Genomic DNA, 144,179 nt, shown 5'->3' with positions numbered 1-144,179 from the left:
TTCATGCTAGCTAGCGCACGAGTATAAATTTATGAGAGAATTCACTTTCCGTGCTGACTGCAACGTAGAACCTCAGACTATGGTAAGGCATGGTGTTTTTCTCTGGTCTTCAAGAAATCATCCAAATATATTACACCATCAGATAAGTAACTGCATTCTTTATAGAAAAGAATAAGTTGTTTTTTTTGGATTGTCAGTTAAACATTGATTATTTATATGTTTTCTTGGTAAAGAAAATATGTTAGTGCATGCAGTTAAAGATTGAAGGTTTTATATGTTTTCTTGATAGAGAAAGTATTTTAATGCATGTAGTAAAAGAATGATTATTTTATATGTTTTCTTGGTAAAGAAAATATGTTAATGCATGCAGTTAAAGATTGAATATTTTATATGTTTTCTTGGTAAAGAAAATATTTTAATGCATGCAGTAAAAGATTGATTATTTTATAGGTTTTCTTGGTAAAGAAAATATGTTAATGCATGCAGTTAAAGAGTGATTATTTTATATGTTTTCTTAGTAAAGGTAATAGGTAGTTCCTCTTAGAAAGACTACATGTGAGTCTTGTGTGTGAAATGCTTATCTCTTGTCATTTTCTTCGAATAAAATCCTTGCTAAATATACCAAAAATATCTTCTTGAGAAAAGAAGGTGAGGCATATAAACATCTTGAGGACATAGCGTGAAAAGTGGCCAAGTTTTCTTGAATTAAAATATGTATTTTTATAAAAGTTTCTTGAAAAGGGATATATGCTAATTGCATTGTGATACTAGTTAATTTCTAAGTTTCTTGTGAAATAATTATGCATTACATGCATGATAGAATTAGCTAATGATGCGCTTCTACGCTCATAGATATTCATTTCTATAGTTTTCTTCTTAGAAAAGTGTGCATGCCTCATGTATGAAAATGAGGGCTTTTATGAGAAGATTTCTTGAAACAAAAATAGAGTTTCCTATTTTTGAAAGACATATGAATAGTGTTCATATCATATCAGGAATCCATACTTGTTTCATGAAAATATTATGTGCATTGAAGTAAAAGTAACTGTGTTAGGAAGAACACATGTTGCATGCACATAAGGGTAGCTATTGTGACTGTGGAAGTATGCTTTTGTGTGTATGTAGAGAAAGTGATTATGTTAACTTTCTTAAAAATAAAAATCTCTTGAAAAGTTTGTCTTGTTAGATGAGTTGTGTCGATTTCTTGATTTTTGGTGCATAAAAGGGTAAGTTAACCTTGTTATTGTATCTTGATAAAGATGGATATCTAATTAATTTCTTGAAAGGGAAGCATGAGAAACCCTCATATAGGAAGATAGAGAAATGAGGTTATAATGACTTCTTTTAAGAAAGAAGTATGTGGATTGTTGCATGAAATGATGGTAGTATTCTAGTGAAGGGAATATGTGTTGCATACATTAAAGAAGGGCTATTATGATAAGCTATGGTATGCACAAAGAATAGTCATTGTGATATAGAGTTATGTTCTTTGTATATTAGAGAAACTATGTTGAGTTCTCGAAAAATAACTATGTGAAAAGAACACATGTGCATAAACATAGGAACAACAATTTATTACATATATGAAGATATAACTATTGTGTTATACATTTTAGTAGAACTAATGGGTTAGATCTCTTAAAGAGAATTATGCATTAATGTGAATAAACATTGTGGAAGTAAAACAAGTATTTACATGAGCATATGTACTAGTTAATTAGTATGTCATGCTTGCTCATGCACATGAGTAGATGTTAAAAGATCACTTTTAGAGGTTGAGTATTGATTGATTAATGTTGTATCTAATCTTGTTGCCAAAGCTTGTTGACAACAACATTGACAGGAAACGAAGGCGGTTGGTGCCAAAGAAAAGTGATGTTTAATGTTGTGGCAGGAAAAGGTTTAATGGTCCATGCAGATGAGTACGAGTTGCGGAACCGTACAATGCTAGAACAATCTTTTCACAAGGAATGTTGCATGTGGTGGTATGTAAGTAAAGGGTTTCATGGAAAATGTAATAGCTTTTAGCTAGTTATGTGACAACTTAATGATAATTCATTGTAATGATTTTATAACAATGATTAAGGGATGAAATCCCTTATAAGCCATTGAGTGAGGGGTGAAATCCCTCACGAGCGTTTAATAAGATTAAACATTTGTTGGTTTTCACCCTACGGGGTTTCCAGGGTATATCGGTGTTCAATGGCGTGATTGCCTTTTGTGTCGGTTTGATGATGTTGAATCCTTGATGATGAAGGTTCTTTATTTGATGGGATAATCATAATGTCCAAGTATGTGATTAATTATTATGGTTAAGGAAATCATGAAATGAATGCAAGGATTCATGAGACAGTTTATGTTGTTACACTACCACAGTGGTGGTTAATGGTTATGTAACTTACTGTCTTTTGTTGCAATTTACTTGATGTATTAATGAACATTATATCAAATGGTTAATGAAGAATTGTGGAGTTGTGAATTGGATAATTACTTGTGGGTAATTTGTATAAAAAAATTCTAACTCCCTGCTTTTACATGTGAGGTTACCGAGGTACATTACAAGTGGTATCAGAGCTAAAGGTTGCAGCACTGGTGCCTTTGGGAATTGGTAAGCGGAAAGGAAATTGAGGTATGCCATCAGTGGGCATTAACTCAGGTATGAGTTTAACCATTCGCATATTGATTTACGCAGTACACTACTTTCGGCATGATAAGTGCGATTCGTGTTTAAACTGCTTTCAGTAGTACGTAATAAAGTTTGTTACATAACTATGTTTATGACATTGGATTCCTAATGAGGATAAAAGACAATAATACTTTTGCACACTTAAGAACAATATTGAACACTCATTGAGGAAAGTGACAATCAACTACCAACTTTTGATTTGCAAATATGGAAACAACAATGATGCATTTATTGAACAAGATTGAAGTTAGAATGAATGAAATTTAATTAGTTAATGCATGAATATAAATTATGGGCAACATCCTTGAATAGGATGATAGATTATTTTAAAGAACATTAGAAGAACCCCTTTAGATATTGAAAATATGCAATGATTCAAGTAGTGAGACTTGATGGTAATAACTAATTTTTTATTAAGTTTTGCCATGGTTCCAGTAAGATGATTGGTAGTTGTGTTTGGTTAGTGTTGTATGAATAACTAATAGCACTTATGTGCGTGAATTGAATTTGATTTAAGCTTATCACAATTCGCAAACAAGTGATTATGGTAGTTACTTCGTGTATTGGTCTATTGATGGCAATACATTGTGGGAAATTGGAAATGTTTAGATTGTTACCTCAACTAACATAGGCATTTACACAGTCATGAATATTTGCATATACTTTTATGCATGATAGTATTGTGCCGCAAACTAAAAAAATATTTGGGAAGTGAATACTTGTTAAATGATGCATAGTATATAACTAACGATTGCTGATGGGATTAAGTAGTGGTAGCTTAATAGCAACAAGAAAAACTCGTCACGTAAAATTTTGCAATGAGAATTGCAATCATAAATGAGAAAGAATAGGGTTATATAATATGCATGATTGTGTTATTTGGAAATCAGAAGGCATACAACATGTATGTCAGTTGTGTTTCCTATCAATCTAGATGTTGTGGACCCATGTTGAGAGTTAAGTGTAGATGCATGGTATACATGCATGTTTGTTTTGTTAATGATAATGATTATATGATTCATTATGTAAATTACTTTGGGAAAGAGTGATAAAAGAAAATTTTAACATGCCAGACAGTTGCAGATAGTTGTGAAAGGCTAGAATTCCTTGGGTCGATGGCAATTACCTGCCCAGAGGGGTTGATGGTACTTGTTTGCTCGGATTTGGGTTGATGGAAGTTACCTGCCCGGAGGGGTTGATGGTACTTGTCTGCCCAGATTTCCTCTCCCTAGAGATAAAATATCTCAATAAGGGAAAAGAGTTTATGTGGTCATTGGAATTCTTGAGTTGGTTGGCCAGTGGAATTCCATGTTGGACCTTGTAAGGTCTCTATCAAAGAAACTGTCTGGATGTGAAAATGACTCGATCTGGTTGTGGAAAATAGTTCCCATGGGTTGGGAATTCTTTAGCCTATTATGGTTCTCATAGCTAAAGAAATTAACTAATCAGCTATATGTTATGTTAAAAATGAATTTCATATATAGATGTGTAAAAATGTCATGCACATTTAACAGGAAATGAGCTTAGTGCTCAATAAGGAGTTATTGGAAATTTTAATTCCTTTATCGTATTATTAATCTTGTGAATGTCTTAGTAGGGGCTAAGACAATTTTTACTTGATGCAGTGATTGACTGTTTTGATGATTAGAGAGCTAGGTGCTCTTTTGGTACTTTTAGAAGTACTATGTGGATGTCTTTAGTGAGAATTAATTCAGTGTGCTTGTGGAGCAGCGATGAGCTCTTTAATGTACTTGTAAAAGTACTATGATTTAAAAATCATCTAACAATTGATTGATAGTTAAAAGTATTTCATTTGACTCAGAATATTGTGACTAATGCAATTGAATTTGTTTGTCAAACATTACAGGATTACTTACCATGGAGGGTTGATGGGTTGTCCAACCACTATTAAAATGGCTATGTGAAAGTGCTCATGATTTTCAAGAGTAGATGGTAAGTAATGGTAATTTGACATAGAGAATTGTTTGTTATGAATTTAAATAAGGGTCAAGTGATGGAAATTAGAACTTGCATATTTTTCAGTTATAAATGTGTATAACTATTGAACTTTCTTATGTTATAACATTACTATTTTGTTTATTGGAATTTGCATATTTTGCAGTTATAAATTCTTATAACTATTGATCTTTCTTATGTTATAACATTAGTATTTTGTTTATTGTCATTTCTTGGAATGAAATCTTTGATTTTAAAGAGGAAGGATCACTTTTTGTGCTGTTTAGATGGTTATATCATGAGTAAAATCTAAAGTTCCAATGAGAGATGAACACCGAGGACGGTGTTCCTGTGGGGGGGGGGGGGGGGGGGGAGTATGTAACATCCCTAAATAACTGGGTGTAAAATTATACAATTTGAGAAGGAGTAATTCGAAAAATTATGAATCATTTATTAAACTGATTCTTAATTATCATGAAATTGAATGAGGGGATTCGGTGGTAACAACTGCACCAGCCATAAGAAAAATCTCTCCAACAACCGCATACTCAGACGGCCGTTGATCGAACTTGTATGTTCCCTGCAACTCAAAAGTGTTGTCGTTGTACTCCATATTCTGAAAGATAACGATGAAATCCATGAAGAAATCAAGTCCAGTAACCAGATTTGTGTTCACGTATGTTCCTTGCGCTTAGCCCACAATATGGTCAGAGGCAGATTCGGAGCCAGGAATTTTGGTTATGATATCGTTCATAACTATGACGGTTCCAAACTTGCCCGGGCTTGAAGAAGAGCCATTTAATCCCGCAACTGTAAAGGAACTGAGTTTATTGTTTCATGCTAGCTGGCGCACGAGTATAAATTTATGAGAGAATTCACTTTGCCTGCTGACTGCAACGTAGAACCTAAGACTATGGCAAGGCACGGTGTTTTTCTCTGGTCTTCAAGAGATCATCCAAATATATTACACCATCAGATAAGTAACTGCATTCTTTATAGAAAATATTTTTTTTTTTGGATTGTCAATGAAAGACTTATTATTTATATGTTTTCTTGGTAAAGAAAATATGTTAGTGCATGCAGTTAAAGATTGAAGGTTTTATATGTTTTCTTGATAGAGAAAGTATTTTAATGCATGTAGTAAAAGAATGATTATTTTATATGCTTTTTTGGTAAAGAAAATATGTTAATGCATGCAGTTAAAGATTGAATATTTAATATGTTTTTTTGGTAAAGAAAATATTTTAATGCATGCAGTAAAAGATTGATTATTTTATAGATTTTCTTGGTAAAGAAAATATGTTAATGCATGTAGTTAAAGATTGATTATTTTATATGTTTTCTTGGTAAAGAAAATAGGTAGTTCCTCTTAGAAAGACTACATGTGAGTCTTGTGTGTGAAATGCTTGTCTCTTGTCACTTTCTTGGAATAAAATCCTTGCTAAATATAGCCAAAATATCCTCTTCAGAAAAGAAGGTGAGGCATATAAATGTCTTGAGGACATAGTGTGAAAAGCGGTCAAGTTTTCTTGAATTAAAATATGTATTTTTATAAAAGTTTCTTGAAAAAGGATATATGCTAATTGCATTGTGATACTAGCTAATTTCTAAGTTTCTTGTGAAATAATTATGCATTACATGCATGATAGAATTAGCTAATGATGCGCTTCCACGCTCATAGATAATCATTTCTATAGTTTTCTTCTTAGAAAATTGTGCATACCTCATGTATGAAAATGAGGGATTTTATGAGAAGATTTCTTGAAACAAAAATAGAGTTTCCTATTTTTGAAAGACACATGAATAATGTTCATATCATATCAAGAATCCATACTTGTTTCATGAAAAGATTATGTGCATTGAAGTAAAAGTAATTGTGTTAGGAAGAACACATGTTGCATGCACATAAGGGTAGCTATTGTGACTGTGGAAGTATGATTTTGTGTGTATGTAGAGAAAGTGATTATGTTAACTTTCTTGAAAATAAAAATCTCTTGAAAATTTTGTCTTGTTAGATGAGTTGTGTCGATTTCTTGATTTTTGGTGCATAAAAGGGTAAGTTAACCTTGTTATTGTATCTTGATAAAGATAGATATCTAATTAATTTCTTGAAAGGGAAGCATGAGAAACTCTCATATAGCAATATAGAGAAATGAGGTTATAATGACTTCCTTTAAGAAAGAAGTATGTGGTTTGTTGCATGAAATGATGGTAGTATTCTAGTGAAGGGAATATGTGTTGCATACATTAAAGAAGGGCTATTATGATAACCTATGGTTTGCACAAAGAGTAGTCATTGTGATATAGAGTTAAGTTCTTTGTATGTTAGAGAAACTATGTTGAATTCTTGAAAAATAACTATGTGAAAAGAACACTTGTGCATAAGCATAGGAACAACAGTTTAAAAATGTATGAAGATATAACGATTGCGTTATACATTTTAGTAGAACTAATGGGTTAGATCTCTTAAAGAGAATTATGCATTAATGTGAATAAACATTGTGGAGGTAAAACAAGTATTTACATGAGCATATGTACTAGTTAATTAGTATGTCATTCTTGCTCATGCACATGAGTAGATATTAAAAGATCACTTTTAGAGGTTGAGTATTGATTGATTAATGTTGTAGCTAATCTTGTTGCCAAAGCTTGTTGACAACAACATTGACAGGAAATGAAGGCGGTTGGTGCCAAAAAAAAGTGATGTTTAACATTGTGGCAGGAAAAGGTTTAATGGTCCATGCAGATAAGTACGAGTAATGGAATCATACAATGCTAGAAAAATCTTGTCACAATGAATGTTGTATGTGGCGGTATGTAAGTAAAGGGTTTCATGGAAAATGTATTAGCTTTTAGCTAGTTATGTGACAACTTAATGATAATTCATTGTAATAATTTTATAACAATGGTTAAGGGATGGAATCCCTTATAAGCCATTGAGTGAGGGGTGAAATCCCTCACGAGCATTTAATAATAAGATTAAACGTTTGCTGGTTTTCACCCTACGGGGTTTCCAGGGTATATCGATGTTCAATGGTGTGATTGCCTTTTGTGTCGGTTTGATGATGTTGAATCCTTGATGATGATGGTTCTTTATTTGATGGGATAATCATAATGTCCAAGTATGTTATTAGTTAATATGGTTAAGGAAATCATGAAATGGATGCAAGGATTTAGAAGACAGTTTATGTTATTACACTACCACAGTGGTGGTTAATGGTTATGTAACTTACTGTCTTTTGTTGCAATTTACTTGATGTACTAATGAACATTATATCTAATGGTTAATGAGGAATTGTGGAGTTGTGAATTGGATAATTACTTGTGGGTAATTTGTATAAAAAAAATTCTAACTCCCTGCTTTTACACGTGAGGTTACCGGTTACGTTACAAGAAATAAGTTCAATATTTTTTTTAAAAACTTAAAATATTTAAATCATGAGCATTAGGAGATTAATGTGGATGGAGATTAACGAGAATTAAGAAATTTAGTTTTCTCCATTATCTTTATCTTGAATTGGAATTGTATTCATATTTATATGTTTAATTTTTTTATAAGTAGTATATATGTTTTTATTATTATAAGTAGTTTAGATTTATTTTAACTCTGAATTTACTATGCTATAGATCCGAAACTAAAATTAATTTACACTTGTTTAATTATTAATTGTAATTATAATTATACTTACTAATTTTATTTTCTAATTTTTTAAACCAAATCCAAATGTTTTAATAAGTAATTGTAAAAATATATTATTTTATTGTATTTTTCCTTTATCTAATTTCACCAAATCAAACTATTTACATAACATAATAAAAGATAACCAGACACAATAACATCACTTCTATATTAATTTTTTCTAGAAAATACCTACTAATACAATACATATAATAATAATATTTAAAAATTTACTAATACACCTTTTGAAAAAAAAAAATCAATAAATATAATTATATAATAAATATTTAAAATTTTACTAATACACATTTTGGAAAAAAAAACCAATAAATATAATTATATAATAAATATTTAAAATTTTACTAATACACATTTGAAAAAAAACCATAAAATTAAGGTCGTCTATGTTTTTTTTCATATTAATGTACTCCATTTCTCTCAATATATCTAACATGTTAGCTTATAGTTTTCTTTACGTGGTTAGCATGTAGTTTTGAAAGTTAATTTGTATTATCTATATTATTCATTCATGTGAACGGTATGTAAATGGCAGCGGCTAACCAGTCTGCCATAGGGCATTAAATGTCCAGGTAACACGTAAATTCCGAAACTGGGCACTAAATAAGAATGAGGAATTTGCGTGTTAGCGGGCTATCCAGCCTGCATCTCCCCGGGCATTTAATGCCCTATGGCAGGCTGGTTAGCCGCTGCCGTATGTAAATATGGTTAATGTAAATTTAAAAGGCAACGGTCGAAATAATAATGATAATTTTAAATTCTCATGTATCCTTTATTTTTGTTTTATATTATTTTTATTATAATGGTTTAAAGAGGGATATCTCTATGCAGATACTTTTATATAATTTTTCATTTAAATTTCCATTTTAATAACAAAGTGAATTTAATATAATTTATATAAATTATAAAATATAAATATTGAATAGATATTTTATTTTATAAGATTTTTGATAAATTTATAATATTTTTATTTTTATTTTTTATTTTTTAAAATAGTTATGTAAATGAATAGTTGATAATAAAATATTTTTTTGTGAAAGAATAATAAAGTTAATGGTAGCTAATAATTTTAATTCTCTATTACTTTGACTTTTATTTTTTTTAACGTAAATGATAGTCTATAAGGAAAAAAATTTAACAAGTATAATTTTTTAACAAAATAAACAAAAACAAATAATTATCTTAATATTGAAATAAATAAATAAATTATTTGATTTGAGTATAAATCATTCCCAAAATAATCTTTAAAAGTTATTCAACAAATATTATATATATGATGATGATGATGATGATGGTTACCGTCCGCTGAGACCAAAAAATTATTTATTTTGATTTAAGATTTTATTCCTATGCTCAAAAAGCTTGGAGAGAAGCCTCCCGAAATTTTTTTATACAATTTTTATTATATACTTTATTATGTTTTTTCAAATATAGTACATATTTCTATATGCATTTTTACACGTAATAAAAAACACAAAATGTACCCATATATTAAAAATTAGTAAATAATAACTAAAATATATAAAAATAAATTTTCATTATTATCATTTAATAATATATATTTTTCAATTAAATAAATGATGCTAATATAAACATAGTAATGTATAATTTTATTTTGTTAGCAAATGATGCTATATTATAGGTTTATTTTGTTCACAAGCAAGGTTGCGGTAATATAATATATTTTGTATTAAAGTTTTCATTGTATTTTTATTAATTTCATTATTATTATTTAATATTATATTTTTTCTTAATATAAAAAAATAATGTTAATATAAATTTCTTAATGTATAATTTTATTTTGTTTATAAATAGAAGTGGTTGTAATATAATAAAATTTTAAAGTGTTTTACCAATTTCACTAGTATTATTTAATATTATATTTTTTCATAAAATTAAATAAGGTTAAGATAAACTTTTTAATGTATAGTTTTATTTTGTTTATAAATAGAAGTTGTTGTAATATTTTTTCTTCATATTGTTACTCATTGATTTATGTATTTAAACATTTTTTAAATAAAAATAATTATACAAGTTATTTTTATAATTAAAAAAAATTAAAATATATTTGATTTTTAAGTTAACAAAAATTAATTTTGAATTTTGTTTTGTTTTAATTTTTAATTTTTTATAATTTGTGTAATTATAATAGTGACTAGTGAAAGGGGTAATTGGTCATGGAATTTTTATTGGGAGCTAATAGAAGAGTTAAGTAATTTTCACTTCAAAATAATATTGTCACTGGGTTTGTGAAGGCTAGGAGAAAACAGCGCGAGTGCTACCTCCGCCACTGTGTGCATTAGGATAACGAGCCGAGAAGTGATTTGACGAGGGGGAGGATGAGTCAGAGACCGTTGAGGGCGAAGAATGGAGCATTCTGCCTCTACTACTGCCCCTCCTGCAATGCATTTGCTGGTGGAGTCGAGATATAATTCCATAGGGAGAAAGGGACTGACTATGAGGAGTAGGCACAGAGTAGAAATGGTCACTTTGGGTGGTGTTATCAGAGGTGGAAGGCTCAGAAGTGAGGGTCAGGTTACATAACAGGCTCTGAGAATAGTGGTTGCCCTTCCCAAACTCTATACAATAGAGAATATGGCATCTCCTGCCTATTGTCGTGCGAGTGCTTGGCTCCATGACATCCAGGCGGTGCTTACATTTCAGAGGCAGAGGAGCATAAACAGACGAGGATGCGGGCCGAAGAGCGTCTGAGGTTTCCATAATGAAGAGCCGAGGCAGGATGGCATTGGTAAGTTGGTGTGAGTGCCGCATTGAATTGCATTTATGAAGGTTGTAAAACATTTTTATTGCGCTGTGTGTGAGCTTATGGGTGGCCATGTGGCTATGCCACTTGCCAGCCCTTATCTCTACCATCACATCAGCCTTTGTAAACACCCGCATCTGAGATTTTTTATTTCACTTTTATTTTCTATTAATTTTTATGTTTTCTCTCACTTTTATTTTTTAAGGTTTTCTCTTTTTTATTTTTCTTTCCCTCTAGCAATTCCCTCTTTTATTTTTGCCTAACATTTTTTTTCATTTACTCTCAATAAAAACTTAATGTCAACTTTATTCTTTTCTTTCTTTCTTTTTTAGTCTTATTGATAGTTTTTGTTTTGTAAGTAAGTATTTTTATTTCATTGTTGTGGTATAAATGGCATGATACATATAGATAAGGGCTTGAGGCTATAGGTTGAGTATATTTGAAGAGAATTAGGCCCGTAGCCAAAATAGGGAAAAAAATTATGAACACAAAGTCAATGCAAAACATAAGAGTGTAAGAGAGTTTATTGTATTGGAAACAAGACCACCCTATAATTGAAAGCTAAAGAAGTAGGATGGAGGGTTTGTTAAGTATGAAACCAAACCCTGAGACCCTCCTTTCTCTAAGGACAAATAAAACATAAAAAGTTTGAAATAGAACATAAACAAAAGGTTGTGGATGAAACTCATAGCTAAAACTTGGATTTGAAGTGGAGTAGGGTTTGTTAGATACACCTAAACTATAATGTACCTCTAATTGTTCACTGGATACACACACACACACTATTGTTCGAGCTTATACACTAGGTATGTAGCTATGTATATGGCTCCTCCCTACCCTTCATTCCTCTTAGTTCACCAGGGTATAATTAATGTGGTATTTTACATGTTTCATGCAATTATATGTTCACAAGTTAGGTGGCTTCCTCAACCCTTTTCCCCCTTCTTATTCCTCCTTCAAGGGTAAGGGATGTTTCCAAAATCGAGAGAACAAATTATAAAAAATTGGTGATAGAATTGCAACTGCCAAAGAAATTTTAATCTAAATCAAAGAGACACAATTCTACTCTACTAATATGTGGAATTCAATTCACAATTTAGAAAAACAATCTCAGACATGCAATAAGAAATAATACACATGCACAATATTTTTTCTAGAGAAGCCCCACTGCGAAAATCCCTTAATCTTCTTTACATTAATTAGATGAATAGAGATGTATTACAATTACTAGCTCAGTTTGAGGTCAACCTGTAAGTGAATAACCTATTCCTCTGCTCAATGAAAAGCTCTAACCCATACTTAGTCAATTTCTTCCTCTGCTTGAGCCCATATTTCCTTGCGCAATTTGTAGAGAATTTGCCCCTATTTTTTTAGAAATTTTCCTAGAAATTTTGCAACATTTGTACACTCAAACTAGTTTACAACTGCTTTTTACACTGCGTTGGAATCTCAACCACAACTAGGAACATGAATTATTTGCATGCACTAGTTATTTTAAGTTGATTAATTAGTTAACTGGATGATCAATGAATTAGAATGTTGTCCCACTACACAAATCACCTTCCACTAATTCCTCCAATTGTTAGAACTAGTTTAACTTAACTCTATTAGATATAATTGAACGAGATTACTAAAATTTAGCAATCACACATGCGTAACTAAAATCCAAGCACTATAACTCAAATTTGCTAAGCTAACTAAGTGACAAGAGCCATGTGGACAAGTTAATTGCATCCATGTTATCTGCTGATGTGGAAATTCAAATTTTTTCAATTTGACTAAGGAAAAACCAAATTGAAACTTTCTTGCTACATTTTTCAACACTCCCTCTCAACAAGAAAGGGATTATCAACCACCAATATCCTGTACCTGTGGAACTCAAACTTCCATCTTGACAAAGCCTTTGTCAAGATGTCAACATCTTGTTCCTTTGTTGGAATGTATTGTAGCGACATTATCCACCTATGAACACAATCTCGTAAATGATGACACTGGATATCCATATGCTTGGGTCGATCATGAAATACCGTATTCTCAGAGAGCTTAATGCAAATTTGATTTCCACAATAGATAATAGTTGGATCCATCGTCTCACCAAATAGTCCCACAAGTATCTTTCTTATAAAAATTTCCTCACATGTTGTTTGACATGCAGCCATGTATTTTGTTTTTCCCAAGCTGAGCACCATATATTTTTACTTCCTATTGTACCAGGAAACCACTCCAGACCCAACAATGAAAATTCCACTTGATGTACTCTTTTTTTCGGTGGGACTCCTTGCCCAATCTACATCTATGAAGCCACACAGATTCACTCCCTCTGTCTATTTGTACCATAATCCATACTGGGCAGTGCCTCTAAGGTATCATAAAACACACTTAACATCCTTCCAATATAATTTGGTTGGCCTAACAATAAATTGGCTCAATTGGTTGACTTCATAACACATATCTAGTCATTTGTTCACAAGATACATCATTGAACCCACTAACTATCAGTAAATGGTAGCATCCACTTCTTCAGTTGAAGTGGCAGTCACCTTCCTCTAGTTTGTCGCTAGAGGTGTCTCCATGGGTTTAAAACTCTCCATGTAGAATCTATGTAGTATCTCGTTGGCATACTTGCCTTGAGACGCAAACAATTCCCCATCGCTTTTCCAAACATCTAGCCCAAGGAAGTAGTGCATGAAACCCATGTCCTTCATTTCAAATTTCCTTACAAGTTCCTCCTTCCAAGAATTGATCAGCTGCTCATCACCTATTAATGTTAAATAATCAACATATAAAACAATGACAAGTAATTTACCTTCTACCAAAATATGATAGAGGTTTTCATCCACTTCACTTTTGGTGAAGCCCAAACCAGTGAGATAATTGTCGATCATATTGTACCAAGCATGGGTTTCTTGTTTTATATCATACAATGCTCTCTTGAGTCTACATACATGAGACTCACGATCAACTATCTCAAAATCATCTGGTTGCTCGATGTACACCTCCTCAATAACACTATTAAGAAATGTATTTTTTACATCCAACTGGGGGATCTTCCATACCATCTGCACAACTAGTGCAAGAATTGATCTAATGGATGAATACCTTGCTATAGGAGCCAAGGTTTCCTCATAGTTAATTCTCTCAACTTGAGAGAATCATTTGGCCACAAATTTCGTCTTATAATTCTCTATGCTTCATTCTACTACTTTCTTAACCTTGAAGATCATGTCAAACCCACAAATGGTTTATCCGTTGGTATTGGGACCACTTCCCAAACACTATTCTTCATGATGGATTCATATTCTTCTGCCACTGCATCAACCCAAACAGGTTGCTCAATTGTTTCCTCAAATAGAATGGCTCAGTCTCTACAAGCTTAGTCATTAGAGCCATGTAGCTAGTTTACCTATTAGGTGACCTCCTTTGCCTGTGAAAATTTGAAGGAGCTCCCACATTTTCCCTCACATCTTGCACAAGTCTATCAGCTTCTCTAATTTTTTTTCTACCTTTTCTGGATGGTTCTCCTTAAGTGGATGTCTCCACTCTCTAGTCCTCTATTTTTGACTAATACACAACTTCCTGAGGCTCCTCCTTTAGAGCTAAAAGCTCCTCGACTTATGGGATCAGAGGCTCCCTCTCAAGAGATCACCGCATCACTTTCTCCTCATCAATCTTTACATCCCTTCACATAACTCTCATTCTGAGGGAAAGTAAGTACACATGATAGTTATGTGGAGTTTCAGTGTAAGCCACAAAAACTCCCAATTATGTGGTCCATCGACTCCCAATATGTAACAATGCCACTATTAGCGATCCAAGTCCATCTGGCCACTGAACCTCATTTATTCAATCTACTCAGTAATTGTGCCTTAGTCCATCAAGGGAACAACACATCAAGACTCATTTTTAGTTATTCACAATTCCTTTTGTGAATAACTCTCAATCTTTTCGCTGGTGCTCCGCGTCTACTCAAGGACTTCAGCCCACTATGTTCTTCCTATGCTGCTCCAATGAAGACCAGCATAGGGCACTAAGGCTTTCCACCTATCACTGCAATATGTCCATCTTCCACAATGAACAAGAGCTATGAAAACTTCTCATCATATTTTGTAGAAGTCCTACTCCATACATAAGTCTAGGGCTTCTCAACTTCTCCTCTGGCTCGTCAACCCTTGAGCTCAACAACTGCCACTCTAGAAATCACCGAGTTCCATGAATATGGTGCACATCAAGCTCCAACATGGGCACCATCACACTGTCCTCCAGTAGACCATAAATTCCCAATCCACGACCACACTTTGTCCACTCTCATGCTACCTTCAAACAAGCTGCGAGTGACCAATCCTGTTGTAGCATTTTCTCCTAGTTAGGGCATGCAATCATCTAGGAAAACCCTCATATTGATTTCCAACAAAATTCTCCTAGGACACCCATCCACCTACAAATTACATCAACACAAGAGGACATACATACCTGCAACTTCTGCTACTCCTATTGACATGAAACCCAAAAATTTGTTGATATAATTTGCTCATAGGATGGTTGCAAAACTATCCAATACACCAACCATCCATAGTGGTCTAAAACTCGACCCAACATAAAGGAAAACTAGAGAAGTAACATACCTTTCATCTATTTTCCATGGACTGAAGTCTGGTCACTGGTTAGGGAATCCTTGTAGCCCACAACAACCTACCATCTGTGATCAAAACCTCCACCAAATATTGTGGCCTCCTTGAATCTACAAGCCTCTACCACTCATTGTCTTGATAAGCACCTACAACACCCAGATTTACAACACCTAGATTAGGCTTGTTTAGCCCTCCAAGTAGCCACCACAAGTCTGCGGCCTAGTCTCCACAGGTTTGTGATCTCCTTGGCATGTTATAGTAAGAAATACCACTCCAAAATATGCCTAGAAAAACTCCCTTCTCTTCGGCCTACTCGCAAATTTCCAAAACAAATTCAAAGAGACTTGAAACAAATTCTCACTGAAAATGGCCTATATGCATGCGGTTTCTTTAAAGACGTTTAAATTTTAAAAGGATAACAATTTAATATTTAACTCTGTGTCCTGGCTGTTGGTAGCATAATTGGTTAAAAAATGTATGGGCAAGCTTTTGTGTATCTTGCTGGAATGAACTTATTTTTGAAAATTGACCCCCATGACACTACTCTAGGAATTGTGGATTATTTTATAGATATTGGCCTTCTTAAGGTTAGCAATATCCGTCATTGTTAGGCTCATAAGCGTCTTGACAATGTCTACCCAATTGACAATGTCTACCCAATTGAGTGTGGAGTTTTGATTTCCTTTTGCCCTTCTCTTTCCTACCATTTGTTTTTCTTCCCATTTCTTTTGGTCCGGTGGTTTGGGCTCCTATACAAGAGTAGAGGTTTTGGCCATGTGGGATGTTTTAAATGTGTCATGTGGCTTGCAGTGACAAGGATTCGAAAGTGACCATAGAATGGATCAAGGGAGTGCATTGCCTTACTGTGTCATCACTAACCCATTATCTCTTGCAAATTCAAGCCATGAAAGCTGGATTCCACTCTATTCATTTATGTATCTTCAGGGTGTAGAACTCTCAGGCGAACCAGTTATCTAAGAGGGGCATCTCCCTGCTTCCTGGGCTGATTAGATACAAATGCATTGATTATGGATTAGTCATCAACTTTGGGTCCTTTGTTTTTGCATGAGCGAAGTTGATTTTTCTTGACAACATCTTTTGGTAGTTGGAATCTTGATGCTCTATTTTTTATTGGTCTAGGGCTTATGGCATCTAGATTGCTGGCTCCTTGGGATGATTTTTTGAACTGTGTTTTTTGTTTTTATTTTCCTAGTTGGATGAAGTCATTTTTTTAATAGTCAAACATGTAAAATTTTTTTTACATATATAACATTTTTTACATTATAAAAAAATGTTATTTTTTCTATTAAAAAAAAAACTTTGTTTATCCAAATAATTAGAAATTCAATCCCTAAACATATCTCACTAGCTGAAAAAAAAAACTTCATATCTTAGAATCCAATCCAATAAAAACTGATATAATCACTCTATCATTTTGAATAAATTAACTCAAATAAATAAAGAATGTCATTTTATAATTTTTCAAAAGAAATAATCAAATTACTTTTTATAAAAAAATAAATAATATTTGCAAAGACCACTCAGATTTTAAATATAGATATTATCGGAAAAAATAAAATAACTGAAATGAATAAATTGACAACGGGTATCTCTGGAAGGAAAATTTACTTAATCAGGTCACTATTCAAATCCAAGATACGACAGGAACGAAACTTTAAAAATAGTAAAATAAACGGTTCAGTTTTATAATTTTAAATAATTTAATTTAATTTTTCAGGTTATGAATCCCTGTGTTTAACAGTATATCTAATTACTATTTATTGAAAATCTCACAAAAGCCATAATCAGTGTCTTCAACGATAAACACTTATTGGTTCAAGATCTCATATATATTTAAACCACATATTCAACCAGTACACTTAATAATGACTCTTCATTCAAAATCTCAAAACAAATTAAACCACGGATTCAAAGACCAATTCTCATGAAATTTTCCCATATTAGAATATGTTTTTAGTGACTTGGCAAAGCCCCAATACATCAAATCACAAATATTTCTTAAAATTAAATTAAATTATAACAGAGTTCTTCGCTGACAGATTCCATAACTGCTACAAACCAGTCAATAATGTTTACAACTATAACAATATGATGAGTGCATAGCTAACAGGCTTCACTACTCCCAACGGATCAAACCCACACATTTGAGGATCATCTTGAAATTTACTATCTCAATCAATGGTGAGAGAGTTGATGGAGAAAAAGTTTCTAAGAGATAGTTTAGTTGGTGAGTTTTTGTTGGTAGATCTTGCTAGTTTAGTCAGTGAGTTTTTACTAATTAGATCTTGCTAGTTTGATCAGTCAATGGATCTCTTCAAACTAATTTTCCTGTAAATATAACAACCACTCAATAGATGTAAACCACATTAAAAAATACAAAACAAAACATAATTAATATAAACTATGATAATGATAACCTTGGCTTATTCATTCTTCTCAACGCAGCCTTGAGCTTGCACAAGACATGAGGCCTCTTAACTATTCTTCTGCAACACCCCAACTTGAAGCGATCATCGTCCTCCATTACAAAACCTCTGTAGAGACGAGCCCCTTTGGCAGTGGGATCAGGTCTTCCATGGGTGCCCAAAGATACAACCCTCTTCTTTTGGTAGGATTCTCCGCGCTCAAATTGATCACGGTAATGAGTGCAAGAATATTCCATCACGGTAATGAAATCACCAGATTTCTTCTTTCGGGTCTGTTTTTCTAGAGATTTTCGAGAAATTGTGTCTCGAGAAGCTCTCAACTGTAGATTACAAAATTTGTGAGTGCCAAACCTTCCACTAACTAAGAAATCTTTCTATTTACACGATGAAAAGCTGAGCGGAAAAAACTGCTGTTTTCTGCATTTAATCGTCGTGTCAGTTTTATTGATAGATTTTTTATTTTTAACCACATGGTGAATCAGTAACTATCAGGTCTAATTTATGGGAGACCAATGATCAAACTTTATAGGTGCCACTATAACACCCAGAGCATAACTAACCACCTGCAAGTCGGGTATATTAATTTCCTAAGATTTTAGCAAGAGCAGACTCACAGGAAAAGGGAATCTGCCCCTCTAACTGCCACCACAGCAGGTCATTGTACTCAATGAGATTTAAACTTCGGTCTGCCTAAGCTTCCCTCATGTGACTTATTGATAAACTTTACTAACAAATAAACTTAATATAAAAAGGACCGTTAAATTTATGGCCTATTTTACTTTTATTTTTCAATGACAAATCTCCTTTTATTTTTCAATGACAAAATCACATAAACTTAATATACAATGAACCGTTAAAGGTGTATTTATCTTTTATTTTAATATATTTGATAAATGCCTATTAATAAATAAAAAGTAAAGTGTATTTTCACTTTTAACGGTTATTTTTTTATTTTTTTATAACGTAGTTAATTATTATTAATATACTTCACTTCTCAACGTTACTTTTCGAACCGTGAACCATTCAAAATTCAGTACATATCCAAAGTATCTTCTTTATTATGAAAAGGAATTCTAGAAGAGCATTGATTTATCTGCCTACGCGAGTATTCTTTTATTTTTTTTATATTTTAATACGTATTTTTGTGTTTTGCAAAATAAGTCTAGACGTTTAAATAATAAAAAATATTTATAAATGGTAACAAGGTTATTTATTTTGACAATAATAAGCAATTAGAGTAATTTTAAAAATAAATTTATTTTCACATATAATCAAGTAATTATTAAGTAATTAGAGCGATTTCAAGACTAAATTAATTTTTTAAATTTTTGAGATTCGAGATATTTCGACCAGAAACTACTTTTCGAGTTATGAAACCGTTCAAAATTTAACGCATGCACGCTGTAGTCTTCCGCATTATGAACAAAACAACTCTTCTAGCGATATCTCCACCGACATGCCAACTTGGTAGTTATCTTCTTCCAAAATAAAATAACGGCTACTTTTATATATATATAAAGTCCATTGATTTTTATTTTGAAATTGTAAATCGCATACCGCATACAAAAGGCATCGTGAATCTATGTTTTTTATATTGAAAATGTAAATCTCACGGCATCATAAATGCAAGTTTAGTTGATATTGTACTATTTTTATTCACATTTACTCTTATTTCTTTAATATTTACAAGATTTCTAATCTTTTTGATTTGTTAGTGATTTAAGAGTGTTTATTTTTCTTTATTTTTTTTAATAAATTTTCTTTTTTGAAAATTTTTATTATTATTTTTTCATTAAAGTTTCATAAATCTTATTGGCTTTATTGAAAGTTAATCATCATCATCATTTTGTTTAATGTTTTGTATATAAATTAGATAAATGTTTGATAAATTATGATTTTGTTTAATGCCTAAATTTAATATAAAACAAGATTTTTTAATTTTTAGTTTTTTTATTGAAAAATATTAAAAACTTAGCATAAAATGGAAAATAAAAATCTATTTATCTTTTTATTTAATAAATTCAATATAAAATATATTCTTTTTAAATTTTAACTAGATTTCTTTTTTTAATTTACCACATTTAATTATTACAATGAACATGTTTATTTTGGATTTGTAGAATTTTAATTTAATTATTAATAATTATTAGATGGATGGTAGGGATTTAACTCATGAAATATTGTAAAATATTTTTATTAGTGTACACAAATCAAACATTGAGATTTATCGTCAAAATAATTATATCGTTTTTCTTTTTAGTTAAATTGATTAATTAAAAAAATGTCATATGAAGAAGTGTTATATGAAAATAGTTATGGTTTTTTGGAGTATGTGGTATTGGTGAGCCATGGTATTGACACATGGTCTTGTAGCAAATATTATTTAGAAATTAAAGATCTCCATAGTAAAGTGGCATTACTTTCCATGTATAAGAATCTTTTCCATGTTTTTTCAAATGTATATACGTTTCACTTATACATTATTTCTTTTTATAATAATAAAATAATAATAATAATAACGTTATAATTTACTTAGATTTGTGATATTTTTAATTTTAACAATGTCATATTTATTAAGAACTAAGTTTTTTGATTTTTTAAGGATTGATGCCTATGGAAATTTATCAACCATTTAATTTATATGGTTGTGCTACTTGTTATTAACTAGCCTAGATCCATCTTAACTGTGGATCTACCAATCATCAAGGGGGATCATACTTGGTAGATCCAGAGTTAAGATGGATCTAAGTTGGTTTAATTCTCCCTTTTAAATAAACTACATTCCACATGAATACCATGGGTCAATACTATGAACCATTATTATTATTATTTATAAGGTTGTTTTTATTTTATTTTGATTAGTTAAAATGTTTACGTTACAATACATTAATCTTTTTGTTTAGTTTTATGTTTTATTTTTTATTTCAATTTTATTTTTATATAATTTGACTTAGTCAAAATGATAAATATTACATTACAACATCTTTATAAAACTAGTTTGGAAAACTTCTATTAGAACAATAATCAATCACTCTAATAATATAATATTCTTCATTTCTCACTCAGTGAACCATTCAAAATTCAATACATACATAGTAATCTCCTCGATTGTAGAAAAGAAGGGTAGAAAAGCATTGATTTATCTCCCTAAAACATTATTATATTGTTTTTATTTTTTTTTATTCATAATTTTTTAAATATAAAAATTTGCAATAATTTTAAAAGTTCATGTAACAATCTTTTATATATATATAACTAATTAATTAGAATATTATTTGGGTTTATTTTGCATAGTGAAGAGAAATAACTCCACCTAAATTTAATTCCTACCAATAACGTAATGAACTCTAATAAATGAAATTTAATTTAATATAATAAATAAAACATATATATTTCACATATATTAGAACTAAAATAATTTTAAAAATAAATTAAAATTTCTATAAATTTGAAAACAAGCTACGCCCGTTATAAGCGATCAAAATTTCATTACATGCACAACCGTGATCTTTCTGTATCATGAATAAAACAACTCTTAAACAATATCTCCACGGACAGGCCAAATCACTAGTTATCTGTTTTGCTATTTTTAGTCAGCCCGGCGCCCTTAACGTTGTTATCATTTCAAAAAGCAAATAACGGCTGCCTATCGTTGGCGTGTGGATTGACGATGCCTTTTGTCTGCGGTATGCGATTTACAATTTCAAAATGTTTAATTAATTAAATTTTTAAAATTAAAATTTAAATCGTTTTAAAAATTTATTAATAAGTTTAATATTTAAAAAAACCTCAAACATTTAAATTATGCGCATTATATAATTTAAAATTACAAATTAAATTTTAAAAATATTTAATAATATCTAATTAAAAAAAAACAAAAAAAAAATTTAACTATAACATAGAATATTCTAGATCTTTATTTATATAAATTATTGAAATGTTAAAAATAATTGGTAAATGTTCTCATTGGGAAGGGGAAATAACCTATACATGAGCTTTGCAACCTACGGTTTATCAGATTTACGTCAGAATTCTGCAGACTTTGCATTGTTTGCCTCCGGCCAAGAGGCTAGGCCAAGAAGATCCTCTCTCATGTCTTTGTTTGTCATATAACCCATAAGAGGTGGCGGCCCCATGAGCAGCCCCTCGCTTGGGTGAGGGGGCCTCCCTCCTTCCGCGACGCAGTGAATCGCACGACTTCTACCCATTCAAGTTAAGAAGGGTCCAGAGCCAATGCCGCAACGACGACAGAGACCCCCGTAATGGGGTCGCAATGGCAGGCAGATGGTCACAATTGCTTCCTCCCAAAAGCGGAAAAAAACCACTGAGCTTGTGATGCGCATCACAACTGTTTGGAAAAATCTTATTAGTACATGAAAGATCATGCCCTAATCTGCAAATTCTTGGGCATTCCCCTAAGAACAGGACATTATTCAGTGGATACAAACCAAATGGTCCCCTTGGGGCAGATCAAGCTCAGCCTCAAATTTAAGGGTTTCTTTATGGTACTCTTTGTAGATATGGAATACATGGAGCAAGTTTTGAGAATGGACCATATTTCATGAACAATAATAGACACAAAGATTTTCCCTTTAAAACTTTTATAGCAGAAAACCTAGATAAAAGGTGAAGTCACTTTGTACGAGAAGGAAAATGTGCAAGTCCAGAGAAAAAGAGGTACTCTTTATGGAGTTACATGTGAATTGTGGCTTGTATAGTTGCTACATAGTCTTCAAACTCTCTATTTTTCTCTCACTTTATATTCCTTGTTTCTCTCCTCAACTATGGAACAAAATAAAATAATATAGGAATATAACCCCAATTCTTCCTAGTGGCTTAGTATTTAACATAGTCCAATGACGAACCAAAAAGAAGGTTTGATTTCCTTAACCCTCAATTGAGTTACAATTTTGGATCTTTTAGAGTCACTTTCAATCTCCACATGTGGCTAGCCCCATATACATGAGTAATAGGGCTTTGTAACACCCCTCTGTTTTTCTTTTTCAGCCATAACTGTTTTTAGACTCTTTAATTTATTGTGGAACTTAATGGCTTTGGAAGCCAATATAGAAATTATGTGATAATGTAATTATGTTTTACATATTGAATTAGTTAATGGGTTGTTTGGAATTATTCAAGAAATATCACTAGAGTATTAGAGATTTATTTCCAACTTATAAACAATTGTTAGTGGTTAAAGTATACATGATGTACCTTCCAAAAAAAGTCTCCTAAAAATTCATAGGAGAAAGTTGTTAAATATATTAATATAATGAGAGAGAGAGAGATTATATTAATCACTTAGTTGGAGAGAAATGCTAAGTGGAGTGACAATTAGAATAAAGCACAACGGGAGAGAAAGACATGCTTTTAAAAAAAAAGAAACTTTTTCGAAGAAAAAAAACTAAAACAAAAAGGCCTAGGCAACAAGACGGGCAGACCTTAAAGCAGGACGCTGCTAAAAATATGTTGAGAATAATCTATATGATAAACCACTTAGGAACCAAAGGGGTTGTTGATTCCTGAAGTAAAGGTCTTAGCTCAAAGGAGCTATTCGAGATAGTTCGCGGTTGGGTAGAATGTGTATGTTCTTGAATATTCCCCAAGTAGTAACTACGGTTATATGAAATTTTGTTTTTGTCCTATTGTTGATTCTATATTGTTTAATGATAAATATTGATAGAATAGATGAAATGATGTATATATGTACTTAATTGTGTAGTTCATATTGCAGTTCTACATGCATAGTCTAATTGTTCTTTTATATATTATTGCTAACTATATACAATTTCTATATGCATGCATGGAAGATAAAATTGTCAAAAGTAATTGTTAGAGATGGGAATTGTGATTGTTTAATATATACGTATAAGATAGATATCAGAGAATCTTTCCCGCCTTGTTATAATTAGAAGATTTTATATAGATCAGTCTCTTTGATCATAAAATTTTATATTTTGTGTATTTCTACCAAAATAGTTATTATTTTTAAACCATGCTATAGATAAAAAAATAAATGAAACGTCGTAATGTAGTAGTTGTTTAACTGACTTAAATTATATCGGACTTCATTCTAGGTCTATGAATAAAATATTTTTATAATGGAATGGAACTATTTCTTTTTGGTAAGGAAACATGGAATGTCCATGTTATTCCTATCCTTTCATTAGATATATGCCTCTATTTGTAAGTCTAGATAGAAAGTTAATAGAGTACAATACATTATTATATGCATGTACTTATGAATATAAATTATATATTACTTTTAACTCTTCTATTCATTATAAAAATCCTATATCTTAATATTCTGATATTGTTCCTAACTAATAAGGGACACTGGAAGTGATAGTACAAGAGAAACAAATCGAAGCTTAGCTAACATGTGACTAGCACAAAGAAGATTAATATAAGAGAGCACATAAACTAAATTGATAAAATAAATAATCTCACAAAGCCTAGAAAATCCCTTTAATGTATATTAAGCATGCTTGTATTAGCTATACTCATAGAAATAAATGTCACCAAAGGATTGTCACAGGTAGAGTAATAATATAATATCATAAGAAAATATAAATTGTGTTAAATCTACATTTGCATGAAGAGTAGTTAGGTCTGACTTTTAGTTGAACAAGGAAAAACATAGAAAAACTATAGAATATATCTTTTATGTAAGATTTATAAAAGAATGATTAAATTAACTTGGTCGAATGTAGTAGCATAATTAGTGCATGACAAATGCAAAACTATTTTGAATAATAGATATTATAATAATTACATAGTAAAAGAGCATAACGTTAAATGTTGATTTAGACTAGAAATCATTGTAATATAGAATGGAATTCACCCCAAACAATTGTGTAACTAGTGTGAAAATCTGTATATGAACAACTTATACAAATCCTCGAGGGATTGGGAAAGCACACAAAGAGTATATGACGTAGAATTGTGACAAGGTAATGAGTCATGTAAGTTAAATCCAAAAGGAATAGTAACCAACTCCTTATATATCAAATAAAATGCATACAGTAGTCTCAGATATAAATTGCATCAAACGCCTCGCATATGCCGAGGAATAGAAAGTCTACAAATCTGATAAAATATCAATTATATATTGATGCAATAATTTAATAAACATCTATTACAGTCAAGTCTCCAGGTCAAAATATTCATTAGCAATAAAAGCTCATGTCATGACGTTGGTGTTGAACCCTGGCAGGGTGAAAAATAAAGAAAGAAAAACTTGTATTGGGTTCTAAAAAACCCTAGTAAACCCTACACGTCGTGTGTCTCGGTGTAGTCACAGAGTATGGAAGTTCGAGAGAAGGCCAACCTGTAGGTAAATGATGAAGGAATCAATGTGTTGAAAAAGAAAATGAAAATTTTAATCCAAATATAACAAACATCCCTTCTCGTAATGCCAAAATCCATACCTGAAAACAAGGATTGACAGACTAGGGTTAGAACCCTAGAGTAATTAGAAAATTAACACATGAAACGAGAAGATATTTGAGAGGAATTATACCTGTTCTTGAGCAGGTCACGCCTTTGCTCCAGAGATTGTTCCTACCATGAATAGGAGAATATATTGGAGAATGGGAATTAAAAATATTTTCACAACAAAGAGAAACTACTGATATGTTATAAATTTTATTGAAAAAAAAAAAAAAAAAAACGAAAAGTGTGAGGGTTTTGAAAAAATCGTAAGAGAGAAAAACGAACTTAAAAATATTTTGAGTATTTAGTCGAAATAATGTTGAATCATAATTCAAATCTAAATCGCTTATCCTAGACTAAATAATATGCAGACAGGGAAAACACCAGAAGTCCTTGAATTTTCCTAAAGGAATTAAACAACACCAATGCTTTCCTTTCACTTACAATCGTAATACAAGAAATTCAACAAGGTACTTGAGAGAAGGGTAAAAACATATTCTCAACCCTATCTCTCTTGTGACAATATCAACCCATATAAAATAAACCCAAGATAAATATGAGGCTTTTATTTGATAATTAAGAGTAAAGGATGTCGGAATTTTCTGATAAATTCCATAACAGACAGACAAAAATTGTTCTGTTTTTTATACTCTGTTTTTGCACAGAAAAACAGAAAATCGCTTGCTGGAAACGATGTTTCAGCAACACAGTTTTTCTTCAGTTGTTGTAACTTGTGTTGCAGCAACGTTGTTCGTGGTGTTGAAGCAATGTAAATTTTTGACGTCAAGTATTTTTTGAGTTACGGTATAACAACAACGATGACGGTGTAACGGCAACAGGAAAAATTAACTTGTATTCATCAAAATAAACTAACTGTTTACAGATTTGTCTTCCTCATACTGAGGGAATTTCACAACTTCTATTACAAAATAGATTTACCAAGGAACGCTTTTGTTCCACACAAATAACATCTACCCTTTCTATCAGCAAACAACCAGAAAGCAAATTACATTCAAATTTCTGCACTGCTGTGCATTTCACTGTTCTGAAATTATTCTTCTTCCTCACGCTGCTGCGTGCTCTCCTCTGCTCTGTGTGATTCTTCAGCTGCTAACCTTAAAACAAAATTGTTGTGTGGTATTTATATGCTAAAACATATCTGATTAAAACAATAAAATATTACAAAATATCTTCTAATGTTTATCTCTGTATTTAATGCAGTAAGGCGGTAATGCTTTTATCAAAAAACAAGTCGGCTGTCTGCAGGGGAATTCAATTGAAACTTTAATGCATATTTATGTGCAAAAATATCGGGCTTGACTTTGATGCACCGATCAGCCTGGAGTATTTACTGCAGATCAGATTCTTGTCCAGCTGTTCATTGTTGCAGTTGGAATTAAATTCCAACACTCCCCCTTAATTTCAACTGCTGCATACCCAGACATTTCCTGAAATGATCAAAACCTTTCTTTGCTAATGGTTTTGTCAAGATGTCAGCTAGCTGATCCTCTGTTCTGCAGTGCTGCAAAACAATCTCACCATTGTTAACCAATTCACGTATGAAGTGAAATTTGGTGTCTATGTGCTTTGTTCTTTTATGAAAAATAGAGTTTTTAGACAATGCTATTGCTGAGCTATTGTCACAGTAAATGGTTGTGCCATTTTCTTGTTCATGACACAAATCTTTGAGAACTCTTCTCAGTCATACTGCTTGGCATGCTGCTGCTATTGCTGCCACATACTCTGCCTCTGCTGTTGACAAAGCCACAATTGGTTGCTTCTTGGAAGCCCATGAGATGGCTCCCGATCCCATATGAAACACATATCCCGATGTGTTTTTCCTATCATCAACACTTCCAGCCCAATCACTGTCAGTGTAACCTGTCAACATGAAACTTTCAGAAGAGGAGTATAAAATACCAAACCCCTTGGTTCCATTCACATACCTTAGAATCCTCTTAGCTGCCTGCCAATGAGTCTCTTTCGGTCTTTCCATAAATCAGGAAATTAAACTCACAGCATGCATAATGTCCAGCCTAGTTGCAGTCAAGTACATAAGACTGCCAACTATGCTCTTTTACAATTTTGGATCAAAATATTTGCTGCTATCTTCTTTGGTTAATTTCAGCCCCACTACTGTTGGAGTCACAACAACCTTGCTGTTCTGCATGTTAAATCTCTTCAACACAGCTTCTACATATTTATCTTGAGAAATGAAAACACCATTTTCACTTTGGTCTACTTCAATTCCAAGAAAATATCTTAAGAAGCCCAAGTCAGTCATTTCAAATTCACTTTTCATGACTGCTTTAAAATCAGCAATGAGAGAAGCATCATTGCTAGTAAAAATCAGATCATCTACATATAAAACAACAATAATAATCTTACCGTCATTCTGTTTTATGTAGAGTGTGGGTTCACCATCACACTTAGCAAACCCATTCTCAATCAGATAAGCATCTATTTTGCTGTACCATGCTCTTGGAGCTTGCTTCAGCCCATAAAGAGCCTTCTTCAGTTTACAAACTTTATGCTCTTGGCCTTCAACTTCATAGCCCGGAGGTTGATCAACATAAACCTCTTCTTTTAACACTCCATTCAGGAATGCAGATTTAACATCCATCTGATAAATCTTCCATTTGTGTTGTGCTGCAATAAACAACACTGTTCTCACTGTTTCCATCCTTGCTACTGGTGCAAAGGTTTCATCATAGTCTTTGCCTTGTTGCTGCTTGTAGCCTTTCACAACAAGTCTTGCTTTGTGCCTGTCAATCTTACCTTCAGCATTGCTTTTGGTCTTATAGACCCACTTAACTCCAATGGCATCCTTGCCTTCAGGGAGGTCCACTAACTCCCATGTTTTACTCTTCTCAATTGCACCAATTTCTTCATTCATTGCTTCAATCCATTTATCTTCATTTACAGCATCTTCAAAATGGATTGGGTCATCAATATGACAATACAAAGCGAATAATGAATTCAGACCGGTATTGTTACTTACCTCTCCTTGTTCATAAATCTCATTCAGATTTCTGAATCTTGGTCTTCTTGGTGTGCTTGGAGTTCCATCCGAACTTGAGGGTATTTCAGATCCCTGTGGTGTTTCAGCATCAGCTGTTTGTGGTGTAACAACATCTGTTCTTCCTTGACTTCTCAAGGCTGTTCGAATTCCAGCTTGTGGTGTGGTTTGTTGAACTTGCTGTGGTGTAGGAGGAGCCACCAAGGAAGGATTATTTGCTGCTGTCCCTTCCTCTTGTTCTTCATGAGACACTATTGTCTTTACATTCACTGTTTTTTCCAAGCTTCCATCCCAAGCTTCATCTTCAATGAACTGCACATCTCTGCTTACTATTAATTTCTTGGTGGATGGATTATAGAGTTTGTATGCTTTTGACTCATCACAATAGCCAATAAAGACACACTTCTCCCCCTTACTATCAAGCTTTCTCCTTAGCTGATCTGATACATGTGCATATGCTACACAACCGAATACTCTCATGTGAGTGACAGTTTGCTTTTGACCACTCCATGCCTCTTCTGGTATTCTGTTCATGACAGCTATAGTTGGGCATCTATTCAAGATGTGAACTACGCAAGTAACAGCTTCTGCCCAATACTCATATGGCAAATGTTTTGCCTTCAGCATACTTCTGACCATGTCAATAATGGTCCTATTCTTTCTTTCAGCAACACCGTTTTGCTGAGGTGTATACCTTGTGGTAAATTGCTTTTGTATGCCATTCTCTCTGCAAAAACGCAGAAAGTTTTGTATACCTTGTGGTAAATTGCTTTTGTACTCTCCTCCTCTATCTGTTCTGAGCACTTTGATATAATGCCCACTCTGCTTTTCAACAAGAGTTTTGAAGTGGCGGAATTTCTCAAACACTTCACTCTTCTGTTTCAGCATATACACCCATGTATTTCTGGTGTAATCATCAATAAAAGTTAAAACATATTTATTTCCAGCAAATGATGGTATTTGCATCGGTCCACACACATCAGAGTGAACAATTTCCAAGGGTGCTTTTGCCCTTATACTCTTTCCTGCTGGAAAGCTTTCTTTGTGTTGCTTGCCCAAGATGCAGCCTTCACAAAGGCTGTCTGGTTTCTCAATCAACGGCAATCCCTTTACCATTCCCTTTCTATGCAACAGATTCAGGCCTCCGAAATTGAGATGTCCAAATCTCAAATGCCACAACCAATTCACATCTTTCACCTGTTCTTGAAAGACTTCTTGTGTTACAGCCGCAATAGTTCTTCCTTCCTTCAAATCTGCCCTGAGTTTGAGAGGAAACATTCTATTGCTGGTCATCTGCACCTGTGCAATGATCTTCTTACTTGGAGGTATGTCTCTGATAGTACACAAATCACCTTTGAAGAACATGTTGTAGCCTTTGTTTATGAGCTGTCCAATGCTCAAAAGATTACATTTCAGACCAGGTACATAGTATACCTCTGGCACAATCATTTGTTCTCCATTTTTTGCTCGAATACTGACTCTGCCCTTACCCTTGACAATTATCTTATCATCAGTCCCTGTTGTTACCTCAGATTTCACATTTTCATCCAGATTGGCAAACATTGCAATATTTCTAGTCATGTGATTACTACAACCTGAGTCTAAGAACCAAAAATCTTCTTGTTTGTCTTGTGCAATGTTACATGTTAACAGCACATTTTTTGGATTCTTATCTTCTTCATTTGCAAAATTAGCATTCTGCCTATTATTCATGTCATTTTGTTTTTTCTTACATTCATTGGCATAGTGCCCAAATTTCTTACAATAATGACATTGGACTTGGGATTTGTCATACCTTTGTCCATGAGCTTGCTGTTTGCTTGAACCTTCAGCTTGGTTCTGATTGCAGCTCCTTCCGCTTGTGCTAGCAGGATAATTTCTGCCTCTGTTTTGGCTTCTACCACGACCTCTGTTATTTGCTCTGCCTCGACCTCTTCTTTGGCCAAAAGACATCTGAGTCTTAAATGCTTGCTCAAAAGAGGAATCTGTTCCTCTACTCAGTCTGTGTTCATGAGACAACAGAGAAGCACTCAGCTCATCTACCGTGAACTGTGAGAGATCTTTTGTTTCTTCTATTGCCACCACAATAGATTCAAACCTTGAGGGTAAACATCTCAAGATTTTCTCTACAATCCTTCTATCTTCAAGAATCTCACCATGAGATCTTATTTGGGTTATCAAGCCAATAACCTGAGTGAAGAATGAATCTATTGTATCAGATTCCTTCATGCTGAGATTTTCAAAGTCTCTCCTCAACATCTGCAACTTTGCAGTCTTCACCTTCTCCATGCCTTGATAGGTAGTTTGGAGAATATCCCATGCCTCCTTAAATTTTGTTGCTGCTGCAATCCGCGGAAAAACACTTTCATGTACTGATTGGAAGAGGGAAAAGAGGGCTTTGGCATCCTTCTTTCTGTCACCCTTCAACTGGTCTCTTTCTGCTGCTATCAAAGCAACCAACGCTGTTGCATCTGCAGGTTCAGCATAACCTGTTTCAACCAGCTCCCATATTCCTTGAGAAGCAAACAATGCTTTCATTGTTATGGACCAATAACTGTAATTTTTCCCATTAAACTGTGGCAGTTGGGGATTTGTCAAACCTATTCCAGCATCTGCCATCTTAACCTGTATTGGTAAAGAAAAGATACTGACTGTATTTTGAAAACAAGCAAAAACTTTCTTTGCTAGAAAAATCTGCTCAACAAACTTCTTACAGCTCCTACAGTGAAAAACAATCTCTGTTTTTGACTCACTGAGTGCCTACACTGGCTCTGATACCATGTCGGAATTTTTTGATAAATTCCATAACAGACAGACAAATTTTTTTCTGTTTTTTATACTCAGTTTTTGCACAGAAAAACAGAAAATCGCTTGCTGGAAACGGTGTTTCAGCAACACAGTTTTTCTTCAGTTGCTGTAACTTGTGTTGCAGCAACGCTGTTCGTGGTGTTGCAGCAACTTAAATTTTTTACGTCAAGTATTTTTTGAGTTAGGGTGTAACAGCAACGATGATGGTGTAACAACAACAGGAAAAATTAACTTGTATTCATCAAAATAAACTAACTGTTTACAGATTTGTCTTCCTCATACTGAGGAAATTTCACAACTTCTATTACAAAATAGATTTACCAAGGAACGCTTCTGTTCCACACAAATAACATCTACCCTTTCTATCAGCAAACAACCAGAAAGAAAATTACATTCAAATTTATGCATTGCTGTGCATTTCACTGTTCTGAAATTATTCTTCTTCCTCACGCTGCTGCGTGCTCTCCTCTGCTCTGTGTGATTCTTCAGCTGCTAACCTTAAAACAGAACTGCTGTGTGGTATTTATATGCTAAAACATATCTGATTAAAACAATAAAATATTACAAAATATCTTCTAATGTTTATCTCTGTATTTAATGCAGTAAGGCGGTAATGCTTTTATCAAAAAACAAGTCGGCTGTCTGCAGGGGAATTCAATTGAAACTTTAATGCATATTTATGTGCAAAAATATCGGGCTTGACTTTGATGCACCGATCAGCCTGGAGTATTTACTGCAGATCAGATTCTTGTCCAGCTGTTCATTGTTGCAGTTGGAATTAAATTCCAACAAAGGAGAGAAAATTACTTCACCAATAGACTAGATAGAAAATGGAAGAGTCTGGACAAATGCTTTAGATGCCACCCTTACAATGTAAGGGTTTGTGAGGAAAACCACTCCAATGTTAAAAAATTAAAATTAATTTAAAATCAAATAAAGGCCTCGTCAAATACTACTTCTAAAGAAGAAATTGAAACCCAAGTGACTTGGTCGGAGGCCATTAATTTCCTAGTAGTGGGCTCATTGTTTTTCCTTCCTAAAGAAATTGAAAATTACAAAGAAATAAGTAAGTTACCTTACAAGTAGATAAATTTAACAAAAGTCATAAAATACAAGGGAAAAATACCAAATATAACGTACTTGTGAAATTAGCAAGGGACCAAAATGAATCCTAATGGTACAGGCATTCCTTCAGGATGAGTTATAGTTGTAATGGAGGCCAAATGGTCATAAAAATATGAACCTGAGCAATGATACTTTTCCAAACCACAGAGTGGTGCTCTAGTGGAGCCAAAAGACAAATGAATTTGAATGAAGCTCATAAGAGTAGGGTAAGTCGATTAGGTTTAACCCTAATCGATCTCTGCTCTCTGATATTACAAACAAGATCTCCATCGTTGAAAGTGCTTAAGTATCAAGAGTCACATGGGATCGCATGGACTCCTCCCGAAGACAATAATTCTCTGGCTAGAGAATTGGATTCATTATCTGGAAGTGAATTATAGTAAACTACCATTTAAATATAAGAATTATCATGAATATGGACATTTTACCCATAAATTCCAAAAGTAAAATAAATCTAGAAAAATAAAGAGGAAGGAAAGAAATGAAAACAACAAAAAAGAAGAAAGAGTTCCCTCTGAAAAAATACAACTATAAGGACACAAAAAAGAAATGGATTGGGACCTAAAGGCCAAAGTTAAAGAATTATCCTCTATCAAGAACTAGGGCTTGGAAGTAAACAAATTTGATACCTTGAATCAGGTACATGAAGAAGGGGTAATCCCTAATCTATTGTACCAAGATAGATAGTTGGTCAAGTCCCAACACTCTAGCTCTATGGTTCAAAATGACATGCCTCCCATTGAATATGTTCAAACTCAAGAAAATTTAGTCATGGAGGAAAAGGCTACATTAGATTAGGAACAAGTATTTCATTGCCCTAGAAACACTAGGAATTATGAGGGATCTTTTGTTTAAGGATTTGCATATGAAAAATGAGAGAGTGAAAAGGTAATATGTAAAAAGCCACATAAGAAAGTAGGTTTCTGCACTAATAGAGATGTTATAAGTGCACATGTAGAAAAGTGTAAAGACCCATACTATCAAAGGTCATTGGAAGAGGCCTTTCATATATCCCCTAAACAAACCTAAGACAAGGACTTGGGAGAGAAAAAAGAAGCTACACCATCCAAAAAGGAGAAAAAAAAGGAAGGTGATATTGCACCTGCAAAAAAGGTTGAAGATGAATTCTTCTTCCTCTCCATCCTTTTCAGAGGTGTTAAAAAAAACTCAAGTCACTCCCCTCTTTTAACAAGAAGTAGCGAAGACTCCAAAGAAAGAAACTTCGACTCCCAAAAATATCCAAAATACTTTGATTTAGAGGTAGTATCTTTTAATTATGCTTGATCAAGCTCTATTTTTGTATTAATTTGTGTAAAGGGCCAAAAGATGCAATCTTGCCTCTTGTCAGTTAATATGTGTTGTAAATTTTATCAAATTTTACAAGTCTTTTGTCATATTGATTTCGAAAATCATAAATCACATAAACATTTAATCTGAAAATAATTTAAGGTGTTACTCCAGAATTAAGTGGATCTTACTGTGTAAACTTTCCATTCCTCGGTTTAAAAATTAAATCGCATTCAATTCAAAAGTAATTAATATTAATGTGGTTCATAACATCACATTAAAACTCTTTAATAGATTTTCGATAATAGTTTTACGTGATCTTACCGATAAGAGATAATCCAATACCCATAAAAGATAATCCCAAAAATTATGAATATGATATATTAGCTTCAACGTATTTTGATAAAATTTTAGAAAAAATTAAACCTTATCAAAACAGCCCGAAACAATTCAAAGAGGCTGGAAACACATTCTAACTAAAAATGGCCTATAGGCACGCGATTAATTTAAAACGTTTAAGTTTAAAAAGAATAACAACTTAATTTAACTCTGGGTCCTCCTCGTTGGTAGCATAATTGTTTAAAAAACGTATTGGCCAGATTTTGTGTATCTCGCTGGAATGAATTTATTTGTGAAAATTTGCCCACGTGCCACTATTCTAGGAATTGTGGATTATTTTATAGATATTGGCCTTCTTAAGGTTAGAAACATCCGACATTGTTAGCTTCATAAGGGTCTTGACGATGTCTTCATAAGGGTCTTGACGATGTCTACCCAATTGAGTGTGGAGTTTTCATTTCCTTTTGCCCTTTTTTTTCTTATCATTTCTTTTGGTCATGTTGCTTGCAATGATAAAGATTCGAAAGTGATCAAGGGAGTGCATTGTCTCACTGTGTCATCACTAACCCATTAGTTATTGCAAATTCAAGCCATGAAAGCTGTATTTCACTCTATTTCTTTCTGTCGCATCTTCAGGGAGTAAAACTCTCAGACTGACCAGCTATCTAAGAGGGGCATATCCTTGCTTCTTGGGCTAATTAGATATGAATTCATTGATTAGGGATCAATCATCAACTTTGGGTCTTTTCTTTTTGGGTGAGGGAAGTTGGTCAAAAAGTTGGTCTTTCTTGACAACATCTTTTGGTAGTTGGAATATCGATGCTCTCTTTTGATTGGTCTGGGGCTTATGCCATCTAGATTGCTGGCTCCTTGGGATGATTTTTTGAAATGTGTTTTTTGTATTTTCCTAGTTTGTTCATGCTCCAACTTTAGACTAAAATAATTTTTGGTTTTTGATGAAGTCATTTTTCGATAATCAAAAGCTATGTTACTAGAAATGGAATGATTGTCAACGTTCCTGCGAAAAACCGCTCCAAAAATGATACGGGACGAGAAACCACATTTTATATGGGTGTTCTCGTTTTTATTGACCAGAAACTGGTTTCTAGTGAGACGGATCGTTTCCCACAACGTATTATGCAAAAACATTTATCTGATTTTGCTGGAACATTTTGGTTTCGTCTCCGTTTCTCCTCCTTTTCTATATTTCCTTCCTCAACTGGTGTTAAATCCCATTTCAAAAACAACAATTTCTGAGTTGGTCCCATTTCAAAAACAACAATTCCCAAGTTGAGTTCCATCTTCTACTTGTGCATGTGAGTTAGCAGTTGTGCTTGCCCGTAAAGCGAGGTTTGAGTACGGTTTAAGCTAGAGAGGAGTGTAGATTCCTCATTCCAAAGAAATCGATCAAGAAAAGTTTAAGCATGATTTATGCTTGGAGAAGAGTGCATTCAACAAACTCCATAGCATACTAGATTTGTTTGAGGATTCCCAATTCCCGGGTATGTTTTCATATTACTTCAATGAACCTAGGCTAGCAATTGACTTCTTTACTCTTTCACTACAGTTCATTGAGAGTAGGAATTGTTCTAGAGATCTGTTCAAGTTGTCTTTTCTACTGTGATTATGTGATTATATATCGTTATTGAACTGTATTTTAGCATATATTCTTATATCATAGAGGGGAAGATGTGCAGTAAAGAAGACTATAATGGTCTCTAAATTCCGAACAAAATCATGTTATTACAATGTTACACACACACAACCTAAATAGGAATTTGATTTTACCTTGGTCCCTATAAAATTGAGTCGTGATTCATCATTCTGGCCATATCTCTAGTTGACAATTGTTCCATTTCGTTGACAATCATTCTGGCTTAATGACACTGTAGTTGTCCATTAGGAGAAAAGTAGATACTTTTCTAGGTTCCCTTCAAGTGAGATACAATTTTACTATACTTGATTGGCAGAAAGAGTTGTTTTGGAGATCTGATGAATTTGTCTTTCACCATTTTATGTGATTATATATCTTATAGATCTGTGGGGAGACAAAATAACAGTTGCTTGCTATTGTATAATAACAGCTTTTCCCTTCAGGTTAATGTGCATGTTTTTGTCCTAATAAGGCCTTTTTTGGGGACCTAAAAATCCTCAAGCACATGCTCTCCCCATGTTATCCTTTCCTTTGCACTTGGAAAATATATCTGTTTTCCTTAGTTTTTCTCCCTATCATTACTTTCTACCACTCCTCTCTATCTGTTTTCCTATTTTTTTCTCCCTGTCATTACTCATAACACCCCCATGTATAAAACCACTTCGCAACTATCACGCCTCCCACAAATTACTTTGAAAAACCATTGTACAATTTTAGTGAGGAATTTAATTTAAGTTGAGGAATAACGATGTCAAGAGGATACATTATGGAGGAGTAAACACATTTTGTATCACCTCATTTTTGCATATGACTCGAGACTAGAATCTGACATAAGTGTATTTCCATTCAAAATGATGTGAAGATTGCCATTATCCTAGATTTAGTTTAGAGTTGTTCATGATAAGTGTCAATCATACTTCATGAAATTCTTTTCGGGTAACATCCAAATGTGCGAAAGAAGAGGATCGCTCTACGGGGAGAAACATATAACAAAAGAATTAGGCAACATCATGCAAAAATTCCCTTTCATCTATATTTCAGATTACATTTGAAAAACCATGCAGAAGTATTTCATAAAAACTGATTTTTTTCCTTTGCCTCTGGATCAAAGTGGTGTCAGGCCTCAAATATTGGCCTCTAAAATGATGAAATATTAGTTTTTATGAATATTTCGTTATGGGGTAGTTTTGTCCTTGGCTTTAGATCAGACCAGTGGTCACTTCCCTCAACATTGTAGGTCTAGAAACGTTCTCTCCTATACAAGTATTCCGAAATAAGCATGACTATTTTTTGGTGCCATTTTCCATTTTTTTTCATGATATTTTGATATCTTCAAAGTTATTTTTGTCTTCTGTTTTAATTTACTATAGAGAATGCCTGCAGAAATTAAGCCTATAACCCCTATATTCTTTGACGAAAACAACAGTTTATTTGCAGAGGTTGGGCCTAGAAATATTATATGCTTGGATAAAATCTTGAGTTTGATGGCATGGGTGTGTTGTTCCACTTCATTTAAGCTCACTGAGTTGACCGCCTTCAAATCTTAGCTTCCACCTTTCAAAGTCACGATCTTTGGATAACATAGTTGTGAAATTGGTGTTCTCAAGATGTTCCTTTGTGATTTCTAGATGATATGCAATGTTTTTTCATCCATACCTTTCCTGGGTCTTGTTGGATTTTTTGGGTCCTAATTAAATTTAGTTAGGTTTCTATTGGGATCCATGGATGGATACCTTTCTAACATTGTTTGGAGATACTTTTCTTCAATAATGGGGCTAGTGCGGTTTGGGCTGTGAAGCATTTCAAGGAGCCTAAAACCCGTTTTGTGGGCCACTAAGAGCAATAAAGATTTTAGCAAAAAAATTGAGCTGTATAACGAAAAAAAAAGAGTCAACAGAGTATTGTTTGTAGTGCTAATAATGGATTTATAGCTTTGTTTCACTAGGGAAGCTTGTTTGTTGTCTGACTCTTCTAAGAGTAGGCCCTGCATTTTTTGAGACTTTTTTTCGTTTTAATTTGTATTTAACTTGGCTTGTCATTTGTTCATTTTCAAGTATTGATTTGATGTATAGGAGGTGAAAAATTCTATGAGATTTTATATGGATAAGGGCCAATCCATCTGTAGATTTGTAGCTTAGAAGGGAAAAGGAGAGATTCAATCTTCTTCATTCCGAGACAAAGTTTTGGAACATGTTTTGGTTTTCCTGTCCTCCCAGAAGGACATAAATTTTGTTTCCTTGGTATGCAAGGCCTGGCATAGGGTTGGGACGTGGATGCACCAGCAGGTGTTCATTGGAAACTGTTATTTTGTCTCCCCATAGATTATGATAAAAAGGTTTCTCAAGGTTTCCCAAGATTATGATACTCAAACTAGCCCATCAACCAAACCATTATCAACAAAATAGTTTTTTGATCCAAAACATGGCTACCCAATAACTAAAACAAGGTCTCTAAATCAAGATATAAAATTCTCAACCATATGACTGATACCAAATCTAAATGTTTCAAACATGACCCAAGTGCCAATGAATAAAAAAAGATAAAATTCATTGTGAATACCTAGATTTAGGCTGGATTTTCTTTGTCTTTTCAAAATCATCAACCTCATTCCCAAATTCATCAGAGCTTCAAATTCTTGATGGGGGACTCTAGTACCCAGACAACAAGAGTAAAATTCATTTCCCAAATATATTCTCCAGAAAAGTCTTCACAGTTTTCATTAAAACCAACAATTAGTGCTCACAGAATCATTTCCAAGAAATCCAACACCACCACTCTATCACTTCATTGTTCACTTCACCATGCCAGTATGCCAATCAATCATACACCTTTTTCAATTTAGGATTTCCCTGCAAATACTCCAAAAAGATCACTATGGTTATTCCTGTGTGAAGACTACTCCCTTCCCAATCGTCATCTGCGATGTAATCCAATTGCCTCCTAGATTATGCCTTTTCAAACACTTAGGAAAAAAATATTTTTTGGTGATGTCTGATACAATTATGTTTTTGTTTTATTGAAAACAAATGATTCATTTGTTAGAAAATAATATAAATTAATGTGTTGTCTGATGAAATTATTTTTTCGTTTTATTGAAAACAAATGATTCATTTGTTATAAAATAATATAAATGAATGTGTTGTTGAATGCAATTATTTTTTGGTTTTATTGAAAACAAATGATTCATTTGTTATAAAATAATATAATGAATGTGTTGTCTGATGCAATTATTTTTGCGTTTTATTGAAAACAATGATTCATTGGTTAGAAAATAATATAAATGAATGTAATGTCTCCAGAGTGTTAAAAGAAATTTTGCATCGTCCTAGGTGCTCTCTAGTTATATTCTTGATGTTTCACCAGGGCTTTTGTAACAATATAATTTCTTTCCTTTTATAACTTAGTAAATAATAATCTCGTAAATAGTGTAAACAAGTGTTCAACATGTAAGGGCCACTTTTTTATATTTCCATCCAATTAAGATAAATTTATCTGATTTGCCTTATGCTTTGTACTAGATTTTGTGAAGCTATTTTATAACTTTTTATTGTTATTACACTCAAATGCTTCTTGTACATGCTTTTGGTACAAGCACTTATCTATAAGTGATGTAAAAAATTAATTTACCTCACAGATTTCTCATTGTTCACAACTGTTTTAATTTATTTTTCTAAGTACTTAAGTATTTATCATTTACAATTTCTTTAGTTTTAATTGTATGGATAGTTATATATTTTTTTGTTTTCCCAAAATTACTTTTTTTTAACTCATTTGGATATTATTTTTTCTTCAAATGCACATAAATTTAGCCTTCACAATTGTTAATTACTTAATTAATGTTTATGTTTCAAATTTATGTTAAAATCTGGTAGGGACTACTTTTTCCAGCCATAAAGGTTAAATAGCAATAATAGAAAAAATATTAAAGTGAACAATAATTCAATAATAGGCACTAAATATATTTTTCTTGTATCACTAATGGAATTTTATGTTTTTTTAAATTTTTAAGCTAAAAATAATTAATAGAATTACACTTATTACATATCACATTGTAAAATTGAAGTATAGTAATGAAATTTAACGGTTTTGAATTTAATTTTACATCAAATGAAATTATCATTTCTCTATGAGTATAGTCTCTCATGCAATACATTGAACTATGCATGTGAAAAAATTTATTTCTTTAAACTCTTTGTTGATTGTACTTTCTAATTAAGTATCATTTTATTTTTATTTTTTATTTTTTTAAATAATTTTCAAATATAAACCATGCATATTAGAATTTGTTATGGAAGAGAATTATCTATTCTTTACTCCACTCATTTCTCATTACAATGGAAGAAATTTCATCGGCTTCACAAAGTAGACCACCCCTTTCCTGACAGACGTCTTCCACAAGAGTATAAAAAAAAGTCCAAAGAAAAGAATAACAAGAAGAAAAAAGGCCTTTGAAGCAAGGTTATGGGCGACCATGAAATGCACTAAATCTTATCGTGGAGGAGCAAGTGGATCAAGTGGTTGAAAGTCTTGGTTTTTCTCTTATTATAAAACACAAAAATCAGGGCGTGTAGCAAGAATTGGATGGCATTTACTTGGAATGGGGAAAATAGAACAAACATATATATGTACGAGTGTACCTAAAATAGAGAAAGAAACTCTACATAAACAAGTTAATGAACTTGAAAAATTGAGACATATTGTTGAAGGTTCAATTGAAACCAGCAACAATCCTAGTGGATTGGTAATTGGTGGTCAACACTCTTATTCTCAACATCAAGTTTAAGTTTCCCACTTTGAAAATTTATGGGATGTAAAAGGGATGGGAAATCTTGATGCATCCACTGGGCAATTTTTTTCTAAATGGAATAGCTTTCAATGTTTGTAGATCTCCTTATTGGAAGGAAATGGTGAAGGATCTAGTTAACGCTTCCCCTAAAGGTTATATGCCTCCTAGTTATGAAAAGATGAGGACAACAATGCTATCTACAAGAGAAGGCTTGGGTTGAAGATATACTTGATGACATTAAAGATAGTTGGAAATAATTTGGGGTCTCCATTGTCTCATATGGTTGGACAAATGTCAACCATCGTCCCCTTATCAATATTTTGGTATCTTGCTTGAAAGGAGTTATGTTCTTAAAATCCCATGATACCATAGGAAAGACAAAAGATGGTTCATACCTGATGGGTCTCTTCAAAGAGGCAATAGAGGAGGTTGGAAGAGAAAATGTGGTCCAAATTATTACAGATAGTGCCTCAAGTAATGTCGTTTGCTGGGGGGTTGATTGATGATGAATATCAAACAATTTTTTGGACTCCTTATTCTGTGCACTGCATGAATTTTCTCTTGAAAGAAATTAATAACATTGCATGGGTTGGGAAAATTATAAATAAAAAAAATATGTTACAAAATTTGATTGTTAATAATGAAACATCCATAGCAATTTATAGGATGTATGAAAATCTTCAACTTCTTCGATGTGCTGAGACTAGATTTTCATCTGCATTCATCATGTTTCAATGCCTTATTAAAATGCATCAATATTTGAAAGAGACGATGGTATCAATGGATTGACAGATATGGAAGGGTTCTCATATTGGATATGGCCCAAACGTTGAGGACATTATTATTGGCGTTTCTTCAGAGGATTTTTGGAGGAGACTGAAGGATATTGTCACCTTGATCACACCTATTGTTTCCACCGTTTTCATATTTGATAGTGATCAGCCATGCTTAGGAGATGTTTTTGAGAGTATGGATCAAATGAGAGACAAACTTCATGATATAATGGAAGAAGAAAATTCTAGGAGTGACAAAGACACTAGAAATAAAGTGTGAGAACTTAGTCTGACAAGGTGGAAAATGTTTCATAGCCCTCTTCATTCAATTTCATTCTTACTCAATTCTAAATGGTTTCATATGAAACCATCTGCAGATGTGTAGGTGATGCAAAATTGGAACACTTTTATAAGTAGGTGTTACGATTGTCAAGATTACACTGCTTTCCAACTTGAGTTGGGAAAGTACTTGAGATCAGAAGACCACTTTGCAAATGACAAATGTGCATACAATAGAGAACAACTTGGACCCATAGACTTTTGGATGCAATATGGCATAGGGACTCCCTTGCTTCATAGTTTGGCTATCTGTTTTCTTTCACAGGTATGATCAATACCGAATACCTTTAATGTATTGATTTATTGGTTAAGGAATTAATTCTAATGTTCATTTTTTATTAGTTTCCTTTTAATATTTCAAATGTCTATTGCTAACATAATGTTAATTTTGTTTTACAGATTACTAGTTCATCTGCAAGTGAAAGAAATTGGAGTGCATATGCCTTTATACATTCATCAAAGAGTAATCGCCTAGGTACAAAAAAGACACAAGGTTTGGTGTTTGTACACTCAAATCTACACCTTTTGTCTCGACAACAACTAGAGTATAAAACTGGACCCACTAGAATGTGGGATTATGATGGTTCACAAGATGATGGAGATGATGAACTTCCACTTGAGGTGCTACAAGACAATGCTGAGACATGCTTGATAGTACCAAAAAGTCTACTCACCATAATAATGCTTTTAGAATTGGGTCAAACTCAACAACCATTCTAGAAAATGAGCTTGACAATCTAGATTATTAAGTTTATTTGTCTTTTGCATATGAATTGCTAGAAGTGGCTTTAGAGATACATTTAATTATTTATATTTCAGATCTCCTATTATCATAAATGTTTGTTATTTTTTTTGGAATTAATGATTGGCTAAATTTTTGGATTTGCCAAATTATGACATCTTTCTTAAAAGTAAATCACTCTTTATAAATGTTTCTTTAGAACTTCAAATGTGGAAACATTAGATTTTTATGATTAATGTTGTGTTTTATATTGTTAACCTTTAATCTTGTTTTTTCTCTCTCCTTGTTTCTTATACACGAAACCTGCAAACTTTGTTTCTCGTATCATTCTGGTTTCTCGTTCTATTTCCGTTCCCTGTTTCTGGTAACATGGATAAAAAGCATGAAAAAACTTTGGATACAAAAAAAACAAAAACAAAAACAAAAACTTCCTATCCTACCCTTTACTCCAATAAAAGTCAATATAATCACTGATATTTTGAATAAATTAACCCAAATAAATGAAAAATGTCATTTTATAATTTTTCAAAAGAAATAATCAAATTAGCTATTATAAAAAATAAAGAACCTTTCCAAGGACAATTCAGATTTTAAATATAGATATTAACGAAAAAAATAAGATAACTAAAATGAATAAATTGATAACAGGTACCTCTAAAGGGAAAATTTACTTAATCAAGTCCGGATTCAACTCCTAAATATAACAGGAACGAGACTTTAAAAATAGTAAAATAAATGGTTTCCCGTACAGCTTTTCAGTAGATCAGTTTGATAGTTTTAAACAATTTAATTTAATTTTTCAGGTTATGAATCCATGTCTTCAACAATATATCTAATCACTATTTATTATAAATCTCACAAACATTTAAGTCATAATCAGTGTCTTTAACGATAAAGACTTGATCATTATTGGTTCAAAATCTCATATATATTTAAACCACATATCCAACCAATACACTTAATCACTATTTAATCAAAATCTCTAAAGAATTTAAACCACGGATTCAAAGACCAATTCTCATGAAATTGTCCCATATTAGAATATGTTTTTAGTGAGTTGGCAAAGCCCCAATACATCAAATCACAAATATTTCATAAAATAAAATAAAATTATAACAGATTTCTTCGCTTACAGATTCCATGGCCCCTACAAATCAGTTGACAAATTTACTTAAATTCACAAAAATCTTTGCTGAATTTCAAAGCAAAAAAACAAAATCTTTAGACAGGAACCAAAACCAAACCTAACATAACATAACTGAATCTGAACTATGATAATGATAACCTTGGCTTATTCATTCTTCTCAACACAGCCTTGACCTTGCACAAGACATGAGGCCTCTTACTTATTCTTCTACAACACCCCAACTTGAAGCGATCATCCTCCTCCATTACAAAACCTCTGTAGAGACGAGCCCTTTTGGCAGTGGGGCTACCCCAATCACACTGTGGATCTGGCCTTCCATGGGTGCCAAAAGATACAACCCTCTTCTTTTGGGAGGATTCTCCGCGCTCAAATTCATCACGGATTCGAAGATAGGTATGAGTGAAAGAATATCCCATCACGGTAATGAAATTACCAGATTTCTTCAGTAGGGTTTGATTTTCTAGAGGTTTTTTGTAAGAGAAGAAATTGTTTCTGGAGAAGCTTTCAAGTAATATAGTTTTGTTTGAGATTAAGTTACAAAATTTGTGGGTACCAAATCTCCTCACTGCTATCCAAAAAAATCTTTCTGTCTACACAATGAAAAGATGAGCGTAACAAAGGAGTTGAATTATTGTTAAGATATCAAAAACTGTTTTCTGCACTTAATCGTCCTGTTAAATCTTTAGTAACAAATAAACTTAATATAAAAGTGACCGTTAGTTACTAAACTTAATATAAAAGTGACCGTTAGGTTTATGGCCTATTTTCCTTTTATTTTTCAATGACAAAATCACAGAAACTTAATATAGATGAACCGTTAAAGGAGTATTTATCTTTTATTTTAATATATTTGATAAATGGCTATTAATAAATTAATATAAAGTGCATTTTCAGTTATAACGTTATTTTCTTTTTTATTTTATTATAACTTAGTGAATTATTACTCATAATCAATCACTAGCCATATAATATTCTCCACTTCTCAACGCTACTTTTCTAACTGTGAACCATTCAAAATTCAATACATATCCAGATTCCAGAGTATCTTCTTTATTATGAACAAAACAACTCTTCCAGCTATATCGCACCGACATGCCAACTTGGTAGTTATCTTCTTGGCTAGTGTTAGTCAGCCTGGCGCCTTTGCCGAGCTTGATAATTTCGAAAAACAAGTAACGCCTACCTATCGATAGAGACGTGTGTATATATATATATATATATAAAATCAATTAATTAATTAAACAAAGTGCATTGATTTTTATTTTGAAATTGTAAATCGCATACCACTTACAAAAGGCATCGTGAATCCATCATTTTTATATTGAAATTGTAAATCGCATGATAATTTCGAAAATCAAATAACGGTTACCTATCGATAGTGACGTGTGTATATATATAATTATTACCTAGTGACGTGTATATATATATATAAATATAATTATTTTGAAATTGTAAATAGCATACCACATACAAAAGGTATTGCGAATCCATGATTTTTATGTTGCAATTGTAAATTGCATGGCATCATAAATGCAAGTCTAGTCTCTTATATATGGTACGATTTTTATGTACATTTACTCACATTTATTATATTTCTAATTTTTTTGATTTGTTAGTGATTTTAGATAATTTTTTATTTATTTATTTTTTTAATAAAAATAAGATTTTGAAGAGTTTTATTAATTTTTTTCAACAAAGTTTTATAGATTACATTGATTTTATAGAGGTTAATCATTATCGTCATCATTTTTGTAACAAACTAAAACCTTAATACCCATTACTAATTATTTCTATAAAGAAATAAAAAGGAATTTTTATTTATTTATTATTTATCATTACACTTTATAACATTTCCTTAGCACTTTGGGTTAGTTGGCAGCGTAAGCGTCAATTCCCAAGAGTACAACCACCCTGTCTGTAATAACTCTTCCCTCGCTGGCACACCTTGAATAACACCTCTGCATTAAGGTGGAGAGAACCCTGAGGCTTCCCACTGACATTGCAATGCTTCATTAAATGTCGATGAGACTGGTTTTTAGAAAAATCTCGAATCCTGACACCTGGCCTCATCTCCACTGTTGGATTAGAGGAGATCTACAGGCTCCGTGGCTTGGAACATAGACCGGCGGGTTAATGCAACTCTTGTAATGTCCCTTAATAATAATAAATAATAATAATAATAATAATAATAATTATAATAATAAATAATATAATATAATATTAAAATACAAGAAAATAAATAATAAACCATAAATAATAAATTAGTAATAGTAAATAAAAAATAAATAATAATAAAATAATAAATAACAATACTAAAGTTCTAAATAAACATAAAAAGAAATAAAACAAGAAAGCAGTAAAAATCCGTAAAGCTATCAAAAAGTAAAAACAAAAGAAATAAAACAAGAAAGCAATAAAGTTGCATGTAGACATGGAATGTGTGCATGTGGTTTCCTTTCCAATATTTGCTCTATTTAATAGATGCTGAGGAAGATGAGAGGCATTCCACCATTCCATGATTCCACCATCCATTCTCTTGGGAGAATAGTATGAGACAAAGGACTAAGCCTACGGTTGGGTGGAGAGTCATCCCCAAAACTTTGTTGCAAGTAGTAAAATTCAACTAGCATTCACCTAGCGTTCCCCAATATGTTGTCTCTCTTCACTCATATCTTTGTAATTTAATGTTAATTAGTGGATAAAATTGTTGGTTGATTATAAATCGCTTGATTAATCCAATTAATTATGTGTTTTTGTTTCGGGGCTGTTACATATAGTATCAAAGCAGGTTTGAACTCTGTGTGACCTCTAGGTAAAATTTTGAGAAAAATACTAAATTATTTTTTTTGAATTATTTTGTTTGTGATGATCAAGAAAAATTTAGTCGAACTAAATGTGAGAGGATTACATACAAATCTAACTTTTCCTTTTACAATAATTATATATATATTTTTAAATAAATTTAGATGCATGGATGTACTAATTTAAAAAAAAAAACAAAAGCCAGCGAGGTACATGACTTGGCGAGGACTAGTCTATTAATATAGATTTAAAAATTATCAAGGGCTCCATTACTTTCTAAACTTTCGTATTTTCTTCATTCTTTTCCTCCTCATTTTCCACTCCATTTTCAAGTGCACTTACTCTTTGAGTGAAAGTAGCGCATGTACAATAGGTTCCAAAGAGATCCATACTATTGCATGGACGAATGATTGGATTTAACTAGCTAGAGCTTGTTAGTAAACCTTCAAACGGTACATGTTATGTTTCAGTTCTGATGAAGATCAAACCTCTGAACTTCCGTTGTTTCTACTAGGGTTTGGGTTTCATGTAGATTTACTGTCACGTTAACCCAGACATTATTTGGATTCGATTTAATGCCTATTTTGAACAAATCTTTTCTGCTATAATGTCGATTAAATGATATGGATTCTTATCGATTGTGCACGTAAGTTTTTTTTTTAATTCATATTTTCATTGTATAAAATATAAGGGAGTTTGCTCTAAAGAGCCCAATCTTGCCCTGAATTGCTAAAACTTTTATTTCTTCTTCTTTAAATCATGCATCATGCAGCCGCAGCCTAAATGCATGGCCTGAAAGTTGATCTATGATTCAGTGCAACAGAATATAAACAATTCTTGTAATATACAAAGAGTTTTCTGCAACATATCTCACGTAAGATCGAGAAACACATACGCAAAGAAACATGTTTGTTTTTCAAAAATATTGGAGGCCTACGGGAATACATTCAAAAAGACAATTTAGATTCTCTAAAATTTGATTTCTCAAAGTATTTAGTAAAAATCGTAGTTATCTGTCCTTCTGAAGCATTTCGCTCTCGACTGTAAGAAAATTTATGGCTTTGCTCAAGAATCCCGGGAATCGAGTTCTTTTAGAACTTATCTTATACACTTAATAATTTAATTTCATGGATTTATGTTTTTTTGAGCTGATTTGACAATTTAAATCATCAATCTGCAATTTAGCTTTTCTGATTTCAAATTTGAAGGAAACACCAAACTTTATCATGGGTTTTTAGCACTTTTCCCCAAGACTTTAGGCTTCATGCCTTTCAGGCATACTCCCCCATAATCTACCCATAATAGTATAATTCTCTGAAAGATTGGTATATTTTCTGTCTATCAGCTTATTTTCACATGTAATTTTTATTTTTATTTTAATCCAGCGTTATTCATTATGTCATAGTTATGCGATTTAAAAAAAAATTTACATACAATTCATTTTCAAATCTGATTCCACCGTGACCATTATTTACCCTAATTATACAGGTCAGACCCAGATAGCCTCTTAAAGTCAGAATTTTCTTTTCTTATCCAGTCATGTTTTTAAACTCTTCTTGAATCAAAATTGAAATTGATATAAAAGTGGATTAAATCCAAAATTGGTCGAGGATAAAGAAAAGTATAAGTGGAGTTAATCAGGAATTTGATAAAAGAAGTTGGATTTTTAAGATCTTATTCTATGATCGAGATTAACACGAAATGCGATTTGATAAAAGATAGATTTCTTTTTGAGGTTTTCATTATTGAAATTGATCTGCACCCTAATCTATTTCTGGTTCTATTTCTGATTCTATGACCATAAAACACTTTGTTATTGCTTCCTCGAACATCCCTATGTTATCTTTTAATGAATATCATTGTTCCTTCCTCGTTTTCCATCCATCTAAATCTCGCTTGTGCAAGGTCTGAGAGCCCCACTTAAAACAAGCTCAGTTAATTTTATAATTGCCTTTTATGTTTGTTTCTTGCAATACATTTATTTATTTATTTATTTGTTTCTGCTTTTATAAATTTACTCCTTGAAAAAAAAAACACACTTATAAGAACAAAGCAGCTACAAAATATTTGTTTAAATGAGTACCAACATAATAACAATCAAGTTTTACCTTCAACTATTTTCAACACCGTAATTAGCATTTCAAGGTAAATAGAAACAACTTCTGCCCTTCTCATGGAAGAGCCAAAAGCAATGACAGAATCTCCATGGCAGGATAATGTTTATTGATTTGGGCATTTGTCCTTGATTTTTTCAATATAGGGAAAATCTTAATCTTTTCGAAATCAATGTGACCATTGATGTAAGAATACAACACGGCAAAATATTTTACGATATCTCCTGGCATTTATGAACCGAAAGTAATCTTTCCTTCATTAAGGAAAGACTTAAGTTGTTTTACCTAGGTATTTCCAAAAGTTCAAGTTCCACTATTTTGGCGTTCCTTGCTCCTGATCTTACTATCATCTGATGCCCTTTAGAATAATTTTCATTTTGCAACGTAGTTTTATGGATCTGCTAAGCTAGATCTAATCCCTCAGCCTAGCTCTGACTATTAACAGATTTAATATCTTTTTAACATCCATCTATTAATATCTTTTTCACTAAACCCTAATAGTGATTAGATTAGAGTTCGGAGTATTGAAAACAATCCATATGTATCTATCAATCAAGTTGTTTCTCACTATACCCTCACAATGGTTTATAAGAGTTTGGAGTCTCTGGAACAATCCATATTTTTTTTGAGGATTATGATTTATAGTTCATTATTAGCGTTGAGCTTCTATTTTATCTGGTTCAAAATGATTGACTAAGTTAAATTTAGCTGGTTCAAAATGATTGATTTCGGTCGAAGAGGAAAAAAGTTTAGCGGAGCAATTTTTTTTTAGTTTTCTGAAGTGTTTGCGAGCAGAGCTTTTTCAAAAGTTTCTGTGAAGTCCAACTTCATTGTCAAAATCTTACTCTCTGCTTGGCCCAATATCAATGTGACTTAATTCTCATAAAACTGACTAGTCCAACCTGCATTGGTTACAAACTTACAAGTACCACGTTTGAGATTCTTTTTCGAAACTATGTCTAAGACTGCTAAATTCATTTTTCCCAGCAACAATGACATTTGCAAGATGCTGGAGGAAATTTGATTGAAGCCAACTATCTTTGTTGTTATGGAGTTAATTACTTTTAAGAGAGGGCCTTCTTAATAATTTGAATGCAATACCACCCTAAATATGTTTGGTAATTTAGGGTAGTTTGATCGTGCTGAAAAAAAAATAAGAACAGTGAAAAAAATAAGAAAAACTATTAAATCTAATGTGATGAGATACACCAGAAAAAAAAAAAAAAAAGTGTTGATTTGTTTTTTTTTAATAAAAGAATTATTGGTTTAGTCCTATAAAGGCTAATTGATGAATCTTTCTGATTTTCAAAATTTCATTTTATTTCATATTAGATATCTGGATTATGAACGGAAGGTGAAGTGTTTGAATCTCGATTGATTATATCGTATATGAAAGGAAGGTCAAACGTTCGATTCTGGACTCGGTCATACAAGAGTTTATTCTCAATACTATTGTCATAGTAAATGACATAGAAAGCATTCAACCTATAATGGCACCAACTTACAATGTTCTAATGACTTTGCTCTTTATGTAATTTTAACCATTATTTACCCTATCTTTATCATTCAATGTTATATCATATTCAGACAATTTTCGCCTAGATCATTCCCAGAGAGCTCTGCTCGAATCTACATTCGTATTATTCCCGCTTGGAAATGGCTCAATAAACACACTATAATTTCTGATTTTTTGTTGAGTTTTCAGTGAGATGTTTTGTCAAACAACTTATAGATGCATTGTCGTAGGTATAATTTTTTTTATTTTTTCTTGCCATTTACTTGAACACAGTTATACAATGACCATAGGAACATCGTAGAGTATTTAAAACACAAGTATGAAACATATATTGTGCCCAGAAATAGTTCAGCCCCAAAAATACTCATTTATATCAGTTATAGTCATAAGATACCCACTTAGAATATCTTAGAAGTTTCCACAAAGAAATCCAAGTTTACTTGTTTGGATCACTGTGGTATTATATCAAAATATTTGGTAGACAGTGTATTGTAGGTGTTTCTCTTCCAAATTGTGATTAAAATAACATGAACAGTACTAAGCATACATAAAAGAGATATTCGAGAACAGCTGATATACACCTTGCATTAAATTTAAAAGCACACACACCACTGAAAGTATACAGTCCAACAATAGTATGATTTCTGAGGTTCGAAGTGATGATTGTGTATCAAATTTATCCAACCTAAAAATCATAGGTTCGGTTGCTCACATTGTTATCACTGAATGTTCCTGTAATTAGCATTCGAAGTTCTATATGTATGTTTCATTCATCGCATATAGTCATTTTATTTCAAATTATTAAGTCAAAGGGTTCAATTCTGGCATGTTGTGGTGGCTCAATAAAATCTTATCTGATCATTATCCCCTCAGTGTACAATGGCTCAAATTAGAGTTAATTATAAGGTGGATAGAAATTGGAGTTTAATAAGGGATGCTTGGAGTTGCACTAGATTTGTCATTATAATATGGTTTATTATGGAAACTGTTAGGTTTCCTTTAATATCTTTAATATCCCTATGTGTTTTTCTTAATATGTTGTCTTTTGCTTTTGTGACTCTTGCATGTTCAGAATTTTGTTACTTTTTTAATTGGAAATGGTCAATCATAGAAATATGTTCATGATTTTTACATTACTTTTAATTTAGCCTCTACACTACTTTACCTTATGCCTGGTAGATCATATTCTTCAAAATTTACATTGATGGATTTTAATGAGTAGATTGATTGCTTACTTAGCTAAGACAGATACTTTTATGGAGCATCTAAAGCATGTTTTATTGTTTAAACTTTATGATACATCTAAATCATACACTATGATTTTAGTTTAGTATAATGTTACATATGGTACAAGGAGAAATGGAAAGGAAAAACTTGCAAATTTTCTAATGATGATAACTAATGATAGCTCATGTGATTATGGCCAACTTGGTGCTAGATAGATACTTAAGGTGGTTGAGAGGAAGTGTCACAACAAGGGTAAGAAATCAACAAGAAGAAGCAACCTATTTTAGAACATAATGGAAGAGTTTGGTATAATCATAACTTGGTACTCTAAAGGTATCACTATAAGGTCATTCTAGGGATGATGCACATAAAGAAGAAAATATTGGCAATTAACAAATGAAGTTGAATAATCATGGTAATAATGAAGGTCATTTTGAAGGAACTTGGAAGGTATGATAACATAGAAAAAATTGATCAATTGGAGGAGATAAGTAGTGTGCATGACAACATCTATAATAGTTTTCCCTCTAATGGGAGAGCCACATTGTAAATTTTTCCATAAGTGACTAACTATATGCATGAATTATGGATAACAAGATGTATGATCAAGGAATTTTATTATAACAGGAAATGATAAGTGGATTACATTTGGTAGCCATTGTAATGAATTTATTTATTAGGTATTACCCAAGTTGGGGAATAGTAACAATATTTCCAAATTGTATCAATGCTATGATTTTAAGAGAGGAGGAAAAGAAACCACAATGACAGGAGGTGAGAAATTAAAGTCAATTTAATAAAATAGAATGAAGTGAAGAAGTTTCCATTTTTGAAGCTAGTAGACATGGAATATTAGGAAATTAAGACTCGGAGAAAAATAAAAAAGATATCTATGAATATCGGGTAGGAGGAAATGAAGGGATGTTCTATCAAGAAGAAATTTCTTTTAAGGGTATTGATGAGTGGACCAAGAAACATGATTGGTAATGGTAATAGTGATGATCTACATAGTTTAAAAGTGTGAAGATATGAAGTTGAGAATTTTCATAATGACCAGTGATGTAAACCTAAGGGATTTCAATTTTGAGATAGATGATTTAAATAATGATTGTATAACTAGTAATATCTTAACAATGCATTTCAAGAGAATTTCCTTGGGGAAGGAAGAATATGAAGAGAGATTAAGACTCAGGATGATGATGCTCATGTGAAATTTAACGATGTACTTATATGATTATACCTATGGTGTAAATGGTCAACTTCCTAGTTGAAAGAAGTGGAAATGATTATTGAAAAACTAATTGGTATCTTGATGAAAACATAACACTAATAACACTGATGAGATAACATAGATCCTAGATGGATGTTGAATAATCTTAGGTCATAGTTGAATGTTTGTAAAGTACAAGAAATTCATTTTTTTTATGAATCGTGATAAGAATTCTTATAGAGTATTATTTTATATTTGATGAGTATTGAGATGTTTCTCATGTTTCATGATATGATGGTATGAGGGTGATCATGCACATGTGGTTCATATTTATATATTGTTACAATATTGATGATGTATCCTTATGATGATTATGATATGCATAACGTGGCATAGGAATTATAATGCTATAATATGAGGTTTATTGACATGTGGTTCATTTATTATGTGAAGTCTTGATATGTCTTTGATGCAAATATGTTGATGTTATAACTTATGATGGTATTTCATGCGGTGAAGCATATGATAGTTGCGTACAAATATATGACATGCATGAGCATGTAGCTCGTTATTATTCATAATGTTGCGATTAACAATGATGAACGTTACATGATGACATGCAAGACTTGGCATGTGGATTATTTTCTATGATACTATGATGGTATAGCTAATGCATTGGTTGCATGTTGATGTGTGATGATTCACAGGACTCCACAAAAGGGGCCGAGAGGGCCGGTTTATTTGATGATCTTGTGCGAGCCCATACGCACGAGGGAGAATAGTAACACCATATGGGTTAGGGACAAACTCAATCAACACTACATATGCCATTGGTTCCTTTGTCTTGTGTGGCTCTTGATGGATAGCTCTTGAAGGGCTATGGGGCCATCTTGAGGAGGCCAAGTGCCTGATGTTCTAGGCTAGGTGCCTGTTATTGGATTGGGATGTCGAAGTTTGGTGGGGGTGTAAGGACTTCGATGCCTGGGGTTGTGCACCTTAGTAGTTGTGGAGGGAGTGGGATAGCCTTGCGAGATGCCTGGAATCATTGAGTACCGTACCGGATGCCTGCCTTGGGGCAGATGAGGTTTGAGTCACGCGCAAGCCTTGGGGCCAGCCTTGGACTAGGATACAGACCAGGGAGGTTTATGCCTAGTTCCAAAAGTGGGAAAAATGACAGAGATTCCTTGAGATTTCCCAAGTGTTGTGAAACTTTCAATGCCTGATGGTTATACTAGTTCAGTAGAGGGTGTAGGGCAAACATGAAGTAATAAATAACTAATAAATAAAATATTAAATAATTCAACTTAACTTCAGGACGCAGTTCCTTAAAGTGGGGAAGTATGTAATGTTCCATAATAATAAATAATAATAATAATAATAAATAATATAATATAATATAATATTAAAATACAAGAAAATAAATAATAAATATAAATATAAAAAAATAGTACTAGTAAATAAATAATAAATAATAATAAAATAATAAATAACAATACTAAATCTCTAAATAAATATAAAAAGAAATAAAACAAGAAAGTAGTAAAAATCAGTAAAACTATAAAAAAGTAAAAACAAAAGAAATAAAACAAGAAAGCAATAAAGTTGCATGTAGACACATGAAGTGTGTGCATGTGGTTCCCCTTTCAATGTTTGTTCTATTTAATAGATGGTGAGGAAGATGAGAGGCATTCCATCATTACATGATTCCACCATCCATTCTCTTGGGAGAATAGTATTGTGAGACAAAGGATACCCTTTTGATTGAGGGCTTGGGGGTGGGCAGTTGTAGCAAGATTTTGTGCAACTAAGCCTACGGTTGGGTGGAGAGTCATCCCCAAAACTTTGTTGCAGGTAGTAAAATTAAACTAGCATTCAACTAGCATCCCCCCAGGTAAGTTGTCTCTCTTCACTCATAATTTTGTAATTTAATGTTAACTAGTGGATAAAATTTTTGGTTGATTATAAATCAATTGATTAATCCAATTAATTATGTGTTTTTATTTCATGGCTGTTACAACTCTCAGCGAGGTCAGGGGTCATTTGGTTATGCAGAGATGGTTGAACTTCGACTTTGCAGAATAAGGTGACCCTGATGGTGGTATGGTGGGATGGCATAGCTTCCTTGTCTGATTCATCTCTACAGGCTCATAGGTATAGCGTAGAAGGGCCACCAGCCCCAAATCTCACCTGACAGTTGAATCTTTCCTTATTTGATATATATATATATCTATCTATATATATATATATATATATATATATATATATATATATATATATATATATATATCTATATATATATATATATATATATATATATATATATATATATATATATATATATATATATATATATATATATATATATGAATCACTCTACTCGGCTCATGTGTAGGTAGAAATGTCGATAGCGGGAGTCTGGATCCGAAGGAACGTGTTTTGGGTTCATCCTATAAACCAGAGGTAATGGTGATCTGACCGGAGTGATTTCAGACAAGGTTTTTCCTTGAGAACTGGTTATAACAGTATTATCTATTTCAGGTGCACTTTGCCTCTTGTTGCTCGACAATTCCTCTTTCAGGTAAGCTCGCTCTATATACCAACACTTCTCAGTTAATACTCTTTTGATTTGTTTTTGGGCTTACTCTAAAGCGTTAAAATGTCTACAGGTACATTCTGTTGCAGTATATATGAATATACATACACGGAAGGAAGTTTTGGAGTGAGACCGCATTCTTACAACAGTTACTGCCTTCGATTTCAGGTTGATTCCCCTCCAACTTGCCTGATGAATGGGTTCCAGTTGATGATCTACATTTGGATGAGGGATTGTTTGTTTTTCCTTGTGTTAATGTCTTAAGGTTTCTCGTTGGCCAAAGTGCTAAGGATTTTCATTAGATATATATTTTTTGGTTATTGTAAAACATAAATGATGGACGATGGATGCGTCCATTATTTAGCCTGATACTACTCTTCTGTATTGTCATTATGGGGTTGCATACATATAATTTAACTGAGGGTTTATATAACATTGTTGTGATTATGCACTTTTAATTTCTCTTTGTTTCTTTTCTTTTCATGAAGGCTCGCTGTCAGGGTTTTCCCTAACATTGGGTTGGCCACCTGTAAACATTCATTTGGAACACAACTATTCAGTGTTGGATAGTTATAATCGAGCTTTTATTATTATATATGTTTTCTCCGTTAGAGTTCAGGGTTGTTAGCCTATGTTTTGATGGGATAATCTTAGCCTAGGTAATATATAGCTATGGTCAGAGCTCCATTAATACTTGAAATAGATAATGCTAAATATCATATTTTGAATTAGATTTCCATATCTTAACATTCTTAGTATGTTTTTTCCTGATAAATATGGTTAAAGAAGTACTTGTTAATTCCCATGGATTGACCGAATACGTTCAATAACATAGTAGGCTATTAAATTTTCAGTGCGATAGTTTCTAATCAGAAAATAACAGGAATAGTTGCTCTTATACTATAATCTGTCCTTTTATTTAAGGTCTAGAATAACTAATAGATTGGGTTTCAGTGAATGGAAATTAAATATTGTCATTACCTTTTTCTTTTTATGAAATGATCTTTGTAACTATCCAACAATACTAAAAATGTAACGAAATATAGTATGCCTAAAATTATCATCAACATAGTCTTACTAGTAATTCATTAGCATGTTAACTTGTTCATTACGTAAAATAAAGCAAATAATATTTTTCCTACTGATAATTATTAAACATAGAAACACTACTTATCTATTTCCCTGCTTTGCTTGTAAACATGCATGTGTTTCCCCTACTTGGAAGGTCTCACTACCCAGTCATGTATCTGGAAATTACGTCTAGAATCCCCCTTCGAGCTCTTCCAACTCCTGATAGTGACTAGAACAATTTGGTACCTTGGGCATCAGACCTATGTCCAGCCTCAAGTCTCGTACCCCTCGACTTTTATCCACGGTCTTTTCCCACTTGCTAATTTGTCTAGCTCCAGGAAAAACCATTCACAACATAGTTCCTTCTTCCACTTTTTCCCAACCCCACCAAGGTTCTGTCATTTTCCTTCTTGAAGGAAAAGATGGGAAACTGCGTGTAACTGTTTCAGGATTTATTTAACTAATTCTTCAGTTCTTTTACAAACTGATCAAATTATTTCAATTAATAATTAACAAAATATGTTCTGGTTTTACAGTCTAATTCTTTTAACAATCCAGGCTAAAATAGAATAAAATTGACAGTAAAAAGTAAATTTTGTTGCATCTTTGGGTGTTACAGCTCCCTCCCCTTGAGAGGAACACCGTCCCTGGTGTTATTTCTAACAAACAGTGTCATATAGGCTTCCTGCATAGCTTCTTCCTCTTCCCAAGTAGCGTCATCCGAGCCAAAGTGCTTCCACTACACTTTAACCTGGGTGATGGCTTGTTTCTGCAAGATGGTTTCTCTTTGATCAAGGATACAAAGAGGCTCTACCAGAAATTATTCCTCGGGTTTGACCTGCACAAAATATAATCTGCTGTCAGAATTTGTTTTTAAAACATCAATTTATTAGTTACTGATTTTATTCTTTTATTACCTATATATTCTCCCAGTTGATAATATGTTGAGGGTCGTACACATGTTTTTTTAACAAAGAGACATGAAAAGCATTGTGGACTTGGAGATGGCCTGGGAGTGCTAGCTTGTACGCTATGGGTCCAATCTGTTCCAAGATTTGAAATGGTCCACAGTACTGGGGTGCCAATTTAGCACAACCTTTCCACTGTAAGGTACTTTTCTAGGGTTTGACTTTGAGGTATACATGGTCTCCCAACTGAAATTCCTTATGATATTTCTTCTTATCCACATAAATATTTTGCCTATCTTGGGTGGCTTTTAAATTATTATAGACATTTTTAACTATATCTTCCATTTCGGCTAACATATCAGGACCCAGCATTAGTCTATTGTCGGGTCTATTAGCCTTGGAGGTGTTTGGCCCAAAAACATGGATCCAAAGTACTCCCAAAGTCTCCAATGTTTGCTTAAAATCATGTAAAGGGAACCAAAAATGCTCTTGGAATCTTCAAAAGTGCTTAAGATCATCGCAAGATCGAAACAAGGGAGGAGAGCCCTTAGAAGGGAAAAAATGCACTATCGAGAGGCTAAAACACTTCAAAAACCATGAAAATCCAATATCACAGACTTAAAACTCAAGAATGTACAGCAGTTGTTAGATCTGGCTAATCAATGGCCCAGATCTAAGTGGAAAATCACAAATCAGTGAGCATAAAGGACTTCGGGTAGTGGCAATTAGCACTGGACACCGCCAATCAGCGATCACCAATGATCCGATTGGTGAGTCACAATCAACAGAGGCAAATCGGAGGGTCGCATTGGCGGGGAGTATAGGTTATATTATATAAAGGACCCGAGCATTGGCCAATAGCGATTGCGATTTATCACATCGTTGATATCGCATTGGCACTATACCAAGGGGTGGGGCCTATGCACATACATATGGGCGACCCGATAGTCGAACACGACATCAATATATATGAGAATTCATAAAGTTTGAAGTCTACGCCAAACCAATTTTTAAAGCATTTTCCATTTTTTCATTATTTTAACGAAATACAAAGGGAATGGGGGACATCACCGATGTGATAAAACCCAGACCCGAAAGGGTTTAAGAATAAAAATACATATATCTTAAAGTCCTCGAAAGCTCAAATTTTAATGTATTTCATGTATTTTCATTGTATAACGAAAATACGAAGGGAGCATTGACCGGTGCGATAGTGATGGAACCCAGAACCGATGGGTTCCGGGAGGTGAAATACATAATTTTTCAAGTCCACCAAGTCCTTTTTTTAATGATATTCAATGTTTTGGTGCATTTTTAAAAACACAAAGAAATCGCAAAACAAGCAGGATTTCGGGTGGGCCATGGGTGATAAGTGGTTTAAGCTGAGTTTCGCTCGATTCCATATAGCGGCTACCACGTGTCCAAGACGAGGAGAGAGAAAACCACCCTCATCAGGCGGTTAACTCTAGTACAAAAGAGGTGCCTGAAATGGATCATCAACGTCGGATCTAGGACTCCCAGATCAACGGTGGAGATGTTTTATCACCACAAGGGCAGACCCAAGAGGAGAATAAGCCATATCTAAGGATTTTTGAAGTCTAAAAAGGACACAGAGGGGCGGGATGTCTCAATATTACTACGTTTTTTGTCTAAAATAGAAAATAGTCATGTATTAACAAAAAGGGTCCATTTAAAGGGATTATAAATGCCCAAAACCCCATTCCACCATATAACAGAGCCCGGGAGACATATTGTGGGGAAATAGTGGTTGGAAAGGGAAAGAGAAGGGCCACAGCACGCAGCTCACCCGAAACAGAGACATCATGGGTATCAATAGCATAGATAGCACAATAGCCACACCAGCAAATATTATGGGGCATCTCTGGCATGAGAGAGCTCGCAGACATCACAACAAGCTACCCAAAATATTTGAATATCGTTCTTCTTCTATCAGAAGAAGAAACCTCTGAACCATGTTGCCTATTGAGGCTATCAATCAGTTGAAGAGACAGAGGGATAGATTAAGACCTCTCAAGCCTCAAAAGGCTTAGCATCATTATAAAGAGCTATAAATATCTGAAAGAAAAATGTAATAGGGGTTCAACTTCTGGAGATTATTCCTCCTCTGTTCCTTCAAGCTTCTCATCTTCATTCTAGCAATATAAGCTTATTTTGCTATTATATGTTCAATGTCCATTCTCTTTGTTGTTCTATGCTTGCACTTGAACAGTTTGTTCATGTTTTCTTTTGTGTCTAAGGCTAGATAACTGTCATCTTATCTCTACTTTGATGAATTAGATTTGCAAGCTTTTTTACTACCTGTAGCTAGCCATTCACATTTGGTTATATATGCATCTGCCTGCCTATAGCTAGCCATTCATTTATGTTTATTTATGCAATCTGCTGGTACTATCAGTATTCTCCATCTATCCATTGAATATATAAATTATTGAGCATTAGTGGTCTAAAGCCTTGTATTGGTGAGAGTGTTCATGCATGTCTTGAGTGAGAATAGAGTTGAAATGGTTACTTGACTTGATCCAAACCATCATTTATTCCAATAGTTCAGAGAATAATATTGAAGATTGTTGAATTGAGGTTTATGTGATCCATATCAAGTTTACGAGAGATTTTTCGGCGTAAATCACAAGATCTATCATTTCTCGACGCGTTTCGAACCAATTAGTGTGGTTCATCATCAGGACAAGTTGAAGAACCAAATCCAGCTTTGCATGTTAAACAGCTTGAGCAGAGCCTCCAACGGCTAACTAGGCCAACGGCTAAATTGGACTAGGGACCTTACCTTTAAAATAAATATATAAATAATTTAATTTAATTGGAAGTTAGTTATAATAAGGGACCTTACCTCTAAATAAATATATAAATAATTTAATTTAATTGGTTGTTAGTTTAATAGTTAGTTAAAGGGGATTAACTAATTAATAAATACATAGAAAATATAAATATTAGAATAAAAAGTATAATTAACTATTTATATGTTACCAGGCATCTCCGATCTACAACCTAGGAGAGTTTCTTGGAGTGATAACATAATTGGCGTCGTTGCCGAGGAGAGGAAACCGAAGCTCAGCTTCCCTAGGAAATGACATAGATCCAGCTTTGATGATAGACAAAGTTTAGGCATGTTTTTGGTTGTAATCATCTATGTGGCAGCTCTACTGGAGGCCGAACCTCTTGGCAACTCCACTTCATAGTTCTGGCTCAGTTTGTGAGGCATACTTAGAGAAATCCTCAAAAGTCACAAGCTGACCCAATACCTGACCCTGAAAAAATTATCAAAGAAAGAAAGTTATTGCAGAAAGGAGCATCAGGTTCAGGTAAACCTAAACAATCTCCTATATCTCTTCAAGAAAGGCCTGTAATAGAACAAATACATGTTAAGAGTATAGCTTCTAATACTAGTAGCGAAGAAAAAATCTTAAAGATTCATAAGGCTCCTTATTCTTTAGGTTTTCCTTTTGTTGTATGCTCAAAGGAAACCTCACCTCCTATCCATCATACTCCTTTAGTCCTATCAATCACTCCTCAACCCTCCATCATTCAGACTGCCAGTACTCTTTTAGCCACCATAGCTATGGTAGGTCCATAAGCACCTACCAAAATGGAGAGAATCATAGCTGCTAGGTATGGACCTCTAATACTGCCCACTCCATTGAATGTTATTCATACTGGAGAGTATCAAAAGTATATTCCTAAGTTCACTGGGACTGAAGGTTTTTCAGCTGAAGAACATCTTGAGTCATTCTATAGCTATGCTAATAACCTAGACATTAGTGAAGATGATGTCTAGATGAGAGTCTTTGTCCAAAGCCTAGATGGAGAGGCTAGAAAATGGTTCAGGGAACTGACCCCAGCATCTATAGAAGATATTGAGACCTTAGATTATGCATTCCTAAAGCATTGGGGGGATAAGAAAGATATCCTTTACTACCACATTGAGTTTGGGAACTTACAGAGGGAAAATGGTGAGCTGTTGTGTAATTTTAATAAGAGATTAACCGCATGTATAACAAGATACCAAATGAAGTAAAACCAACCACTACCTCTGCTAGACTCATCTATGCTAGTGCCTTTGATTCTGACTTCTGTTTATTGTTGAGGGAGAGGCGATGTGCTTCTTTGGCTGATATGCAAGATGCAACCCTGGAAGTATAATCAAACATCATGGCTACAAAAAAGCTCAAAGGTAACGCTGATAGAAGGAGACAGAGGGGCGAGCCTTCATCATCTTTAGAGCCCAAGATCAATAAAATGGCCAAGATGATAGATTCATTAGCCTCTGAAGTTTCCAAATTAAAGGTTGAGCAGCATTCTGGGAAGGGAAGAGTTCCTAACACCTTTGCTCCTCCAAATCCAAATCCATATAGAAGACCTAATGAGCAGTTGCAAATTTTGCAAAGAAGCAAAGAGGCCAATGAAGACCAAAGGGTGAAGGTCCCTTTTCAGAATGCAGTCATGGAAGAAGAGCAGTTGGAAGAAGATGATGAGATCCATTGTATGGAAGACAAAGGCAGTGCCACTTTTTTAACCAAAGCTGCCTATGAGAAGTCATTATTCAATGACCAGATCAGCCAAGAATGGGATGGTGCAGCTGTTCTACAAATTGTAGATCAGCACCAATATAATCTGAGGTCTATGATGAATAATGTCAAAGAAGCTCATGTTTGTAAAGCTACTATTCCTACAGAACAGTAAGCCAATAAGCAGAAGCAACCAACACTTATCCTATCATCCTCAAAGCTCCAGCCATAGAGGTAAGAGGCCTTGACAAGTCCCCTTCTTCTTTCAGTTTTCAATCAGAAATTCAGAAGCCAAGAATACCTATGCCTCTGATTGAACTAGTGAAGAATGAGTCCTTCAAAGCATCCATCCTTGAGGATCTTGAGCCTAAAGCAATCCAAGCCTCCACTGACTATGTAAATCTGCAAGATGACCAACTAGATGTTATTCTTAGCCCAAACATTGAAAATTGTGAAGACAACTCCTCATCATTCTATGTTTCTCTGTATATTCATGATGAAATCCTTCATAACTGTCTTCTGGACACTGGAGCTAGCCATAATCCAATGCCCAAGGCTATCATGGATAAGCTCGGTCTTGAAATTACCAAGCCTTATCAGTTGGCCTCTACGCATCTTAAAAAATTAGTTTGCTAGATCACAGAGGAAGAAGGCTCACAGATTTGGGACATGTTCTTTGATGGGGCTTACTCTAAGGAAGCTGCCGGAACAAGTGAAGTCCTTGTGTACCCCACACAAGAATGCATTGATTCATCCTTCATATTAAGTTTTTAGGTCACAAATGACACACTAGAGTATGAAGCAAACCTTATCATTCAGCAGGTGTACAAAACCTTCCAAACAAAACATCCAAGGCTGAAAGCATATAGAGATGAGGTGAAACATATACCATCTCTGCCTGATAATACCGAATGTTGGAAAGTTTTTGAAGTAAAGGATCAAATCAATAGGCTTTTACAAGTCTTCGATGAATTTTCTGATATGCACATTGACCAAGACAAAGAAACCTTTCATAGAAAGGTAAAAAGGGTCAATTTTAAGTTTAATGGCTATTTTCTCAAAAGGAATGGTTTAAAGGAAGGAGGATATGTTTTTGATGGCCTAGTCAATGGGTTGTTCTTCAAACTTTATTTCAATTAAGGCTTTTAAGCCTTGGTATTCTAAATATGTTTTTTTCAAGCTTTTGTTTCATGCTAAATAGACTCCATGCCCAATGCAACACTAGGAGGAAGATTTGATCTTGCCTTTATAGGAAAGGCATTGTTCTGTAGTTATTAAAACCTCACAGGGAGGATTTCATCCCCAGAAGGAGCAGTGTTAGCCTTGGAGGCGTTTGGCCCAAAAATGGATCCAAAGTACTCCCAAAGTCTCCAAAGTTTTCTTAAAATCATGCAAAGGGATCCAAAAATGCTCTTGGAATCTTCAAAAGTGCTTAAGATCATCCCAAGATCGAAACAAGCAAGGAAGGAGAGCCCTTGGAAGGGAAAAAATGCACTATCGAGAGGCTAAAACACTTCAAAAACCATGAAAATCCATTATCGCGGCTTAAATCCCAAGAATGTACAGCAGCCGTTAGATCTGGCCGATCAATGGCCTAGATCTAAGAGGAAAATCACAAATTGGCAAGCAAAAAGGACTTCGGGCAGTGGCAATCAATGCTGGACACTGCCGATCAGTGATCGCCGATAATTGGATTAGCAGGTCACAATTGGTAGAGGCAAATAGGTGGGTCACATCGGCGGGGAGTATAGGTTATGTTATATAAAGGACCCGAGCATTGGCCAGCAGCGATTGCGATTTATCGCATCGCTGACATTGCATCGACACTATACCAAGGGGCGAGGCCTATGCACATACATATGGGCGACCCGATAGCCAGACCTGACGACAGTATATATGAGAATTCATAAAGTTTGAAGTCCGTGCCAAAGCCATTTTTAAAGCATTTTTTGTGTTTTTCGTTATTTTAACAAAATACAAAGGGAATGGGGGACAGCGCCGATGCGATAAAACCTGGACCCGAAAGGGTTTCAGAATAAATATATATATATATATATATATATATATATATATATATATATATAGATATATATATATATATATATATATATATATATATATATATATATATATATATATATTTTAAGTCTGTGAAAGCCCAAATTTTAATGTATTTCATGTATTTTCGTTGTATAACGAAAATACGAAGGGAGCATTGGCCGGTGCGATAGCAATGGAACCCGGACCCGATGGGTTCCGGGAAGTGAAATACATAATTTTTCAAGTCCACCAAGTCCTTTTTTAATGATTTTCAATGTTTTGGCGCATTTTTAAAAACACAAAGAAATCATGAAACAGGCAGGATTTTGGGCGGGCCATGGGCATTAAGTGGTTTAGGTTGAGTTTTGCCCGATGCCATACAATGGCTGCCACGTGTCCAAGACGAGGAGAGAGTAAACCACCCTCAGCGGGCTATTAACTCCAGTACAAAAGAGGCGTTCGAAATGGATCATCTCTGTTGGATCTAGGACTCCCAGATCAACAGTGGAGATGTGCTATCACTACAAGGGTGCACCCAAGAGGAGAATAAGCCATATCTAAGGATTTTTGAAGTCTGAAAAGGACATAGAGGGGTAGGATGTCTCAGTATTGTTGTGTTTTCTATTTAAAACAAAAAACAATCATGTATTAATAGAAAGGGGCCATTTAAAGGGATAATAAAGGCCCGAAGCCCCATTCCACCATATAACAGAGCCCGAGAGACATATTTCTGGGAAACAGCGGTCGGAAAGGGAAAGAGAAGGGCCATAGCACACAGCTCACTCGAAATAGAGACATCATGGGCATCAAAAACATAGACAGCGCAACAGCCACACCAACAAACATTATGGGGCATCTCTGGCACAAGAGAGCTCCCAGACATCACAACAAGCTACCCAAAATATCTGAATACAGTTATTCTTCTGTTAGAAGAAGAAACCTCTGAACCATGCTGCCTATTGAGGGAATCAATCAGTTGAAGAGACAGAGGGATAGATTAAGACCTCTAAAGCCTCAAAAGGATCAACATCATTGTAAAGAGCTATAAATATCTGAAATCAAAATGTAATAGGGGTTCAAATTCTGGAGATTATTCCTCCTCTGTTCCTTCAAGATTCTCATCTCCATTCTAGCAATATAAGCTTCTTTTGCTATTATATGTTCAATGTCCATTCTCTTTGCTATTCTATTCTTGCACTTGAACAGTTTGTTCATGTTTCCTTTTGTGTCTAAGGCCAGATAACTGTCATTTTATTTCTACTTTGATGAATTAGATTTGCAAGCTTATTTACTGCTTATAGCTAGCCATTCACATGTGGTTATATATGCATCTGCCGGTACAGTCAGTATTCTCTTTTGCTACCTGTAGCTAGCCATTCATTTAGGTTTATGTATGAAATCTGCTAGCACAATCAGTATTCTCCATCTATCCATTGAATCTATAAATTATTGAGCATTAGTGGTCTAAAGCCTTGTATTGGTGAGAGTGTTCAAGCATGTCTTGAGTAAGAATAGAGCTGAAATGGTTACCTAACTTTATACAAACCATCATTTATTCCAATAGTTCAGAGAACAATATTGAAGATTATATGTTACCAGGCATCTCCGATCTACAACCTAGGAGAGTTTCTTGGAGTGATAATAGGGGCTATGCCAATCTGTGAGTACCGTGCAATTTCTTCCATATAATAAATCAAAAGGGCTCATGCCCAGGGTGTCATTATAACCATTGTTGTAGGCAAACTCCACCAGGTGGAGGTAGTCCTCCCACTTATGCGGTTGTTGCATAACAAACATTCTCAACATGTCTTACATAACCTGACTGATCTGGATTTAAACAGGAACACAAAAAGTTACAGATATAACCATAAATACAAAGATGCACTAGAAATTACACTTCATTTCATTAATATCAAATATTGAAATATGCTTACAAACAAAATGGAAATAAGACTAGCTCGGGTGATGGTAGCTTATCTATGAGAAGTGATGTGGTGGCTACATGCCTCAAAACAATGTTATGATGGGACTCGAAGGCCTATTTATTGTTTAGAAATGATGGAAAACCATAAACATCTAAAGACCTAACCCTAGGAGAGAAGTGCCAAATTATGGGCCCCGTTTGGGTAAATTGGTACATCAACTTCTTGGGGTCATAACTCTGGCATATGATCTCCATTTAACGCGCAAAATACCTCGTACAAAATGTCTAACCAACGACTACATATTTTGAGTGAGGATCATCAGTCCATGACTGATGTTGCTCTAGGTTTTCCCAAAAAGCATCGTTTAGGGTCTCAAAACGGCTCTGGAAGTTTAGGACCCGAAAAACTACCAAAAATAGTAAATTGTGTGTTAGGTCCCTATAATACTAGTGATTACCCCATTACTATTGTATTTATATCCCTTATTAATATTTTTGTGCCCCTATTGTCCCCATATTTTTATTACTGCGCCCCCTAGAATCCCTCTATTTTTATTTTTGTGCCTTTATATTATTATTGTTAGGTCAACAGGGTTATATTGTGACTCCTTAGACTCCTATATATAGAAAGGAGGTCTTTTCATTTGAATCATAAAAGAATCATTCATTTGTGTAATGTAAATGAGGTTGCCCCCTCGAAGAGGCTGAATTATAAGGTGTTTATCTATATTTTCTGTCTTTTTGTGAGCTGGTTTCATAACATTTGGTATCAGAGCTTTGGATTCTAGGGTTTCGCTGCTCCAAATAGGTCATCGTGGCATTTTTGCTATAGCTTTTTTTATGCGATGTTTCAGAATCGAAAACAAAAACCCATTTGAGATGAAATCGCACTGAACCTTGGTTCCGAAATTCAGAGGTTTTTGCACTATATTTATAGAGATATGATCCGAGGAAGTTGTTCTTTTTGTAGACTCCTGAATTACATTCCAAACAGGTGACCTAGGGAAAATCGTCATAAATTTCGCTCTCAACATCAGATTGAAGTTTCATAAGAAGGTACAGAAAGAGGACAGACTATAGTTTCTTGTATATATTTTTTAGAGCCAAAGGTCAAAATAGGGACACGTGGCATGTCATACAAGTTCACTCTACTGAACTAGTCTATAATCAGGTCACTGTGGGAGATTTGGCATAACTCTTCCTTGAAGAATCAAATTTGGATCAGACTGGTGGCATTGGAAAGAGTACACAGAGGGCGACTGTAGGTCACAATTTAGAACTGGATGATTTGAAATTATAGAGATACATCAGAGGCAATATTGAGCTCCTACAAAGTGAAAAAATGTGTGTAGACTTTTTAAAATTTTTGCTTAAGCTTGGTTTGAAAAATTATTTTGAAGGAATTCAAAGGGCATAGTAGAGCATTAATATTGGTAACTGATGCCCCAAGGAAAGAAAATCAAAACACCTAGTAAGCAACCTGAAAGCTCTAGCATGACTCATGAAGAAGAGGAAGAAATGCTACATGATATATCGAAATTACAAGACCAAGTGCAACAAATGTCACTCTCACAAAATCTAACAGAAGATAAGATAAATGGCATGGAATCTAATATAAAGGGCACGGAAGCTAAGATGGATGATTTGAAGACAGATTTGACAAATTTTCTACAAGAAATACTTACAAATGGTGAAAGGGTAGTAAAGGAAACTCATGATGCGAAAAAAAGAAATGTTAATCATGATTTCGTAGACTCTAATGTTAAATCGAAGACCCACCATATTCCAAAAATCAATATGAGGAAGTTTGATGGCAAGGATCCTGCAACATGGATATTACAGATGAAGCAATTTTTCGATCTCCATAATGTGCAAAACACACAAAAGGTACGTATTGCAACTTTATATTTGGAATCAAATCAGTTTGTATGGTATCAATGGCTTTGCTCTCATAAACAAATTAAACAAATTATCGCTTGGGCAATTTTTACGGAAGAAGTGACAGCACATTATGAGGATACAAAAGGCAACACTTTTTTTAGCCAATTGATAAGTCTCAAACAAAAAGGTTTAATAATGGAGCACATTGAAGAGTTCCAAAATTGAACATAAAGGTGAAAAATATTCCAGAGGAGCATAGCATTAATGTGTTCATAGGGACTTTAAAGGATAATATCTAACATGATGTTTGCCTTTGGGAACTTGATTCATTAGGGAAGGCATTCAGGTTAGAAAGAAAAATGGAAAGCAAAATTATGGCAACCACGAAGCATACCACTCACAACTATAAATATGGAAGTGTTGTTGCCCATAGTCTTCCACAACCTATAAGGTTGACACCACAAAAATTGGAAGAAAAAAGAGCAAAAGGGCTTTGTTACAGTTGTGATAGCAAATACACTAAAGGTCATAAGTGTGCTGAGAAGAAATTATTCTACATAGATTGTGAAGAGGAAGAAGAAAAGGAGAAAGAAATGTCAAAAGAAGAGGATATACTCCAAGAACAAAGCCTAGATAAAGAAGAAATGAATCCGACCATATCTTGTAACGCATTGGTGGGAATTACCACTCCTCAAACCATCAAGATAGAAGGACAAATCAAGAAGAAAAAAGTAATAGTGTTGATTGATTCAGGAAGTACCTACAATTTTATTCATTGTAAGGTAGAAAAATAATTGTATTGCTTCCTATATCCAGTACCAGAGTGTCAAGTGATGGTTGCAAATGGAGGAACAATAAATTGCTCTGGAAAGTGCCATAATATCAAGCTATCCATGGGAGAATATGTATTGACTAGCCCAATGCTTTCCATTCCAATGGGAGGTGTTGATGTTGTACTAGGAGTCCAATGGCTACAATCCTTGGGTACAATAGCTTTTAATTTTCAAGAACTTTTCATAAAATTTTCTGCAGAAGGAAAGGAAGTTGAATTAAGGGGTATTGCAGGGAAACTAGGAATGATAATCAGCTCTAACGGTATGACAAAGCTTCTAAAAAAGGAACAAAGAGGTGTAATTGCACAATTATGTTTGCTAGATGTTTCCACATCGAAATCATCTATTTCTCCAGATCTCCAAAAAGTCTTGGACAATCATTACAAGGTATTTGAGACTCCCAAAGGTCTCCCACCTATTCGTGATCATGATCATGCTATTCATCTGATTCCAGGAAGTGTTCCTCCAAACATCAGGCTGTACAGATATCCCTATGCCCAAAAGAGTGAAATTGAACGTATGGTTGCAGAAATGCTAGAGGCTGGTATAATTCAACCTAGTTAAAGTTCTTTCTCTACTCCAGTAGTATTGGTGCACAAGAAGGATGGATCATGGAACATGTGTCCGGATTATAGGGAGCTCAACAAGCTCACTATTAAAGATAAGTTTCCCATTCCTGTCATTGATGAATTACTGGATGAATTGCATGAATCAATTTACTTCACCAAGTTGGATCTTTGTTCAGGATATCATCAAATCAGAATGAAGACTGAAGACATTCCGAAAACAACATTTAGAACTCATGAGGGTCATTATGAATTTTTGGTCATGACTTTTGGCCTTACCAATGCACCTTCTACAAGGTTTGATGAATTCCATTTTCAAACCCTTCCTTAGAAAATTTGTGTTAGTATTTTTTGATGATGTACTAATCTACAAGTCTTGGAAGGATCATGTTGAACATGTTGACAGGGTGCTACAACTATTGGAGGAGAAACAATTATATGCAAAAAGATCCAAATGTTTCTTTGGAGTACAAGAGGTGGAATATCTGGGTCATATTGTATCTCATGAAGGAGTTAAGGTAGACCCTAGCAAAATTAAAGCCATTAAGGAATGGAAAATCCCCACATCCATAAAGCATATGCGAGGATTTCTCGGGTTGATGGGGTATTATCGCAAGTTTGTTAATAATTATGGGAGAATAGAAGCACCTCTAACAACATTATTGAAGAAAGATGCATTTTCATGGACTCTAGAAGCAACAAAGGCCTTCGAACTTCTTAAAGGGGCAATGTGCCAAGCACCGGTCTTAGCTACACCGAACTTCACAAAAACCTTTATTGTGGAATGTGATGCTTCAAGAAATGGAATTGGTGCTATTTTAATGCAAGATGAAAGACCCATTACTTTTGAAAGTCGTCCAATCAAGGGAAAGTTTTTACACAAAGCTATTTATGAGAAGAAAATGTTGGCAATACTACATGCACTTAAGAAATGGTGACCCTACCTAATGGGAAGACAATTCAAGGTAAAAATGGATCATGATAGCCTTAAATACTTTTTAGAACAAAGATTATCCTCTGAAGAGAAACAAAAGTGGGTCACAAAGATGTTGGGTTATGACTTTGAAATCATCTACAAAAAGGGGAAGCAAAATGTGGTGACAGATGCACTTTCAAGAAAGGATGAGGTTGTGGAAGCATTGTTGTGCGCCATTTCTATTATCCAACCAGATTGGATAAACGAAGCAAGGGAGGAATGGAATAATGATGAAGAAGTGTGGGCACTTATTCAAAAGTTACAACAAGATTCCAGTACATCTGATACATTTAGTTGGAAAAATGATTCGTTATGGTACAAAGATCGCTTATACCTCTGTAATAATTCCCAACTCAAACAAAAGATTCTTATGGAATTGCACACTTCTCCCTTAGGAGGGCACTCAGGATCTTTAAAAACTTACCATATGGTTAAGGAGGAATTTTTTTGGGATGGCCTTAAATCATATATTCAAACGTTTGTGGTAGAATGTTTGGTTTTCCAACAACATGAAGTTGAAAAAATTAATACCCTGGGTCTATTACAACCTTTATCCATTCCAAGCCAATGTTGGGAGGAGGTTTTAGTGGATTTTATCACAGGTTTACCCAAGTCTGAGGGAAAAAGCGTCATCATGGTGGTAGTTGACAGACTTACCAAGTATACACACTTTTGTGCATTATCACATCCATTTAAAGCCAATATAATTTCTACTGCATTTATGGAAACAATTCAAAAGCTACATGGAAACCCAAAGATTATTGTAAGTGACAGAGATCCCATTTTCACTGGAAATTTTTGGACAAAATTATTTTCTTGTCTCGGTACTCAGTTAGCTCATAGCTCATCTTATCATCCTCAATCTAATGGGCAAAATGAGATAGTAAACAAATGTTTGGAAGGATATCTTCATTGCTTTGTATCTGATAAACAGACACAATGGGTCAAATGGTTGCCTCTGGCTGAATGGTGGTATAACACTTCCTTCCATACAACAAAAAAATGACCCCATTTATGGCACTTTATGGATATCAGCCACCATGCATCACATCATATTCAAGAGAAAATTCTAAGGTTCAAGTAGTGGAACATCACATCGAGTATCAACAACAAGTCCTCCAACACTTAAAGGATAACCTCGTGTTGGCGCAGAATAGAATGAAACAACAGGTAGATCAACATCGCAGCGAAAGAAGTTTTGATGTAGGTGATTGGGTATTCCTACGGCTACAACCATATAAACAAATGTCCCTCAAGCAAGCTTAGAAGGATAATAAATTATCACCAAAGTATTATGGTCCGTACAAGGTGTTGCAAAATATTGGTACTATGGCATACAAATTGGAGCTTCCTACAGCTTCTCGAGTGCACCCAATTTTCCATGTTTCATGTTTACAGAAGGTTATAGGCGACAAGCTCCCAGTTCAAACAATATTTCTAGAACTTGACGAGGAAGGAAAAATTATATTGGAACCGGAAGCAGTCAAGAAACAAGAACTCGACAACTACGAAATTGATCAATTTCGGAGTATCTCATCAAGTGGAAGAACTTATGCACTGAAGATTCCACATGGGAGGATGAGAATTTTCTACGGAAACATCCAGAACTACTAAAGCGTTGCGGACAACACTTTTTTGAAGGAGAGGGGCATGTTAGGTCCCTATAATACTAGTGATTACCACATTACTATTGTATTTATATCCCTTATTAATATTGGTGTGCCCCTATTGTCCCCATATTGTTATTAATGTGCCCCATAAAATCACTCTATTTTTATTTTTGTGCCTTTATATTATTATTGTTAGGTCGGCTAGGTTATATTGTGACTCCTTAGACTCCTATATATATAGAAAGGAGGTTTTTTCGTTTGAATCATCAAAGAATCATTCATTTGTGTAATGTAAAGGAGGTTGCCCCCTCGAAGAGGTTGAATTCTAAGGTGTTGATCTATCTTTTCTATCTTTTTGTGAGCTGGTTTCATAACATTATGCAACAAATAAGGAAACTAAAAACTAAAAGAAACAATGGTGGGGGTCCAAGTGGAATAGGAGGGTGGCCACCAATATCCACTTGGATCATTCCTCCCCCCTTAGGAAGCAGTGGTCCCCATACCCATTGCGTTGAGTTCCTCCATGAGATGAGGAAACTTCTATTGTACTTGGTCCCTAGTGAGCTACTTTGTTGGGTGTAGGAATTACACTCAAGCAAACTCCTCAACACTTAAATTGTCAACCTGTGGAATTTATAAACTTAGACACAAAGCACAGGCAATGCCAGAGATGGTATGAGTGTCTATAATGCTAATCCCTACTTTCTTTATAGGAAATATTGCAGAACCAAACTAAAAAGAGAAAAAGGCAACTTGAACCATCAAAATAATCTAAGACTGGAACAAGGAAGAATGCATTTGCAAAAGGGATTTAGAAATAAAAGGAGAAATCACTCTAGCTAACTATTGATTAACTACTAAGTGTGTGTTTTTCTTTAGCAGAGACACTTAGTAGTCTCATCAGATGGGTCCTTCAAACTTGCTTATGTAGATATTTTCTTATTGCACTAATCTGTCCTGCACTATTGCAGTCTGCTTGCACTAGTGCAGGAACAGAGATTTATGCAGAGGGTATAAATGGTGTCTTTACTAAAAGAATTTTACTTCGTGCAAGGGCTTGAACTTTTTCAGGTTCAGAGCACTTAGATCCCATGGCAAGAAATTAGTTCTTGCACCAGATCAGAGCTTCTTCACTTAGCATTTAATTCTTAAATAAGTGCTTAGTTATTGCAAGTGTTATTATACTATGAAATCAAATTGTACACATAAAAATGAATGTTTCTAATTTTGATAGAGTGCAGAAATAAAGAAACAATCCATATAATTTATCCTATCATAAAGTGTTTTAATGAAAGCAAGAAAATTGCAGGAAGTAAGCTAGAAAGGCTTGCTGCATCACACCAACATGCACTGGTGCAGGTTCATTTCTCCTGCTTGGACCAGGAGGGGAAAACCAACCAAACAGAACTGTAGAAAAGGAATAGCACACGAACATGCACAGATGCAAGTTTATTTCTCTTGCTTGCACCAGGCGGGAAAACCAATCAAACAGAACTGTAGAAAATGAATAGCACACCAACGTGCACTGGTGCAGGTTTATTTCTCTTGCTTGGACCAGGTGGGAAAACCAATCCAAAATTAGGTGTAGGAAATGGAATAGCACACCAACGTGCACTGGTGCAGGTTTATTTCTGTTGGCATTATGATGCATGTGTTGTACTTGATGGCAACCCTCTCATAGAAGATCATCTCACTTATATACATTCAGATGAATCTACAGAAGAGATATCAGATGTGACATAATACATAGATGCAGGACAACTCAAAGGAATCAAATGGCAAGTTCTTAGTAAGGTTTGCCATCAAGTCCAAAGGGGGAGATTGTTGGCATTATGTTTCTGGTATGGCTATATGTTACAGATGTTGTACTTGATGGCAACTCCCGTGGCAAGGCCCTCAATTTGTTGAAAATTAAGAAGTACGCAGGTAATCAGTTCAGAAGGTTCGTACCCACAGGTACACCATGCAGGGACCGCGTCCAGATACGCAGGCCAGTCGTTCAGGAGGTGCGTACCCCCAGTGCACACATTTCAAGGCAAAGAAATTCACATGTGGGGTTTTCTTATGTGTTACTCTTGGTATTTAGCCGACGGTATTAGGTTATTATGGTGTCGGCTCGTGGTATTGTTCCATGATTTTAGGAGGAGCTTTCCTATATAAAGCAAAGGAGATCATTTGGCTTGAGCATGTGTTTGGGTTGAATATCTTATGAGGGCTAGATCTGGTCTAGATCTAAATAAGGCGAGTCTACTGATGGACTGAGATCTCTTCGGCGCATGTTCAGATCTGTAGATCTGATTGTCTCGGTTATTCTTGAAGTCTTGAAATCATCTATGCCCGAAGGTACGCAGGTATAGTGAAAGAAAAGTGTGCCGGTACACAGGCACAGAAGCGTTGCAGGTGCGCCGGTACGCAGGCACAGAAGTGTTGCAGGTGCGCCGGTACGCAGGCACAGAAGCGCTGCAGTTGCAGAGGTACGCAGGAATTCTATTTGGCACAGTGCGTGGGTACGCAGGTGCACAGTTCAGAACAGTGCGTACTGTACGCAGGCATTACATGGGTGAAGCTGCGTACTTCTCTTGAAATCAATTTAGCTGTTCATGTTTATCATTGCTGTGTTCTGGGTTTTGAAGTGATGTCTGGTTTCTAGTATTATGTTCTAATAACAGCAATGATTGAGTGAATGATTATGATTAGCTTCAGAATTGATGAATGAATGGATCAGGTTCTTAATGATTTGATGGACTAGATCTGATTGATGACTCTCATTGTATATGTATTGATCTACTGATTGGGTGATTCAGAAGGTTGTTTGATTATGAGCTTCAATGTTGTTGTTGGGTCCAGTATGAAAATTGGATGAAATGTGGCCTTTCAGATTATGTGTTATGCTTCAGTGTATCCAGTATGAAAATTGATGAAATGTGGTACCTGGAGGAGAGAAGATTGTAGGTCAGCACCTACGTACTAGTATCTAAGCTAGTACAAGAGCTAAAGGAAATCTTTGGAGCATTGTAGCAGGTAGTAGCCTGCGTACTAGTAAATGGATCGGCTAGTACAAGAGCAAAGGGGGTTGTAGCTCCCGTGCTGGTATAAGACTGCACCAGTACAAAATATTGTAAAAGGATTTTCTTATTAAAGAAGATTGAGATGACTTGCAGCAGGTGGTTTTCTCCCACATTGGGTTTCCACCTTATATCATGGTGTTCATGTGTGCCTTATGTGTGATGATCTATTCTATGTTACTGCATTTGTTAACTGATAATATGGTTGATAAAGTTCTAATGCACTCATTGAAGATTAATTAACTTAATCATAAGAAGTTGTGGAAGTAGCATATATGAATCTGATTATGGAAATGAAAAAGTTTTATTAATGTGATAATACTGATTCACCCCCCCCCCCCCCCCCGTCTCAGTATTATTTCCAACAATTGGTATCAGAGCCGGTCCTTTGATAGAAGCTTGATCGCTTGAAGGAGATCCGTGGAACAATGGGAAAGAAGCTTAAGAAGAAAGCTCATAAGAAAAAGAAGTCATCTCAGAAGAACTATGAAAGTGGAAGAATCGATTGGGGATTAGGCATAAGAAGCTCTTCAGATTCAGAATCAGATTCAGAATCATTATCAGGTATGAATGTGTTATCCTCTGATGTTCCAGCTATATTTCCTTGTGAAAGAGATGAAAGTGATAGTGAGACTACTGAACTTGCTCTTATGGGTGAGCAAGAAAGATGTCAAATAGAGGCAGAATTTAACAGGCTGACAAACAAAATTATTGAACAAGAAAAACGTTTTGACGTAAAGAGTGGTGCCCTCAAGTTATGCAAGGAAAGGTATCAAAAGTTGCAGGATGAAGCAACATCTCTAAGAAATGAAGTCATTGAAAAGAACACAACAATCAAGGAGCTCAGAGATCGATCCAGTTATTATGAAAATCTTGAAGCTACAATCCTCTCACTAAAAGGAGATCTTGAAGAATCAAAGAAGCAGAATACAGATCTACTCCAAGCTATTGAAAAACAAGAAAACAAAGTCACCAGCTTAAAATCTCAACTAGAATGTGCCTTCCGAGTTCGTCAAATGCAGCAGGATCTGAATGAAGAACAAGAAAAGGAGATTCTCAAACTAAGGGATCAAATGGAAGAAGGAAGGAAAGCTGAAGAAGTTTTGAAAAAGAAATCTCTTGAAAAGGAAGAACAGCTTCAAGTTGAGGTAAATATCTTGAAAGGTAAACTAGAAGAAAAGGATAAGCTTTTACGATTTCAAGATAGCTCTAAAGTATTGGATGATATTCTTAGTAGTCAAAGGTCCCCTGCTATAAAGACTGGTCTTGGTTTCCATGAATCTGTTGAAGGTGAATCTAGTTCACAAGGTGAGGCAAGGAATTCTAAAGAGAAATCTAAAGTGATCAATGAAGAAATGAAAGATCAATCTCATCATCAACCAAGGAAAAAGATTCCTCAAAGAAAATCCTTTACTCCTCCTATGAATAATGTTGAATGTTATGTATGTCATAATATTGGACATGTTGCAACTAGATGTAGAAGAAGAAGAGTTCAAGACCATTATGCAGACAAGTCATCTCAATCAAGGTATTTTTATGGATATTGCTTTGCTTGCAATACGTTTGGTCACAAAGCTGCTGATTGTTACAGGAGGAATATGAAACATGTAAGATGTTATGCATGTAACAAGCCTGGACATATAGCTAAGGAATGCAGGAACAAAGTATGGGCACCATATCAAAAGGAGAAAATGTCATCATCACGCTTGAAGATATGGAGGAAAAAGGAAGTACAGTCAGAAAAGGATGGCACAGCACAATGTACAGACATACCAAAATCAGAGGAAGCTGAAAGTACAAAACTTCAGGTTCCTGAATCTCATATGCAAACTTCATAAAGACAAGTCGCATATATACTGCACAAACGCGTATATGCTTGTTTGAAGGCAGTAGGCAAGTGAAGTTGGAAATGAATCTATCAGATCTGGGAATCTGACTGTCAGTAGCACAAAGGAGGACTGTTAATTTGGCCCTAATTAGAAGTACGCAGATCATCAACTGTGAAAGTGCGGGCGTACACAGCAGAGCGTAAGATTGGGTGCGGATGTACGCAGGTGAAGGCACAGTCCCCATGCGGACGGACGCGGAGAAACAGAAAAAGAGGTGCGGACTTACAGAGGAGTACGCGGCGCGATAGAAGCAAAGAGTGCGTGCGGTACGCGGCGTGATAAAGGATACCCTGCGGACTTACAGAAAAGTACGCGGCGCGATAAAATAAAAGGTGCGTGCAGTACGCGGCGCAACTGATGGAACAGGTGCGTGGGTACGCTCTGTAATAGAAGACCGTCTGCGTATATACGCAGTGCAGCAGAAGGATATCTGCGGGTGTACGCAGGGGAGCAGAAGATGAAGTGCGTACCTGTCTTAAGGCATTTATTGGCTGATTCTTCTTATTGATATACTTGATCAGATTTGACAGATGGCACTGGTTCAGGGGGAGCTTATGTCCTAAATGCATTGTTGGCATTATGGTCCTTGGTGACGATGCTTATGATTCATCTTGCTATGGTTATGAGTTGGTCACATGATCAGATTTATGATTGATTCTCTAATAATGCTTGCATGGAGTCTTTATTGTTTCTTGACACATATATGGATGAGGTTGGCTGATTTCATGGATGATTATTCAAAGTTGCATTGTTGGAGACATGATGATGATGAGTCACTCATATGCTGCAGAGGTTAGCTGATTTCATGGATGATTATTCAAAGTTGCATTGTTGGAGACATGATGATGATGAGTCACTCATATGTTGACATGTGCATGATGCATGATTCCTTTCTTGGCACAAATGGATGAGGATTGTTGGCTGGATACAGGGATGATTATTCATACATATGTTGATTGATGCAGATGCTTTCATTTGATGGCTCTTGATTCATATAGATCTGGATGGTTATGAGTTGATGCAGAAGTCCTTGATGTTGACAGATACTATGGAGCAGATTATACAGTGTTGTTGATGATGTTTGTCATGATCTTTAGATGTTTGATGTAAAGGTCATAGCAAGACTCATATTGTAATGGTCTATCTATTGTAGTCATCTCTTCAGGTCATGTAACGGCCTATGTTCCCCCATTATGCATGGGATGAAGATGTAATGTATTTGGTTTTCATATTTCTGATGTATTCCCACTTGGTTGGATGGATGATCCTTATTGTGATGGGTGATGGATGTATGTATTGAGTCTTTTGGTGATAGGAAGGTCATTTATGATATATAGAGTCATGTTCTTCTTGTAGAACATCTTTTTGCAGACCTTGCTTACAGACAGGGGGAGCTTGAGCATGAACAGCACTATATAGCAGAGCAGACATCTCAGCTTGTTCTCAAAAAGACCATTATCAGATTGGAGCACCATGATATATACAAAGGGGGAGCTCATTCAGAGACTTCAGCAGATCTGGTTTATAGTCAAGCGGAGCATGTTCTTAGGGGGAGCATACCCCTTTGCCCTTGATGTCAAAGGGGGAGAGTGATTTGGTGTTGTTGCCATCAAGTCCAAAGGGGGAGATTGTTGGCATTATGATGCATGTGTTGTACTTGATGGCAACCCTCTCATAGAAGATCATCTCACTTATATACATTCAGATGAATCTACAGAAGAGATATCAGATGTGACATAATACATAGATGCAGGACAGTTCAAAGGAATCAAATGGCAAGTTCTTAGTAAGCTTTGCCATCAAGTCCAAAGGGGGAGATTGTTGGCATTATGTTTCTGGTATGGCTATATGTTACAGATGTTGTACTTGATGGCAACTCCCGTGGCAAGGCCCTCAATTTGTTGAAAATTAAGAAGTACGCAGGTAATCAGTTCAGAAGGTGCGTACCCGCAGGTACACCATGCAGGGATCGCGTCCAGATACGCAGGCCAGCCGTTCAGGAGGTGCGTACCCCCAGTGCACACATTTCAAGGCAAAGAAATTCACATGTGGGGTTTTCTTATGTGTTACTCTTGGTATTTAGCCGACGGTATTGGGTTATTATGGTGTCGGCTCGTGGTATTGTTCCATGATTTTAGGAGGAGCTTTCCTATATAAAGCAAAGGAGATCATTTGGCTTGAGCATGTGTTTGGGTTGAATATCTTATGAGGGCTAGATCTGGTCTAGATCTAAATAAGGCGAGTCTACTGATGGACTGAGATCTCTTCGGCGCATGTTCAGATCTGTAGATCTGACTGTCTGGGTTATTCTTGAAGTCTTGAAATCATCTATGCCCGAAGGGACGCAGGTACAGTGAAAGAAAAGTGCGCCGGTACGCAGGCACAGAAGCGTTGCAGGTGCGCCGGTACGCAGGCACAGAAGCGTTGCAGGTGCGCTGGTACGCAGGCACAGAAGCGCTGCAGTTGTGGAGGTACGCAGGAATTCTATTTGGCATAGTGCGTGGGTACGCAGGTGCACAGTTCAGAACAGTGCGTACTGTACGCAGGCATTACATGGGTGAAGCTGCGTACTTCTCTTGAAATCAATTTAGATGTTCATGTTTATCATTGCTGTGTTCTGGGTTTTGAAGTGATGTCTAGTTTCTGGTATTATGTTCTGATAACAGCAGTGATTGAGTGAATGATTATGATTAGCTTCAGAATTGATGAATGAATGGATCAGGTTCTTAATGATCTGATGGACTAGATCTGATTGATGACTCTCATTGTATATGTATTGATCTAGTGATTGGGTGATTCAGAAGGTTGTTTGATTATGAGCTTCAATGTTGTTGTTGGGTCCAGTATGAAAATTGGATGAAATGTGGCCTTTCAGATTATGTGTTGTGCTTCAGTGTATCCAGTATGAAAATTGATGAAACGTGGTACCTGGAGGAGAGAAGATTGTAGGTCAGCACCTACGTACTAGTATCTAGGCTAGTACAAGAGCTAAAGGAAATCTTTGGAGCATTGTAGCAGGTAGTAGCATGCGTACTAGTAAATGGATCGGCTTGTACAAGAGCAAAGGGGGTTGTAGCTCCCGTGCTGGTATAAGACTGCACCAGTACAAAATATTGTAAAAGGATTTTCTTATTAAAGAAGATTGAGATGACTTGCAGCAGGTGGTTTTCTCCCACATTGGGTTTCCACCTTATATCATGGTGTTCATGTGTGCCTTATGTGTGATGATCTATTCTATGTTACTGCATTTGTTAACTGATAATATGGTTGATAAAGTTCTAATGCACTCATTGAAGATTAATTAACTTAATCATAAGAAGTTGTGGAAGTAGCATATATGAATCTGATTATGGAAATGAAAAAGTTTTATTAATGTGATAATACTGATTCACCCCCCCCCCCCCCCCCTCTCAGTATTATTTCCAACAATTTCTCCTACTTGGACAAGGCGGAAAACCAATCCGAAATCAGGTGTAGGGAAAGGAAATTTAACTATTTCACATAGTGGATCCACTTTCACTCAAACAAGAATACATGTGCTTGAAATTAAATCACACTTGACAATATAAACATAAATTACAAGAAACGGGAAATAGGGTAAACATGCTGGGTTGGCTAGGCCCTAGCCAACCAACGCATTTCCCTTTCAAATAGAAACGTTTCTCAGTACTTTATCAATTCATTAGCTTTCAAGCACAAAAATATGATTTATAAAACATGAGGTAGAGCTCCCTTTCTATTAATTCACTGAGGCAAATACATGCGTGAATACATAGTCTAGCCCAGATTCAAGCGATAACAAAAAAAAACAACCTGCCACTGCCTCTTTGGCTGTATCTCTATTCTATATCAATTCCTATCAAAAGTTATCTCATCCTATTTACAATCTTTATTATATAGATATTTGGCCGAAGGCCAAAAATCTTGTTTAACCAATTACATAACCGATATGCAGAATTTAGCTTCTCGGCCTTCAAAATTAGACAGTTCAACAAAACTAGTCGTAGCCAATCTCCCACTGTTTGTTCTTCATAAATTCAATCTTGGCTGCCTTTGGATTGTTTGCTGTCATGGCTGGAGCTCGGCTGCCTTAAAATCTATCTTGCTGTCGTGGCTGAAGCTGCTTAAAACGAGGCAGTGATCAAGGAGGTTCGGATCTGCTACAAGGATTTGTTGTGCTGGCACCGGTGTAAGATCCGATCTTACACCAGGATCAACAATTACGATAAGAATTTGACTAGCAAATAAACATTGGAGATATCAATAAGTTACAAAGAGTGATTATAAGCAAGAAATCATGTATTAAATAAATAATTAATGCTAGGTTAAATTAAAAATATGAAATATAAGGTTCGTACTAAATATGTCATCGTTCTTGGACTAGTGCAAGATGAGGGTGTATAAGAGAGGTAAAACAATGGTAAATCGTTATGATTTAGGAAGGGGAAAATGGAAAAAAGAGAGCAAATTAGGGGGCTAACATCCTCCCGTCCCTAAACTATTATGTGTCCTCACACAACTCTTTACCTTTGCAAAAAAACTTCAAAACTTTGAGCATTCCAACTCAATCTTACTTTGGCATACTGTCATCAGCCTGCACTGTTTTAAACTTTTTCTTTCTGGTGTTCTTTAATTTGTTTTTCACCCTTTTAAGTCGCCTGAAACATTGCATAGCTCGGTACTTCCAGACTTTAACTTCTCTTTTCTTTTTCTAAATCTCCACCGTTAATTCTCCTCTACTCTGTTCTTTATCCTCCTGAGCTTTGGCCATAAGATGTTCTAAGTTTTGAACTTGAAGCTCTAGTTCAACTACCCGAGCAGCAGGAGTTACCAAATATTTTTCTTTTTCTGTTTCGGCAAGGGCTGTTTCTTCCTCAGGGACCTCAATATCTGCTACAGTTACATCAGGAAACTCTTCTTCCTCTAGTCCCTCTTCTTCTAGTTCTTCCTCCTCTAGTTGTTCTTCTTCTGGTTCTTCCTCCTCTGGTTCCTCTAATCTTGCTTCTCCTTCTTATGCTTCTTCTTCTCCTCCTACTTCTTCTTCTTCTTCTTCTTCTGCTTCTTCTTCTGTGGGTTCTGCCTCTTCTCTTTTGGATTTCACCTCTTCTTCTTCGGATTCTGCCTCTTCTTCTTCGGATTCTTCTCCTCCTACTTCTTCTTCTTCTTCTTCTTCTTCTTCTTCGTCTGGTTCTTCTCCTCCTCTGTCTTCTTCTTTTGCTTCTTTGTTTTATTCTTCTTTTTCTGGTTCTTCTTCTCACACTGGTTCTTCTTCTTGTACTGGTGCAGGAGGGGATTCCACGCCCTGTGGGGACTGTGGTTCTTTGCTTGCATCAGATGATTTATTCTTTTTTCCAGGGATTTTCGATGAAATCGGCCAACAAAGCATCGTCTTCGACCTCTACAAATTTTTCTACATCCGCAGGGACTAACAGGTTGTCATTTTCAGGGGGTCTGTGTCTGTACTAGTGGCGTAGAAGGGGTCTCTTCAACTGGTGCACTAGTTGTCTTCTTATTTGAAGATGGGGTCTTTTCTTCTTTTTTAGATCGTTTCCTTCTTGCACTGGTGCAAGAAGGACTCCCCTTTTCATTTTTACTCGGGCCCTTGCTTGCGCTGGCGAGGTCCTTTGTTTCCTTTCCAACGACTGTCTCTTTGTGCAACTATTTTAACAAAACCTCCCATGTCATACCTTTAACTTCTAGTTGTTTCAGGACCAAAATTTTTATTAGGCTGTGCTAATATAGCCTCGTTTCGGCCTGGTCTTCCCGTCCATCCTACACACTTTTAGCCATTTTCTCCAAGCTCTTAAGTAGAACATAGGGGAAATTCATCCTCCACTGGATGTGCCAGCCGGCTTCAAAATGTTGCAACATCCTAAAATGATATACCAAAGTGTGAGTGTATCTTCCCTCATAGGTTACAAACTTCTATAGGATGAAAAGGAGGTCTTTCCACTATCCCAACAAGGCACTACGTGGAACTCCTACCTTCCAGTCTACCTCTATCTTCTTATCAACGACGAAATGCTACCATCGCTTCCTTTCTAGCTTCTGATTTTTAAACCACTGTTCACCAGTGTTCTCCAAGCCCGTTGCTGCTGCTATAAATTCTTCTGTGACTTTAAATTTGAGAGGCCCAATTTTCACTCAGCCGTTTTTGAAACTCTTGGAAAACTGTAAAGCCACTTCTTTATTGTGCCTGTCAAACTTCTATAAGAACTGAAGAAAACCCAAGTCTCGCAATAGTGCAAGACTATTGCGATACTCGGTAGTCTGCTCTACCTTACTGAGAGACGAGGGTTCATTTCGAACAGGTGGCATTGCTGCTTAACGGCTATGAACAATTAAGGATTTTACATGAAATATCGTTGAAATTGGTTCTTATAAATAGAGATCCAACTATCCACCATCCCTTCCATATTATCACCAGTTTATTCATCGTAACTGCACGGCATCTTTGAGGTTAGGCTAGATTGGTACCCGGGACAGCGTTTTAATGGCTAGGTGAGGTAATCATTATGAGTGAAGGACATCTAGGATTATGGTGGAAATGGGGGCAATTATGTCCAAGCAATGGTTAGACACTTCCTCATTCCTTTATACTTCAAAAAAGAACTTAGCGTTTATTAAAAATGATCATGATTTCTAACTTAAAAACACCTTGTACTTTAAATAATTTTCTCCTATTTAATATGATAGCATAAGTGCTCGTCAGCTAAGTGAAAGCACTTCATATAAATTTTCATGATGACCACTTTCCTATGCCATATGCTATGAAAAGAATAACTTGTACTATGTTTCTGACAGGGTGCATGCTTGCACTGATTTGCTTGCACCTCTTAAATCATACTATTCTGCTGGTACCATTCTTCTTTCTTTATCACATAGGACAACATTCTTGCACTAGTGCAAGCATAAGATTTAAAAAATAGAGAATTTAAATAAAATATAGGCTGAACTTCCACATGACTTCCTCAACTTATACTAGAAATTTGCTTCACCCTTTCTTGATGCTTCAGCGCATATCCTTTTTCTCTTTGTGTGCGAGATCCTGCAATGAATTCATGAGGGAATAAAGAAGTGGGAAAAGAGAAATTTCAGAATGGGAAGGAATTCTATTACAGGGATTCTAGGAACAGTACCAAAAGAGGGAATAAACATAAGTGGGATAGGGAAAAAATTTCAAGGGTAAGTGGGATTTCTTTGAAGCGGACAAGGTAAGTTTAGAAGAATGTGGGAAGGTTAATCATTTTGGAATAGAAAACTGAGGGAATATTACGAAAGTGGAATATGAAGAAAGGAAGAAAATTTTATGGAAGGTATGCTTGCACTGGTGTAAGAAAAAAATAGCTGCAACAAAAATTAAGTGTTACTTGAGAAAAAATATCCATGCTAATTTCCCCAATTGTATAAAGGTTGGCTCTGCTAAACCTGCTTTTACTTGGTGGTCGCTAGCATATCTAAAGATCAAGCAACACTTTCATTTTATTAGAAATTTTTGATCTTCCTGCCAGCAAGTGGGTTTTTAGGTTGATCCTTCTGCAATCATGTCAGCGAACTGATTTTCATAATTACTGGAAAATATTTTTTTTCTTTACTTTTTTCTTATTTTTTATATTTTTATATTTTTATTTTTAAGAATAAAGAGAATTCATGTTTTCAAAAGGTTGGTATTACCATTCACCACTACTGGCCCAAATTGTTGTTAGACTTGTTGTGTAAAAACTTTCCTAGTAGGTGGTTGAAAATACTTCTTTAACCTATGTCCATTTACCAAGAATACTGAATTTTGTCCATCAATAGTTTTAACTTCTACTACTCCATTCTCAAATACTTGGATCACTTCATATGGTCCCATCCAATGTGTATGGAGTTTCCCTTTAAAGATTTTAAATCTAGAATCATAAAGGAGCACCCAATCACCTGGTTGGAATTTCTTTTTCTGAATAGACTTGTCATGCCACCTTTTACATTGCTACTGAATTAGTATGTTCTGCTGAACAACATCCCTACGAAATTCATCTAGCTCATTTAATTGGAGAAGACATTGTTGTTGTGCCTCAGAGACATCTAGTCCTAACTGAACTACAGTTCTGAAAATTTTGATCTGGAATTCAATTGGTAACAGAAGCTGCTTGCCATATACCAGCTCATATGGTGTATGTCCCATGCTATTTCTCCAAGTGGTTTTGTATGCCCACAAAGCCTCTAGTAATATTTCAGCCCAGTCCTTCTGATGCATATTGACTATCTTTGTAAGAATGGACTCGATCACTTTGTTTGTGGATTCCACCTGGCCATTTGCTTGCGGGTGATACGACGTGGATTTCCCGTGTCGGATCTTATATTGCTCCATCACACCCTTTACTAGATTAGAAATAAATTGCGTACCATTGTCAGAAACAATTTCTCTAGGCACACCAAATCGAGTAAATATTTCAGTAAAAAGAAAATCAACAACAACTTTTTCTGTAGCAAAAGAAACAGCTTTAGATTCTACCCATTTCGTAGAAAAATCTGTACAAACCAAGATATGATTTTTACTTAATGATGTTGGATTTATTGGCCCTATAAAATCAATAGCCCATTTTTCAAATGGCTCAATCATAACTTTTGGGCATAAAGGCATTTCATTGGTTTGATTAGGTTGGCCCATTCACTGACAGCTATCATAACACCTAACATACTGTTTGGCATTCTTAAACAAGGAAGGCCAAAAATAAACAGCACGCAATACTTTATATGCAGTCCGCTTATCAGTGAAGTGGCCTCCACAAGGTTTATCATGAGTAGATTTTAATATGTCAAACACTTCCTCCTCTCTTACACACTTACAGATAATCAGATTTGGTCCAATGTAAAAGAGATCTCCTTGAATCTAGGAATATGCAACACTTTTATGAACAATACTATGCTTTTCACGAGCAGACAAGTGGGGTGGTGTTTTCCCAGTAACCAAGTAATTAATAATGTCGGAAAACCACAGAGAATCTGTTGACATAGCAAAAATATGTTCATCCAGGAAATCATCATTAACAGGAGTTGCTTCACCAAGATTATCTAATCTAGAAAGAAAATCTGCTACAACATTAAATTTTCTTGGTCTATCAACAATACTAATATTAAATTCATGCAACAATAGTAACCACCTAGTCACTCCACTGCTAGTTAATGGCTTGTTCATCAAATATTTGGTCGCAAAATGATCAGTATGTACAAATACTTCATATCCTGTAATATAGTGTCTGAACTTATTAATTGCAAAAATTACAGCTAAAAACTCTTTCTCTGTAACTGTATAATTTAATTTAGCAGAAGACAAATTCTTACTTATATAATAAATAGCGTAGGATTGTTTATTTTCCTTTTGTCCTAAAGCTGTGCCAATAGCCAAATCTGAAGCATCAGAGGAAATGTGAAAGGGCAGAGACCAGTTAGGACCTCTTAAAACTGGTGCATGTACTAACTTTTCCTTCAATGTGTTTCAAAAGATTGTTGGCAAGTTGTGGTCCAAGAAAATTCACTATCCTTAGCTAGAAGTTGGAAAAGAGGGGCAACTATCTTAGAAATTTTTTCAATGAATCTCCTATAATAACAAGGATGTCCTAAAAAACCTCTTACTTCCCTTTGAGTTTTGGGTGCAGGAATATGCAGAATGATTTTGATCTTTGCTAGATCAACCTGGATACCTTTACTAGAAATCAAATGGCCAAGTACCACTCCCACTTTGCACATTAATCTACATTTCTTGTCACTCAAGGCGAGATGGGCTTCTTGACAATGAAGAAGTACCTTTTCTAGATTTTCGAGAGCTTCCTGAAAAGAATCACCAAACATAGAAAAGTCATCCATTTCTACAAATTATAGATTAGCAAAAATGGCCAGGACTACCCTTTGAACGGTAGCCGGGGCATTACATAAACCAAAGGAGAGCACTCTATAGGCTAATGTACCCCATGGACATGTAAAAGTAGTTTTATCCTGATCTTTGGGTGCAATCTATATCTGGTTATAACCATTGAAGCCATCCAAAAAGGAAAAATATTTCTTTCCTACAAGGGTATCAAGCACCTGGTCAATGAAATGGAGAGGGAAGTAATCTTTGAGAGTGGCTTTGTTTAATTCTCGATAATCAATACAAATACACCATCTTCCATTGTTCTTAGGTACTAGCACTAACAGAGAGACTCATTGACTATCAGAAATAGGATAGATAAAACCAACATCCAAGATTTTCTGTACTTCTTCCTTCACAATATCTCTTAGAGCTGGATTCATTCGCCTTTGGGGTTGTCAGGCAGGTCGACCTTCTTCCTAAATATAGATATGATGTGTACAAGTTTCAGGGGGAATACCCTTCATATATTCATAGCCCCATGCAAAGGAACTAAGATGGTTTTGCAACAAATTCACAAGCTGCTCTCACTGAGATGAGTCCAAATCTGAACTAATATACAAGGATTTACGGGGGTTAATCTCAACAAGACTAGTATTAGGTTCAGGAGTACTCAGGGGGGTGGTCAAATGCAGCAGTACAAAAGAATGAGAATCATGGTTATCTTGAAAATCTGGCTCAATAGCTCAAAATTAGGCATAGTGTCTAGATTATTCAGGAAATCTTGAATCTCATCTTCTTGTGAAGACCTAGTATGCTGATGGATAAAGGAAATGGGCTGAGTCTCTTCATCACTACTCTGATCCAACCATAAATTATCTCAAAGGTTGTGAATGGATCTGGTAGGGGGGTATAAGGTAAATTTCTTCCTAGAATCTCCATCCGAAATATACATATCACCGGAGCGACATCCAATATATGCATCGACTGTAGCAAGCCATAGTCGACCCAAGATCAAGGGATGTCCTCCTACTAGGTTCTTTGGCTGAAGCACAATGAAAATAGTAGGATATTTCCAATAATCTAATGAGATGATCACATCATCCATTACTCCTTCTGGCTTAATTTTAGATCTATCTGCTGATTCAAGCACAGTGGGAGTAGGGCGAAGATGAGATAATTGAAGTTGATCCATGGTTTGCTTAGTCATGAAATTAATGGCTGCCCTAGGTCTATAAGAACATTAGAGACAAGGACATTACCAATCTGAACTGAGACAACAGGGTTTCTGGGATCAATATATTTTTCCATAGACACATCCCTTCATCAACTTTGCTGCCCTACCAACAAATTGAATGGTTTGGGGTTCCAATCTCTTCCTCCCGAGTTTCTTTAGATAGAGTTCCTTAATAATCTTGGTACAAATAGGGATCTCTTTGATGGCTTGGAGTAGAGGTATCTTAATGAAGAGATTTCGTAGCTTCGATGCCAAGCTAGTCTCAGAAATAGGCTCACTTATTTCCATTACTAGCCTCTCTGGGAAGGGAGGTTGGTTGGAAGAAGATGGCAAGGATTTAGAGGGTAAGGGCTACTTACTGACAACTTTTAGAGAATGATTAAGAGTTTCATCTTCTTCTTTCTCTTCAACAATCACTCTAGGTTGCTTCTAATTTTCTGATGTTATAGTCCTTCCCAATCTTAATTGGATATCATGAACCCCAACTGGAATAGACTCGTACTTGAATAAAGGTGGGTTTGTTACATAGATCATTTGCACTGCTTTATTATTGTTGGGATTGGGCATAGGTTGAGTAGGCAATTGAGGAGGTCGAAAAGGTGGAGGTAAAGGTAATGGTGGAGTAGACTGACTCGGAGGTTGAGGTATTGAATAAGGTGTTTGTGTAGATGGATATGACTGCATGGGTGGCTGGTAGGAATATGGAGAATGAGTTGGCCCTCTCCAACCTTGTTGCCATGGTTGAGAAGGTTGTACATACTGATATTGGTTCCCATACTGCCACTATTGATTAGTGTTAGGATAAGAATATGCATGTAAATTATAACCAAAATAGTGTGGAGAAAATTCAGGAGCCATACCTTCACCTACTTGAGGGCAGTTTCTTTTTGCTTCCATAACATACAAGTATTCAGCTTCAGGCTGTCCCCCTATAAATATAGGTTTAAGTCCTAGTATAGAGGGACATTTTTTTGTGACATGGTCTTCTGCACAAATAGCATAGTTATTAGTTTCTTTCAAATTAAGAGGAAATTCTTTAGGAGGATGCTTGTCTCTACATTTAGGATGAAAAATACTTAATGACTCTTGTTCCTTCATGAGTTTTTGTTGAAGTTTTAAAGAGTCCAATTGTTTGGTAACAGTATTCATTATATCAATTTTCACGTTTTCCATTTTATTTTCTAATCCAATAATCATAGCATCAGTAGATTCGCTTTTTCTATTTCTACTTCGAGTTCCTCTACCGGATCTATATTGATTTCTTAAAAATTTCCTGCATAATTCACAAATTTGTTCAAAAGTTTGCTAAGAAATATCACCTTGTCCTAACAGATTTAAATTATTTCTAGCATTATCAGTAAGTCCTCTTAAGAACAAGGTTCGAATAGTACTGGAATCAAGCTTAAGTTTCGAACTTTGTAAAATATACAGAAATCTTTCTAAGTAATCTTCAAGTGTTTCATCATCATCCTGTCTAATTGTAAAAATCTCATCCTGCATGTCTCGAGTTTTGCAATATTATTGATATTTAGACAAAAACACTCTCTTCATCTGATCCCAAGAGGCTATAGTGTTTCCTCCTAATCCCATAAACTAGTGTAAAGTTGAGTCCTTGAGAGTAACAGGAAATAATCTTAGCTTCTGAGCATCAGTTGAGTAATCACAACTTCTACACAGAATATCAAACTCGAATAAAAAAGAGTCAGGATCTTCATGAACTTTACCATGGAAATTAGGAAGAGATGATGGTGGAATATTCTTCATTTGTGCCACAATATCAGGGTCCACAATTGGAAACATAAAAGTGGATTGTTCCCCAATTACCTGGTTTTCACCAGTCCCTTCTACATGATCTTCATGGTCTGCCATTATTTCCCTTTTTCTCCCAACAGGCTGAACCACACTTGAGTTATTGTCACCAGAATCCAGGTGGACTATTCCTGCGTAATGATTTTGAATTGGATTGGGCTTCCTGCTCACAGAAGGAGACCCAATATGAGAATTGTTTTCAAAATTCTTTCGGCCCTTGGTGGGCTTTGAACCCATACCTTTTCTAGGCATTCATTTCAAGAAAGAAAGAAAAATAACAAGCAAATTATAATAAAAAATGCAATCATAAATCAATCAACACTAGTCAAAATTCCTTCAAAGAAGCTTTTCCAAACAATACTGCAAAAATAAAGGAAAAATTACCTCTATTGTATAATCAGAAAATTCTTACCAAACAAAATCGCCTCCCTGGCAACGGCACCAAAATGTTGGGTGTAGGAATTACACTTAAGCGAACTCCTCAACACTTAAATTGTCAACCCAGGGGATTTGTAAACTTAGAGATGAAGCACAGGCAATGCCAAAGATGGTATGAATGTTTCTAATGTCAATCCATACTTTCTTTAAAGGAAAGATTACAGAACCAAACTAAGAAGAGAAAAAGGCAACTTGAACCATCAAAATAATCTAAGACTGGAAGAAGGAAGAATGCATTTGCAAAAGGGATTTAGAAATAAAAGGGGCAGCCAGTTTAGCTAACTATTGATTAACTACCAAGTGTGTGTTTTTCTTTAGTAGAGACACTTAGCAGTCTCATCAGATGGGCCTTTCAAACCTATTTATGTAGAGATTTCCTTCTTGCACTAATCTGTCCTGCACTATCGCAGTTTGCTTGCACTAGTGTAGGAACAGAGATTTATGCAGAGGGTATAAATGGTGTCTTTACTAAAAGCATTTTACTTTGTGCAAGGGCTTGAACTTTTTTAGGTTCAGAGCACTCAGATCCCGTGGCAAGAAACTAGTTCTTGCACTAGATCAGAGCTTCTTGCACTTAGCATTTAATTCTTAAAATAAGTGCTTAGTCACTGCAAGTGTTATTATACTGTGAAATCAAATTGCACACATAAAAATGAATGCTTCTGATTTTGACAGAGTGCAGAAATAGACAAACAATCCATATAATTTATCATGTCATAAAGTGTTTAATGAAAGCAAGAAAATTGTGGGAAGTAAGCTAGAAAGGTTTGCTACATCACACCAAGGTGCACTGGTGCAAGTTCATTTCTCCTGCTTGGACCAAGAGGGGAAAACCAACCAAACAGAACTACAGAAAAGGAATAGCACACCAACGTGTACTAGTGCAGGTTTATTTCTCCTGCTTGGACCAGATGGGAAAACCAATCAAACAGAATTGCAGAAAATGAATAGCACACCAATGTGCACTGGTGCAGGTTTATTTCTCCTGCTTGGACCAGGTGGGAAAACCAATTTGAAATCAGGTGTAGGAAAAGGAATAGCACACCAATGTGCACTGGTGAAGGTTTATTTCTCCTTCTTGGACCAGGCAGGAAAAATAATATGAAATCAGGTGCAGGGAAAGGAAATTTAACTACTTCACATAGCAGATCTGCTTTCACTCAAACATTTAAATCACACTTGACAATATAAACATAAATTATAAGAAACAGGAAATAGGGTAAACGTTCTGGGTTGGTTGGGCCCTAACCAACTGTTATAGAAATTTTTGTGCCTTGCAGCACCAAGAATGAAATGTCCATAAACCAAGGGCTCCTAAGTCCCTCAAAGAAGAGAGGGATTGTGAAAGGATTAGCGCAAGACACATGTTGGTTCTTTCTATCGCCCTCTATCTTTAATTCATAAAGGAAATACAAAAATAGTTTTCTATGTTTGTTTCTAAGGCAGCTGTCACACCTTAGTGGGATAGAGCAGTTCTAAATAGACACTTTTCCTGGTAACAAAATGGCGACCATACTGGGGAGGATTGTCTAATTAGTTTGTTTGTGTATCTTTTTGTTGTTTGTTTCATAAACTTATAAGTAGCATTCGAATTGCATTTTCCATAACAAATGCAAAGTAGACATCTGCTATTTCAATCCATTCACTGGATCTGTTTATGATTTGAATAGCTGATTCACAAATGATCTGATTGCCCTTTGTGATAGCTCTTAGACCCTCCTTAAATCTACCCCCTGATTGTGCATTACTGATTGCTTTTACTCGGCCAAAAACCAAAGACTAAACTACAAACCGTGACCCAGAACCCAGATAGAATTCTCATTTCTGCCCCAGCGCAGACACTGTGAAGAGTTCCTGCATTTCAGCGTAGATCCCGAAAGGGCAACCTACACTGCAATCCAGTTTCTCTGTGTTACCGGTGCGCTGATCAGACTAGCCTTGTGTAGCTGAGGTTCTTGTGCTTCATTCTTTCCAGTTTTGTCTCTGATTTTTACAGCCTATGATCAATGTATGTGTCTGTTTAAAAACCCCTTTTCCTTGCTATAATTCCTCCTCCTTTGTACAAAATAACTGTAGATGTTTTTGTGTGTTTGTTGCGTCATTTACAGTTTTCCATTGCAAAAGTAGAATAGTCGTACTGTTGTCCTTTGATTTAGATCTGTCGCAAGTGTCGATTTCGATCATAGGAGAAAGTGTGATTATTGTTGATAGTTGACTATACTTTTACTTTTGCCTTTGGTCTGAATTTGTGATTTTCTAGTGTCAAAAACAAGTATTTATTTCAAAATCGTAAAGCGTCGTAATCGTCTTTATCTTTTGATTTCGAAAAGAAGCTTGTTTGTGTTTGTCGCTTGAAAGCAAATTCAGATTTGTACATCAACTTTCTTTTTAGCATCAATATTAAGAAAGTCGAAAACAAATACATGCACATGTGCATTTACATATTGACAGTCTATTTGGCTTGATTTAGGAAAGTGCATTTACAGTGTGCTCTTTGCTCTTTGAGAAAAGATTGTGTCTTTCTTTTCCCCTTGTAGCCAGGATTTTCATTGCTGAAAAGAGATAAAAGTTTGCTTATCATCTTTAGATTGAATTTTAGGAATTACATCTACATCTCATGGTGAACCCAAAAGGAAAACTTCATAAGAAAGATCAACTTAAAATAAATTCAATGAATCTAACAACGCTTTGGAACTTAACGCACAACATTTAGAGGTCTAGGCTAGAGACGTATTCCGGCGTTGTAAAGCCTGGTAACTATTGTCCTCACTGATGGTTGGGTGATTCCTCCACTTTGAGATAATAAGTGCCAGTACGGACTTGTGCTCCCACGTACCATCGAGTATGTATTGGGAGACCCCTATAGGCTTAAATCCTTTATCCATAGGAAGCTGTGTCTGCCGCCCTATCGATCGCAATGCACTGAACACAGCATTCGGGAAGATTGACTGCCGTACCGTAAAAAGTATTCTGCAGTTTTGCGATTGGTTTGGTACTCACTCTACCTAGATCTCCAGAGCAGTCCCTTTCGTTCCTTTTCAGACTCCTTAATGGAAAAGGTCCATCTGAGCACTTGTCACTTCAGGCTCATTAAAAATCGAAGGAGACTAGAGTCATCTTTTGTTTTTTCTCGACTCTTTAAAACTGAAAAAACAAGATGTGTCAAAGCGTCTAAAAATTTATTTTAAACGGAATATTCACTACCCCTTTCCTACGTTGATCTTAGGTTGAGAAAATGGAGTCTACCAACCAAGGAATTCCCCTTGGTGGAAATCCTAGTCCCTTCTCCTCTTAGGGAGATGTTGGTGCACCCCATATGGCCACATTGTCGCTTCCAGGACTGACAATTGGTTTTCCTGTATGGCTCTTCTCAACCTCTGTCGTTCAGAACACCACTATTCCTGAACAATCGAATCAGCAATTAGACGAGTCCAGAGTTGCCCACCAACCTTCTACTTCCTCTAATTCTTCTTCTCCTCCTTCCTCTTCGCTTGATGGGGCTGGTAAAGCCAAAAATCAAGTTCCTAAGGAGAAGAAGGAAAAGAAGAAGAAAGGGAAGAAGAAGAAGGAGCCAAAGGCGAATGGGGGAAAATGAGTGTCGTCTAACGAAAATCCACACACTGCACCGACCAGGCCTAAATTGCCATGTGTCATTTGCAAAGAAGACCACTTTCATAGAGATTGTCCTTGCATCCCTAGGATATTAAAGGACTGGTCTCCTAGATTGCACAACCCGGTGTCGTCGACCTCTGATGATCATGTTGAAAACACACCGTCGACTAGTGAAAGTGAAGTCCCAGGACAAAAAGGAAAATATAGATTTCCTTGTAAACTGTGTGAAGGCGATCATGCTGTCCACCGTTGTCCCTTCTTAGACGAAGCTAAAAGAGTTTTGGATGATCGTCCGGTTTCACTGTTACGACTTCCTCCTGGATACAAAAAACTCTTGCCGAGTCCGTCACTAGTCGAAAATCGGCTGGCCCACTCATGTGGTCGGCTGAAGCGCCTATCATTGAAGATAAACCATCTGGATCATTACCAGATTAAAGTCAAAAGGTCGAGGCGGCAGTTGACCCGGTCTTGCCTTCAGAGGTTTCATCTTCAGATGATACACTCACTGAGGAGAACAAGGATGACACCGTCCAAGTTCTCTTCATAAGCACAGACTCCAACGGACATGGGGGCAATATACCCGTTCCTTTACCGCAGGAAGGAAATTTTCCAGAGTCGTATCCGGCCGTCTATTCTGTCCCACCTCCAAGCAACCTAGTTGTTTCCTTCGACTGGAATCAACTAGGCAGACTCCGTTTACCAGCTAGCATACCATTCTGAATTATCGTCCAAATATATAGAATGGTTATGGCTGGTACCATCATGGATGAGGGGGCTTCTGTGAGTATCCTTTCCTCGACTGCTTGGAAAGCGCTTGGTTCGCCATCGCTTTTTCCTGAGATGAGAAATCTGACGGGCTTTGATAAAGGAACCAGTCGACCTTTAGGGATCCTTCACGATGTGCCCATAACATTGAGAGGGAAAACCATTCACCTGAACGTAATGGTAGTTCAAGGACCCCTAGATTACAATCTACTCCTTGGACGAGACTATATTTAATGCATGGGAGCAATTCTCTCCTCACTCTTTAGAGTAATGTGTTTTCCGCACGAAGGAAGAGTGGTCAAGCTCGTGGACCAGCTTTCATTCCTTGGATCATACAGAGCAAATAGTCATATACCATCCCTGAATGGTATTTTCACGCAAGAAATGTCTCAATCACCAGTCCGTCCTCCCGATGAGCACGAGTAATTCAGAGGGATATGACTGAAACCCAGGGGGCATGCATCCTGGTCTGCTTCGACAGGAAAACTTCGGGTATAGGGTAGGTTTCTGCGGGATAATATGACTAGTCTGTACCCCGTCCGTGATTGGAAGAGGGGTTATTCTAGAACAAGATTCTCTTGTCAAAGTTATGTGAGTTGGCGATCGCCGCCACTCAACTTTGTTTATCTCGGTAGACATCGCCGAAGAAGTGTTTTGTTTGCGCCGTGAATAGAAAAATCTTTGGGTAGCCTGTAAGAGGTAGGCCTCTCTCGGTAAAACAAATGTTTTAACGGACTAAAGTAGAGGTAACCTTGAAACTCTGTTTTATACCTGGGGGCATGCAAACCTTTTGGAGTGCAAGCAAAGAGCGATTATTTATCTGTTTTTTGGATTAGTCGTTTCCTAACTTGCATAAAGAAAGGATGTGGGCCAAAACTCTAAAAATTTCCGTTTTTATATGAGACATTCTTATCATATGACTGGATTAATCGAGCAGTGTTTACAGCGAGGTTCAAGCTTGTTAAAAAATAAACCCGGACCGAGCAGTGTTTACCGCGAGGTTCAAGCTCATTAAAAAATAAACCTGGACCGAGCAAATGTTTCCACCCGCGTTTAAGCTCGTTAAAAAATGAACTATTCCCCGGTAAATAACCACCGTGAATGTAGTACTTCAGCCATTAAAGCCTTGGTCGTGTTTGCACTGTCACCTCCATTTGATTGTTTACCCATTTTGAGGAACAGCTGCGAAGAGTGATTTCACTAGCCATCCTTGTGACACTGCCATGATTGGAAAATTCCAAACCTTACCTGGAATCAGTTGCTACCCATTTTATCACTCGTTCCTCAAAAGACGAGTCTCCTTTAAGCTCTTTTCAACTGACTCGTAAAATATGAATATATTGCCGAGTCCTTGGCCTTCCAGCTCGTTAAAGGGACAGGAAGTGCTATCCCTCCTCTAGATTTTAATCTTTTTGGACCTGAGGGATTATTGCACAAAAAGATCGAGTGCTTGTTTTGTTCGGCTCGTTAAAACTATAAAAAATTCATCCCTTCTGTATTGTTTTATACTTTTTCGGACTTAAGGGATTAGATGACGAAAAAGGAATTTTGGAGTTACCTTTACGTACCTTTTCAGACTCTCTAAAAATGAAAAGGACCGAGTTATCTTTGTCGTTAAACTCGTTAAAAAGATTAATAGCGACAAACTTGTCTTTAGACGAGAACGAGTTTCACTATCGCTAGGCGCGTTAAAACATAGCGATGGGTTTGCCCGAAGGGCAAATTATAGAACAAGCATATGTTATCCTCCTCAAGCTTGATAAAAATAAAGAGGTATTGGTCAGCAATGACTGGGGAAAATTTGGGAAGAAAACTCAGAGAATCTTTATTGGTAGTAAGTCGCTCTTGAACATGACACTTCCACTCCGTGTCCGAGTTGGGTTGGGTTGTTTCATTCACCGGTCACATCACCATGGTCACGCCATACCATCCACATTTGGGGTTAATGCTACCAATCCATCACATAAGTGTCGCCGACATGTTCAAGAGAAGTCATCCAGAGAAGTCACCTATGTCCCACCCACTACCATACATTATGCTCCATACTTTCATGACCGCCATCCTGAACCATATATCATCAGATCGTTTTCACCTCCATCAAAATCATTTGCTCCGTTTCGTGTCATTGATGTGGGATTCATTAAGGCCCTCTTATGACGGATCACTTCTTGTTGACATCAGCTCATTATCCAAGAAGTTGGTCTAGGAACACCCCATTCAGTACTTTGAAGCTTGCATGCCTCAATGGCAAGTTTCTCACTTCCGGTGACAGGTTTACATCAATGGCCTTCGACCGAAATATTTTGCGTGGTGTTCAACGCCAAGTCCTTTATTCACACCACGTGAATTGTACTATATTACCTTGAGGGTCATTATCATTATCGGTGATTCCTCTCGTGCTTGTTAATAGTTTACATCATTGACTGGTAATCAAGTGATGTCTTTCCATGTTCGACTTCAGAACATTTCTCACATCGATCGACTTGTACTTCGAGTGAAGATCGGATGAGATTGAAGACCCCGGATCTAGTTTCATCCATCCGAGCTGCGATATATATTCAGGAAAATAAAGACATTAAATGTACAACATTGCAGCACAGATAATCATCCTACCAAAAGGATGATGGCTCTATCAGAATCATCAGTCTACACTCAGACGATTGTCTGTCCTATGTACATGAAAATGAATTTATAAAGCTGAGCATGGGAATGCCCGCGTCAGCTAGATCATGAAAAATGGTATGAAGATAATGTATTGTATTGTATCTTATTACAGGTCTCCTCCCAGCATTGAAAGAACTTCGGATCCTCATAATAAAGCATTTCACCCAATTAACGGCCTCATACTTTAGGGGGCAACTGTTATAGACATTTTTGTGACTTGCAGCACCAAGCATCAAATGTCCATAAACCAAGGGCTCCTAAGTCCCTAAAAGTGTTGTTCCAACCCCTAAAGGAACAAGGTCAACAAATTATAGCTTCTCCCAGAAGTTCTCCACCAGAAACTGCTCAGAATCAGTCAAATCAGGATCATTTCAGTTGCTCCACTGGCTAGCTGCGTTGCATAGCACATAAATACACTAGCTGGGTGTGTTGCAACGCACCTAAATGCACTATCAGGGTGCGTTGAGAGGGAAATGACAAATGGCAGTGCCATTCCGCGAGGTGGAAAGACAATGGAAGCTTCCAGAATCTTCTCCAATGACACTTGCCTCACTGAAATCGACTAAGGATGAGTAAGAGGCTTTCAGTCTCCAAGTGGAAGCAAGAACTGACAGAGAGAAGACACTAATCAAATCATAAGCTGACTCATCCTCCTTGCATACATCTATATATGGATCCCTCATCCCAGAGATCCAGAGGCTGGAATTTTGTACATTGCAAGGAATTGCTGTTGGTTTTGAGATAGATATCAGAGTATTGGGTGATTTATGCTTTGTTGGAGGTGAAGAAGGGGCTTCTTTGCTGGGAGGTTGATGCTGGATCAGGAATCATCGGTTGTAACTCCTCCTGGATCTTCTTGTTATATCAATAAAACTATTTGAGTTTCTCCTACATGCTTGTGTATCATTGATGCTTGTTACATTTTTATGTTTAGCTTAAATCTGATCCTAAGCTTTTTATGAATATAGATCCATGTCTTTGTGTAGTTTTCTTCTTCTGTGATCTTACAGGAACTTGGTGAAGCTGGACAAGTAAGGGAACAGGTAGCTGGAAGCTGTCAAAGAAGAGAGGGATTGTATCAAAGGATTAGCGCAAGACACAGGTCGGTTCTTTCTATCCCCCTCTATCTTTAATTCATAAAGGAAATACAAAAGTAGTTTTCTCTGTTTGTTTCAAGGCAGCTGTCACACCTTAGTGGGATAGAGCAGTTCTAAATAGACACTTTTCCCGGTAACACCAACCAATGTGTTTCCCTTTCAAATAGAAATGCTTCTCAGTACTTTATCAATTCATCAGCTTTCAAACATAGAAATACAATTTATAAAACATGAGGCGAAGCTCCCTTTATATTAATTCATTGAGGCAAATACATGCATGAATACATAGTCCAGCCCATATTCAGGGGATAACAAAATACAACAACCTCCTACCACCTCTCTGGCTGTATCTCTATTCTATATCAATTCCTATAAAAAAAATATCTCGTCCTATTTACAATCCTCATTATATAGATCTTTGTCTGAAAGCCAAAAAGATCGTTTAACCAATTACGTAACCGATATGCAGAATTTAGCTTCTTGGACTTCAAAATTAGACAGTTCAACAAAACTGGTCGTAGCCAATCTCTAGTTGTTCGTTCTTCATAAATTCAATCTTGGCTACCTTTGGATTGTTTGTTGTCATGGCTAGAGCTTAGCTGCCTTCATATCTTTCTTCCCGTCGTGGCTAAAGCTACTCAAAACCAGGCAGTGATTAAGGAGGTTCGGATCTGCTACAAGGATTTGTTGTGCTGGCACTGGTGCAAGATTCGATCTTGCACTAGGATCAACAGTTATGGTAAGCACTTGACTACCAAATAAACATTGGAGATATCGATAAGTTACAAAGAGTGATTATAAGCAAGAAATCATGTAATAAATAATTAATTAATGCTAAATCAAATTAAAAATATGAAACATAAAGTACATATGAAATATTTCAATGTTCTTGGACTAGTGCAAGATGAGGGTGTATAAGATACATAAAACAACGGCAAATGGTTATGATTTAGGAAGGGGAAAATGGAAAAAAGAGAGTAAATTAGGGGGCTAACAAACTTTCCCTAGTGAAGGAGTTGTCCTGCTTCGACAACTCGATATAGTTTGATCCTTTGTTGTCAGGTGTTCTTGATGTGCGTGTCCATGATCCGATCAGTTGTGGCTTGCTCCATGTAATTTGGATTTAACTATGTAGGTGTGAGCTGTTTTGTAATGTCTGATGTGTCCAACAATGGTGGGAAGCATGGTTGAAGGAAGTCCACATTGAAAACTGGGTACAGGCGAAGGAATCAGAGAATGCTTAGCTCAAATGCATTGTCACCCACAACCTTGGTAATGGTGTAAGGACCATATCAGAGTGGTTTGAGTTTCTGATAGGCTCCGGTAAGGAATTCCTTTTGCAGATGCAACCAGACTTTGTCGCCCACCTGAAACTTATGCGACACTCGATGTTGATCATGTTGCTATTTGTACTTGGCATTTCATTTGTCTAGAATGTCATGGACCTACTGGCAGATATGTTCAATGTGCTCAATGAAGTTGTTTGCCTTATCGGCTTCCGACTAGACATGAACCAAATCTGCCTGAGTAGCTGCAAATGGTATGGCCACATCAATGATACATAGTGGCTAGAATCCCAAACCCACTTGAAAAGGTCTGTGGCCAGTCGAGTTGTGGAGAGCCCAGTTATAGCTGTGTTGTACATAGGGAAGGCTCTCATCCCATGTGCATGGATGCTTTGAGTTGTACATGCACAGAATGTGTACAATCATCCTATTGACGACCTTTGTCTGGCCATCAATTTGGGGATGGAAAGTTGCAGACTTAGTGAGCTTGGTGTCCAACATCGACCAGAGACTGGACCATAATGTACTAAGGAACCTACTATCCTGATCTAAGATGATAGACTGTGGGATCTGAAAGTGTACGCACACTCATTCAAATAAGAGTTTAGCAGTGGCTTCTGTTGTGATATTCTTCTTGCAAGCCACCATAATGTCCATCTTCGAGAATTTGTCGATGACCACAAAAACACAGTTGTTTCCATGCTTAATAGAAGTAAGGCCCGACATGTAATCCATGGAGATGGATTCCCAAGGTCAACTAGGGGTAGGCAGCGGAGTATAGAGGCCTTGCTTCTTGATGGACAGTATGGAAATGGCACAGGAAATGCAGGATCTGATGTACTTCCTGACATTGTGTTGAAGATTCGGCTAATAGAAATACTTCTGCAACACTGCCACTATTTTCTCGACCCCGAAATGCCCAGCGGCCTGACTGTAGTCTGCTTCGCAAATCATCTTGGCTCGCTTGCTTGAAGGAAGACAAAGGTGTCTCGGGTGGCATAACATGGAATTTTGGAGGTGAAAATATGGAACTTACTGACCCTCCAAGAGCATCTGGTATGTGTGGCTAAATTTTGGGTCGCTTTTGTAGAGAAGTGGCCAATCAGAAGTCTCGTGCCCATAAGAGTTGAGCATAGTGGTTAACGCCATGATCGGTGGTCGGTTGAGGCAGTCTGCAATATTATTGGTACTACCCTTAGTATACTTGATATTCAAATGGAACCGATGCAGGTATGTCGACCACTTTTCATGGCGATCATTCTACAACTTCCCTTGGTTTGTATGAACTACAAGGGTCGGTGGTCTGTGTGGATGATCGTTTCCTTCCCCAAAATGTAATGCTTCCATTGTTGGCAGGCTTGCATAATGGAATACATCTCTTTTTCATAAGTGGGATACTTTCAAACTGTGTCTAAAAGTGCCTCACTGTGATATGCCATTGGATGCCCCTGTTGAGTAAGGAGTGCCCCAATAACATAGTCAGAGGCATTTGTCTCGATCTTAAATGGTTGTTGCAAGTCTGGTCAAGTGAGCACTGGTGTAGAGCAGAGGTGATGTTTCAACTCTGTGAATGCCTTCTGTTGAGATTCATACCAAAAGCATTTTTCTTTCACTCCTCCCTTGGTGACTTGACTCAAGGGTCAAGTGATATGAGAGAATCCCAACATGAACCTGCAATAGAAATTGGAAAGACCTAAAAAGCTATGGAGATCTGTGAGAGTGGTTGTGGCTGGCCAATCCTGAATGACTTGGATCTTGGCTGGATCCACATGCACCCCTCATTCATCAATAATGTATCCCAGATACTCAACCTGGGTCATGCCAAAAGTGCATTTCTCCAAATTGGCACACAACTTGTGTTGCCATGGTGTTTGGAGAACCTGTTGGATGTGGTGGAGGTGCTCTTCAAAACTTTGGCTGAAGATTAGGATATCATCCAAGTATACCACTACAAATGAGTTGGTGAATGGCCACAAGATGTATTGGATCACTACCCTCATGACTCTTCACCCTTTGTGATAGTTCAACTACCCTCATGACTCTTCACCCTTTGTGATAGTTCAACTACCCTCATGACTCTTCACCTACTCTATGGTTGTTACATCCAACTATTGACACTTGACTTACACTTGACATGACTCAACATTACAATGCACATATACTCATGTGAGACAACATGGCTTGAGAAAACCTTTGCAAGACATCATTAACACTTGGTCCACTATGGTGAGACCAACTCTTTGACATGCTTATGATGGTGAAGCTGATAAGCTAACGCCAAGCCTAGTCATCTGTGATGGTGTGCATGCACCTCATGGTGACATCTTGCTGAAGCAAACTCTTTCTTTCATTGCAACCGGTGCATTGGTTCGGCCCCTTCATCTAGCTCGTCTGCGAACATGCCCATGGTCTTCTTGGGTGCGGTTGAAATGACAGCACACTGATGCATAGTGTCCATGCTGATCTTCAAGTGTGTGCTGGTGGTCATGCACATCAACTTCCTGAAGTACTCGTTTGGCTCCAATTGGACTTGCTTGATGTCTTCCCCTTGGTGAGTGTGTTGAATGGGTGGGATTGCATGCATCTACACAATGACATGCATGCTATTGAATCTCTTGCATGCGATCAACCACAGTCCTCACCATGTCTGCTCCGTGTTAGCTATTGGGATGGATCTTTAACTTGCCCAGGTGCAGTTTCATCCGTGAGCACACGTTGCGCCCACCGTGGTTCCTGATCCCGCTGCAACTCATTCATCTATCTCTGCAGCTTCATGTTCTTCCTAAGTTGTTGCTTCAGCACATGCAACTCCTTCTTTGTTACATATTCTTCCTTTGCACGATCTTCATGTCACGTTGTCACTGTATAACCGGAGTCTCCAAAGTTTCTTTCATCATCAATGGACCTACTTGAGCTTGCAACCTTGTTCCGCCTCCATGTTGTTAACAACCCTCCTCTTGTATTCATTGCATTTGGTAGTTGATGTTCATGATGTTGCTCGTTGTGATGTTGTCGCTTGATGTCCTTGTCTACGAACAACTTAATGTCTTCATGAGTAGGCAAGCTCATAGACACTTGATTGACTGCATCCCCAAGCGTGCTCTGAATGGTGTCCTCATCTCTGCTCTCCTATAAACCATTATACCTATACTGCTGAGAGGCAGATGAACACCTGTGATACTTGGAGACATGGCAACACTCATAGAAAGCAATCTATGAGTCGAAAACCAAAATGAACATGAGAACTAACTTGCATCATACCTGGGTGAATGATCATGAAGGTTGTGCAATTTTAGCCGAGAGGTTGGGAGACTAACTGCCAAGACTACTCAAGGCATAGTCTAGGCTGCTGGGAGACTGGTTGACTGCTAGAGTTGCGTAATGCACAATCCAGTCTAGTTGTTGACTACTTGGATTATGCAATGCATAATTCTAGCCAGGAAGGACTGTTGGCCTAGGGACATAAGTGCACAATTTCTTGGGCCAAGAAGCCACTCTCCTCCATAAATGTGCAAAATAGTCCTGGAGGCCAATGCCGGGTAGGAATGAGAAAATATAGAGAGGAAGGTGAGCCTTCCTTTCCCAGATGGCGCAATGCAACCTTGGTGAAGGCAGATCCAGGGCGAAGGTTGGCTCGACTCATTGAAGGGCAATTAAAAGCAAGTTAGTGAATGCATGGCGACACTAAGTGATAGCAGAAGTGATTGATAGTGCATGCAAAACAAGATTAAGCGAAAATATCAACATGCATGTGGGTGAGGCAGTTCGCCAGCTGGGCGAATTTCCATGAAAAATAGTTTCATGCATGCGACAGCTGTGAGATAGCATCGAAAAGTAAAACTGAGCTAGGACAAGCTAGTATGTATGTAAATTACAACAAGAACTCAAAGAAATCAAGAAAACAATACTCCTACAAGTGAAAACAAAAAATGTGACAGAAATGCAGCATAAGGCATGGTAAGGGGTCTTACCCCAAAACAGTTGAGTTGAATGTGTTTATTGCTCCTAGATGTGATGTGGGATGTTAGAATTGCAAGGTTGATGTGAGGAATGAGCTCTGTAGCATCCGGTTGATGAGTTTTGATAACATCGAGGTTGTGACGCGCATGCCATGAATCTAGGGGAAGTGACACTTGGAGGGAGGCTTTGGAATTTCTCCTTGCATGTAACTTGCAACTACTAAACATAGATCCCTGAAACCAAGGATTCCTTTGCATGCTACCTTGGGAGAAGTAGCCCATGCATGCAAGTCTGTTTTTCTCAGTCTCGGAGGGAACTGGTCAACTCAGCTACACATGCAAGAGGCTGCTCGACTACTAGAGAAAAATGTGCATTTCTGGCTGGGAGTTGTGCTGGTTCCCCAGTAGATTTGCACAATTTCTGGGTAGGGAAACTAACTACTACCCAGATTTTCCCAAATCTTGGGCTGAACAACCTATTGCTAGGAAAATTTGTGCAAATCCTATTGGGAGGGTTGGCTGGCAGGATTGCGCAATCCTGGAGCCCAACAAGTTGTCGGAGAGGATTGTGCAATTCTTGGAGGGAAGGTTGGTTGCCCTCTAGAAATGTGTAATTTTCAAGGGGAATCTACTCATATTGCAATTGGACCAACTCTAAGTGAATAGCCTGTGAGGGGAATGGATCAACTATGATCAACAGGCTGCCTTTATGTGAGGAAAACACTTGAAGCTTGAGTACTTGATGAAGCAAGAGAAATTACTATGTGAGGTTGGTAGGGAGGCTCCAAAATAGGTTAAGGAAAAATTTTGGAGGGTGATTATAGCTGCTACAACACTTGGCGACACTGGTAGAATTCTATATCTATGAATGGACCTTCTTCATGAAAAGCAATTCTAGCACCTCCGGAAGCATTGTTCAACTCTCAGCTCATCTTGGCTTCACACTAGTTTGATTGTAAGGTGTAGAATTTTCCAAACTCTTGGTCGATTGACACACATTCCAAGCCAAGGCGACACAGTTGTTTCGATTGGGGTTGAGGGGTATATAGGTTCACAAGCAGCATAGTCGTCAGAGTCTTAGTTTCATCTCTAGTGTTGCTCCACTGCCATCAGGCCTAGATAGTACCCTGGTGGAGTCACATAGGAACACAAACATGGCTCCACTACCAGCAAGCCTAGTCAGTACCCTGGTGAAGTTACTTGCATCATCTCCCTACGTAGGAAGCCTTCTTTCACCTTACTCATTTTTCATTTTTTTTTTTGACTTTTCATTCTTTTCATTTTCATTGTGCATAACACTTATTCATTTCATAGGTTAAAGAGGGATCCCGACTTATTGAGAGTAGAAGAGGTTGTTCGAGAAGAGAAGTAGTTTGTTATATCTCTTACATGCTTCTTAAGGTTCCCCCCCACCCTACTCTACTTGACTCAACTGGCAAGGGTTAACCCAAAAAAAATTGACTAAAGAAGGTGACACTAGTTAGCGCACAAGCGTTGCGTTTACACCAAGGTTCACTTCAAATAGTATTTATTTTCCTTCAACATATCATGGACTAAAAGTGACAAGCACATCATACATAGGAAAGATGACAGATAACCAAGTAGTGATAGTTGTACAAGCCCTCTTGTACTTTACCCAGTTCGCTTCAAGAGTCATACATAGTTTCATACAAAACTAACCTATGAATGAAACAAGCGAACGAACTAATAATCAACAAAGAAAAGCAAGAACAGACGAAAAAATGAAAGAAAACCAAGTAAACATACAAGCAAGTAAAAAAACAAGCAAACAAAGCATGTAAGCAAATAATTGAAAGAAAACACTACTCCTACTCCTACACTTATGGTGCATGGGCTTGATCATGTGAAGTGATACTTCCAATGTAGCCACCACGCATTAGTAGACCCATGTTGGTGAAGGCTTGGTCTGCAAGCAACCCAGTTGTGTGAACCAGCAAGAAAGAAAGATATAACAATAAAGACAACCACACTTCTTGATTCGAAGTGTCGATGGGACATAAGTGAGTACATTTGCATGACGAGAAATCCGCAGACTTGTCATGGTGTTTTGTGAGACTACGTGAAAATTTGAAGCATAAACACACTTTTGAGTATGACATGTAAGCAAACGAAAGAAACAAAGATAACTTTTTTCACTCATAGGTGCTTGTAATGTAAGACTCCTCCAATGCATGAGTAATGGGATCATGTAGTTCGAGTGGAGGAAGTAAAATCTGAGAGTTGGATTGATCTTGAGTGCATACAGATGAGTGATGAGGAGCCTTGAGTGTTTGAAAAATTTCCTGATGGGAAGCGAAACCAACCTCAAGACAACGAGGGCCTGACATAACCATCAACTCGGGTTGAAGTGCCTTGAAGGTCTATGGGGTTTCGCCTTCGTTGATAGATGGATCTTCATAGACCAGTGGCTTAGGTGGATTAACAATGAGTGAATCAACGTTGTGATCAAATGATGAGGTGAAGAAATCATGACAACCAAGATCATAAAATTTAGGATGTTGGTTGGCATCCTCATGGTTGGACGAATCACACAGAGGGGTAGACGAAAAGTGAACATACTCATCCTCTATGTTTCCAGAAAAGACAGATGAAAGATCAAGTGGCTTTTTAATGAGTAACTTATCCTCTCTATTGTCAAATGATGGACTAACATCCAGTGAGTCCTACAAGTCATCAAAAATGGGTGCATCTGTGGATGAAGATACACATGCAAAATTATGGATAGTAGGTTCACCAAAGAGGTTAGGAAAGAATGGAGGGGACTCAGATAGAAGGGAGTCATCCTTCGCTGAGTGTTGATGTTTAAGCTCCCACTCATACTCTTGATTAATGACAGTGCATGTTGGTTGTGCAACATTGAATCCGTTAGTGGATTGTTCCTTGTTCACAACAAGTGGAGAGTCTGGAATGCACGAACAGAAGACAACATCATCCAAAGGAACACCTGAGTGCGAAGATAGAGGTCGAAGAAAAGAATGCATATGAGAACTTGAAGGACTCACAATCAAATCTACGTGAAAATTGAGTGGAGTGATGTTGGGAGAGTGTGAATGATGAACATGTGTCTGAGCATGACCCTCAACATCACTGAGCAGTGGTGGAGCTGCTGAATGAGAGGGAGATAGACAATTAGTTGAGACAGTGCCTACTCCCACATGAGATTATGCAGTTCCATCAATGAAGAATGTTGAGCGAGGTTGGATATCAAGCTTCCTCTTGTGACAGGTAAATTTCTTATGCCAATACTCAAACCAGTCCCAAAGATAAGCAAATTTCATCTGGCTCTTCGGAGCTTGAAACTACAAGTTATAGAAGCACTGCCAAAAATCAATAATGGATTCATGCAGAGCCCTTCGCTACTGTAATATTTTCCGGTCAAGATATTCTGGATCAAAATGATAGAACATGTCTTCAGTGAGATCATAGAAGTTCTCAAATGAGTGCATGGTGTCAGCCGGTAGGTTGAGCACCCAACGAAATGGAGATTCATGAAGTGTGTATGTAAGCAACGGACTGGCCTGTTCGTCAGAAAAATCAGCTACCTCATAAATCATGAAAGGAAAGTTATATAAGTTCTCTAGCCAGGACACTTCACCTTCACCATCATATGTGTGAGTGGACAAGAGATCAAAAATCTTCCCCAAGATGGAGACATCTTCACGATTCGAAAAACACCTCAGGGGAAGAAGAGTGCAAGACTCCATGAAAGATATGAAAAGGTTCAAAACTGTATGAGAGGACATAGCTTGTCATCAGGCCCTCCTTCTGGTGCTAGAAATGTTGATGGTGCTAGACTTGCCAACATGTCAATGGGATCTCCCCGGTAAGAAGTCCCAATTAGGCCTCAGATGGTTTGGTGTAGGAGTGGGTTGTAAGGTAATTCCTTGACCATGGTGTCATACAGAGGTAAGTAGAATAACTATGTCAGCAGAAAGGGTGTGAATAATGCAGTGAGTCAAGGAAGGTGTATGAGAGTTTCCAACACTTCGAAGGGGGAAGGAGGTGAATGTGAGTTCTAGGTTGAAAGGGATCAATCCAAACTCAGCTAGAAACACACAACACAAAGGACATGCACAGCTTCTGGTGGAGTAGTCCACTCGGATGCTACAGTCACGTCATACAAGGTAAGATAACACATACAACACTCACGGATCTATCCGAGACAAGTGTGATATTTGTTAGAGAAAGGTTCAAACAAAAGGTCTATTTAATGTCTGACAGATCAGTCGACATAGATGGTGAAAACATTAATAAAATATGCAACACATTAACAACAAGATTCATATAATTTCATGTGAATTAGTTCATACACAAGTAGGTAAGTTAAACAACATATATCATTAAATCAAATGGAGCAGTCCAACTAAAATAACAACATTTGCATAAAAATGTGCTAGCTCTTATTATATAAAGAAGTGTAAGTCACAATCATACAATACATCCATGTAAACCTCCTAGCCCCAAGAGTGGAATAGTACAACCACATCTTCCTACTCCTCCAAAGAGATGTACTGGCTCAGTGCAGTGGAGAAGCCAATGCACGTTACAATACTGTCCAAGCCTTCTTCAAGATAGTCTTAGTACAAGCATGGCTAACCAAAATCCTACAAAATGAGTTGTGAGGGACTATTTATAGCAAATGGTGGGGTGACCTTGACATTCCCCTTTGTGACAGTTCAAATACCCTCATGACTCTTCACCTATTCTATCACTGTTACATCCAACTGTTGACACTTGACTTACAGTTGACATGACCCATCATTACAATGCACATGTACTCATGTGAGACAACATGGCCTATGAAAGCCTTGCAAGACATCACTGACACTCGGTCCACTGTGGTGATAGCAACTCTTCGACATGCTTATGATGGTGAAGCTAGTGAGCTGATGGAAAGCTTGGTCATCTGTGATGGTGTGCATGCACCTCATGGTGACATCTTGCTGAAGCGAACTCTAGCTTTCATTGCAACTGGTACATTGCTTCAGCCCCTTCATCCAACTTGCCTGCTAACATGCACATTTTCTTCTTGGGTGTGGGTGAACTGGCAGCACACTGATGCATAGTGTCCATGCTGATCTTCAAGTGTGCGCTGGTGGTCATGCACATCAACATGCCGAAGTACCCACTCGGCTCCATTTGAACTTGCTTCTTGTCTTCACATTGGTGAGTGTGTTGAATGGGTTGGATTTCATGCATGTTCACAATGACATGCATGCTGTCGAATCCCTTGCATGCGATCGACCACACTGCTCACCATGTCTACTCATTTTTTGTTGTTGGGATGGATCTTTAACTTGTCTAGGAGCAGTTTCATTTGTGAGGGCACATTGCACCCACCATTGTTCCTGATCCTGCTGCAACTCATTCATTTGTCTTTGCAGCTTCATGTTCTTCCTGAGTCACTGCTTCGACACATGCAATGCCTTCTTTGTTACATCTTTTGCCTTCATGCGATCTTCATGTCACACCGTCACTCCATAGCCAGAGTCTCCAAATTTGCTTTCATCATCAATGGACCTGCTTGAGCTTACAACCATTTTCCACCTCCGTGTTGTCATGCTCTCTTCAGCTACTATTCATGATGCTGCTCTCTTTAGCTGCTATTCATGATGCCTCTCATTGTGATGTTTCCGCTTGATGTCTTCATGACTAGGCAAGCTCATAGAAACTTGATTGACAACATCCTCCAGCATGCTCTGAATGATGTCCTCATCTCTACTCTCCTGGAAACCATTGTACTTGTAATACTGAGAGGCATGTGAAAACCTGTGATACCTGGAGACATGGAAACACTCATAGAAAGCAATCTGCCAGTCAAAAACCAAAATGAACATGAGAATTGACTTACAACATATCTAGGTGAATGATCATGAAGGTTGCACAATTTTGACCAGGAGGTCGGGAGACCAATTGTAAAGATTGCTCAATGCAGAGTCTAGGTTGCTGGGAGACTGGTTGACTGTTGGAACTTTGTAATGCACAGTCTAGTCTGGCTGATGAATGATGGGATTGCGCAATGTGTAATTTCCGCTCGGAAGGACTACTGGCCTAGGGACAGATATGCCTAATTTCTTGGGCCAAGTAGCCACAGTCCTCCAGAAATGCGTAAAACAGTCCTTGAGACCAGTATTGAGTAGGAATGCGCAAATATAGAGAGGAGTGTGAGTCTTCCTTTCCCAGATGGCACAATGCAGCCTTGGTGAAGGCAGAGCCTGGGCCAAGGTTGGACCGACTTGCCGTCGAGCGACTGAAAGAAAGTAAGTCAGTGAATGCATGGTGACACTAAGTGATAGTAGAAGTGATTGACAGTGCATGCAAAAGATGAATGAAAGATTAAGCAAACATATCAACATACATGTGGGTGAGTAAGTTCGTCGGTTGGGCAAACATCCATGCAAAACACTTTCATGCATGCGACATTAGTGAGATAGCAACGAAAACTAGAACTGAGGTAGGACAAGCTAGTATATATGTAAATGACAGAAAGAACTCAAAGATATCAAGAAAACAATACTCCTACAAGAGAAAACAAAAAAGGCAATAGAAATGCAGCACAAAGCATGGGAAGCGAGCTTCCCCCAAAACAACTGAGATGAATTTCCTGACTGCTCCTAGATGTGATGTGGGATGTCAGAGCTACAAGATTTATGTGAGGAATGAGCTCTGCAGCATCCGGTTGATGAGTTTTGATAACATCAAGGTTGTGATGTGCATGCCACAAATCTAGGGGAAGCTACACTTGGTGGGAGGTTTCAGAATTGCTCCTTGCATATAACCTCCAATTGCTAAAGATAGATCCCTGAAACTAGGGATTCCTTTGCATGTTTTCTTGGGAGAAGCTGCCCATGCATGCAAGTTTGTTTTGCTCAGTCCCGGAGGGAACCGGTCAACTCAGCTGCACATGTAAGAGACTACTTGACTGCTGGAAAAAAATGTGCATTTCTTGCTAGTAGTTGGGCTAGTTTCTCGAGAGATTTACATAGTTTCTAGGAAGAGCAGTTGAATGCTGTCTAGATTTATGAAAATCCTGGGCTGAATGGCCTACTCTTGGGAAAATTTGTGCAAATCTTGCTAGGAGGGTTGGCTGCTAGGATTGCGCAATCCTGGAGCCCAGTAGGTTGTCAGAGAGGATTGTGCAATTCCTAGAGGGAAGGTTGGTTTCCCTCCAAAAATGTGCAATTTTCAAGGGGAATTTTCTCAGCCTATAGCTAGACCAAGTCCGGGTGAGTAGCTTGTGAGGGGAATGGATCAATTGTGACTGATAGGCTACCTTTGTGCAAGGAAAACACTTGAAGCTTGAGCACTTGACGAAGCAAGACAAAGTGTCGTGTAAGGTTGGTAGGGAGGCTCCAAAATAGGCTAAGGAAAAATTTTGGAGGGTGGTTGTAGCCATTACAATGCTTGGTGACACTCGTAGAAATCCAGCTCTCTGTATGGACCTTGTTCATGAAAATCAAGTCTAACACCTATGGAAGTATTGTTTAGCTCTCAGCTCATCTTAGCTTCACACTAGTTTGATTGTAAGATGTAGCATCTGCCAGAATCTTGGTCAATTGACACACATTCCAAGCCAAGGCAACATAATTGTTTCGATTGGGGTTGAGGGGTATATAGGTGCACAAGCAGTATAGTCGACAGAGTGTTAGTTTCATCTCTGGTTTTGCTCCACTTCCAACAGGCTTGGATAGTACCCCAATGGAGTCACGTAGGAACACAAGCATGGCTCCAATGCGAGGGAGCCCTGTCAGTACCCCATCGAAGTTACTTGCATCAACTCCTTTAGCAGGAAGCCTTTCTCTTCTTTCACCTTATTCATTTTGAATTTTGATTTTTTTTTACTTTTCATTTTTTTCATTTTCACTTTGCATAACACTTATTCATTTTAGAGGTAGAAGAGGGATCTCGACTAATAGAGAGAAGAAGAGGTTGTTCCAGCAGAGAAGTATTTTATTATATCTCTAAGGTTCCTGTTAATTTTTTCCCCCTCACCTTACTCTACTTAACTAAGCTGACAAGGGTTAACCCAAAAACAATCAACTAGAGAAAGTGACACTAGTTAGTGTGTAAGCGTTGTGTTTACACCAAGGTTCACTTCGAACAGTACACATTTTCCTTCGATGTATCATGGACTAAAAGTAACAAGCTCATCATACAAAGGAAAGATGACATATAATGAAGTAGTGATAGTTGTACAAGTCGTCTTTTACTTTACACAACTCGATTCAAGGGTCATACATGGTTTCATGCAAAACTAACCTATGAATGAAACAAGAAAATGAACTAACAATCAACAAAGCAAGGTAAGAGCATAAGCAAAAATGAAAGTGAAGCAAGTAAATAGCTAGGAAAACAAACCATGTAAGAAAAAAAGCATGCAAGCAAACAACTGAAAGAAAACACTACTCCTACTCCTACACTAATGGTACATGGGCCTAATCATGTGAAGTGATACTTCCAATGCAGCCATTGGCACATTGGTAAACCCATGTTTTTGAAGGCTTGGTCTGCGAAAAACCCAGTTGTGTGAACCAACAAGCAAGAAAGATATAACAATAAAGACAACCACACTTCGTGATTCAATGTGTCCATAGGACATAAGTGAGTGCATGTGCATGAACGACAATCCGTAGACTTATCATGGTGTTGCGTAACACTACATGAAACTTTGAAGCATAAACACACTCTTGATTGTGACATGGAAGAAAACGAAAGAAATAAAGATAACTTGCGTCGCGCACAAGTGATTGCAATGTAAGACTCCTCCAATACATGAGCAATGGGATCATGTAATTCGAGTGGAGGAAGTAAAATCCAAGTGTTGGATTGATCTTGAGTGCATATAGATGAGTGATGAGGAGCCTTGAATGTTTGAACAATTTCTTGATTGAAAACGAAACCAACCTGAAGACACTGAGGACTTGACATAACAATCAACTCGGGCTGAAGTGCCTCGACTGTTATCGGGAAATCTAGTGTCTATGTAGAGCTGCTAGTCCCACTAAGGCTGGTAGCTACCTTAGAAACAAACAAACTAAAACCACTTTTGTTTTCCTTTATGAGAAGTAGATAAGAGGGGAATAAAGGAGACAAACCTCTGTCTTGCGCTTGGTTCCTTGCTTGATTCCTCTCCCTTCTGATAGATCTTTGCCACTCGCTTCCTCGTCTACCCAGCTTCAAAGAGCACCTGTGGAATCAAAGTAGCATAACACTATCCAAGAACAGAGATCTACAACCATAAAAAATATAGGACCAGATATATATTGAGCACACAAATGCATATATCATCAATCATACAAGAATGTGGAGGAAAACTTGAATAGCTTTATTAATAATCAAGAATAGCAAAGAGGATTACAAACAATTGTTCTGACCCAGCGTCATCCTCTCAGCAAGAAAGCCCTTCTTCACCTCATGAAAACCTTAGATCACCCAACACTATGATGTTACACCAAGAAACCAGCAGCACATCCTTACAAGATAAAAAATTCCAGCCTCCAACCTCTGGATCTCTAGGATGAGAGATCTATATATAGATATTTGCAGAGGTGTGAGTTAGCTCTGGGGTTTTTGATTAGTGTCTTCTCTCTAATAGTTCTTGATTCCACTTGGAGATCTCATTGATCTCTTACTCATCCTTGGGCGATTCTGAGAGGCAAGTGTCACAGGAGAAGTTTCTGGAATATTCCATGATCATCCACCTCGCAAACTGTCTCTGCCACTTGTCTATTCTCGTCCATCGCACCCCATAGAAGTGCTTTTCAGTATGCATCGCACCTCCCATATGCATTAGGTGGGATGCATCACACTTTGACCATGGAGCAGGTGAGATGGTCCAGTTTTGACCAGTTCTGAGTAGTTTTTCATGGAGAACTTCTGGGAGATGATGTAATCAGTTGACCTTGTTCTTTTAGGGGTTGGAACAACACTTTTAGGGACTTAGGAGCCCTTGGTTTATGGACATTTATGATTGGGGTTGCAGTGCCGAAAAATGTCTATAACAGTTGCCCCCTAAAGCATGAGGTCGTTAATCTTTTTGATGTCGGGTGAAATGCTTTATCATGAGGATCCGAAGTTTTTTCAAGCTGGAAGGCGACTTGTAATAAGATACAATACAATACATTATATTCATAATATTTTTCATGATCTAGCTGAGGCGGGCATTCCCATGCTTAGCTTTATAAATTCATTTTCATGTACATAAGACAAACAATCGTCTGTGTGCAGACTGATGATTTTGGTAGAGCCATCATCCCTTAGGTTGGATGATTATCTGTGCAACAATGATGTACATTTGATGTCTTTATTTTCCTGAATATATATCGCAGCCCGGATGGATGAAACTAGATCCGGGGTCTTCAATCTCGTTCAATCTTCACTCGAAGTACAAGTCGATCCATGTGAGAGATGTTCTGGAGTCGAACATGGAAAGACATCGCCTGATTACCACCCAATGATGTAAGCTGTTAACAGGCGCGAGAGGAATCACCGATAATGATGATGACCCTGAAGGTACTACAGTACAATTCACTTGGTGTGAATAAGGGACTTAGCGTCGAACACCAAGCAAAATCTTTCGGTCGAAGGCCATTGATGTAAACCTGTCACCGGAAGTGAGAAACTTGCCATTGAGGCATGCAAGCTTCAAAGTACTGAAAGGGTTGTTCCTAGATTGACTTCTTGGATAATGAGTTGATGTCGACAAGAAGCGATCCATCATAGGAGGGCCTTAGTGAATCCCACATCAATGACACAGAATGGATCAAATGATTTTAATGGAGGTGAAAACGATCTGACGACATAAGGTTCAGGGTGGCGGTCATGAAAGAATGGAGCGTAAATGTATTGTAGTGGATGAGACACAGGTGAATTCTCTGAGTGACCTCTCTTGAACATATCGGTGACACTGACATGATGGATTGGTAGCGTTAACCCAAAATATGGATGGTGTGATGGACCAACGGTGATATGACTAGTGAACAGAACAACCCAACCCGACTCGGATGTGGAGTGAAAGTGTCATGTTCAAGAGCGACTTGCTACCAATAAAGCTTCTTCAAGTTTTCTTCCCAATTTTTCCCCAGTGATTGCTGACCAGTGCCTCTTTATTTATGTCAAGCTTGAGGAGGATAACATATGCTTGTTCTATAATTTTCCCTTCGGGCAAACCCATCACTATGTTTTAACGAGCCTAGCGATAGTGAAACTCGTTCTTGTCTATATGGACAAGTTTGTTGTTATTCGGTTTTAACGAGTTTAACGACAAAGATAACTCGGTCCTTTTCAATTTTAGAGAGTCTAAAAAGGGATGTAAAGAAAACTCCAGTAATCCTTTTTCGTCATATAATCCCTTGAGTCTGAAAAAGTATAAAACAATACAAAAGGGATGAATTTTCGGTACTTTTAACGAGTCGAACAAAACAAGCGCTCGATTTTTTTGTGTAATAATCCCTCAAGTCCAAAAAGATTAAAATCTAAAGGAGGGATAGCACTTCCGGTCACTTTAACGAGCTGGAGAGGCCAATTACTCGGCAATCTTTTCATATTTTACGAGTCAGTTGAAAAGAGCTTAAAGGAGACTCGTTTTTTGAGGAATGAGTGATAAATTTGGGTAGCAGCTAATTCCAGGTAAGGTTTGGAATTTTCCAATCACAGCAGTGTCACAAGGATGGCTAACAGGATCACTCTTCGCAGCTGTTCCTCAAAAAGGGTAAACAATCAAATGGAGGTGAATGATCAGCCAAAATAGAGTGGAAGTGATGATGAGAACACGACCAAGGCTTCAAAGGCCGATGATAATGCATTCACGATGGTTATTTACCGGAAATTGGTTCATTTCTTAATGAGCTTAAACTCTGGGGGAACATTTGCTCATTGCTTATGTTTATTTTTTAACGAGCTTGAATTCCGCATTAAAACTGCTTGATCCAGTCATATAATAAGGATGTCTCATTTAAAATGGCATTTTTTCAAAGCTTTGCCCCGCATCCTTTCTTTATGCAACTTAGGAAACAACCAATCCTATGAGTTTAAAGGGTTAGAGGACCTACAAATTTAAAAAATAAATGGTCACTCTTCACTTGCACGCCAAAAGGTTTGCATGCCCCCGGGTATAGGGAAAAATTTTCGAGTTACCAAAGACTGTTCTATCCATACTTCAGACAAAACACTTCCTCGGCGATGTCTACCAAAATAAACAAGGGTGAGTGGCGCAACTGGCTCCACTCACATAGATTTGACGAAGGAATCTTATTCCAGTCTAATCTCATAAACTAGTCATATATCCTTCATGGAAACCTACCCTATACCCAAGGGTTTCCTGTCGAAATAGGCCAGGGTGCATGCCCCCTGGGTTTTAGTCATGTCCTCCGAATCACTCGTGCTCATCTGGAGGATGGACTGGGGATTGATGAGACATTCCTTGTGTGAAAAGACCATTCAAGGATGGTATTTGACTATTTTCTATATGTGAACCTAGGAATGAAAGCTGGTCTACGAGCTTGACCACTCTTCCTTCATGCGGAAAACACATTACTCTAAAGAGTGAGGAGACAATGGCTCCCATGCAATAAATATAGTCGCGTCCAAGGAGTAGATTATAATCCAGGGGTCCTTGGACTACCATTATGTTCATGTGAATGGTTTTCCTTCTCAATGTTATCGGCACATTGGGAAGGATCCCTAACGGTCAACTGGTTCCTTTGTCAAAGCCTGTTAGATTCCTCATTTCAGGCAAAAACGATGGCGAACCAAGCGCTTTCCAAGCAGTTGAGGAAAGGATACTCACAGAAGCCCCTTCATCTATGATGGTACCGGCCATGACCATTCTATATATTTGAGCAATGATTCGAAATGGTACATTAGCCGGTAAGCGGGGTCTGCCTAGTTGATTCTAATCGAAGGAAACAACTAGGTTGCTTGGAGGTGGGACTGAATAGACGGCCAGATATGACTCTGACAAACTTCCTTCCTGCGGTAAAGGAACGGGTAGGCTGCCCCTATGTTCATCAGAGTTTGTGCTTACGAAGAGAATTTGAATGGTGTCATTCTTGTTCTCTTTGGTGACTATATCATTTGAAGATGGATCCTCTGAAGGCAAGACCGGGTCAACTGCCACCTCGACCTTTTGACTTTCGTCTGGTGTGGATTCAGATGGTTTATCTTCAATGATAGATGCTTCGGCCGACCACAATGGCGTGTCAGCCGGATTTTCAACTAGTGATGGACTCGGCAAGAGTTTCTTATATCCAGGAGGAAGCCGTAACGGTGAAACCGGATGGTCGTCCAAAACTCTTTTAGCCTTGTCTAAGAAGGGACAACGGTGGATGGCGTGATCGCCTTCACACAGTTTACAAGGAAATTTACATTTTCCTTTTTGTCCAGGGGCTTCACTTTCACTAGTTGACGGTGTATTTTCAACATGATCATCAGAGGTTGATGACACCGGATTGTGCAAACGAGGAGACCAGTCCCTTAAGATCCGAGGGATGCAAGGACAATCTCGATGATAGTGGTCTCCTTTGCAAATGGCACATGGCGATTTAGGCTTGGACGGTGTAGTGGGTGGATTTTTGCTAAACGATGCCTGGTTGCCATTTTTCACCTTTGGCTCCTTCTTCTTCTTCTCCTTCTTCTTCTTGGTTACTTGATTTTTGGTTTTAACAACTTCATCAAGTGAAGAGGAAGGAGGAGAGGGAGAATTGGACGAAGTAGAAGGTTGGGGGGCAACTCTGGTATCATTTAGTTGCTAATTTGATTGTTCAGGAATCACGGTGTTCTGAACGTCAGAGGTCAAGAAGAGCCATACGGGAAAGCCGATTGTTAATCCTGGAAGCGACAATGTGGCCATATGGGGTGCACCAACATCTCCCCAAGAGGAGAAAGGACTAGGATTTTCTCCAAGGGGGAATCCTTGGTTGGTGGGCTCCATTTTTCTCAACCTAAGACCAACCTAGGAAAGGTGATGTTTACTGCGATTAAAATAAATTTTAGATGCTTTGACACAACTTGTTTTTCAATTTTTAGGAGTCGAGAAAAAACAAATGATGACTCTAGTTGCCTTCGATTTTTAATGAGCTTGAAGTGACAAGTGCTCAGATGGACCTTTTCCTTTAAGGAGTTTGAAAAGGAACGAAAGAGACTACTCTGGAAATCTAGACAGAAGGATTACCGAACCAATCGCAAAACTGCATAATACTTTTTATAGTACAACAATCAATCTTCCCGAATGTTGTGTTCAGTGCATTGCGATCGATAGGGCGGTAGACACGGCTTCCTATGGATAAAGGATAAAGCCTATTGTGGTCTCCCAATATATACTCGACGGTATGTGGGAGCACAAGTCCGTACTGGCACTTATCATCTCAAAGTAGAGGAATCACCCAACCAGTAATGAAAACAACAGTTACCAGGCTTTACGATGCCGGAATACGTCTCTAGCCTAAACTTCTAAATATTGTGCGTTAGGTTCCAAAGTGTTTTTAGATTCATTAAATTTATTTTATAGTTGATCTTGCTTAAGAAATTTTCCTTTAGGTTCACCGCGTAATGTAGATATACAATTCCTAAAATGCAATCTAAGATGATAAACAATCGTTTAATCTTCTTTTTGCAATGAAAATCCTAGCTACTAAGGAAAGAGAGACGATATTCTTTCAACATAGAGCAGAGAGCACACACTATATGCACTGTCCTAAATCAAACCAACAGACAGTCTAAATGCAAATGCACATGCATGTATTTGTTTTAAACCTTCTTAATGTGTGAATGATAAAAAGAAAGCTAAGCACAAATCTGAATTAATTTTCAAAGCAACATTACTAACAAGTTTCTTTTCAAGACAAAACGAAGACAATGACGACACTTTGTTATTTGGAATTGAAAACTTGCTTTCGACACTTGCAACACTTCCAAATCAAGAAACGACAGTTCAATTACGCTACTTCTTTGTAAAAGAGAACTGAAAATGGATCACAATACATAAAAACATTTACAGTTCTTTGCAAAGTCGAGGCAGAATAATGGTTTCCAATAGAGGTATACTGACTACAGATAGCAAAAACTTCTGAATAGAGCTGAAAAGAGTGAAAAAACCAAAGTCTGGAGGCAAAATTAGCCCTTTCTGATCAGCGCACTTGTTACACAGGGATTCCAGTATGCATCCCACATACAGCACACGGGAAGTGCGATGCATACTGAGATCCTTGAAGAGAGGGTGTGATGGTATAGTGCGAGACTTTCGATCCAGTTCTTGATCACAGTTTGCAGCACAGTTCAGGGATTTTGGCCGAGCAAGTGGTAATCAGTAAATAAATCACAGGGGTAGATCTGAGGAGGTTACTAGAGCCACCACAACGACAATTAGAGAGCTTGTAAATCGATTGTTCAATTCATAAACAAAACCCAAAGATAGACTGAAGCAGCATTGATCTACTTTGCACTTGCATAGAAAATGTAGTTCGAAGGCTAGCTGGCTTAAATTCAAGCTCCATCTGTAAGTTTATAAAGCAAAAAAATATAGACAAACAAACAATCTATTCGCTCCCCAGTGGAGTCGCCATTTTGTTATCGGGAAATCTAGTGTCTATGCAGAGCTGCTAGTCCCACTAAGGCTGGTAGCTACCTTAGAAACAAACAAACTAAAACCACTTTCGTTTTCCTTTATGAGAAGTAGATAAGAGGGGAATAAAGGAGACCAACCTCTGTCTTGCGCTTGGTTCCTTGCTTGATTCCTCTCCCTTCTAATAGATCTTTGCCACTCGCTTCCTCGTCTACCCAGCTTCAAAGAGCACCTGTGGAATCAAAGCAGCATAACACTATCCAAGAATAGAGATCTACAATCATAAACAATATAGGACCAGATATACATTGACCACACAAATGCATATATCATCAATCATACAAGAATGTGGAGGAAAACTTGAATAGCTTTATTAATAATCAAGAATAGCAAAGAGGATTACAACCAATTGTTCTGACCTAGCGTCATCCTCTCAACAAGAAAGCCTTTCTTCACCTCACGAAAAGCTTAGATCACCCAACACTATGATGTTACACCAGGAAACCAACAACACTTCCTTACAAGATACAAAATTCTAGCCTCCAACCTCTGGATCTCTGGGATGAGAGATCTATATATAGATATTTGCAGAGGTGTAAGTCAGCTCTGGGTTTTTTATTAGTGTCTTCTCTTTGATAGTTCTTGATTCCACGTAGAGATCTCATTGATCTCTTACTCATCCTTGGGCGATTATGAGAGGCACGTGTCATAGGAGAAGTTTCTGGAAGATTGCATGATCATCCACCTCGCAAACTGTCTCCACCACTTTTCTATTCTCGTCCATTGCACCCCATAGAAGGGCTTTTCAGTATGCATCGCACCTCCTGTGTGCATTAGGTGGGATGCATCGCACTTTGACCATGGAGCAGGTGAGATGGTCCAGTTTTGACCAGTTCTGAGTAGTTTTTCATGGAGAACTTCTGGGAGATGATGTAATTAGTTGACCTTGTTCTTTTAGGGGTTGGAACAACACTTTTAGGGACTTAGGAGCCCTTGGTTTATGGACATTTATGATTGGGGTTGCAGTGCCCAAAAATGTCTATAACATCGACGATCTATAGAGTTTCGACTTCATTGATAGATGGATCTTCGTAGAACAGTGACTTAGACGTATTAAAAATGAGTGAATCAACATCATGATCAAATGATGAGGTGAAGAGATCACGACAACCAAGATCATAAAATTCAGGATGTTGGCCGGCATCCTCATGGTTGGATGAATCACACAAAGGGGTAGATGAAAAGAAAACAAACTCATCCTCTGTGTTTCCAGAAAAGACAAATGAAGTATCAAGTGGATTTTCAATGAGTAACTTATCCTCTCCATTGTCAAATGATGGACTAACATCCAGTGAATCCTGTGAGTGATCAACAATGGGTGCATCTGGGGATGAATATACACATGCAAAATCATCGATGGCAGGTTGACCAAAAAGGTTAGGAAAGAATGGAGTGGACTCAAACAAAAGGGAGTCATCCTTTGCAGAGTTTTGACGTTCAAGCTCCCACTCATACTCTTCATGATTGACAATGCATGTTTATGGTGTAACACCGAATCCGTTAGTGGGTTGTTCCTCATTCACAAAATGTGGAGAGTCCAAAATGGATGAAAACAAGACAACATCATCTAGAGGAACACCTGAGTGTGAAGATGGAGGTCGAAGAAAAGAATGCATAGGAGAACTCGAAGGAATCATAACCAAATCTGCGCAAAAATTGATTGGAGTGATGTTGGGAGAGTGTGAAGGATGAACAGGTGTGTGAGCATGATCCTTAACATCACTGGGTAGTGGTGGAGTTGTTGAATAAGAGGGAGGGAGAAAATCAGTTGAGACAGTGCCCACTCCCACATGAGATTGCGTAGTTCCTTTAATGAAGAATGTTGAGTGAGGCTTGATATCAAGCTTCCTCTTGGGACGGATAGATTTTGAACTAGTCCCAAAGATAAGAAAATTTCATTTGGCTCTTCGGAGCTTGAAACTTAAAGTCACAGAAGCGCTGCCAAAAATAAAAAATGGATTCATGCAGAGCCCTTCGCTACTATAATAGTTTCCAGTCAAGATACTCTGGATCAAAATGATAGAATGTGTCTTCAATGAGATCACAAAAGTGCTCAAATGAGTGCACGGTGTCAGTTGGTAGGCTAAGCACCCAACGAAATGGAGATTTATGAAGTGTGTATGCAAGCAGAAAACTGGCCTGTTCGTCAGAAAACTAATCTTCCTCATAAATCATTAAAATAAATTTATATAAGTGCTTAGGCCAGGCCACTTCACCTTCATCATCATATGTGTGAGTGGACAAGAGATCGAAAAATCTTCCCCGAGACGGAGACATCTTCGTGATTCAAAAATCACCTCGAGACAAGACTGCATGAAATATATGCAAAGGTTCAAAAATGGATGAGAGGACACAGCTTGTTATTAGGCCCTCCTTCTAGCACCATAAATGTTGATGGTGTTGCACCCGCCAACATGTCAAGGGGATCTCCCCGGTAAGAAGTCCCAATTCGACCTCAGACTGTTTGGTGTAGGAATCCCAACAGTGGGTCGTAAGGTAATGCCTTGACTGCGGTGTCACATACAGGAAAGTAGAATAACTCTGTTAGCAACAAGGGTGTGACTGATGCAGTGATTCAAGGAAGGTGTATGGGAGGTTCCAACACCTCGAAGGGTGAAGGAGGTGAATGTGACTTCCAGGTTGAAAGGGATCAGTCCCAACTCGGTTAAGAAGACACAACACAAAGGACATGCACAGCTTCTGGCAGAGTAGTCCACTCAGATGTGACAGTCACATCATACAAGGTAAGATAACACGTACGACACTCACGGATCAGTTCAAGATGAGTGTGATGATTGTTATAGCAAGGTTCAAGTGAAAGGTTTGTCTGATGTTTGACAGAGTAGTCAACATGGATGGTGACAACATTAACAACATATGCAACACGTTAACAACAAGATTCATACAATTGTATGTGAATCAGTTTATACACAAGTCGGTAAGTTAAACAACATATATCATTAAAGTAATCGGAGCAGTCCAACTACAATAACAACATTTGCATGAAGATATGCTAGCTCTTATTATATAAAGAAGTGTAAGTCACAATCATACAATACATCCGTGTAAACCTACTAGCCCCAATAGTGGAATGTTACAACCAGATCCGCCTGCTCCTTCAAAGAGGTGTACTAACTCTGTGCAGTGGAGAAGCCAATGCTTGTTACAATACTGTCCAAGCCTTCTTCAAGATAGTCTTAGTAGAAGCTTGGCTAACCAAAAGCCTATACAATGAGTTATGAGGGACTAGTTATAGCAAATGGTGGGGTGACCCTTGACATTCCTGTTTGTGACAGTTCAACTACTCTCATGACTCTTCACCTACTCTATGACTGTTACATCCAACTGTTGACACTTGACTTACACTTGACATGACTCAAAATTATAATGCACATGTACTCATGTGAGACAACATGGCTTGAACAAGCCTTGCAAGACATCATTGACACTCGGTCCACTGTGGTGATAGTAACTCTTTGACATGCTTGTGATGGTGAAGCTGGTGAGCTGATGCCAAGCTTGGTTGTCCGTGATGGTGTGCATGCACCTCATGGTGACATCTTGTTGAAGTGAACTCTTGCTTTCGTTACAACCAGTGCATTGGTTCATCCCCTTCATCCAACTCGTCTCTTAACATGTGCATGTTTTTCTTGGGTACAGCTAAACCGGCAGCACACTGATGCATAGTGTCTATTATGATCTTTAAGTGTGTACTAGTGGTCATGCACATCAACTTGCCGAAGTCCTTGTTCGGCTCCAGTTGGTCATGCTTCATGTCTTCGCCTTGGTGAGTGTGTTAAATGGGTTGGATTGCATGTGTGCGTATAATGACATGCATGTTGTTGAATCCCTTACATGCGATCAAACACACTTCTCACCATGTCTGCTCTGTGTTAGCTACTGAGATGGATCTTTAACTTGTACGGGCGTAGTTTCATCGGTGAGTGCACGTTGTGCCCACTGTGATAGAAAAAGTTATTCACAATGCATGCAAAACATGAATGAAAGATTAAGCAAAAAGATAAACATGCATGTGGGTGAGGTAGTTCGTCGGTTGGGCGAATGTACATGCAAAACAGTTTCGTGCATGCAACAACATTGAGATAACAATGAAAACTGAAATCGAGGTAGGACAAGCTAGTATATATGAAACGACAGCAAGTGCTCAAAGAAATCAAGCAAACAGTACTCCTACAAGCGAAAAAAAAGAAGGATAGAATGCAGCACAAGGCATGCGAGGCTTACCCCAAAAAAATTGAACTGAATGTGCCAACTACTCCTAGATGTGATGTGGGATGTGAGAGTTGCAAGGTTAATGTGAGGAATGAGCTCTGTAGCATCTAGTTGATGAGTTTTGATAACATCGAGGTTGTGATGTGCATGCCATGAATCTAGGGGAAGTGACATTTGGTGGGAGGTTTCAAAATTTCTCCTTGCATGTAACCTCCAACTGCTAAATAGAGATCCCTAAAACCAGGGATGCCTTTGCATGTTGCCTTAGGAGAAGTAGCCCATGCATGCAAGTCTATTTTTCTCAGTCCCATGCAATGCAGCCTTGGTGAAGGAAAAGCCTGGACCAAGGTTGGCCCGACTCTCCGACAGGCGACTAAAAGCAAGTAATTCAGTGAATGCATGGCAACACTAAGTGATAGAAAAAGCTATTGACAGTGCATGAAAAACATGAATGAAAGATTAAGAAAAAAGATAAGCATGCATGTGGGTGAGGTAGTTCGATGGTTTGGCGAATGTCCATTAAAAACAATTTCGTGCATGTGAAAGTAGTGAGATAACAACAAAAAACTAAAACTGAGGTAGGACAAGCTAGTATATATGTAAAAGATAGCAAGCGCTCAAAGAAATCAAGTAAACAATACTCCTACAGGTGAAAACAAAAGAAGTGATAGAAATGTAGCACAAGGCATGGGAGACTTACCAAAAAACAACCGAGTTGAATGTGACACGTAATCCTAGATGTGATGTGGGATGTGAGAGCTACAAGGTTAATGTGAGGAATGAGCTCTGCAGCATCTGGTTGATGAGTTTTGATAACATCAAGGTTGTGATGCGCATGCCACGAATCTAGGGGAAATGACACTTGGTGGGAGGTTTCGGAATTGCTCCTTACATGTAACCTCCAATTGCTAAACAAAGATCCTTAAAACCAGGGATTCCTTTGCATGTTTCCTTGGGAGAAGTAGCCCATGCATGAAAGTCTGTTTTGCTCAGTCTCAGAGGGAACCAGTCAACTCAGCTACATAAGCAAGAGACTGCTCGACTCCTGGAGAAAAATGTGCATTTCTTGTTGGGATTTGGGCTGGCTGCCCACAAGATTTGCGCAATTTCTAGGAAGAGAAGTTGACTTTTGCCCAGATTTTCACAAATCCTTGGTTGAACAACTTGCTCCTAGGAAAATTTATGAAAATCCTACTAGGAGGGTCGGCTGACAGGATTGCACAATCTTGGAGCCCTGCAAGTTGACAGAGAGGATTGCACAGTTCCTAGAGGGAAGGTTGGTTGCCCTCCAAAAATGCACAATTTTGAAGGGTAAGTTTCTTAGCCTGCACTTGGACCAAGTCTGGGTGAGTAGCTTGTGAGGGGAATGGATCAACTGTGATTCAAAGGCTTCCTTTCTGCGAGGAAAACAATTGAAGCTTTAGTACTTGATGAAGTAAGACAAAGTGTTGTGTAAGGTTCATAGGGAGGCTTCAAAATAGGCTAAGGAAAATTTTTGGAGGGTGGCTATAGCCACTACAACACTTGGTGACACTGGTAGAACTCCAGCTCTCTGAATGGACCTTGTTCATGAAAAGCATTTATAACACCTCCAGAAGTATTTTAAAGCTCTCAGCTCATCTTAGCTTCACACTAGTTTGATTGTAAGATGTAGCATTTTCTAGACTCTTGGTTGATTGACACACATTACAATCCAAGGCAACACAGTTGTTTCGATAGGGGTTGATGGATATATAGGTGCACAAGTAGTATAGTCATCAGAGTGTTAGTTTCATCTATGTTGTTGCTCCACTTCCAGCAGGCTTAGACAGTACCTCGATGGAGTCACATAGGAACGCAAGCATGGCTCTGCTGCGATCGGGCCTGGTTAGTACCCAGGCAGAGTTACTTGCATCACCTCCCTATGTAGGAAGCCTTTCTCTTCTTTTGCCTTATTCATTTTTCATTTTTGATTTTTTTTTTTACTTTTCATTTTTTCATTTTCACTGTGCATAACACTTATTCATTTCAGAGGCGGAAGAGGGATCTTGACATATTGAGACCAGAAGAGGTTGTTCCAGTAGAGAAGTAGTTTATTATATCTCTGACATGCATTTTAAGGTTTTCCCCCTCACCTTACTCTACTTGACTGAGCTGACAAGGGTTAACCCAAAAACAATTGACCAGAGAAGGTGACAATAGTTAGCACATAAGCATTGTGTTTACACCAAGGTTCACTTCGAATAGTACATATTTTCCTTCGACATATCATGGAATAAAGGTAACAAGCTCATCATACAGAGGTAATATGATAGATAACCAAGTAGTGATAGTTATACAAGCCCTCTTGTACTTTACCCAGCTCGCTTCAAGAGTCATACATGGTTTCATGCAAAACTAACCTATGAACGAAACAAGTGAACAAACTAAAAATCAATAAAGCAAAGCAAGATCAGAAGCAAAAATGAAAGTAAAGCAAGTAAACAAACAATCAAGCAAAAAAGCAAGCAAGCAAACAAACAAGCAAACAAGGCACATAAGCAAACAAGCATGCAAGCAAACAACTAAAAGTAGACACTACTACAGCTTCTACACTAATGGTACATGGGCTTGATCACGTGAAGTAATACTTCCAATGTAGCCACCAATGTATTGGTAGACCCAGGGTGGTGAAGGCTCCCAGTTGTGTGAACCAGCAAACAAGTAAGATATAACAATGAAGACAACCACACTTCATGATTCAAAGTGCCTACGAGACATGAGTGCATGTGCATGACGGGTAGTCCGCAGATTTATCATGGTGTTGTGTGACACTACATGCAACTTTGAAGCATGAGCACACTCTTGACTGTGACATGCAAGAAAACGAAAGAAACAAAGATAACTTGCATCACGCATGAGTTCTTGTAATATAAGACTCCTCCAATGCATGAGCAATGGGATTGTGTAGTTCGAGTGGAGGAAGTAAAATTTGAGCGTTGGATTGATCTTGATTGCATACAGATGAGTGATTAGGATCCTTGATTGTTTGAACAATTTCCTGATCGGAAGCGAAACCAACTTCAAGAAAGTGAGGGCCTGACATAACCATCAACTCGAGCTATGGTGCCTCGACAGTCTGTGGGGTTTCGACTTCATTGATATATGGATCTTCATAGACCAGTGGCTTAGATGGAATAAAAATGAGTGAATCAACATCGTGATTGGATGATGAGGTGAACAGATCATGAAAACCAAGATCAGAAAATTTAGTATTTTGGTCGGCATCCTCATGGTTGGATGAATCACACAGAGGGGTAGATGAAAAGCAAACAAACTCATCCTCTGTGTTTCCAGAAATGATAGATAAAGTATCAAGTGGATTTTCAACGAGTAACTTATCCTCTCCATTGTCATTTGATGGACGAACATCCGGTGATTCCTCTGAGTGATCAACAATGGGTGCATCCATGAATGGAGATACTAATGCAAAATCATGGATGGTAGGTTCACAAAAGAGGTTAGGAAATACATGAGGGGACTCAAATAGAAGGGATTCATCCTTTACTGAGTGTTGATGTTCAAGCTCCCACTCATACTCTTGATGAATGACAACACATGTTGGTTGTGAAACATCGACTTCATCAATGGGTTGTTCCTTGTTCACAACAAGTGGAGAGTTCAGAATGGATGAACACAAGACAACATCATCCGGAGGAACACCTGAGTGCAAGGACAAAGGTCGAAGAAAAGAATTCTTATGATAACTTTAAGGACTCACAACCAAATCTATGCGAAAATTGAGTGGAGTGATGTTGGGAGAGTGTGAATGATGTACAGGTGTGTGAGCATTATCCTCAACATCACGAGGTAGTGGTGGAGCTACTGAATGAGAGGGAAGTGGACAGTCAATTTAGATAGTGCCCACTCCCACATGAGATTATGGAGTTCCATCAATGAATAATGTTGAGTGAGGCTTGATATCAAGCTTCCTCTTGGGAAGGGCAGATTTCTTAAGGAAATACTCAAACCGGTCCCAAAGTTAAGAAAATTTCATCTGGCTTTTCGAAACTTAAAACTGCAAGTCATGGAAGCACTGCCAAAAGTCAATAATGGATTCATGCAGAGCCCTCCGTTGCTGTAACTATTTTTGGTCAAGATATTGTGGATCAAAATTATAGAACGTGTCTTCAATGAGATCACAGAAGTGCTCAAATGAGTGCACGGTGTCAGCTGGTAGGCTGAGCACCCAACAAAATGGAGATTTGTGAAGTGCGTATGCAAGCAGAAAACTTGCTTGTTCATTAAAAAAATCGTTCTTCCTCATAAAGCATGAAAATAAAGTTATATAAGTTCTTAGGCCAAGAGACTTAACCTTCACCATCATATGTGTGAGTGGACAAAATATCAGAAAGATTCCCCGAGATGGAGACATCTTCAAGATTTGAAAAACACCTCAGGGGAAGAAGACTGCAAGACTCCATGAAAGATATGCAAAGGTTCAAAACTGGATGAGAGGACATAGCTTGTGACCAGGCCCTCCTTCTAGCACCAAAAATGTTGATGGTGTTGGGTCTGCCAACATGTCAAGGGGATCTCCCCGGTAAGAAGTCCCAATTAGACTTGAGACTGTTTGGTGTAGGTGTCCCAGCAGTGGGTCGTAAGGTAATGCCTTGACCGCAGTGTTGCATAGACTCGGTAAGTAGAATAACTCTATCAGCAACAAGGGTGTGACTAATGAAGTGATTTTAGGAAGGTGTATGAGAGTTTCCAACACTTCGAAGGGGGAAGGAGGTGAATGTGAGTTCCAAGTTGAAAGGGATCAGTCCCAACTCAGCTAGGAACACACAACACGAAGGACATGCACAACTTCTGGTGGACCAGTCCACTCAGATGTGGAAATCACATTATACAAGGTAAGATAACACATACAACACTCACGGATCAGTCCAAGATGAGTGTGGTGGTTGTTATAGCAAGGTTCAAGTGAAAGGTCTGTCTGATGTCTAGTAGAGCAGTCCACACAGACGGTGATAACATTAACAACAAGATTCATATAATTACATGTGAATTAGTTCATACACAAGTATGTAAGTTAAACAACATATATCATTAAAGGAACTAGAGAAGTTCAATTACAATAACAACATATGCATGAAAATGTGCTGGCTCTTATTATATAAAGAAGTGTAAGTCACAATCATACAATACATCCATGTAAACCTGCTAGCCCCAACAGTGGAATTTTACAGCCACATTCGCCTACTCCTCCAAAGAGAAGTACTAGCTTCGTGCAGTGGAGAAGCCAAGGTGCATTACAATACTATCCAAGCCTTCTTCAAGATGGTCTTAGTGGCACTGACCAAAAGCCTATACAATTAGTTATGAGGGACTATTTATAGCGAAGGGTGGGGTGACCCTTGACATTCCCCTTTGTGAGAGTTCAACTACCCTCATGACTCTTCACCTACTCTACGACTATTACATCCAACTGTGTACACTTGAACTACGCTTGACATGACTCAACATTACAATGCACATGTAGTCATGTGAGACAACATGGTTTGAGCAAGCCTTGCAAGACATCGCTGACACTCATTCCATTGTGGTGAGACAAACTTTTTGACATGCTTGTGATGGTGAAGTTAGTGAGGTGATGAAAAGCTTGGTCATTCGTGATGGTGTGCATGCACCTCATGGTGACATCTTACTGAAGTGAACTATTACTTTCGTTGCAACCAGTGCATTGGTTCAACCCCTTCATCCAACTTGTCTGCTAACATGCACATGGTCTTCTTGAGTGTGTCTAAATCGACAACAAACTAATGCATAGTGTCTGTGTTGATCTTCAAGTGTATGTTAGTGGTCATGCGCATCAACTTACCGAAGTACCCATTCGGCTCCAGTTGGACTTGGTTCTTGTCTTTGCCTTGGTGGGTGCATCGAATGGGTTGGATTGCATGCGTGCACATAATGACATGCATGTTGCTAAATCGCTTGCATGCGATCAACCCCACTACTCACCATGTCTACTCCGTGTTAACTGCTGGGATGGATCTTTAACTTGTCTGGGCACAGTTTCATCTGTGAGCGCACATTGTACCCACTGCTATTCCTGATCCTACTATAACTCATTCGTTTGTCTTCAGAGCGTCATGTTCTTCCTGAGTTTCTGCTTCAGCACATTCAACTCCTTCTTTGTTACATCTTCTTCCTTCATGCGATCTTCATGTCACGCCATCACTCCATAACCGGAGTCTCCGGAGTTGTTTTCATCATCAATAGACCTGCTTGAGCTTACAACCTTGTTCCCCCTCTGTGTTATCAACAACCCTCCTCTTGCATTCGTTGCAATTGGTATGATGTCTTTAGTTGTTGTTCATGATGCTACTTGATGTGATGTTTTCGCTTAATGTCCTTGTCTACGAACAACTTGATGTCTTCGTGAGTAGGCAAGCTCATAGACACTTGATCGACTGGATTCCCAAGTGTGATCTAAATAGTGTCCTTGTCTCTGCTCTCCTAGAAACCATTATATCAGTACTCCTGAGAGGCAGATGAACACCTGTGATACCTGGAGACATGGAAACACTCATAGCAAGCAATCTGTCAGTCAAAAACTAGAAAGAACATGAGAACTGACTTGCAACATACCTGGGTGAATGATCATGAAGGTTGCACAATTTCGGTCAAGAGGTTAGGAGATCAACTGCCAATACTACTCAAGGAATAGTCTGGGCTACTGGGAGACTAGCTAACTACTGGAACTGCCCAATGCACAGTCCAGTCTCGCTGCTGACTATTGGGATTGTGTAATGTGCAATTCCAGCTGGGAAGAACTACTAGCTTAGGGACATATCTGCACAATTTCTTGATCCAAGCAACCACCGTCCTCCAGAAATGTGCAAAATAGTCCCGGGGGCTAGTGCTGAGCAGGAATGCACAAATATTGAGAGGAAGGTGAGCCTTCCTTTCCCAGATGGCACAACGCAGCCTTGGTGAAGGCAGAGCCCAGGCCAAGGTTGGCCTAACTCGCCGACAAGTGAATGAAAGCAAGTAAGTCAGTGAATGCATGGCAACACTAAGTGATAGTAGAAGTGATTGACAGTGCATGCAAAACATGAATGAAATATTAAGCAAATAGATCAACATGCATGTGGGTGAGGCAGTTTGTTGATAGGGCTAACGTCTGTGTAAAATAGTTTCATGCATGTGAAAATAGTGAGATAACAACGAAAACTAAAACCGAGCTAGGCCAGGCTAGCATATATGTAAACAACAACAAGCACTCAAAGAAATCAAGCAAACAATACTCCTACAATAAAAAACACAAAAAGCAACATAAATGCAGCATAAGGCAAGGGAAGCGGGCTTACACCAAAATATTTGAGTTGAATGTGCCAACTGCTCCTAGATGTGATGTGGGATGTTAGAGCTACAAGGTCGATGTGAGGAATGAGATATGTAGCATCCAATTGATGAGTTTTGATAACATCGATTTTGTGATGCGCATGTCACGAATATAAGGGAAGCGACACTTGGTGGGAGATTTCAGAATTTACCCTTGCATGTAACCTCCAACTGCTAAACATAGATCCCTGAAACGAGGGATTCCTTTGCATGCTACCTTGGGAGAAGCAGCCCATGCATGCAAATCTGTTTTGCTCAGTCCCGGAGGGAATTGGTCAACTCAGGCGCACATGCAAGAGACTGCTCAACTGCTGGAGAAAAATGCACATTTTTGGCTAGGAGTTAGGCTGGTTGACAAGGAGATTTGTGCAATTTATGGGCAGAGAAACTGACTACTACCTAGATTTGTAGAAATCTTGGGTTGAACAGCCTACTACTAGGAAAGTTTACTCAAATCTTACTGGGAGGGTTGGTTGGCAGGATTGCGTAATGTTGGAGCCCAACAAGCTGTGAGAGAGGATTGTGAAATTCATGGAGGGAAGGCTGGTTTCCCTCCAAAAATGAGCAATTTTCAAGGGAAAGGTGCTTAGCCTACAGCTGGACCATGGCTGGGTGAGAAGCCTGTGAGGGTAATGGATCAACTCTGATCGATAGGTTTCCTTTGTGCAAGGAAGACACTTGAAGCTTGAGTACTTGATGAAGCAAGACAAAGGGTTATGTAAGGTTGGTAGGAAGGCTCCAAAACAGGCTAAGGAAACATTTTGGAGGGTGGTTGTACGCGCTATAACACTTGGTGACACTAGTAGAATGCTAGCTCTCTGAATGGACCCTGTTCTTCAAAGGCTATTCTAACACCTTCGGAAGTATTGTTTAGCTCTCAGCACATCTTAGCTTCACATTAGTTTGATAGTAAGATGTAGCATCTTCTAGACTCTTGGTTGATTGACACACATTACAAGCCAAGGAAACACAGTTGTTTCAATTGGGGTTGAGGGGTATATAGGTGCAAAAGTAGTATAGTCGTCAGAGTCTTAGTTTCATCTCTAGTGTTGCTCCACTGCCAGTAGGCTTGGATAGTAGCCCGGTGGAGTCACATAGGAACACAAGCATGGCTCCGTTGCCAACGAGCCTGGTCAGTACCCCAACGGAGTTACTTGCATCAGCTCCCTATGCAGGAAGCCTTTCTCTTCTTTTGCCTTATTCATTTTTCATTTTGATTTTTTTTTTACTTTTCATTCTTTTCATTTTCAGTGTGCATAGCAGTTATTCATTTCAGTAGCGAAAGAGGGATGTCAATTTATTGAGAGCAGAAGAAATTGTTCCAATAGAGAAGTATTTTATTATATCTCTGACGTGCCTGTTAATGTTTTCCCCCTCATCTTACTCTACTTAACTCAGCTGACAAGGGTTAACCCAAAAACAATCGACTAGAGAAAGTGACACTAGTTAGTGCTTAAGCGTTGTGTTTACGCCAAGGTTCACTTCGAACAATATGTATTTTACTTCGACGTATCATGGACTAAAAGTAACAAGCTCATCATACAGAGGAAAGATGACAGATAACCAAGTAGTGATAGTTGTACAAGCCCCATGTACTTTACCCAGCTCACTTGAAGAGTCATATATGGTTTCATGCAAAACTAACCTATGAACGAAACAAGCGAACGAACTAACAAACAACAAAGAAAATCAAGAGCAGAAGCAAAAATGAAAGCGAAGCAAGTAAAAAAACAAGCAAGCAAACAAATAAACAAACTAAGCACGTAAGGAAACAAGCATGCAAGCAAACAACTAAAAGAAAATACTACTCCTACTTCTACACCAACGGTACATGGGCCTGATCACGTGAAGTGATACTTCCGATGCAACCACCAGTGCATTGGTAAACCCATGATGGTGAAGGCTTGGTCTGCGAGCAACCCACCTATGAGAACTAGCAAGCAAGAAAGATATAACAATGAGGACAACCACACTTCGTGATTCAAAGTGCCCACGAGACCTGAGTGAGTGCATATGCATGACAGGCAGTGCGCGGACTTATCATGGTATTGTGTGACATTACATGAAACTTTGAAGCATAAGCATACTCTTGACTTTCACATGCAAGCAAATAATAGAATCAAAGATAACTTGCATCGTGCACGAGTGCTTTCAATGTAAGACTCATCTAATGCATGAGCAATGGGATCGTGTAGTTCGAATGGAACTATTTCCTTTTGGTAAGGAAACATGGAATATCCATGTTATTTCTATCCCTTAATTAGATGTATGCTTCTATTTGTAAGTCTAGCTAGAAAGTTAATAGAGTACAGTGCATTATTATATGCATGTACTTATGAATATAAATTATATATTTCTTTTAACTCTTCTATTGATTATAAAATCACATACCCTAATAGTCTGATATTCTTCCTATCTAATAAGGGATACTGGAAGTGATAGTACATGAGAAACAAATTGAAGCTTAACTAACAAGTGACTAGCACAAAGAAGATTAATATAAGAAAGTACATAAACTAAATTGATAAAATAAATAATCTCATGAAGCCTAGAAAAATCCTTTAATATATATTAAGCATGATTGGATTAACTATCCTCAAAAATAAATGTAACAAAAGGATGGTCACAAGTAGAGTAATAATATAATATCATAAAAAAAAATAGAAATTGTGTTAGATCTACATTTACATGAGGAGCAGTTACATGTTGCTTTCGGTTGAACAATGAAACACATAACAAAACTATAAAATGTATATTTTAGGTAATATTTATACAAGAATGCTTAAGTTAACTTGGTCGAATATAATAGCATAATCAGTGTACGACAAATACAAAACTACTGTGCATAATAGATATTATAATAACTACATAGTAAAAAAGCATAATGTTAAATGTTGATTTAGACTGGAAATCATTGTAATATAGAATGAAATTCACCCCAGAACAAATTGTGTAACTAGTGTGAAAATTTGTATATGAACGAATTGTACAAATCCTTTAGGAATTGGGAAATCACACGAAGATTATATGATGTAGAACTATGACAATGTAACGAGTCATATCAGTTAAATCCAAAAGGCATAGGAACCAACTCCTTATATATCAAAGAAAATGCATACAATATTCTCATATATAAATTGCATCAAACGCGTCACATATGCCAAGGAATAGAGATTCTACAAATGTGATAAAATATTAATAAATTAATAAATATCTATTACACTCAAAGCCCCAGGTCAAAATATTCATTAGCAATAAACGATCTCGTCATAACGTTTATTTCAAACCCTCGTATTGGGTTCTAAAAAACCCTAGTCAAACCTACATGTCGTCTGTCTCGGCGTAGTCACACAGAGTATGGAAGTTCGAGAGAAGGCCAACTTGTAGGTAAATGATGAAGGAATCAAATTGCTGAAAAATAAGATGAAATTTTTAATCCAAATCGAACAAACATCCCTTCTCGTAATGTCAAAATCCATACCTGAAAACAAGAATTCACAGACTAGGTTTAGAACCCTCGAGTAATTAGAAAATTAACACATGAAAGGAGAATAAAATTTAGAGGAATTATACCTGTTATTGAGTAGGTCACGCCTTTTCTCGAGACATTATTCCTACCATGAACAAGAGAATATATTAGAGAAGGGGAACTAAAAATATTTGCACAACAAAGATAACCTATTGATATGTTATATATGCTTATCGAAAATGGAAAAACAGCTTTAGGTTTTCGAAAAAACCCTAAGAGCGAAAAATGAAAAATGCAAGAAATTCCTTAATAACATTTTGAGTATATAGTTGAAATAATGTTGAATCATAATTCAATTATAAATACCTTTTCCTAGAGTTAATAATATACAGAAAGGGAAAACTCCAGAAGTCCTTGAATTTTCCTAAAGGAATTAAACAGTGCCAACGTTTTCTTTCACCTACAGCTGTAGTACAAGAAATTTGACAAGGTAGTTGAGAGAAGGGTAAAAACATATTCTCAACCCCATCTCTCTTGTGACAATATCAACCCAAATATAATAAACCCAAGGTAAATATGAGGCTTGGATTTGAAAATTAAGAGTAAAGGAGAGAAAATTACCTCACCAATAAACTAGATAGAAAATAGAATTGTCTGGACAAATACTTTAGATGCCACCTGTACAATGTAAGGCTTTGTTAGGAAACCCTCTCCAATGTCAAAAACTGAAAATTAATTTAAAAGAAAAGAAAGGCCTCACCGAATACTACCTCTAAAGAACAAATTGAAACGCAAGCGACTTGGTCGGAGGCCATTAATTTCCTAGTAGCGGGCTCATTGTTTCCCTTCCTAGAGAAATTGAAAATTAAAAGAAATAAGTAAGTTAACAAAAGTCGAAAAATACAATGCAAAAATACCAAATATAATGTACTTTTGAAATTAGCAAGAGACCAGAATGAATCCTAATGATACAGGCATTCCTTCGCGATGAGATATAGTTGTAATGGAGGCCAAATAGCCATACAAATTTGACCCTAACCAATGATACTTTTCCAAACCATAGAGCGGTGCTCTGGTGGAGCCAAAAGACAAATAGATTTGAATGAAGCTTGAAAGAGTAGGGTAAGTCAATTAGGTTAACCCTAATCGATATCTTCCCTCCGATATTACAAACAAGATCTCCACTGTTGAAAGTGCCCAAGTACCAAGAGTCACATGGGATCACATGGACCCTTTAAGACATTAATTCTCCAGCTAGAAACTTGGAATCATTATTTGGAGGTGGATTATAGTAAACCACCATTTAGATATAAGAATTATCATGAATATGGACATTTTTCCCAAAAAGTCAAAAAGTAAAAGAAATTCAGAAAAATAAAGAGGAAGAAGAGAAATGGCAACAACAAAAAAGAAGAAAGGGTTCCCTCTGGAAAAATACAGCCACAGGGACACAAAATGGAAATGGATTGGGACCTAAAGGCCAAAGTTGAAGAATTTTCCTCTAGCAAGAACAAGGGTTTGGCAGGGAACAAATTTGATACCCTCAATAAGGTAGATGAAGAAGGGGAAATCCCTCATCAATTGTACCAAGATATCCAGCTGGTCAAGTCCCAACACGCTAGCTCTAATGTTCAAAATGACATGCCTCCCATTGAATATGTTCAAACTTAAGAAAATTTAGTGATGGAGGAAGAGGTTACATCATATGAGGAACACATATTTCACTCCCCTAGAAACGCTAGGTACTATCAGGGATCTTTGGTTTAAGGATTCTCATATGAAAAATGAGAGAGTGAAAAGGGAATATGTAAAATGCCACATAAGAAAGTAGGTTGCGCACTAATAGAGATGTTATAAGTGCACATGTAGAAAAATATAAAGACCTAGACTCTTGAAGGTCCTTGGAAGAGGCCTTCCATACATCCCCTAAATAAATCTAAGACAAGGACTTGGGAGCATAAAAATAAGCTACACCATCCAAAAAGGAGAAAAAGAAGGAAGGTGATGTTGCACCTGCAAAAAAAGTTGAAGAGGAATGCTTCTTCCTCTCCATCCTTTTTAGAAGTGCTAAAAAAACTCAAGTCACTCCCCTGTTTTAACAATAGGTAGGAAAGACTCCAAAGAAAAAAACTCCAACTCCCAAAAATCTCCAAGCTACTTCAATTTAGTGAGACTGTCTTTTAATTATCCTTGATCAAGTTGTATTTTTGTATCAATTTGTGTAAAAGACCTAGAAATTTAATCTCGTCTCTTGCCAAGATCAAAAATATAATTTTTTTGATATCTAAACCATTATGCGCATCAATATGAAATAACTTCTCTTTTGTTGTAATTGAACTTAATTTTTGTTATAATTATTATATCCATAATATAAATTTAGTAAATATAATATTCCCACTCAAATTTATGAAAAAATATACATCACAAATAATATAATGATTTGGATTCACGTGCTTTCAAAACTAATACCAAGCTATATATATATGATTATCAATCATGCTTAACTTAACATCGTTTTTTTCCATCGACTAACGTTTTGGTCTTGATTCTCCATTCGAGGACAAGTTTTGTTCAAGCATATGTGCGAGAATCGCTAAATCAATAATTAAAGTTTTGGTTTTGGATCTCTTTTTCCGCTAATTACTTTCTGATTTTTCCTTTGATCGATTTCTTTTAAGAACATCCTTTAGAACAACTTCTATAAAATAACTTCCATAATTAAAGTTTTGGTTTTCTTCTTCCACTAATTACTTTCTGATTTTTCCTTCGATCCAAATTTTTTTTAGAACATCCTTTAGAACATTTTTTATAAAATAACTTGCATAATTAAAGTTTTGGTTTTCTTCTTCTACTAATTACTTTCTGTTTTTCCCTTTAATCGAAATTTTTCTTAGAACATCCTTTAGGACAATTTCTATAAAATAATTTCCATAATTAAAGTTTTGGTTTTCTTCTTCCACTAATTACTTTCCGTTTTTTCCTTTAATCGAATTTTTCTTAGAACATCCTTTAGAACAATTTTTATAAAATAATTTCTATAATTAAAGTTTTGGTTTTCTTCTTCCACTAATTACTTTCTGATTTTTCTAATTTTTCTTAGATCGAACAATTTCTATAAAATAACTGTTCGCCAACGATATATATATACTTACTTCAAAGAAAAGTAGTTGTAATTGATGAAATTGGTAAAAATTGGTAATTTTTATCAAGTCAAAGACTAAATACCAAAAAGTTTGTAAATCCATTTATTTAGATTAAAGACTTTAAAAAACTGGAAATTCATTTATTTGAATCTAGGTAATGTTATTAGTTTTAATAAAAATTGGGTGTAGATTTTTAAAAAATGAATTTTGTGATATTTTTCAACATTATTATTATTATTTATATAAATTTATTATTTATACTCAGGTGAATCTAACTATTTTTACTATTCCCTTAAATTCTTCAACTTGATTATAATAAAATATATAATCCTTATATACATTATATTACTTTAAAAATAAAATTAAATTAAAAAAATTAAATTAATTTTTAATAAAATTAAAATTTAGTTCAATTTTTTGTTTAATAATTTTCATTATTGATGTTGAAGATGATAGTTAACGTTCACTGAGACCAAATTTTTGTCTATTGTACTTAAAGAAACGAATTATTTAGTTTGATTGAATATTTTATTCCTATGCTCAAAAACCTTGGAGAGAAACCTCCCGAGCTCACTATAATTTTGACATCGTAAAAGGCTAGGAAGGTCAAAATTGCAACAAAAATTATGCAACTGAAATCTAATGTTGTTGTATGTGGGGCACTCTAAGAGGAAGTGATTTTCATCCTCGATCTTCATATTCTCACAGAGATAGCAGATCCTTTCTATCCATGGTGTTTTAGGAACTGCCCAATGACCCATTTCACTATGGAGCTCATGAGAGTTCGTTCTAATCTTGGCTATATTATTTGTTAGACCAAACAATGTGCAGCGGAAATAAAATTAAACAAACATACATAGCACATTAAAAAGCACAAAACCATAACACACAAATTTAACATGGTTCACCCAACCAATCTGAGCTACATCCACCAGAACAGAGGCATCGGCAATCTTATTATTCAATAGGAGATTACAAGTAATTTAAATCTTCACACATACTCTCAGCTCACCCTATTTTCTCTACACTCTCTACACACACTCACAATCCTCTACGGGATTACATTTCTTATAGCTGGAGTATAAAACTGAATCATAAATTCCCTCACAACAAATATAGGATGCATTAACTCCTCCTCAAAAAATATTGGAGCTAATATAGCAACTAATCCTATTGTTGTCACATATATGAGATTTTTCCAAAATTAATAAAACAGAAAATCTCAACAATCTCCACCTTGACAACAATTAGCCTGATACCCTGTTCATTTATTATTTTTATCTTTTCTGCAAGCCAAGAGAAGCCAGACACCAACATAGCTTCTCTAACAAAACTGGTTTCGTGAACATGTCTGCACAATTTTCCTTCGTATGCACCTTTTCAAGAGAAACACCCCTTTCAGTGATAACCTGTCTTACAAAATGGTACTTGATAGGTATATGCTTAGATTTACTATGATAGGCCGGATTCTTAGCCAAATGAATTGCACTTTGACTATCACAAAATAACTTGATATTGTCCTGTAACCTACCAAACTCACCAATCAAACCTTTTAACCAAACCACTTCTTTGCAAGCATGCGAAGCAGCTATGTATTCTACTTCAGTAGTGGATAAAGCAACAATATTTTGTAGCTTTGACATCCAGCTAATAACTCCACCTGCAAGAGTAAAGACATACCCTGAAGTTGACCTTCTCTTATCCAAATCACCTGCAAAATTGGAATCAACATATCCGCAAACAAATTCACTACTTTTGTTATAAGTGATACAATAATCACTTGTGCCTCTCAAATACCGAAGCACTCATTTCATTGCTTACCAGTGTTCTTTTCCTGGATTTGTCATATACCTGCTGACAACCCCAACTGCATGTGAAATATCTGGTCGAGTACAAACCATCGCATACATTAAACAACCTACTAGATTGGCATATGGAATTTGAGACATATATTCCTTTTCTTCATTTGTACTAGGACATAAACTTGAAGAAAGCCTAAAATGGGAAGCTAAAGGGACTGAAACAGGCTTCACATTGTTCATACCAAACCTCAAGAGTATTTTCTCAATATACTTCTGTTGTGATAGCCACAGCTTACCATTGCTCCTGTCTCTGAAAATCTCCATGCCCAAAATTTGTCTTGCTGCTCCTAGATCTTTCATATCAAATGTCCTAGCCATCTGAACCTTTAACCTGTTGATCTTTGTTATGCTTTTGCTTGCTAAAAGCATATCGTCAACATACAACACTTAGATAATGAACATGTCATTACTTAATTTCTTAAAGTAAACACAATGATCATATTCACTTCTTATATAATTTTGAATCAACAAGAAAGAATCAAATTTCTTGTATCTTAAAAGAGTCTTGGTATTAAAGACATTCAAATGATCAGTAATATTTGTACCTTCCTTCATGCGCAGACTGTACAATTGTCGCTTCAGAAGAATCCTATTGGTCAAGGATTTTGTCATGTACAGCTTCTCCAACTTTGTCCACAAACCAGTAGCAGTTTTCTCTGACACGATGTTAAACAAAACATCATCCGCCAAACACAATCGAATACCGCTCAAAGCTCTTCCATCCAATTCATTCCATTCATCATCTGTCATGGTGTAAGGCTGTTTGGTTTTTCCCAACAGTGCCTTCGCCACGCCTTGTTGCACAAGCAGATCATGCATCTTCACTTTCCAGATTTTGAAGTTATTTTTTCCATTAAACTTCTCGATCTCAAAACGAGCACTTTGAGTTTTTGCCATGTTGTATCAAACTGAATCTCCAATTCCAACTTAATAAATAAAGTTAATATCTAACAAAAAAATGCCTTTGCCTTCTATTGTGTTGCCTTTACCTTATCAAACAATCCCTCTGTTGTACAAACTGCAGATTACAAATAAAAAACAAATAACAAAATTGCAGTTTTACCAAAGCAATTCTCGCTTGGCGCGTTGGCGCTTCTTTGACAGCAGACGATCCACGCCAGAACAAAAATGGTGTAAGTGACAAAATATTGGCGCGCTTAAACCCGTCGATTCCGCGCCAATCGAGATACTGGCGCTCTGGCGCGAGTATTAAACTCGGATCCGTGCCACTGGCGCGTCTGTTCCAAAATAAAATGTGCCAACCCGATCTCTGTCAGAAATTGGCGCGACTGTCTCTGCCGAAACCGCGCCAATCGCCAAAACTCCACCTTCAACAACTCTGTCACATGCACCAGCTCCACAACCAGAGACCTGTAGGTTATGGGCCCTCCTCGCTTCCGCTGCGCCGCTATGATACCACTTGTTAGACCAAACAATGCATAGCGGAAATAAAATTAAACAAACATACACAGCACATTAAAAAACACAAAACCATAACACACATATTTAACATGGTTCACCCAACGAATCTGGGCTACGTCCACCAGAACAGAGGCATCGGCAATCTTATTATTCAACAGGAGATTACAACTAATTTAAATCTTCTTACATACTCTCAGCTCACCCTATTTTCTCTACACTCTCTACACACACTCACAATCCTCTACAGGATTACATTTCTTATAGCTGGAGTATAAAACTGAATCATAAATTCCTTCACAAAAAATATAGGATGCATTAACTCAAAAAATATTGGAGCTAATATAGCAACTAATCCTATTGTTGTCACATACATGAGATTTTTCCAAAATTAATAAAACAGAAAATCTCAACATTATTTTCCTTCTTTGAACTAGTTAAAATAGATAGATACTTTTGATATTCTAGGGTGGGGTTGATGACCTCCTTATAATATCTTAATTTTCTTTTAGCTGCTAAATGTTTCTCACAACAATTTTTTTCTTTGAACTTAGAAGTAACGATATTCTTAATGTTATTAATATTTTGCAATGCAACATTCTCGTCAATCTCCCAATGGTTTAACTATGACCTGGTGTCTTTATACCAACCTCGTTTAAGCCTTAGGTGGTTTTGGTTGGAATTTAAAACTAGCTTAGGAATTCTATCGTCTCTTATGTTATTGAGTTTGTGCTTGTACAACAGAAGCCTAGTCATAGCTAGGCTCTCGATAGGGGAAAGACCCACTTCTATAAGGAGAATAGGATAGGGTGTATTGCTTTTAATTTTGAGGTTATACATTATAAAACGCTTATGGATTTTCTCAATCTTTCTCCAGGATTCTCTAGAGATGTTGCAACCCCAAACCTCACATCCATATAAGATAACAGGAGTGACTAAAGTTTCAAAGAGGAACTTCTTTCTATCCCACATTACGAGGTTTGTCGTTTTACAATTATTTTCAAGACCAAAATAAGCTTTCCACCCCCCATTAATCCTTTTCTCAATGCTATAGTTCTAGTTGAGCTTGTGATGAATATCAATTCCTAGGTACTTGTAAGAAGACACTTCCTCCAAGTTATTATTGTCATACATAAAATTAGTGTAAGTGTCATTCTTGGATTTGATAATCATAACTTTTGTTTTTTCAGTGTTAACAGTGATACCCATGGTAGAGAAAAAGTCCTTAAGGAGTCTAAGCTGCTTATCAAGATCAGATTGGCACCTTGTGAAAAGAACAATATCGTCAACATAGAGAAGAAGGATGATGACTATCTTAGCTAAGATCGTGCCAACACAACCTGCTTCCTCTAAACAACCTTCTAGCTTGTCGATGTAAATGCCAAAGAGGGTAGGGGAGAGGGGGCAACCTTGTTTAACTCTGATATTACACTTAATATCTTTCGACCACCCCTCATTGCTCTTTAACTTGGCAATTACATTCTCGTATAGCTTTATAGCGACAACTCACAACTCGAAAGAAACCTTTAGCTCTTCTAATCTATACCATAGGTTGTTTTTAGGAACTGTATCGAAAGCCTTTCTAAAGTCCACAAAGCAACAAAAGAGATTGGATTTATCATTGTGACATTCCTCCACAATGATCCTCAGCGTAACAAAGTGGTCTGTTGTTGAGTGTTGTCTTCTAAAACCCGCTTAGCCTTTAGCCAACTTATCTTTACATTTAAACTATTAATATTTAAAATATTAATATTTCCTCAATATTATATAAACTTTATAATAAAATAACTTACACTCTGTAATAAATTTACCTTTAAAAAAACTAAATACTTGGTAAAATTTTGAAAACCCTTAGATGGCATCTTCGAATCAATTAAGAAACCCTCCTCAAACAAATTATACTTTAAAAATTAAATCACATTCAATTCAAAAGCAATTAATGTTAATGTGGTTCATAACATCACATTAAAACTCTTTAATAGATTTTCGATTGAAGTTTTAGGTGCGGTTACCGATAAAAGATAATCCAATACCCATAAAAGATAATCCCAAAAATTATGAAGATAATATCTTACATTCCACGCATTTTGATAAAATTTTATTAAAAATTAAACCTTATCAAAACAGCCCGAAACCATTCAAAGAGATTGGAAACAAATTCTAACTGAAAATGGCCTATAGGCATGCAGTTTCTTTAAAGACGTTTAAGTTTAAAAAAATAAAAACTTAATATTTAACTGTGTCCTGGCTGTTGGTAGCATAATTGGTTAAAAAACGTATGGGCAAGCTTTTGTGTATCTTGCTGGATTGAATTTATTTTTGACAATTGACCCATGCCACTACTTTAGGAATTGTGGATTCTAAATATAGATATTAACTAAAAAAAATAAAATAACTGAAATGAATAAATTGATAACGGGTACTTCTGAAGGGAAAATTTACTTAATCAGGTCACCCTAAATACAACAGGATATCAACAGGAACGAAACTTTAAAAATAGTAAAATAAACGGTTTCTAGTACAGCTTTTCGGTAGATCAGTGGTATAATTTTAAATAATTTAATTTAATTTTTCAGGTTTTGAATCCATGTCTTTTTGAAAATCTCACAAACATTTAAGCCGTAATCAGTGTCTCTAACAATAAGCACTTAATCATTGTTTGTTCAAAGTCTCATATATATATTTAAACCACGTATTCAAAACATACACTTAATCACTATTCATTCAAAATCTAAAAAAAAATTAAACCACGGATTCAAAGACCAATTCTCATGAAATTGTCCCATATTAGAATATGTTTTTAATGAGTTGGCAAAGCCCCAATACATCAAATCACAAATATTTCATAAATTAAATTAAATTAAAGTATAACAGACAGATTCCATAACCGCTACAAATCAGTCAATAATGTTTACAACCATAATAATATAATAATGTTTACAACCATAATAATAATGTTTGCTTTTAAATTAATTTTTATTTTTTCCTTTAATTTTTCAACGACAAAATGACAGAAACTTAATATAGATGAACCGTTAAAGGAGTGTTTATGTTTTATTTCGATATATTTAATAAATGCCTATTAATAAATAAATATAAAGCGCATTTTCAGTTTAACGGTTATTTTCTTTTTTATTTTAGTATAACGTAGTTAATTATTACTCATAATCAATCACTAGCCAGATAATATTCTCCACTTCTCAACGCTACCTTTCGAACTATGAACCATTCAAAGTTCAATATATATCCAGAGTATCTTCTTAATAATAATATTAAAATTGGTAACAAGGTTATTTATTTTGACAAATAATAAGCAATTACAGTAATTTTAAAAATAAATTTGTTTTCACATATAACCAAGAACCAAGTAATTATTAAGTAATTAGAGCGATTTCAAGAATAAATTAATTTTTTTTATATTTGAAAACATACCAACCAACTTTTTTTTTTTGAGATTCTAGATATTTTGACAAGGAACTACTTTTCGAGTTATGGACCGTTCAAAATTCAATGCATGCACACTGTAATCTTCTTCTGCGTTATGAACAAACAACTCTTCCAGCGATATCGCCACCGACATGCCAACTTGGTAGTTATCTTCTTGGCTAGTGTTAGTCAGCCTGGCGCCTTTGCCGAGCTTAATAATTTCGAAAAACAATAACGGCTACCTATGGATAGAGACGTGTATATATATATATAATTAATTAAACAAAGTCATTGATTTTTATTTGAAATTGTAAATCTCATACCACATACAAAAGGTATCGTGAATCCATGATTTTTATATTGAAATTGTAAATCGCATGGCATAAATGCATGTGTAGTCTCTTTTATATATAAATGGACAAGTCTACTGAGGAAGAATTGTCTGGATAGTTATTTTTATTGGAATTTGAATAAAATAATCTCAATAAATCTTGCAGAAGAAGTGTTTAAATCATGTTTTTGA

This window comes from Pinus tabuliformis, chromosome 1_2, assembly GCF_031772625.1.
Source record: "Pinus tabuliformis cultivar Carrire ecotype Pingquan chromosome 1_2, CPIR1, whole genome shotgun sequence".
NCBI classification, from domain to species: Eukaryota; Viridiplantae; Streptophyta; class Pinopsida; order Pinales; family Pinaceae; genus Pinus; species Pinus tabuliformis.
Note: the sequence above shows the minus strand (reverse complement) of the source record.